Source organism: Centroberyx affinis, unplaced genomic scaffold (genome assembly GCF_046629955.1).
Source record: "Centroberyx affinis isolate AG114_WGS23_722 - 3 ecotype Tasmania unplaced genomic scaffold, CSIRO-AGI_Caff_v1 ptg000518l_1, whole genome shotgun sequence".
Lineage (NCBI taxonomy): Eukaryota > Metazoa > Chordata > Actinopteri > Beryciformes > Berycidae > Centroberyx > Centroberyx affinis.
This window is the reverse complement of record NW_027279167.1, coordinates 4,089-148,267: the sequence shown is the minus strand read 5'-3', so window position 1 is coordinate 148,267 and position 144,179 is coordinate 4,089. Positions and strand designations below refer to the sequence as shown.

The 144,179-nt window shown below is 40.8% G+C and overlaps 1 protein-coding gene across 1 annotated transcript; it reads right to left on the bottom strand.

Moving 5' to 3' along the window:
- Nucleotides 1-77,521: 77,521 nt before the first annotated feature.
- On the bottom strand, nucleotides 77,522-139,334 carry LOC139642750 (neurexin-3a-like; the record flags this gene model as incomplete). The annotated part of the gene is made up of 12 exons (XM_071517742.1): nucleotides 77,522-77,589; nucleotides 78,684-78,803; nucleotides 88,608-88,781; nucleotides 91,186-91,376; nucleotides 92,177-92,437; nucleotides 92,694-92,814; nucleotides 93,105-93,224; nucleotides 97,089-97,115; nucleotides 99,344-99,547; nucleotides 134,317-134,700; nucleotides 137,918-138,065; nucleotides 139,041-139,334. Coding segments are annotated over 12 exons (2,112 nt in total), but the record flags the coding sequence as incomplete, so codon positions are not given.
- Between the last annotated feature and the right edge of the window lie 4,845 nt (nucleotides 139,335-144,179).

Below are 144,179 nucleotides of genomic sequence, written 5' to 3'. Positions count from 1 at the left end.
TGGTTTGATTGTAATGCCTGAGCACTTGTGTCACAACCCCTTATTCACAGTGTTTTTTGAAGTGATTATCATCAAAATAGATTTTTAAGCATGAACAATAACACTGTAACACTAAAAAAAAAAAATAAAAGTGAGATGAAAACAACTGCAGTACCCATCAAATCAATCAAAAACCGCCCATGACCTGGAGGATCAAACTTACACTGGGAAGAGGGGTTTTTCCAACAGTAACGCAAAGTAGTTGATATATCACTAGAGTTACATACATACATGATGCTGATGGGAGAAGAAAGAATAACGCTGAAAGTGCTTCTTTGTGTCTTTCCCAGTTTTTAGCACACTGGATGGCATCCAGTAAAATGACCTGGGCATAAAGGAAGATGGATGTAGGTGATAGCGGGCTATCAGTCCGCCCTGCCCATCACCTCGCCTGGGCACATTCATCACCCGCTCGGCCTGTTTGTTCTGCGGCCCGCGCATTAAGGGCCCTCACATTTGAATCCTCTTGATCTAAATAGAAATTGATTTATTGTCAGCGGTGGCAGGCGCCGGAGCTCAGCCCTGACGCTGGAAAATGTTTTCTGGCACTGAGCCCTTGTTTCTCCTCTCTCCAGCTCACATCCTCCTCATCCTGCATTGGGCCGCATTACTGTCGCTGTTGCCTTGTATGAGCTGCGTGTTTCTGCACACCGCTCTGGATCTGACACGACAGATTCAGGTTTTATGTATGAAGTAGCCAAAGAGTTCAGGCTGAAGACGGTAAGGTCACACTGTAGTAATGTGCAGTGATTTTAGGCACAGTGAAGTGGCATTCTAGAAAGGATGTTAGATAAAACAGACATAGTGCAGTTCACCTGATCCAGAGTTCGAGCGGGCAAACAAAGCTCACAAAAAAATAAAAGGACAATATCGGCCATATACATGGGCAAACTGATATATCAGTCTAACCCTTGTACATAATACAGGAAATTATATTACTAAGCTTGTAACGCGCTTGGTCGTGTCTTAGCTTACATTAGCTTTAGGGAAGTAGGTTGCTCCAAGATAGCATGACAGAGCCAGACGGCGTCAGTACTGGGATTTCACACATGTACCACTTTATTCACCTGTACTTGTCAACCGTACAATGCCTGGTCTCTACGGCACTATAATCTCTCAACATACATGTAGATTGATATAGTTTAACACGTACCAAATCGTTACTGAAGAGGCAAGCTACTCGTCGGGAGACAGACTGGGAATAGAACTCAACCTGTTGCTGTAACTCAGTCTCAGTAAAACAAGGAGCGCCACCCAGTGACTTAATCTGTTACTGCAACAAAACAATGTTCCAAAAGCATAGTAGGCATATTTGCAACTGTTACAAGCTGCTCTCTCTATATTAGAGAGTTCGGGCCACATGTAAAAATTCTGAGAATAAAGTCAGAAATCTGAGAATAAACTCTGACTTCTCAGAATTCTGACTTTAAACTCAGAACTCAAATACATTTTTCATATGTGGCCCTAATCTTCTTCCGTACTATATCATATTTACACTACCAATGGCTAAAAAGAGGTTATGTCACACACAGTCAAAAACGCCCTCTAGAGGCCATCTGATGAAGCGCTTCATCTCACTAAGCGTTGCCTGACTGACTGACTGACTGACTTCCTGACTGACTGACTGCCTGACTGACTGACTGCCTGACTGACTGCCTGACTGACTGACTGACTGCCTGACGTGAATTTGCCTTGTGATGCCCTCGGCTGCACCGTGGGAAATATTTAAATTTAATTCCAATCAAATGACAGCTGTCATTATGGCAATACTGTGCTGTCACCTCTAATGTGTGGCTATGAGTGGATGGACCGGGGTGGGGAGGTGATGGAGCGATCACTATAGAAACAAGCTGCTGTGACTACTACCTGCTGCTCCACGGAGTCTTTTTTTAACACGCAAGGAGCACTGATTGGTGCTAATCAGTGGTCAAGTGAATAGAGTGAAGGGAGGTGCTAAGTGTGTGTGTGTGTGTGTGTGTGCGTGTGTGTGTGTGTGTGTGGGCCAAGATTATCAAAAACTAAACTAAAATAAAGTAAAAATATAGGTGAAATATGGAAGTCTGATTCTCTTGGTGGATCCAAATAACTAAGTTTCCTCTCATGTTCTTTTTCTCATGTGTGTATCTCAATATATTGAATTTTTTTTTTCACCACAATCCTTTTTCTAACTTCAACCATTTTTTTTTTCTCCTGTGGCTTTATGAATTCCACTCCTGCTGGCTGCTGCTCTGTCTATTCCAATCCTTCCGCTTCTTCTTTAAACTGTTCCAATCCATACACCCTCTGGTGACGATGAAATGGAATTTGAGCCTCAACACATTTGGTGAAAGTTTATACGTTTATAAAATTCAATATTGAATTCAATCTTTCACAACGGTATAGAAGTAGTATTGAAATTTCAGTTATCATGACAACACCACAGCAGGGGTGGATTGACAAAGAGAGAGAGGAGAAAGATGGGATGGACTTTGGCTTTAACATGCCTTAGAAAGCAAGATCCTGGATTCTAGTCTATCTGTGGTGTTATATGCTGTTGGATGAGTTGAGAGAGTGGGGGAACAAAAGCTTTTAAAGAACCCATATCGTGGAAAACTGGATTTCCTTTGCCTCTTTGATTATAAAGGAGTTGGATGGTCTATCTAAAGATGGTGAAAGTATCAAAACGCACGGTCGGCAACTAAATCCACACAATCCATATTAGAAAAGCGAGCCAAAGAACAAAGGTTCGCTCATTATCATTTTTGTAAGAAATAATAGACTAACAAAGTGTTTTTTTCAAAGTGGTTGAGCGGTTGTCATTGTTTATTACCGGAGAGTTTTCCCTACCTGTAGCTTCCGGGCCGCGGCGTCTCACGTTTCACTCTCGAAATGGTTAGCCAATCGGAACAGAGGGGTCGTTAATATTAATGAGCCTTAAAGACACAGCGACAGAAACAGCCTGTTCTTGGTAAGGCTCAGAGAGATGCTGGAAAATGAAAGTGTCAAAATGGAAAGTTGGAGAATATGGGACTTTTAAGGCATCATGGTCTTCAAGAATTCAATAGACCAATCAGCTCTATAAACTGATTTTCTCATTTTCTAATGACATCAACATCATTCAATCGTGAGCTTTACTTTCATGCCAGCAATCATTTTGTTGGAGAAGTTGATTTCATATCGCCTCATTTTGGAACGAAACTTAATTTCAAAATAAATTGACTACAAGATTGATTTCAGTACTCCTGTAGTCTTTCAACTGTTTGAATTTGTTTCTGGGTTTGGCTCATTCAGCCTGGCACAATGAAACCAATTAAATTGTTCCAAAAGTTTAATCCTTGCCCATCTGTCGCTGTAATAACTGCAACCAGAATCCAACTATCTAAGTGAACATACGTTGGCACCAATTGTGTTTGCCCTTCCAGACGTTCATTGAATCAGTTTCTTTCACCTTAAAACGCGATCGGTACTGTACGCACTCCTGTGCTGTTGCATTATAAACGGTTGCTTCCATGTCAGATGGCCCTCTAAGTGCAATTGCGTGTTCAGACCTCAGCGCTCAAACATCTACAGAGGAGTTCAAATTTCATGAGCCGTGTGTCAGCTTGGCTTTTAACCATCTGTCCGGCGCCTCCCTCCCACACTTACTCATGTTAACCGTTGAGAACAGTAGGGAATGGGCCAGCAGGAGTGGAGTTCTCTTTCTTTTACAGGCCTTCTGTTGTAAAACAGGGCTGGACGGGGAGACGAGGCGAGGCGACTACATCTTGCTAAATAAAGGATGAGGTAATAATGCAAGGAAGTGGTAGAGAGAGCCCATTTAGGAGCGTCCTTCAAATATTTATCATTGTCAGGCTCCTCAACCATGTAACCAAAAAATATGCACACATTGTTGTATAGATTGTGTCCCTCCATGGCACCCATATCAAAACACCCTGCTTCTGCAGGGTATAGCTTGGTTCTCATCATTGCCAGCAATGTTAAAAATCCAACTCTCTGTCGCCCATAACTCTGTCTGTGATCGCTTATATAGTGTTTCAACATAATGTACAGTGGTGGAAGAAGTACTGAGATCTTTTACTTCAGTAAAAGTAGCAATACAACAATGTAAAGCTACTCCATTACAAGTAAAAGTCTTGCATTCAAAATCTTACTTAAGTAAAAGTATTGGCAGGGAAATGTACTTAGAGTATCAAAGTAAACGTAGTCATTATGAGAACTGTCCCCATTTAGAGAGTTATATTTTCCATAAACTATTGGAATATTAATACTGATTTATTGACATACATGTACATGTAAGCAGCATTTTAAAGTTGTCAACGTGAAGCTAATCTTAACAATGTAGCTATACTTTTGGGTAGTCTAATCTGTAACAATGCTATTTTATAGTTATTTTATAAAGATGATCAAATGTTTTAAATATAAAATATTGATCTGAAAAGTAACTAGTAACTATAGCTGTGAAATAAATGTAATGGAGTAAAAAGTACAATATTTCCCTCTAAAATGTAGTGGAGTATAAGTACAAAGTAGCATAAAATGGAAATACTCAAGTAAAGTACAAGTACCTCAAAATTGTACTTAAGTACAGTACTTGAGTAAATTTACTTTGTTACTTTCTACCACTGACAATGTATAACACAATACAGGTGTTGGCACTGGCATATCTTTCTGTTTCTGTAATTGTGATCGAGAGTCACAAAATGCTAACTGGCTAACCAAGGCTAACGCTAATTTCTGTGCTGTTAGCATGTTGGGCAGTCGTCTGACAACAGAAACAGATATGGCTGTGACAACACCTGTATTGTGTTATACATTATGTTGAAACACAAACAGACAGACAGAAAGTTGGCTTTTTAACCCTCTAGACCCCATAGTGCCCGAGAGAGCCCGTTCTATATTTCACTATAGCGCCCAAGAGCGCCCGTCATTTTAGTTTAAAATGTACCAAAAACTGAAAATCAAGTTATGAGCTTTGTTTTACATATACTTCAAGTTGTTATCTATGAACCGGAACCGGAAAATATACTATATGGTGACACTGACACATTTGATTTTCCCCGGGTTTAATAATTGTCCTCCAGCGGTAGATCTGAAAATGGCTCCGCCGGCTTTTAAAACCTTCTGGAAGCTGTCAGATTGTGCTGTGAGACAGAACCTGACCCGCCGTGTGTAGTGGAAAGTTACGAAGACATTGTGAGTTGAAGTCTTTTGATCGAAATCGCTTGTTCTTGCTTGATAAAACAAGACACAAGATCACCTTCACTAAACAACGGGACCTACCTGGCTCTCACCGCCGCAGACGGACGCTGTTTTCCGGGAGGCAGTGCGCCGAAGAGTCGGTAGGAGGACTGGCCGGGTTCTGGCGACTTTTATCCATATAAGTTTGGCGACTTTTTCCATATTTGTTTGGCGACTATTATTGTCTGATCTTATTACTGCATGGGTTGAAGCGCTGGTGGTTTTGTATGTACTTTGAAAGCTTATTGTTAGCCAAGATAGGATCTGTTTTGTTGTCATACTGTGAATGTTGACTGAAGTAATGGACACCCTTGTTACGGTTATTTGTGTACTGTATAACCCTGTTTTTAGTGGAGAGTGAGAGCTCACTCTTTTGTTTGAGGATCTGTGTGCTCACTGACAGGTGCCGGTTGTTCCAGGTGGATTGGTTTTCCTCCAGTGACGTGGCCGCTGCGGACTGGCCGATCCAGATGCCGGCCTATTTAGCTTCCGTGTTTTCGAGGAGACACCGAGGGTCGATGCTGGCAGCAGAGCCTCGTCCCTCCTCGTCCTCCAAACTTTGTTAACCTTTTTGAACTCTGTGAAACTTTGGGTGTTAGGACCGGTGATCTTAGATAACCTGTTAGCTTAGATAACCTGTTGTTAGTCTGCTGTTAGCTTCAGTGTTAACGCCAACGTTTTTAACCTTTGGCTTGTTGGTTTGCTGTTAGCCTAGCAATGCTAAAGTTTTTCTATACACTGTGAAAATTGCCCAGACCTTGTATATAACTTAGCCTGAAGCAGTAGGGGTGAATCGCCGTTTTCTTTTAAACCCTGTTTCTTCCTCTGTTTTTGTTTAGTTTAGGGAGTTAGGTTTAGTGAATGTCTTTTGTTTGTTTCTTTTGTTCACTCAGGGATTAGGCAGAACTCTGGTCTTTGGTTCACCCTGAAGTCCAGCTTCATAGACTGTAGGAAATAATGTCCAGTCTAGCTTCCTTGTCTGTAAATAACGCTCACTTTGTGTAGCAATAAATTGCTCACTTTTCGCATTCCTATTCGCTCTCTGTTTCTTGTCCTTGCGCTCTCTTTCCCCTAGACCACGGCGTAACACCCTGCATCGCCTTGCCATGTATTTGGTACCAAATTAAAGGGGAAGTTGTGTTTTTTTACATGGAAAAACCTCTGATTGTCAGTTTCTTTTTGTTTTTGAGATATAGCTGTTTGTTTGGAATGAGCAAGAAAATGCTGATTTAAGTGAGAATTCCCAGTGAACCGCAGCAACATTCGAGAATTCTACTGGGGTCTAGAGGGTTGACATTACCCCGCGGACGTACGACAGCCATGTTTGTGAAAAAGGGGGTCTGTATCACACGGTATAGTATGTGTGTGTTCAGTGTTTAGGCTGACAGAGTTATTGAGCCGAGGCCTGTTCCTCCTCTGCCTCGGGGCGTTGTGGTGGCGGTCGAACACGTCGATGGAATAAGCAGAAGCGATGTGACTGGTGTAGCGTTTATCGGTGAACCTTCGAGATAGAACTGTAGACCGCCTACCAGTCAATACAGCTTAGGGTTGGGAAGGGGAGGCGGCGGAGGCGGGGTGTAATAAACGCCTCAACGGCTACCGCGGGAAGACACAGAGGCGAGGAAGGGGACAATTTTTCTGGGAAAGAGATTACGGCGGCGGGGTAATCCTATTAGCGTTCTTCATATTGTTGTTCAGTGCTGCGTTTGCTGCCTCGCCATAGGAAAAGGTCATTCTCTTCGAGGACAGAGCCGGTCCCCGCTCGTTGTTTTCTCCCACGCTTTTCTTTTTTTTTTTATGACTATTATTTTTATTTCTTTTTTTCTGGATAACGAAGCCTGACTCAGCACTAAGGCGCATTAGAGGGGAACAACGATAGCGAGGAAGACAAGCCTCTAATCTGATAGCTAACGCGGGGAAATGACAGCATCTGCACGCGTGCGCGGCAGCAATGGATACACAAGTGCGCGGACTCAAGCACACACACACACACACACACACACAAGCGGCAACTCTTTCTTTCTCATCCACACACACCGGGAGGCGCACCAACAATTACACAGCGCCTAATCTCCATATATCCTCCATAATGAATTAGTAGGGGAGTCGGGGAAGATTTGTTTACATTTAGATCCTGGCAAGAAAAAAAAAAAAAAAAAAAATGCAGCATGTCTACATTCACAGCCCATTTGGCAGCGATATGAAACTTCACAAGCAAATCACCTTGTGTTTTCACAGAGGCAGGCAAGCTCCGCTGCACACAAGCGCCTCTCCAAAAAAATGAGCTGTTCGAGGGAGAATTCTCTGTGCTTCATTTGCCTTCCTTTATGCTATCGCTTAGGTTTCAATTAAGCAAAAGATTCACAACGCCTCCCCCCTCCACTCACTCACTCACACACACACACACACACACACTTTTTTCCCTCCATTTTCCTCTCCACTTTCCCTCCCAGATGACAAAACCCCTTTCTTGAACACTAGCAACTGAACCGTGAGCTGGCGTTTAATACCTTTCCTCGGGTTTATGGCGGGTGAATCATTACCCGGTGAATTTTTTTGATTTATTTTTTTCATCATAATTTCAGCCGTAATATGTGCCATTTGAATTGTCACACTGGGTGAAATATTAACACGCTGAGACTCAATTCCAGAACCATTTTTTTTTGCTCACCATGTGGTTGACAGTGATTCATTTAGGACGGTTGATTCTGTGAGCGAGGCGAAGATGGAGAAGCATGTACCAAAGCTAAGAGCGCCTGTTGTTTTTGTTGCCTCTCTGATACTATCAATGATTGTTGGCTGAGATCTATTGAAGGCTCCTTATTTATTCACTGTGTACAAAAGGAGCATGTACCATCGTGGTATTTCACCTTTAGAGGGCCTTCAAAAAGTTACCAGAATACTTTTGAGCCAGATTGCTTTATAGAATCCTATAGAAAATCTGTGGACTGTCCTAAAGAGAAGTGCGCACAGGAGGTCCTCTTGCAATTTCAGTGAGCTGTAAGTGTGAAAAAACATCCTAAATCCAGATGTGTTAAGTTTCAGAGGTGTGACCAAGTCAACTTTGCTCGAGTCCCAAGTCAGTCTCAAGTCTTGAGGAACAAGTCTCACGTCAAGTCCCAAGTCTAAATGTAGAACACCAAGTCAAGTCCATGTCATTAATGTCAAGTCTCAAGTCTAAATGTAGATTACCAAATCAAGTCCAAGTCAAGTCCATGTTATTATGTCAAGTCTCAAGTCTAAATGTAGATTACCAAGTCAAGTCCAAGTCAAGTCCATGTTATTATGTCAAGTCTCAAGTCTAAATGTAGAGCAGCAAGTCAGAACAAATCAAGTCCAGTATCAATTTAATATCTTAAAGAAAACTAAATATCTAGGACTTTTCAATGCAATATGGTTTTAATAGGATAAAAACTTGGTAAGAGCATCATGAGTTTGATTTCTATAATCAAACAAGTCATCAGAGTACAAGTCAGAGTCAAGTCCCAAGTCACCAGAACCCAAGTCAAGTCAAGTCTCAAGTCTTCTCTTTATGCATCAAGTCAAGTTTCAAGCAATTAAAACTGTGACTCGAGTCTGATTTGAGTCCAAGTCATGTGACTGGAGTCCCCACCTCTGGTTAAGTTGGTAGAGACTTTGCCAAATATAGTTACCACTGTTATCTAAGTATTGATATACTTAGTGTTGGTATACTAAGTATTGATTGATGGTGTGCACACTTATGCGACAAATGTGTTTTATTTTTCTATTTTTAATACATTGTCAGAAATTATTTTGTTGGCTGCTATAGCCAAATGAAAGTCAAATTAATTGGTTTTCATTTCAGGCCTCAAGCCAGCAAATTCTAGCAAATTTGAAAGGGTGTGTACATTTCTGATATCCACTGTATGTATAATATTGGGCAGCTTTGCACTTTGGCGGCCCCACATGGCAGTGAGACGTAACTGTTTGAATTGGGGACTTCATTACCCAGAAATCCTGTAAGGTGATGTCAGCTAAATGTCTTTTTAAAAATCTTGCCTAGTGCAGCTTTAAAATACACAATGACACATTTTGGTTGATTCTAAAGTCTCATTATTTTTGCACCAGTAATACCAGTAACATTTTACTCCACCATCATCTCATGTTACCCTCTTTAAGTAAGGCAGTCTTGGTCACAGTTTGTTTCTCAAGTCAATTCAGGGAACCAAATGAGATCGTAACATTGCCCTGCTTCCTCCCTATAATGAAATAATACCAGAAACATAATGACTTTACACTTGATTGAGCCTCACATACAGGAAGAAAGCAATTAATTGTTGTCAGACTTGCTGGAGAAGGAGCCATCATGGTCTCCGCGGGCAGTGTGTGCGGTTGTGTGTGTGTGTGTGTAAGAGGGAGAAAGAGTTGATTAACCCTTTTCAATTGGAGATATTACCTGGTATGTGGTGCCTAGTAATGTTTTTACCGTTTAGCAGCATCTCCAATAAAAGACATCGCGCTGTCATGATTTTAACACTAAGAGTCCTTTTATGGGTCATTTAATTCTCCCTCAACACAATTTGACAGACTGTTGATTCGCAAATGCACTTAACAGGCAGCACTGTGCAAATTATTCAAATGGAGTTGATGCAGCCTTTTAAAATATTGCAACAGTGAAGTTAAGGATAAAACAATGTAGGGAATAAAATCGTCCACAGAAACACTTTACTTGTAGTCAATTGTGATGCATTGCAAGTAGATTATTTGGCCATTATAAACATACTGTATATATGTTTTTTTATTATTTTTTTATTATTATTATTATTATTATTATTTTTGATTTTTACATTTTTTGCGCTTTGTGTTTACATCATATTCTGATAATAATAATTATCATGCACTCATAATGTGCTTAAATTGTGCGTATGATGCCTTATGAGCACCACTTCAATTACCCTTCCTATTCTTTTCCTCCATTAGGAAAACCAAAAATTACAAAATCTTACATCTGCACCAACGTGAAATCAACCGCTCACCACTAATCTGACCTGAAACTGTGGGGCAGGACCGCCTCACCAAGGTCTGAGATAGAAACAAACAACAGCTTGTACATTCGGATGTTTTGGTTTTACACATCGATGTCCATGTCTGAATTATAGATATGCTTACAGTAAACCATAAATGTTGAATATCTCCGATCTCTCTCCAGTGCCTTGTTGAAAACATACTGCCTCCCAATTCATTTAAAGAGCTGAACGGCCTCACATAGGAACACACTACCTGCGCGGCTTCTGTAAATGTTGCATGTGCCATCTGATGCTGCCGGGTCCCTGAGGAGCACTTGAGCGAGGGTATAAACGCGGACAGCTGCATATTTAACAACTTTATTTCACACTGTATTGCACACCGAGGACTTGCCGCTGTTTCACGGCGGTTTGTGCTTCGGTGCGTCGCCGCTCTCGCTTTGCGCTGATGTTTTATGATTCAGCCCTGAACCGCAGGGTTACAAGGAAAGATTCATGTGTTCCTGTCACATTTGTGAGAAGCCTTATGGATGTATGTGGTCATAGGCGCCTGAGCAATGGAGCAAGTGGAGCAAATGCATCCCCATTATTCAATTAGGGGGAGCAAAGTTATGGTTTTGCTACCCCAATTTTTGTCTTTTTAAAAACAAACTTATCATCATACAGTCCCCGCAATCAGGTGATTATATTTAAGCAGCCTATATCAATGATCATTTTACTATTTTCAGCAACTGACAAAAACAAGTAATGAAAAAATCACACAGTTTTGGGCCACCCTTTGAGCTGGTTCAGTCGAACCCGTCGCTGATCGTTTGCCACAGCATGCTTTGGCTGTCAATCACAGTCTGTCAATGAATCCACACAGGAGTCTGTTACAAAGGTAAGAAACATGCCATTTAGCTTAACTGTGATCATTGACTAAAAAAAGAACATAGGAAAACTTTGCCAGCCAACCAAACATGTTTAATATTATCGGAAGGTAGGTGCGCTCTCTCCAGCACCAAACAGGAAGCAGAAAACCGGGTAGTTACTTTGGTAACGGCCCAAAAAACTCCTCAAATACCATCACAAACACATGATAGACGGTGAATTAACAGTGTTATGAGTCTGTGTTTAATTCGGCGTGTATCTGATCCCCCAACCTGCACTTATGTCAGTGAGAAATCTAATTTTTCAAACGGTTCACCTCTCATTCCCACGGTCTTCTCCCACTAAAATAGTGCAGCTAACCAGTGGAGGCTGGTAGCGAGTTGAGGCGACAAAATCCAAAATGTAAAGTTTGTACGGAAATACAGTTTATCTTTATGGATTATATTGATGCCGAATTGACAAGAAAACTGTCTACATATGACGCCTTTTATCTTGTGTTTCTAGAGTTATGTGTTTTTAGGGACACGTAAGTTTCAGTTTAATTCAAACTGCTAATATGTATATCTTTTAACATTTTGTCACCACTACAGAAACACTAGGTAACTGCTAAAGTATGATAAGGTTGTCTGACGTTGACTGCTGTCAGTTATTGGTTTGATTAACGGTTTAATAATGTGTGTTTGTATTGATTACTGACGGTGGCTGATCAGGCTAATTATCAGCTAATTGTACTCAGTTTCTAACGGCAGTATGCTACGGTAGTATACTAATCTAGACTAGTGCAGGTGGCTGTTTCTTGACTTAATCCAAGAGGTTAGGTGGTGTACAAATGCAGGACATTTGTTTTAAATTACAATTGTTTTTCTGGGGGAGGACTTCCAGATCCCCCCGCCAATTATGTATCTTTCCAAGTTTGTGCCCCCATGTTAAAACATAACCAGGCGTCCATGTACGTGGTTGAACAATGACTGCACATAAAAGGCAAAGCAGACATTGCCATGACTATTAACCTACTGTAGCACCTTAAAAATCTGAAAGCTACATGATTGAATATTCATCTTTTCACTTTTTGATGCAATTAGCGTGACGTTCTCCCAATTTAAAAAAGCCCCTAGCCAAACTGAATAGCAAATTGACAGCTCTACCACAACATTCCATAGTTGAGCAGCCATTTGAACACATCTGTGATGCAAACTGTAATTACATTTAACATTTAGAAGCTCACCAATATATATTTCAGTTCTTGCCACATCAACTAAAAATGCCAGCGCTGTTCCATGGAGCAATTATGGCGTCAATTTTGTGAACCCTCCATAGGACTTTAAGCAGTTCTGCCTCTCAAATGCTTAAAATCGAAGTGCACTAAGGCTACATATTGATTGACAATTGATTACTGAGCCACAAATGAGCATAATTAACATTTTAGTGTCAGCAGGCCAAACTCAAATCACTGTCTTTCCGTTCAATCCAAACCTGAGCAGTGCGCTTCAGTACGCTTAGACGCCAAAGAGTTATGTGCCAGATAAAGAATTAGCTGGAGCCGGAGGAGTGTTCGAACCTTGTAAATTTGTCAGCGATGACGGGAAATTGAGTCTCGATGGAGAGGAAGTGTCCCATTAAAGCCGAGTGGACTATGCATCTCCTGGGCCAGCTGTGTCACTCCTAATTGACCAATCACCAGCGGCGAAGTCTCTCTCTCTGCTGAGGGGAAATCCGAGCGAAGCCGCCATGCTCGGTGTAGATCTCAGTACCCATTTTCTAGCAGGAGGAATCAAATTTCTCCGGCGACAACTTCATCAAAGGCAGCGTTTCCTCGTGTCGAGTCTCTTTTAAAAGGATTCAATCTCGCCGACACCACCGTGCTCCTTTTCAACCCCACCGGCTGTTGTAACTTTACGGTCACGGTGCCCTCTTATTACCCACAAGGCCTCTCCCCTGCACAGAGAACCCCCCCCCTGATTGGTCGCCGCGGTCTCTCCGGCAAACAAAAAGGCCTCGAAAGTACTACGGGGCTATCCAAACAAGCGCCGGAGAAATCGATTGGGTTGCTGAACCGCGGAGCCCCCGTTCTACCTCGCTGTCTGCCGGGGGCAATTGGCAGGAGAGATTCGAGATGGAGCTGGAGAGAACGGGACAAAGGTGTATCCCCGCAAAGCCACTTAAAAGGTTGAAAGGGATCGTAAAAAAGTGTGGAGAAATTTTTAAAAAGAAACAAAAAAAAGTTTATTTCATTTTGTCATGGAATTAGATTAGATTAGACAGCTTTATTAATCCCCAGTGGGGAAACTCATTTGCCACCAAATCAACTCATACAGACAACAAACAGTATAGACATAGCATTCACAGTACACAACAAATAGATAACACCATAAAAAGCCATTTGAGACATGATTAACAGCTGAAAGGTGCTATGGAACTAGACCACATCTAGAAGTGACCATTAAAGAATCTGACCGCTGCTGAAACAAAAGACCTTCTGAGTCGTTCAGTAGAACACTGAGGCATCACTAGTCGCTCACTGAAAGAGCTTCTGAGTCCATTAAAAACACTGTGTAATGGATGGCCTTCAAAATACAGAACCGCTTTTAGTTTGGCCCTTGTTCTCTTTTCTACAGTGACCTCAAGTGAGTCTGGGGTAAGGCCAATCACTGAGCCAGCCTTTCTGACCATCTTATTGATCCTGTTTTTATCATCTGCAGTGATGCTGCCCCCCCCCCCAGCAGAGCACAGCATAAAAGAGGACACTAGCTAAGATTCCCTGATAAAAAACATGAAGAAACGTCTTGCTAATATCAAAGGATCTAAGCTTCCTCAGGAAGAATAGTCTTGAATACAACCTCAGTATTTTTCCAGTTTAATTTACTGTCCAGGTATACGCCAAGACATTTGTAAGACTGGACAATTTCTATCTGCTGACCCTTAATCATCACTGGGAAGACCTCCTCCTTCTTCCTTCTGAAATTACCTCTTTGGTCTTCCCAACATTCAGTTTTAAAAAATTTGCATCACACCAGCTGACAAATGATTCAACCTCTCTTTTGTAGGCCAGGTCATTGCCTTGGTTAAGTAAACCCACGAGGGCAGAGTCAGTTCATCAGTGAAGTCTAAAACAGCAAATGTCTGCACTTGGGGGCTTTTCTATTGGCAGCTGTTCCCAATGACGGGGAGCGGGGAGTGTTTGATGGAGCGTTTGATGTGGGGTGTTGTCGTTTTTTCTCAAGAACAACAAGTTTTGGCGTCTTGGTGTCGTCGTGGGCTTGGACTCAGGTGTCACGTTTTCTGAAAACTCCAGTGCCCCTTCTCTTTTATTCTGTCTTTTTATATACTCCCTTTCCAGCCAAGATTGCATATACAATGCTAGTAGTTCGTTAATGCTTAATAAGCATTAACTAACCCTTAATTAACAGTTAACTAATGTGTCTGGTAATAATTTACTAATGGTGTTCATGTTAACTAAGGTATTAATTTATACATTATTTAATAGTTTAGCAGCTTTCCTCTGTTGATTTGCACGTTTTTCAACTCTGTAGGATTTGCAAATGGCACTATAGGTCGACAACTGTTCAAAATGCAAGCAAGTCCGCTTATACATGAAATTACAACAGCTGCACGTGTCACGCCAACCTTGTGCTTTGCATTACATTTACACAATCACACTGTATCTGAAAGAGGAAATCACTCTAACCCCTAGAGTAGGAGAAGAAAAAGCGATGAAGTGATGAAGGGACTTTATATGACGATCCATAAACACGGCTTTGCCCCTGACACTATTAAGTTACTGGCATCTTGGAAAACTCCACTTTCAACATCGCTTCACCGACGCTGGTCAATACCTGCAGAGAAGCTGCGGTAACGATAAAAAGATGACAATACCGAAAGATTGAAATAGCCACCAATTCAGCAGCTCTGCACACTTTCAGATGATGATTCTTCTCCATTCACCCACTGCCGTCACCCCACACACACAATAAAATCATCCGACAAAAACATAAAAAAAATAAAATGGTACTCATAGCAACAGCTGGCAGGTTGGATGTTCTCTTTTTGGAAACACCTTGTAACACCGCATTATGTAATAACTCGACAAAATGTAATACATTTTCACTTCGTTATGTAATAACACCCGCATTTTGTAATAATCTGCCACATTTTACACAGCCTGAACGCAATATGTAATAAATGTGATGGTCTTTTTGGGGAGCTCTGTCAAAAGACCATTGCAGTAGTCTGCTAGAAATAAAAGCGTAAATTAGTTTTTCCAGGTCGGCTTTTGACATGAAGTCCCTGAGTTTGGTATTTGTAAGATGATAAAAAGCTGATCTTGTTACTGATTTTATGTTGCTATTTAGACTAAGATCAGAGTCAACTATAACGCCGGTCTAATTTAATATTTGGGAAGTTTAATTTAGCTTAATTGTTAAAAATATAATGTGTACAGATGAAGACATCCATTTTGGTTGGTTATTACATAATACACTGTATTATTACATTTTCATCAAAAAAAGTGCAACTCCTGCATTTTGAAATAACCTCCGCAATATGTAATCATTTATTACAAAATGCGGGGAAATTTATTACATATTGCGTTCAAGCTGTGTGTATTACAAAATGCGGCCGATTTATACAAAATGCGGGTGTTATTACATAATGAAGTGAAAATTTATTACATTTTGTCGAGTTATTACGTAATGCATTGTTACACACCTTTTCCTCAGTCAACTGTGCACTGCTCCTGCCTATTTCTACCTGCCCATAGCACAGCATACCAAACTGCCGTGCTAAAACAGTGTCATTATATGCCTAACACTACCTGTGCTCCGGCGATAAAGACCTGGACAAATTGAAGTTCAGAGCCATTTGCAGTTTTTAACATAAATGCTCCCCGCCTCCCCGCCCCCCCCCCTTGTCTGCCACAACTGCAGACACAGTAATGAAGCGAGTGAGAGAGAGAGAGAGAGAGAGAGAGAGAGAGAGAGAGAGAGAGAGAGAGAGAGACAGAGAAAGGGACACCAGACCAGAAAAGAGAAAGAAATGGCCACCGCTTGCATTTTGCATTTAGTCACTGTTGAATGCGTCTTTCCTGAAGGTGCATTTGCATATGAATTAGAAGACGGCGGCGGTAAAGGGACAAACCTGGGGTGGCCCCCGTAATGAGTTTTCCATTTATTTAAATTAAACAGGCAATATTGGTTCAGTAGCTAATGAAACGGTCTCAGCGCCACTGACCTTTATCATCATGGCCGCAGCGGAAAGCCGGCGGGGTCGCAACTGGGGGGTGGTAGTGGTGGTGGGGGGGGGGGGGGGGGTTGGAGGTGGGGGAGAGGGAGGGTGGGGGGGACTACAGGAGGCTGATTGTTGCAGCGGCTCCAGATGAGGCGAAATGTGCCAAAGCCCCGAATGAAAAATAAACCTCTCCACACCTTTTTTCGACGCCAATTTTGGCGACAATCGCGAGCTGGCTGATGGGAGCGCCACATGTGCCAGAGAAAGCAGATTGTCCGCTGCAGCATGTTTCACACACACACACACACACACACACAAAAACAAGAACAAAACAAAAAGAAGAGACGCTCCGCCGCCTTTATTTATCTCTGGCAAACCCAAATATTTTGTGTGAAAATGCGACGGCGCTCTCGCTATCGAATATCTTGAAGTATCATTTTATTAACGCTGATGTCTTCCTGAGATGAGCTCTTGCCGATGAGCTGTTTATCTTTTCATGCCTTCGAGCCGGCACAAACATTTTAAATATAACAGGTATTGCAGCTCCATTTAAGAACAGCTTCGTGTCAGAATTAGATGGGAAGTAATGATGAAAATGTGTTGCAGTGAAATGGCCGCGGTTGTCTTATGAAAATGTTAATATCTGATTAATAACAAGTTCAAATGCCATTTGGCACTCTAAATTTTAAGATAAACAACATAATTTAATGATCATTTAGGTATATCATGTATTATCATCACTGTTGCATTATTAACGCTGTATGATGAATTATTCATATATGGTAATATGAAAACCACTTTGAGCTCGGACAGAGAGAAATGGGGGACAGTGGGTAGCCAGAAGTATGATATGGATGAAAAATGAAACGCCGTGCTTTTGAGTCTCTTGTGTGCCCTGGTGAAATGCTCTTGTTAGATACTAAATCATGTCTCAATAGTTCAAAAGAGGAAAAAAAAAATAATGTTGAAAATGATTCCACACTGACTAGAGGTCAGTCCTATTTGTGGCATATTGGAGTTGTATTCCCTGCGTGCCAAATGTCAAAGAAAGCGTGCATGCACTGCAAAAAAATATTGAGGAACTTCAGCTTAAAAACAAGTTTCCTTGCTGCCCTGAAATTGCAAGTTGACCAAAGTAGTACTGAATAGTTAAGTCAAGGTTCATGAGATGTTTTAATGTAGTAAAACTGAGCCTAAACCTTAAGTAAGTGACATCAGACCTTATAACCAATCCTGAAACTAACATGTGCTATGTGGAGATTTCATTGAGACGTAATGATATAAACCAATATCAACTCAGCAGCAGCTGTGTTGCTGTTTTCACCTCTTTTCTAAAGCTTGTTGTTAAATTCCGCACCAACTCAAAGCTCCTCCCGCTCCTTTCAGCAGCTTTTCATTTTTTAAAACTAGCTTGTCCAGCTTGTCTAGCTTGGTTCTCAGCAGGAAACTGGTGGATTGCCCACTTCGAGTTGGGAATGAGTCCTTACCCCAAGTGAGGGAGTTCAAGTATCTCAGGGTCTTGTTCTCGAGTGAGGGGACCATGGAGCGGGAGATGGGCCGGAGAATCGGAGCAGCGGGAGCGGTACTGCGTTCGCTTTACCGCACCGTTGTGACGAAAAGAGAGCCGAGCCAGAAGGCAAAGCTCTCGATCTACCGGGCAATCTTCATCCCAACCCTCACCTATGGTCATGAACCATGGGTCATGACCGAAAGGACAAGATCGCTGATACAAGTGGCCGAAATGGGTTTCCTCAGGAGATTCCTCTGGCATCTCCCTTAGGGATAGGGTGAGAAGCTCGGTCACCCGTGAGGGACTCAGAGTAGAGCCGCTGCTCCTTCGCATAGAAAGGAGCCAGTTGAGGTGGTTCGGGCATCTAGTAAGGATGCCTCCTGGTCACCTCCCTAGGGAGGTTTTCCAGGCACGTCCAGCTGGGAGGAGGCCACGGGGCAGACCGAGGACCAGGTGGAGGGATTACATCTCCACGCTGGCCTGGGAACGCCTTGGGATCCCCCAGTCAGAGCTGGTTAATGTGGCCAGGGAAAGGGAAGTCTGGGGCCCCCTGCTGGAACTGCTACCTCCGTGACCCGACCTCGGATAAGCGGTTGAAGATGGATGGGATAGCTTGTCCAGAGACGGTTTAGAAACGAGACGGCGCAACTGCGAGTCATTTCCTGTATCTGTGTCACGTGGGTTTGGCCACTGCCCCGCCCCTTTAGGAGACTAGCGGCAGGTCCTGAGTCTATTCACTCCAATGGGAGAAGTGAATGTGAGCACAGATTATGACCGATTCTTTCGCCCCATAGTCACCGAAGTAAATATCGGGCCCATTTTTCACAAGCCACATATCTTCCGAACATTCTGACACTGACAATGGCATTTTTCAGAAAGACAAATCAGGAGAAAATTAACTTTGTTGGAGACCTGTCTCTGTCTCAGCAACACACTCTCGCGAGATCTGGCAACATCATAATATATCCCGTCGGTCTGGTTTCACTGCAGTGCTTCCGACGCTTTCCAGCTGGATAAACAGACATTTAAAGCGACTTACATGTGAAACCATGAATTAAAAGTTAAAACTGAAATAAAACTTGTGTTTCTTTACTTAACAATACTATTATTGTTATTATTATTCCAGTGTTACCTAGTCTTTCACTAGTAAGGAGGCTTTTACAGTCAGTTTTTCAAGTGTCAGAAAATGATTAGAGTGTAAGCAGCTGACTCTGCATTATGTGAGTGCAAGAGATGGATTCTACTGCCATTTCTAAAATTTGTTGAGTATCACAGGAAGAATTGAAAACAGACTAATTTTCATCAAATCTTTTATCAAAAACACACCTAACATACATAAGTCTCTATACCATCATCATCATGAACTCATGGCTATAAGTTATAAAGCTGATGACTAGCACAACTGAAATTGACCAACACACCTAGGGTATAAATTGAGTTACTGATTAAAGATGAATGAAGATGATGCTTTCACTGAATTGAGCGGTACATTTTTACAGTGTACCTATGCGTGTGATGCTGACGCCATCTTTATACGGCTGATCCACTGCTGAAGCATTAACACTGTCACATTTGTCTAATCATGATCACTGATCCTTTATCCATTCCCCTAGCTGCCTTTTAAAATCACAATCGCACCCTCAGTTTTAGCCATTGAAATTAAGTAGCAAACAAGCAAATAGTAAACATGTTGTCCCCCACCAGTGATGTAGTTCCACCCTTGGGTCAGTCAGTGATTGCTGAGTGTACTTGAAATATGAGTGAAATTGTATAAGCATTTTCGTACGGGACAATCAAAGGACAGATTGACCATATATTTCTGTTGCCTACTCTCCTCAGAATTAGGCTTAAGTTATATCTTGAAATGTAGTAGCTGTAATTGTCCTGTTTTTACTCAATGCAGTACAAAATATAAGAACTACAATACGCAATAAATACAATCCGTACATTACACAATGTACACTACAATACAATTTATAATACAATATACAATATAACATACAACACCATGAGCATGAGTGTTATGAATAATATAAATGCTAAATGATAAGTGATATATGGTATTGCACAGTAGGTAAGTGGTAATATGATATAAGTAGTCAACACTGAGGCACAGTGGTAGTGCAGTGATGATGCAATAACAGTACAACAGTCCAACAACTGGACAATAACTACAGTGTCTTGTGGTTAGAGGTTTGCCCAAAAATTCTCCATTGACTCTCACTTCAACACATCAACCCAGTCTGATGTCTCCAAGTGTGTAGCGTGTGTAGACTATTATGTTACCTATGATAACTTTAACTATATTGCTTTACCACTGAGTCCCCATTCATTGTCCCCCACATTATATGATAACTTTAACTGTATGACCTGCTTTACCACTGAGTCCCCATTCATTGTCCCCCATATTGTATGATAACTTTAACTGTATGACCTGCTTTACCACTGAGTCCCCATTCACTGTCAATGCCGCCCCCTAGCAGCACAAAGTCAACGTTACAGTGTGACTAACTAACGAACGAACGAACGAACGAACGGACGGAGACAGATCCATAGTCCACCCTTTGGTGGGGGACAACTAGCAAAGACTTTTTAAAGAATGTACTTCAATCAACATGCAAAACAATTACTCTACAAAACAATTTGCACCATTGATTTGATTTGTGACTCGTCTTGCATCAATCAAATGGCTCTGCGATGACTGTTGTCACCTCTACAAATGTGGAGGATTCTATGATTTCCATTACATAATTAGAATTCGTTTTCCCTTGGAAGACGCTGCAATAGCCGTCCCATGCTCCATATTCTTTTGTCAAATGTTCAGTTGGTTTTGATTTTTTGGATAGTTTAAGTAGTTGGCTGAACATCTGGGTTTCTGGGGAAGTGGGGGCTGCCGGGGAAACAGGTGCACACTGTGACACAGCAAAATGACAAAGCTGATTGGTAGAATGGCTCATTTACAGAATGTGCAGCTGTTGTTCTTATTCTACTTTTATTTTAATTTCCCAAAGAAAAAAAGCAGCCGCCCAGCTCCACTGCTGTTTTCCCCCCACTGCTTCGGAACACAACCCCAGTACACGGTGCTGATTACCAATTCAGGCAAGTTGCTGTGTTTTCCCCGCCTCAGTGGTTTCTGAAAAGATGAGTGTCACGATGGCGCGTCTTTGTCTCTCAAAGCGATTTTTTTTTTTTACTCCGAGTTTACACAGAGAGCGGGGCCAAGCGGAGAGCGTCTCGAAGACTACGTTAACAACTTCAAATTGTAGAGGAGCTTTGAGAGTGATGAGAGAGAAATACCGGACAGAGAAAGAAATCTTTGAAAGAAAAACACCCAAAGAAAAGTAGCTCATCTTTAACCTTCCAGCAAAAGGCGGTGCACGAACCCAGCTCGCCTTCTCCAGAACTCCCCACATCTTGAAATTATATTCCTCTGGTTTTTTTTTTGTTTTTTTCGAGAGAGAGTTGTTTTGTTTGACACGTCCTTGGTGATGTCCACAGACATGCGATAAATAATCAGAGGACGTCCTCTGCAATAAAAGCCGGTTAATTCCGGGCGGGTCTAAATCTCTGTGCCGGCTGCTGATACTAACACAACAGTTCCATTAAAGCAAAATTAAGCGCCACAAAGGCGGCGCCTCAGCAGAAATATACAGCGCGGCCTGTCACATTAACATAAAGCATGGCCCTCAGAAATTATTAGCCTCTCTAATCTCAGGAACACTCAGACGCAGCATTGCACTGTTCAAATGACCTGTCCCTGGTGATGCATGGCTGTTTTTTTTCCTCCACCTACCAAAGCAAGCCACCCTCTGTCTCTCTCTCTCTCTCTCTCTCGCTCTTTCACCCTCTTGCGCTAGATTTATGCGAGGCGGAGCGGCAAGGCGCAAACTCATCGAAGGAGCCAAAGCTTACACAAACAGCAGGCCGAGGCGGGCGGGCGGGGTGAAGGTCAATGAACGCATTACCCCCCCCCCCGCTTATCGACACTGTATTAACACAGCTCAATCCCCCTCTCGCGTTCACACACAAGCCCTTTGCGCTCGCGTCCGGCCCGTTCCCTTCCTTTCTCCTCCCGCCTCACCTATCTACGCCGCCCAGGGAGGGGGGAGTAAAAAAAAAAAAAAGCCGAAAGCGATATAATGACATTAAGGTTTTATCTCGCGCCCCGGGCCGAACCTCCCCGCCGCCTGCCGCCGCCGCCGCATCCCGGGGACCCGTCCGCCGTCGCGAAACGGGGCCGGGGCCGTGATTAAAGTCGGGGGGCCGCTGTGCATAACGACGGAGCTTTATGGCGTGCGGTTGGCGGCGATGGGTCGGGGGAGGCTGGGGGGATCGATGGGAGTGATCTAGCACACGGCAGGACAGATATAAAGACCAGTCAAGGGGAAAATAGACTCTCTGTCACCCCGCCGATTGCTCCAATTGCCTGCCAGCCTGCTCGCCTGAGACTGGCCGTACCTACAACCCCCCCCCCCCCCATCAAAGGCCCTGCGATTACTGTAAGGCCTCCCCAATAGACCTGGCGCGACAATATGTGGTCTGTCTCTCACACACACTGGCCAGCTCGTCCCCAAACGTCCATCTCAGGACCGGATTCCAGCATCGGTGATATTTGATGATAAGCACTTGGATTTCCCAGGAATGTGTTGTCAGGATGGGAAAAGACCCAAATCCCCAACCCGGTAGCCGCTTTATTTTCCGGGTCGGCAATTTCCTAATAATTCCCTAGAAAGGAGCTGTTAATTTCTTAGGAAGTTTCCTGGAAAGAACCATGAAATGATGTAGTAGTTCTAGGGAAAATAGAGAAGGCGTTCCCGTGGGAGTTGGTAAGTACGGTTCTCAGTGGTTCTCAGGGGTTCTCAGTGTGGGGTCCGGGGACCACAAGGGGTCCTTGAGGGGGTTCCAGGGAGTCCCCAGCGAACTGATGTAAGTATGTGGTAATTTCTTTCTAAGACAAAACCATGAAATGATGTAGTAGTTACATAAAAGTTTGAAATTAGAGGAAGGAATTCAACAAATAACTATATTATATAATGATATGAATAATGACTTGGGTTACCAAATTGACCTCTGCCTAGTATTTTTCCAATAAATACTTAGTTTTGCAGTTCTTTCCAGGAAACTCTTTTAGAAATGGACAGTATCTTATCGACTCCACCAGACTGCTTACATTTTCTATATAACTACTGCATCATTTCATGGTTCTTTCCAGGAAACCTCCCAAGAAATTAACAGTTCCTTTCTAGGAAATTATTAGGAAATTATAGACCCAGAAAATGCAGCGTCGCCCCCAGACAGCCCAGTCGTAGGACAATCATTATCAGATGAGATGTATTGCAAAAAAGCAGCAAACATCAGTCAAACATGATACCTATAATACCTTAGTAGTGTTTTAGCGATCATGCTTGCATTGTTTTGGGCCTAACTGGGAGACTTGGGGGGACAGGTAAGTGATGCGGTGTTTCCAGGTCAGTAGGTGCTGGCCTGGATGTCTCAACATGTTTTTGCTTTTAGTGAGGCATTCTGGGACAATTAGCATATGTGGGAGTCTGTTATGATGGTTCATTGGACTGGACTGATTGCATGTTTCATGAGAGAAGCCATTGCGAGAACCGTTTCTTCATGCTCGGTGCGCTGCTTTTAGCCCTCGTGTGGCATTTGAATAAAATATGCTTTGGTGAGAGAGTGTGAATAAGAGAGACAGCATTGTCACTGTGGATTTTCAGTCCGTTCAAGGATCCAAAAAGTGTTAAGTCATGCCAGGAGAATACAGACTGCTCAGAACATGAATGAACATCCCATTCCGTTACTTCGTCTTTATTTGACCTTTTCCTTGATTTACCGAATCAAACACCTGCCTCTAAAGCAAAGTTTGTTTTCTTTTTACACTGACATTGTACCGTCAACACATGCTAACTTTAGCAACGGCTTGAATAGGCTGTGAAGATCAATGTGTCCAAAAAAACATGAAATATTCAAGTGGCTGTTTTATGAGCACGCTCAGTTGGGGTGTGGACGCGTTGCACTTTCGTTGATGCGCAGCGAGCTAGCAGCATCTCTCAAGACTGTCGTCATTCAATATGAGTAGGCTCTAAAACCAGCCGTGTATTTATTAACTCTGGTTTCCTGGGGACAATAACACACTCATGCATTATGTATCCACTCCCCATTCCCCATTACATTATAATATGGTTTACACTGGAGCAGAGCTTCTCAACACACAATGAAGGACGCGGCGCACTAAAAACAACATTTACCCTTCATGGAGAATAGTAAAAAATAGTGAGTGCCCCCAAGTTCCCTGCTGCGCTGTGTGCGTAACCATGCAGAGCTTCAGAGGGTATCTTTAACTAAGTGTGTATTGCTCTCTGACTGAAGTTTATGTGAAACAAATGGTTTGATTCAGGGTTCAAGTTAATGTTGATAGAGGAACCAAAGGCCCGCATACCGTATTTCCTCTAATAGTGACTGGTAGTCAATTAAAAGCCGGGTCTCCGATAATGGCCGGGGCCGTGGTCGACACAAACAAATAAAGGCCGGCCCCAAATACAGGCTGGGGAAAAAAACAAAGGAAAAAACAACAGTGGATACCGGTAAACTCCTGGTGCCTGTTATATAATGTAACTGTAGTTTGTAGTAACGTACAAGTGCCACAAGATGGCAGTATGCCACAAGACGGCTCGGTTGGCGGAAGTCTCTGGAGCGTGCCTTCGTCGATTACCGTAATTATCGGTAATGCATCACAGTAACAAAAAAAAACGCTACCTAACGAACCCCAACAGAAGCAGATCAGAAAACAAGGAGGCTTCATACTAAAATATGAGCAAATATACTCATCAAACAGAGGGAATTAGAAATAAAGGCCTGTCTCTAATATAAGCCTGCTTCCAATAAAGGCCTGGTACCCTCTGCAGTTGAGGTAAATAAAGGCCCGGGCCAATATTAGAGGAAATACGGTACATCAGTCTCAAGTCCTTACAGATACAACTATGTGCAGACACCGGTACATAAAAAGTAGACTAGAAACTGTGGTTCAGCCATTTAGTGGTTGTAGACTAGATCATTATTCACTATTTTGATCATAGTTTATCTGTTATTTCTCTACCTACAATACAGATAGTCATGGAATTCTGGACAAAATCATATCTAACAATAACAATATTCTCAGATTTGGGTCTGAGACAAAATCTCATCAAATGGGGGTCTGTGGCCCTAATGTGGACTAAATTAGTAGTCCTTAGATTACCATCAAAACTCTTGTTTACTATTTGTGACAAGTTACTGTATATGTGACCTAACTTGGAAAAAAAGTCACATTGTAGGAGATATTATTATTATTATTATTATTTTAGATTATTAATCTTTGCATTGAGAGTTTTACATAAATGCCAGATTATGTTGCTTGAATGATTAATTATCTAATCAATAAGACTCATTTTGCACTTTTTGCATTTCTTTTACACTTTTTCTGATGTAGACTAGTTCTTGTGTAAAGTTGAGTTAGCCTAGCTTTATGGTGTTTTGGTCAGATATTGTGTTTACATGGAGATGGGTTAAACTGAAGATGTTATTTTTCACCTACAGCCCTGTATTTTTAGCAATAATGAGCACGTTCAAAAAAGGTTTGCATCTCTTCAAGAACATATGTGAAAATAACCAAATTTAAATGATCAAATCTCCGATACATCACCCTTCCTAGAATAAAATAAAAGATGAGAAGTAATTGAAAACATTCTCGCCACTTTGTTACAGTGATGTGCATTATGAACAAATGTAACACCCCTTCTGATGAATGTGAACAAATGGTGCCAAAATTGAGTTTAATACGGAAAAAGCAGACAAAAAAGAACATGTGCGCCTTGCACGCACGTGGAAGTTTTACCAACTGTAGCAGTAGAGAGGGGGACAAAAAAAAACTAAATTAAAAAATGAAAAAAAGAGGAGCGAGAACAAGAGAAAAACAATCCCCCTCAATGGAATTATTAATCATGCAAAACATGTCGAACAGGGAGAATAATTATGCGGCTTAAGTTGATAAGGCCGCTCTACAAGTAGCGGGTGCTGGGGCCTGTAATCTGGTGTTTTCCATTATCGCTGGATCAGATAAGAGCCTAGAGGGCCTGGACGGGGGCAAGAGATGTGCCCAAAAATACTCTTTTTTTTCTTTTCCTCCTGTTCTCTTGCCATTTCTCAATCCTTCTGTCTTTACTTTGTCTTTTTTTTACCAAGCTGCCCTGTTCATAGTTGTTCTGTCCACTCACTCAGCTTTTTGGGACTGATATTTATACGAAAATTCATTTGTATGGCTTTGAATGGAGAGTTTTAGTGTCCCATGGTGGCCTAAATGCTGTTTCAGTGGCTTTTCTAGGAAGCCTGAGGCTTTCCTATGGCTTTTCTAGGTGTAGGAAGTTTTTGGGCATGGACAGTCAAATTTATAGATATTGAAAAATATCAGCTTTAAGTTGCTTCTAATATCAGTATCAATGTCTGATATATGGTCTTCAAATCTATGGTCTTCAAAACCTTGTTGACACCAACCAAACAGGCAGAATACAGTTTATTAATAAAAAACCCTTCCGCAATCTATACCATTTTCCTTCCACACAAGAGCAGAGTTTTCATGTTAACAGACTACAATATTAGCCAATACAAAGGCTCTAAAGGATAGTTTATTATGGTGGAGACCTTGAAAGCATTGTGGAGTTGTAGTGGGCCATTTTTAGTGAGAGACAGAATGTGTCTGGGCTGTGAGTCAAGGTGTAAAAAGTAAAACAACAAGCTAGAAGCACCTCACAGAAATAGCCTTTCATCCTAAATAAGCCGGGATAAAAAGGCGACATTGAAATTTCACCGACAGGTCATTCTATCACAAAACTGTCAGCGTGCGCCTGTTTGGTTTACGGACAAGATCAAACTAAGTTCTAAAAACAAGATGTGAAATTGTAAAAATTGATGGGGCTCTGCTCTAAACTCCCAGATGTGAAGCGCTACTCAAACACCTCTCTGAAATACAAACACACAACAGTAGCCGCAAGCTTGTTTGCGCCTCAACTTGATCTGCATACATTTCTGAGAGCATAAAATGAAAACTCTGTGCTCTTAGCTCGAGAAAATAAGGCACTAAAAAAAAGAAAAAAATCACATTACTCTCGCAACACAATCTTAGTGAATCTGGATTTCAGTGTTTCTGGTCTCCGTAAGTAAACACTATGCTGAAAACATGATTATATTTATATAACTATATTTCTGAACTATCAGTCCTAAAGCGTGAGCTATCTTTGCAGGTGCATGCAATTTCAGTTGTGCTTAGATAAGAAGTGGCACAGATTACTATGTTACATCTGTACAGTTGAACACTTTGCTTGAAGTGCAATGTGTTGCATTACCCGCTGATTATAAACCCGGTTGAAGTAGAGATGAACATTTTTTACGATATAATCATCAGAAAAACACCTGAAAATTACACCCTGTTTCACATCATGTCATTAACTTTGCAGTTGTCACATAAAGTAACGCCCTGAGTTTTTCACACATTGCATTTATTATATCATGTTCTCTGATTATAATAATCATCATGCACTCGTAATGTACTTACAAGGTGCTTATGATGCGTTTTGAGCACCACTTCAAGTAAAGTGTTCCTGTTAATTTTCATGAGATTTACCAGATTACATGTCCAGTACACCGTGTGTTATTAGTTATTATCCATTACTTTCTACTTTCTTTTATATATGAACCTCTGACAAACAATGGTTGGGTTTTGTATTCAAACTCTGTTGTCATTCCTCCCAGTCATGAAGCTCCAGATCCAAGGATGAGGCAGAAAACGAAATAAATTTTTCAGGGAATGTGTGATTACAAACCAGCAGTCCACTGAAGCTGCTCAATTCAGTGATCTTCTCAGCAGTGGACGCACACCTTCTCACAAGTAATGGAAAAACATGCTAAATAAATCAAAAGCAGTCTCTCACTGGCTACAACTGACAGTTATTTAACCCCTTCTTCAAGAATGATCAAAGGAAAAATAAATACCTAAAAGTGAAAAATGGCTCCAAAAAATGTAATTCTGTTTCACACAACAATCTTGGATGGCTCAATCAATATATTTTTAATATGAATTAGTAGCTTCCAAAGGAACCAGGAGTCTGACCTATCTAATGTGAAACTAAATCAAGTCAGAAGTCTTCAGTTCATTTTCAGTAAAGCAGCACAAGGTATTATCTCTTTGTTACATCCCAAACTGGAGTGGTGTTTCTTTGCTTTCTAGCTTTGTGGAATACATTATTATGTTTACATATCATCATCAACAACAACAACAAACTTTATTTGTATACCACTTTTCACAACCAATATTACAAAGTGCTTTACAGCATAAGATAAAGTGCAAAGTATATGTAAATAAACAAAATCAAGGTAGATTCAAGTTTAAATGATCAAAATTGGCAGTTATAAAACGGTCTGTTCATGGGTGCCAGAAAGTAAAGCAGAATATGACATAAATCAATAAAATGAAAAAGGCTGTTATAAAACCTGACAGTTATAAAAAGGCCATGCTATACTCTAAAGTAGATTGCATAAGTGGGTTGGTCTTTCTGGCATGGTTTTAAGTTGGCTCAGGTACTACTTCACAGATCGTGACTTCTCTGCTTGTTTGGAGAGTTGGTATTAGATGTGGTGTACCCCAAGGCTCGATTTTAGGCCCAATTCTCTTTAGCCTTTATATGCTCCCGCTTTGGGCCATTATTCGCAAACACCGCATCAGTTTCCACTGCTATGCGGATGATACGCAGCTATACATCTCAGTCATGACAGATGACGCCAGATTTTGAAAGCTCGAAGCATGGATGGCACAAAATCTTCTTCAATTAAGCAAAGATAAGACTGAAATTCTGGTAATTGGGCCCAAGGCGCCACAGGAGAACATGATAATACAAATGAAGTCACTGAATTACAACATGAAATCCCATGCTAAGTAGAGCTGCAACGATTAATCGATTAGTTATTAAATTAATCTTCAACTATTTTAATAATCGATTAATCTGTTTGAGTAATTTTTTTAAGAAAAATAAGTCAGAATTCTCTAATTCCAGCTCCCAGCAATGTGAATATTTTCTGGTTTCTTTACTCCTCTATGACAGTAAACTGAATATCTTACATTTTATAGACCAAACAACTAATCGATTAATCGAGAAAATAATCGACAGATTAATCGACAATGAAAATAATCGTTCGTTGCAGCCCTAATGCTAAGACCCTGGGGGTTAACTTTGATAGCGAACTATGCTTTTGCCATTTATCACCTGAAAAATATTACTAAGGTCAGATCTTTTCTCACCCGTAATGATACAGAGGAATTAATGCACGCTTTTATCACCATCAAGCTCGACTACTGTAATGCACTTCTCTCTGGACTTCTGAAGAAAACCATACGGCAGCTACAAATTGTGCAAAATGCTGCTGCCAGAGTTTTAACTCGAACGAGGAAGAGTGCACACATTACTCCTGTTTTAAAGTCCCTACACTAATTACCAGTTAATTTTAGAATTGATTTTAAGAATCTTTTATTGGACTTTAAATCCTTTCACAGACTTGCCCCTGATTACATTAAGCATCTGCTCACTAAATATGTCCCTGGCAGAACCCTCAGATCGACTAGTTCCTCTCTTTTAGTTTTACCTTTATGCAGGAGAAAGACGGAGGGAAGCTGCTTTCAGCTCCTATGGCCCCAGGCTCTGAGTAGACATTTTTAAATGCAAGCTTAAGACATACCTGTTTAGCCTTGCTTTTTTCTTTGAACTGTTATTTGACTTCTCATTTTAATTTGATCAGATTTCTCAGTCTTAACTGTATTTTATTTTATTTTAGTTTTCATTTTTATAAATTTTGATGTGAAGCACGTTGCATTGCATTTGTTTGCACAAAGTGTGGCATATAAATAAAGCTTGATTGATTGACTCTAAAACCCTGGGGTGCTGACAGCAAAAGCCCGGTCACCTTTGGTCTTTAGCTTGGGCTTTGGAACGGCCGGGAGTGTCCTCCCTGAGGATCTGAGGCTGCACACTGGCTCATAAGGAATTAAGGTCTGATATGTAGCCGGGAGCCACTTCATGCAGTGCCTTAAAAGTTACCAGAAGTCTCATAAAATCAATTCTAAAACAAACTGGAGTGGAGTGGAGTGGATTGGAGGGAGGCTAAAATGGGCATAATATGTTCTTGACTCGTTTTTTATCTTTAGATGGTACAAAGTAGAGAAGCAGGAAAGACTGGGAGAGAGACAGAGCAGGGGAAGACATGGGACAAAGGTCCTGGGCCGGCTTCGAACCCAGGATGCGGTTACATGGTACGTTATCTTAGACCACCGGCATGCCTGTATGTTCTCGACTCTTAAATTTGGGTTAAAGTCTAGCGGCTGCATTTGCACTAATTGTCAAATTTCCACACAGAAAGTGACAAACCAAAAACTTAAGACTCAAATCCAAAAGTGTCTCCTGAACAGCAGTCGGCAAGCACTCCGTCCAGAGAAAGCTGGACTCAGCCACATTCAATCTTTTCCTCTCTCATCCCTTTGGTATCCTTTGGTATAAAGCATCAGAGAGCAGCCTAGACCTTACAGGATTTCTGGGTATTGAAGTTCAAATTTTTCAAACAGTTACCTCTTGCTGCCATTTGGAGCTGCCAGCCTGCAAAGTTGCCTTGTGACGCTTTAACCATTAAATCTTAGACAATATGCAATGTCAGAGCATAATTTGCCCTTTGCTACCCGTTGTGCCCAGTCAGAATAGGCCCAGTTGATGAGAGACAAGTGGGATGTACAGTCGACGAATAGGAGTAATTTAATTTAATTTAATTAGGCTATGGATCCATGTAGGAAACGTATGGTTTGGCAATGGAGCACAGTTGGCAGCGAGATGAGAGGAGGCAACTACACAGGCAACACTTCAAAGCACAGACTTCATATCCTCTATGTAGTCTACCAGGCATGAAAGAACACACACTCCGCACAAACACAGCAACACACACACACACACAAACACACACGTTTGTATTACTATACTTGTGAAGCCCGTCACTGACTACATTCATTTCCTAACCCCTAACCTAATAAAAATAACCTTAACCCTAATCTAAAACCCTAAACCTAGTCTTTTTTTTCTAAACTAGCCCCTTGAAAGAAGTGAGGACCAATGTGTCCTCATAAGTACACACACACACACACACACAGGTGCACACTTCAGAGCATTATTGCATTCAATACCTACACATAAACACCTCTACACACACACACACAGACACGCGCACACACACACACAAATTAAATGTGCAAATATTACACTCTCTGCAACTGACTAGGATGACTGCCAAATTTGTAATGAGAGGATTTAATTGAGCGATGCTTCACTTGTAGTGATGCAAAATGATGTATGACTAGTGCATTACTGTTAGTGGACTGCTTTTAGTTATTTGCGATGAGTTAATTTTTACATTAGTAATGGGTGGAGGGGGGCATAAAGGAGGGGTTGGGGGGGGGGGGGGGGTCCGGAATGCGCTCATTAATAAGAAACGGCTATCGGAACTTCTTCAAAAATGTAAAAAGTTTATTAGCTTGATATTGATGTTCTGATGCAACTTTGCAAAACGCGATCGGCTTCTCGTTCACAGTGATGGATTAGATAGAAAATGGAAGAAAAATGAGCGAAAACCACAGTGACCATAATTTGATTTTTTACAAGATCTATCATCTATCATGATCTATCTCTAAAAATTGATCACATGAACCAAATAATAACTTGTCAGTCATCGGTTATTGCTTCACTTTGTCCCCAGAAAACGTATAGAAGTGGGTTTCAAAGTTTTTTTTAGAAGCCATTTGTGAATTGACAATATGAATAATATGAATATGAATCTAATGAATGATTTAAAAGTGCATCAAAATCCAAATAGTAATTGTGTTACAAAGATGTCATGTAGCCACCCCAGGCACACAATCACATATATCCCTCATATCCTCTATGTCCCCTATTTAAAAAAAAAAAAAAAAAAAATCACCCCACCACCACTCGGATTTAATAGAAAAAGGCATGCAACGTGGATACTGCACATAAACGCAGTATTGACTGGCATTTGCAGGTTGTTTAAGATTTAATTATAGAGAAACAGGGGCCCTGAGGTGAGGAGAATGAGATGGACTCAGTAACCCAAACCTTAAATCAAATCACATCTGAAAGGTTGAGGGAATCAAGCGTTCGCGCTAACCGATTGAGCTCCCATCGATCAGCTGGTGGAGGGGAGGAGAGTGACGGGAGTTGCAGTTCCAGCGGTTGGCGGCTGGGAAAAAAAGCAATTAAGCGATACATTTTGTGACATTAGAGGAAGTTGGAGCTGAAGTTTGGGCACTTGGAATAAAAAAAGCCAACAATAACTGCTATGGTTTGCCTCGCCAGTCCCCCAAAAAGTTATCGCATCGTTCATCATCAGGCTTGGGGAAGGTTAGTCTCCGAACTCAAAAGGAATTCCTCACAGTTTACAGATTCAAAGCTTAAAAGTGATTGGATTTTCAACTCAGTAATGCGTTCTGATTGACTTTTAATGTTAGCTTGTTTTATGATTAGCTTTTTTTATTTTTATGCCCCCATAATATCATCACACGCCTGTCCTGGGGGGGCAGTGGTACGCCAAAGGTTAGATAGAAAGATAGATAGAAAATGTGTGTGGGGAAAAGGGAATGAGTTAGACTCTCCCCTCCCTCAACAACTAGTGCGAGTCGACTTTAAATAATTTAAAATGAAAATTCAACTGGACTTAAAAATAAATTCTGAGTATTCAAGGTTTTTATCTATTTTCAAAAGTACTCGTTACGTGATTATAGTGTTTTGTTTCAACAGAACATATTACAATTACAAATTTTTGTTATCGGATTACTTTAAAGGAATAGTTGGAGTAGGAGCCAGTTGAAACACAGGTGAAGTTTGTCCATATAACACACAGGGAGGTTGCCAGCACAACTCCATAGCAGCCTTCTCCAAAACAACTGAAGTCAATGGGGACCAGTTCTTCAGAGTTCCAAAAAGACCTACAGTATATTTACACCATAATCTTAACTACAGCTGATTGATTTGCAACATATAATGGTGTATAGGTCTTTCTATTCACAGTGTGATTGTTTGGCTGTTTTTGTTTTGGAACTCTAAAGAACAGGTCCCCATTGACTTCAGTTGTTTTGGAGAAGGCTGCTACCAAGTTGTGCTGCAGCCTCCCTGTGTGTTATATGGACTAACAAATTTCACCTTTGTTTCAACTGACATGAGGGTGAGTAAATGATGACAGAATTTTCATTTCTGGGTGAACTATTCCTTTAATCCAGTTACAAATAATCCATTACTGCCCATACCTGCTCATTGCAACACAATCCAAGAGTATTTTCCCACTTTACAGATTGAGCTCTATCTCAGCGTGCGCATGACTGGGAGAAAAGAGGCAACTGTTATTTACTCAGTTCAGTTCGTCTGCCAACAACACCTTTGGCCACTGTGATGGGCTGCCTGGCACCATGTATTGATCTGTGCTCACAGTGAAACAGTGGAGCAGGAGCTGGCGTGTCGCCATCTAATCAAAAGCCCCCTGTCACATAAGTCAGGGATGCGGAGGGTGAAAAAAAAGAAACAAGGCAGTGCCAAGTCTGAAATGCCTTCGGGTAAGTGAAAGTGAAACAAATGCCATCAATTGACCCAGCGGTAGTCTCTCAATTTGCAAGTAAATCCAAACAAGATTGGTGTGTTGGAGAGTAAGTACAAAATCTAAGCACAGCAAAACGTGTAAATGTTGATTGTTGATAGCACCTAACAGCTTAAAAAGTGTAAGTGGGGCAACTGTATAGGTAATGGCATGCTATTAAACTGAGTGTAATTTTCTGATGTTTTTCTGAGGATTATATTATAAGGAAGGTTTATCTATGCGTCTAATGGGCTTGTTACCAGGTTTTAATGCATTGAAATGCACTTCAAGTAAAGCATCACCCTATTCAAATCTGACTTATTGCACCTTTTGGCTTTTAACATCTAAATGCCTGCTTTATAGATAATAGCCCCTCTAACAGGCCTATTATCTTTATCTTTATAAACAGTGATACCTTGGAATATGTTGAACAGATGTCATTTAAAAGCACACCGAGACTTTAAATGTACATCAAGTCATAATGCAATCCCCTGGGGGCACCCCTTGGGCACCCTCTTGACGGCACGAGACAGCACCCGCGCAGAAAAAAACCCTCTCAAGATCAGATAAGGCAAGCAGGCGCGTCGGGGAGAATTTGAAGTAAATAAATGTCAGGTGGTTCATAGCTGTAGGCAAAGTCACCCGAGGACCTGATTTTTTGTTGTTTTTTTTGCACCCCGAGGCACCTGGCCCTGCCGAAACCCCCCCCCCCCCCCCCGATACAGCCTGAAAGCCGGCTAAGCACGGGGAGAACTCGAGGGAGAAGCGACACAAAGGTACACAGACATCTAAAAAAAACAAAAAAAAAAACATGCAATACTGACTGAGCTAATTCAGAGCTAATTCAATGAGTGAGGACGGATACGCGGGTGGAGTAGGACGAACATGTTTCTCCTTCTCCCGCACATCAAAAGTATTCATACTTAAGAACACAGCGGGGGAGCCCAATCCTCTCCCTCACCCAAATCCTCTATATTCCTGAGATTAGTCTGCAAAAAAAAACACAAGCGCAGAGACACAGAAAAAAAGAAAAGGGGGGTTGATTTATGTTCGCAGTTGTTTATTCATGCCGTGCAGAGAAACCCTGAGCTGTTTATTCTAAGACCTTTTTTTTTTTTTTTTTCTCCCAGACATGAATATCGCCTTCCCGAGCAGACCTGCTGGACCCTCGAAAACCTTGAAAAAAAAAAAACAACATAAAGATTATTAGGAGCACCCGCTCTCCAAAAATGAGATTATCTCGACCGGCAAGACTGCTAATTCACTTTCCATGTTAACGTTAACTCGATTTCTCTTTTTATGTGAAGAACGGTCCCGGACATGCTTGGCTATTTAAAGATGTAATGGGGGGAAGAACTTGGCACAGCGTAGCCACCGCCACCGCCACCCCCCCACCCCCACCCCCCCGTCCTGGCTGGAATGATAATGTCCAATCAACGGGGGGAAACATGTTTATTCATGAAATCAAATGAAAACGCCTCCGACTCGAGTCTCAGGGGGAATCTGTTATCTTTTAGTAGCTTTTTTTTTTTGTGATTTTTTTTTTTTTTTTTTTTCAGCATGTGTTCGAACGTCGCATTACACACTCACACCTGTGCCTCGTCTTAAGTGGAAAAGATAAAAAATACACCCCGTCTGCCCGCCCACACACACACACACACACACACACACATACCATGATGCAGCAGAAGTGAATGGGGGGGGGGGGGGGATCGGCCTGACAAGCGACTCAGCAGCCCCTGTGATGTCCCCGCAGAGCTTGTGCCTTTGGTGTGTCATCGCTTCGCCCACCGAGTACACTCATTCCTCCCCACCGGAGCTCGAGTGGAAATATTAATCTCGACTTGACGGCGAATATTGCAAGGGGTTTGACGCTCGCCGGTTTTTTTAAACGGGGAAACATGCCGCACAATTCTTTCACTGACTACTCACGCGCTAACGTAACACTGACGCTAGAAAAGGGGGCAAAGATTTTGGGATTTCGGGGGATCTAAGAGAAGGCCGAGACACCATCGATATATATAATGATATAATAATAAATAAATCGTGATCTTGGTATTATAAGGTTCTATCTGACCTTTTTGTCAAAACTGAGTTACTCAGATGAACCTATTCTATGAGTGCCTGTTGACATGTGTGGTGTTATTTTTTTGAAAATAATGATTTTTGAGTCTGTAATTTCTAAAACAAAAAGGACTCATCTCCATTTAACTCAATGGATGCTGGAAACTTTGAAGCTCAATATCTCAGAACTATCCTGAAGGCAGATAGAACCTTATAATTCTAAGCTCACGAAATATAATAAATATAATAATCATGTAAAATGATTGTAATGTGATGTAAATATTGTAAAGTTTTGTATGATCATGTCACACGTATGAGAATGTCACTACTTATTATGTGCTCAATTAACTAATGTACTTTTGGTAATGATGATATGTTATGACCATTTTTAAGTAGAAAGGCCTAACCAGGGACAGGGGTCGCAAAATAGCCTTGGCTAGAAATCCCATATGCAACACATCTGTATCATGTTATTATAACCTGTTACAATGAAAAAAAAAAAAAAAAAATTTGAACTACGAAGTGGTTCTAGAAAAGGTAATAGTGGGACATTTCAAAAGTGGACATAATTCAGTTCTAAAATTCAAAACAGCTGTCAATTGATGGTGTCTTGGCCTCTCCATTGCTAATATCTGTCTTTTAATGTTTATCATGTTATACTTAATAAGCTTTCTTGTGATGCTGTGTGGTAAAGCTGTTTTTTAGCCGTTTTTTAATTGGGATCCATGTAAAGAATAAAGAACAACACACAGGCCTCTGATGGACTGGCAACCTGTCCTTCTCCCTGCTTCCGCTCAGTGCATGCTGGGATAGACTCCAACCCCCCTGTGATCCTGAATAGGAATAAGCAGGTTGAGGAAATGAATGGAAGAATGAATGACTAACAGAAATAGCATGCTACACTCTTAAGACTCTTACTGCTGTTTCAGGGTAATGACAAAAAGTAGAAGAAAGAGAGAGAGAAAGACATGAGTGAGTATATTGGGGAATATACTTTCAAAGGAGGTGAGGTAACTGTAATTATTTCTTAGGCGATTTGTTCATTTTAATCCCCCTTCACCCCAATTACCCTCTGTTTTTCAGGGTGCTTGTAGGTGGTCTGATAATGTTAGTCCCTCTGTGTTTCAACTTAGTTGCAGATCATTTGGGTGCCAGTTGTGCTGCTTCTTGATTGCCAAATAGTGCAGAATTTAATTTTCATTCACCTAGGCTGCCATAGGCCCTTTTCACAAATATGGCTGCCGTACTTCTGCAAGGTAAAGCTCGGATCTCACCATTGCCAGCAATGTTAAAAAGGTAGGGCTGCAGCTAACGATTGTTTTCATTGTCGATTAATCTGTCTGATTAATCGATTAGTTGTTTGGACTATAAAATGTCAGAAAATGGTGAAAAATGTGGATCAGTGTTTCCCAAAGCCCAAGATGACGTCCTCAAATATCTTGTTTTGTCCACAACCCAAAGATATTCAGTTTACTGTCATAGAGGAGTAAAGAAACCAGAAAATATTCACATTTAAGAAGCTGGAATTTCTTAAAAAATTACTCAAGCCGATTATCAAAATAGTTGGCGATTAATTTAATAGTTGACAACTAACCGATTAATCGTTGCAGCTCTATTAAAAAGCCAACTTTCTGTCGCCCATAGCTCTGTTTGTTATGTCTGTTTGTGTTCCAACATAATGTATAACTCAATACAGGTGTTGTCACTGACATATCTTTCTGTTTCTGTTGTCAGACGACTGCGCAAGTAACTGTGATCGAGGGTCACAAAATGCTAACTGGCTGACCAAGGCTAACGCTAATTTCTGTACAGTTAGCATGTTGTGACCCTCGATCAAGTCACTTTTTTATAGTTAGTAGTCGTCTGACAACAGAAACAGAAAGATATGTCAATGACAACAATATAACTAAAAAAACTACAACTAGGAATTACTGTTAGCCTTGGTTAGCCAGTTAGCATCTTGTGACCCTCAATCACAGTTGCTTGCGCAGTCGTCTCTGATCACAGACAGACTTATGGGTGACAGAAAGTTGGCTTCTTAACATTGCTTTGACTTTTAGCCAAGGTAAAGGCCTATCTCTCTTCCAAGGATTTCGAGAGAGTTATTCATGCTTTTATTACCTCTCGGTTAGACTATTGCAATTCTTTGTATGTGGGTGTAGATCAGTGGTCTCTTCGTCGTCTGCCGCTCGTCTTCTAACTGGAAAAAGAAAGCGTGATCACATAACACCAGTATTGGCCTCCCTCCACTGGCTTCCTTTCCGTTTCAGGATTGATTTTAAGATTATATTACTTGTTTTTAAGGTTTTAAATGGGCTGGCGCCACCTTATCTAGCAGAACTCTTGCATCATCATACTCCAGTTAGAGTACTGAGGTCGAGATGCTCTTGGATGTTCCGAGATCTAGGCACAAAAACAGAGGCGACCGAGCCTTTGCGGTGGCTGCCCCTAATCTCTGGAACAGCTTACCTCTTCATATAAGAACTGCTCAGACCCTTGAAACCTTTAAGTCGCAGCTTGAGACCCACCTCTTCTCGCTGGCTTTTAATTCGAGTTGAGCTCGACACCTTGACCTCATCTTCTATTGTGCTGCAATTCTTTTATTACTATGTGTTATTTACTTTTATATTCTTTTATTTTGGTATTGTAAGCCTGTTCAGCACTTTGGTCAACTGTGGTTGTTTCAAATGTGCTATACAAATAAACTTTGACTTGACTTGACTTGCTGCCAATGGGAACTGAGAACTGATCTATACCAGTGGTTCTCAACGTGGGGTCCCTAACCCTAACCACCAGGGGTCCTTGAGGGGGTTCCAGGGGGTCCCCAGCAAACTGATAAATTGTTAAACTCCAGCATTATTTAATTTAATTTACTGTATCTCTCTACCTACAATACAGATAGTCATGGGATTCTGGACAAAATCATATATAAAATAAAAATATTCTCAGATTTGAGTTTGAGAGAGAAAATCTCATCAAATGGGGGGTCCGTGGCCCTAATGTGGACTGAATTAGGGTCCTCGATATGAAAAAAGTTGAGAATCACTGATCTATACCATGCGGAAGTACGGCAGCCATTTTTGTGAAAAGGGCCTAATGACTCTTTCTTGAGAGCCACCAGGAGAGCTATTGTTGTGAAAGCTATAGGTAAGTATTCATGAATTTGGACAACCACAGTGGAAGTGTTGAACGTTCAAGTACTGCTTTTATTGGGAGCAACTAGGAATCCAGGAAGGTCTAACCAAAGTACATGCCTCCATCTATAATTTGGCTAAAAAAAAAAAACGTCCGGAGCAATGAGCAAAATAACACAGGAGGATGGCTAATATTTTTATCACCCCCTTTTACTATGTAATTCTGATCCCAGCCAAACGCGGCTTTGGGATGACTGCAGTAAAATGGGATGGATTCTTTATGTCGATGAGTAGGGTCTCGGTGGTAAAACGGGATGACTTCTCCTTCAAGTGGGCTCATGCAATTTGGAGTTAGAATGGCTGGGCAATATGAGGGGTGTTGTGGATCGCTCAGATGCATATGAGGTTATTGCAAATAGATGAGGTTTGTGTTTCCCCCTGGGTACGGAGGGAGCCTTTGAAATGACCAGCCATCTGGATGCAAATGTGTCTCCTCCAGAGTGCAGTAGGTGGCTTATAAATATGCTGCTGAATATGATGTGGCTGCCTTGAATAACCCAGCAAGCAGAGGATAGGAGACATTGTCTGCCATTAGAAATAGCACTACACTGTCAGAGAGGGTTTTGCAGATTGAAGCCTAAAAGTACAAGACCATAAATAAATGTCAGTGGACCATGGCCCGTAGTTCACAGCTTGTCTTCTAAGCCTGGTGAACGGTTTGTTTACCAGTGATTCTCAACCTTTTTCATATCAAGGACCTCTAATTTAGTCCACATTAGAGCCACAGACCCCCATTTGATGAAATTCTGTCTCTCAGACCCAAATCTGAGAATATTTGTATTGTCAGATATGATTTTGTCCAGAATTCCCATCTGTATTGAGGGATAACAGTGAAACTAATCATTCTTCTACATTCTCTAATTGAGTTAACTTCTTGTAAATGAAATTATGCTGACGTTTAACAATTCATCAATATGCTGGGGACCCCCTGGAACCCCCTCAAGGACCCCTGGTGGTCCCCGGACCCCACGTTGAGAACCACTGGTTTAAACAATTTAACAAGGGCGATTGAAAGCAGGTTAAAAGATGAGATAAAATATATATTCTCATAATCACAATCTCATATCACCCACTCCCCAAGCCCTCATAACTCAATATTAGGGATTTTCATAGCATAATTAGGGTAAAACTCCAAACACACACACACTCTAATACAGTGATTCTCAACCTTTTTCATATCAAGGAGCCCTAATTTTGCACACATTAGGGCCACAGACCCCCATTTGATGAGATTTTGTCTCTCGGACCCAAATCTGAGAATATTTTTATTGTCAGATATGATTTTGTCCAGAATTCCATGTCTATCTGTATTGTAGGTAGAGAGATAACAGAGAAACTATGATCAAAACAGTCAGTTCTTCTACATTCTCTAATTGTGTTAACTTCTTTCAAGGACCCCTGGTAGTCCCCAGACCCCACGTTGAGAACCACTGCTCTAATACACACACATGCTTTCTCTGTCTTTCCGTCATCAGCTAGTTAGTCAGTTAGTTTTGATATGTAACAAAAAAAAAACAAAAAAAAAAACAAGCGGTCGCTCTATCGCACCATCGCAATTGATTATGCTTGCTGCGTCAGTGGCCCGCCTGTTAGCACGACTCCATCGGCATGCACACTACAAGTGGGAAAGTGTGTGTGTGAGTGTGTGAGTGTGTGTGTGTGTGTGTGTGTGAGTGTGTGTGTGATCCGGGCTGTCCTGTGTGTGGGAGTCACTTGGCCCGAGCGTTGAGTCAGTGCTGAGTTGACAACGTTTTTGTTTGTGTGCGTGTGTGTGTGTGTGTAAGTGTGTGTGTGTGTGTGTTTGTGTGTGTGTAAATGTGTGCATATGCGTAAAACCTAAGTGATGAGTGAGAGGATGAGACCCCCCCCACACACACACACACACACACACTAACACACACACACACACCTCACCACACAAAGTTACAATGATGACGCAGTGGCAAAGGCGACAAAGCTTTACACCTCTCTCTCTCTCTCTCTCTCTCTCTCTCTCTCTCTCTCTCTCTCTCTCTCTCTCTTTCCGGTTCCCTCTCTCCTTTCAAACCTCTACTTCTCCTTCTTCCTCTCACATCGCCGCTTTCCTCCTCTCCGTCTATCCGTTCATCCTCTCCCTCTTGTCATCCCCTCACTGTGTAAAAACCTGACACGTTCCAACATTAAAAATAACACCGTTTCAGTCCTTATCCCTCTTCATCTTTTTCTTTTTTCTTTTTTTTAATCCTCTTCATCCTGCCGCTCATGACCGATCCTTCTCTAACCTCTAGGAGTTCTCATAGACCATCATCCCTTTTCACTAGGCCCATTTTTCTTTTTTTTCGGCCCTGCTCCCATCCCCCTATCTCTCTCCGTCACTCTCTGGCTCTTCCTCTTATCTCTCAGCTATCACTCCCGGAGAGCCCCCCCCCCCCCCCCCCCATCCATTCTCTCCTCTTCTGACGCGCCGCTCTAAATATGCGTTCCCACACACTCATTAATTACCTGTAATTTATACGTGGCTGGACTGACGACAGAGTCATTTGTCTACTCAATTACATCGGCCCTCGCTTTATCTTCCGTCCGTACAGGAGGAGGAGGAGGAGGAGGAGGAGGAGGAGGGGGGGGGGGGGCTTTCACCTTGCTCGGCGCAACAGAGAATAGACACAGGCTTCAAGTTTTATTTTAGCATGCTGGTACATTGTCACGTGTTTCTTTTTTTGCTGTTATTTTTACTTATTTATTTTTACGTTTCAGTGTCATTTCATGCTGTCCGTACCAGGGTTTCCGTTCAATCCAGTCAAATATTATCTGTGTTTATTGAGCTTAAAGGCAGGCTATATAAAGAATGACATCATCAAGGCATGTAGATTTATAATATTTTTTTATTGAAAAGTACGCTACTTTTGCTTATATCTTATATTCCAAATAAAATAAGTCCCGTCAATAGACTCAGGTGCATAACGCTCTCTCTCTCAAACACACACACAATGTTACCATGCAAAATAGAAAAATAGGATCATCTACTATGAAAACTTGCACTTTACTTTGTTTCTGACATGTATTTTGTTGCTAAATTGCCATATGCTTTCACCGTTATTTTCCATCTTATGAGTTTTATTTTCCATCTTATGTTATGCTCATTCTATGTCTATTTTCATGCATGTAATTTCTTTGTTGTAAAGCATTTTGAGCTGCATTTCTTGTATGAAAGGTGCTATACAAATAAAGTTTATTATTATTTGTATTATTATTATTTTTTAAAGCGATGTTATTTTTAATGCATAATTAATGTTTACGTAATGAAAAATTAAGGACATTTCAGCGATAAAATTAAGGGGTTTAGTTTCATAGTGCAGTTCGTATTTTTCTTTGTTCTATCCTAATTTCTCTTTGTTGTATCGTATTACTATTATTACTATTATTATTATTATGGGGACTGCCCATTGTTCCAATAGCCCATTATTCCGAAACACCAATAGTCCGAAAAATGTCCACCCATTGGACCGAAAGCCCCTTTGTCCGACAGCCCGTTATCCCAGAGGTAGTTGGGTTGAGGCATGGGGTCACTGAGGTTAGGGTTAGGGTCACTGAGGTTAAGGTTAGGGTCACTGAGGTTAGGGTTAGAGCAAGCTTACGGTCAAGGCTGTCAGAAGCCACGGTTGTGGATGGAGCCAGGCATGGAGTTTTCAGACTTTTGGGGTTTCGGAATAACGGGCCGTCGGATCACGTTCCATCCTATCTTCTTTTCGACTTTATTGCGCTCGGGTTTTTTCATGAAGACAGGACAGTAAATTTCTCCTTCATGTTTTAATAAGAATGGTCCATCTGATGCTCCCTTTCCATTCAGGAAATAAGTACTCGTATCTAGCCGGTCCCTGCAGTGCACTTGACTTCCAGCTGTTCAGTGCGATGTCAGCCTCGCATATCACATATCATTTCTTCATAAAATAGCAGAATCATTGAATGGCTCTGAGCAACAAACCGGAATACAAGACCAAAAAGATATGAACCGTTTCATCAGCATGTAGAGGGAGGGGTGGGGGGGGGGGGGGCAGACAATAGCACCTAATCCCAGTATACACCCAGTATATGATGCCAAAGCTACTTTGTCCATCACCGCGCATTCACACGCATAATCCTGCCGAGTTTGAAGTAAGGCGAGAAAGAAATGATTACCGCTAAGTCCCTGTAAAAGCGCCGGTCTGACATGTTTGACGGCCGGGCTTCAAGATAAACAGCAAACATGAGAGACAATGCGTCCCGAGTGTTCGCTCCGCAGTCGATCGAGCACGACAATACAAGTGGACAGGGAGGATGAGAGGAGATGGAAGGATGGAAGGAGGATGGGGGGGGGGGGCGATTATTTGATTGGATGCTGCGATGAAGCCTGGAAGCCTGGAAGCGTTTTTAACGGCAGACAGGCACACTGAAAGGATCCAAAAAGACACAAAAGACTTTTTCTCGATTTTTTTTCACTTACACTCCAGCATGCTAGCAATGCTACACAAAACGACATTTAGCTTTTATCTTAAAAAAAAAAAAAAAATCTTCATTAACTGTAATTTTACAGCACGTTATTGTATTTTTCTTTACAGAATTTTATTGGTAACTTGAGTAAATCATGTAATTTATTTAATTAGAAGAGTTTATTGTAATGCATAATAACACTGTTTTACTGTATTTGTCCTTTGACAATTGCTGTAAAAAATAAGTAAATTGTTGTTGTTTTTTTGTTTTTTTTAGAGCATATTATTGTAATTTAGCAGTAACTTATTGGCAACTTTTTTGCCAATAATTGATTATATTTTTTACAGTAAACTTTTTTACAGTGCAGGTGAGAGACAAGCTGGCGGGAGAGGTTACAACAATCTGGATGAGAGGTGAGGTGAGACGATGTCACGTGCGCACACACACACACACACACACACACACACACACACACAAACACAAAAAGATACACTTTCACAAAATGCACATCTTTTTCCCACTGCTTTTTCGGTGGAGGCCACAGCAATGTAACTCCTAGAGATGGTCGAAAGGAAACAAATGATTCCATTTCCATTCATTTCATTTCATTTTTGTAAAATTTCAGTATGGTTAACCCTTAACCCTCCTATTATGTGTGGGGTCAGTTTGATCCAATTCAAGATTTAACGTTGATCATTTTTACCTGAAACACAGTAGCATTATAAAAACAGAGAAAATATAAGTTTTACACGTATTTTCTTTCTCTATTTTGGTGACTAATTTACTTTTTATTGGTGTTTTTTTCATTATTGACTAGCTGCTATGTGTTACTTGCTGATGTTCTGAAGTGTAAACTTGGGTAACACTTTCAATTACAATCATTTTTAATTTAGTTAAAATTTCTTGGATGGTCTATCTAAACATGGTGAAAGTATCAAAACGCACGGTTGCCAACTAAATCCACACAATCCATATTAGTGCAGCGAGCCTCTAAACGAGCCGTTTGGACTTCCGTAACTTTGTGGCGTCACAAAGGTTCGCTCATTATCATTTTTGTAAGAAATAATAGACTAACAAAGTGTTTTTTTCAAAGCGGTTGAGCGGTTGTCATTGTTTATACCGGAGAGTTTTCCCTACCTGTAGCTGCCTGGCCGCGGTGTCTGACGTTTCACTCTTGAAACGGTTAGCCAATCGGAACAGAGGGGTCGTTAATATTAATGAGCCTTAAAGACACAGCGACAGAAACAGCCTGTTCTTGGTAAGGCTCAGAGAGATGCTGGAAAATGAACGTGTAGAAATGGATTGAGAGTGTTTTTGGTTCATGACACCACACACACAGCTTTGAATGGACCTCAAGACAGAAAATAAAACACTGGAAAGTAGGGCTGTAGTCGAGACCGCCTTGGTCGAGTCCAAGTCCAGATCGAGTCGATCATTGGTGAATTGAGTCCGATTCAAGACCATGACTGAGGGGGGTCGAGACTGAGTCGAGACCAAGACCGCAAAACTATGAGTCCAATTCGAGACCAATACCATAACAATTTGTTATCCAAGGCTACCATTGTATTTACTGACTAAAACAGCATATTTTTGTTTATTGCCTAAAATAGAAGGGAGAAGACATTTCAACAAAATTAGCATGTTTTGAGGACAAAATTAATTGTAGGCAGCTTGTTTATGTTCATAACATACAGTAGTTGCACCTTTACTTAACTAGAAGTGGATTAATCTATTTCATCTTAAGAAGGCGAAGACGAAGGAAAAAAGACAGAGAAAGACAGAGTGAGAGCAGGAGTAACGTTACATATGGACATGGTGAGTTTTTTTTTTGTTTTTTTTTTTAAATCAAAACAAAGTCATTGGTTGGGTAGTTGGCATATTACTTATCAGCAGTCACTAAACCTTACGGTGGGCGCATCACTTTATCAACTGTGAAAAGTGTATCATTCGCTGCTGGTCACTTTCTTAGAAGAGATTATAATTATAAAAACAATGATATTATGTAACGTTAATTCATCCGAGACCGATTCAAGACCGAGTCATATTCACTACGAGTCCGAGCCGAGACCAAGACCGTCCAAAATCGGTACTACAGCCCTGGGAAAGTGGAGAATATGGGACCTTTAACATAATAGGAGGGTTAACGCTCTAACCTCATATATTCCCGAACCTCTGCCTGGCCTCAAAGTAAATACATGCCCCCTTTAGTTTGACGGTGAACCCTGTTGGGTTGAGCCGTGCCAACTCATGCCCACAGCCCGGCTCGTCTAGGCGTCCTGTTTGGTTCCGCGTTGACGCTCGCATACTCTCCCTGTCCACTCCGCTTCCCGTAAGCCCCATTTCTAAGGGGGCAAACCGTAATGTGACTGACACCAAAATAGATTAAGATGTTTTTTTTTTTTGCCCCCGATGCCATCATGCTTCACAGTGTGGCAGCCCCGTTGATCGCGGTGATGATTTGTCACCGTTGCCGTAGGGGCGAGCCACATCGGATGAATATTACAAAAGTGTTACAGTTGATGAGTAAGATTTCACAGGCAATCATGTTCAACATCAGATCACTTCTGGGCAGAGTGTCGGAGCATGACCGGGAGGTGCGGCATTTTGCATAGAAGTATTCCGATTTCTGTTTTTTTTCCTTGTGTATCTTTGGATTTCTTATCCATGGCTTGGCAAGGAGAGTTACTTCGAAATGTGGCAGAACTTCCCCCGAAATCTAAATGTTTGTCACACTTATTTCTATGGGAAATTTGTACACTATGGTTTGCTCTAGTGTGACAGGACATATGCATATATTCTCTCTCTCTCCCTCCCTCACAAACACACACACACACACACACACCAAGAAAGGATAAAGAGGAATTTGTGAGATCCCCTGGGCTGCAGAGGAAGTGCTCTTCCACTGTTTTTCATGCTACATGTTAAATCAGTGACTCTCAACCTTTTTCATATCAAGGACCCCTAATTTAGTCCACATTAGGGCCACGGACCCCAATTTTGATGAGATTTTGTCTCTCTGACCCAAATCTGAGAATATTTTTTATTGTTAGATTTGATTTTGTCCAGAATTCCATGACTGTCTGTATTGTAGGTAGAGAGATAACAGAGAAACTATGATCAAAACAGTCATTCTTCTACGTTCTCTAATTGTGTTAACTTCTTGTAAATGAAATAATGCTGAAGTTTAATAATTCAGCAATTTGCTGGGGACCTCCTAGAACCTCCTGAAGGACCCCTGGTGGTCCCCAGACCCCACGTTGAGAACCACCGTGTTAGATCGCTGCTCTTAATCCTGCACCTCTTTACTCTCTACCTCGTTAGATTGAACTGCGTCCAACTGTAGGAGTGTCAGCACTTTTGCTTCATATTGAAAGAGATGTTGAAGCCGTTTATAATTCTTAAAAACTTTACATTTTATATATTTAAAAAAAAAAATAGCAGTGTTGGTATACATATCAATTATTCATCATTGCGAGACTTGAAGATGTTCTGAAATGTGATGCTACTTTCCCCATGACTTACCATGCCAGTTTTCCATACATTGGACATATACAGGTGCTTTGTATTTTGGAATTGGACTGAGATATCAAAATCGATTACGATTAATGAAACTATCCAATTACAGACACTAGTGAACCTTCTAATTTTGACTGCACCTGACAAGGCCTTTTTGCTGCATGGATCAAATTCCCAGATCTGCTGTTTCCCTGTGAAATGCGACGTTGACTATCTGTTTATCACTTCTATCACTGTAACAAGAAATCTAAATGCATCGCATGGTGAAGCCACACTGTATGGTTTCAGGAGCCAAACAGATTGAACCACTGATTTGCTTTGAGGCTTAAGGATTTTCATCTCGTGTGGTGTGATAGGAGACCATGAGGAAGCTGTGTGTGTGTGTGTGAGTGTGTGTGTGTACATGTGTTTCATCCTCAACCACCAAAACTACACGCTTCCATAAAACACCCACAGGCAAACGCTCCCCTTTGTCAATATTTTATTGTGGAAATGTGAACCACACACAGCTGAACTAGTTGTGTGAACATGCTCACTATGTAGTAGGGTGAGAATGATATATCGGTTTGCCAATATTGTCCTTTTTTTAAACAATAGGATCTGGTCCAGTCTGATATGATGGATATGATGCAGTTCGACTGATTTCATATTTATTGTGGAATTGATCAATACTACACTGGTTGTCTATGGGAAGACTTATGAGACATTTTGATCAGATTCCACATATGTATGCATGAATGTGTTATTATCGTTATTAATAACCTTGGTTTCAATGGTGAAATTTAGTGTCCCATAGGCTAAATGCTGTTTCAGATCATACTTGAACACTTGAATATTTGCAATTTTTTTGGCATGGAAATGGTCAAATTTTAAGATATTGAATATCACCATAAAAGATAAGCTATGGTTTAATTCAAAAATATTGGTGTCAGCATTGGGCTTCAAAGCCCATATCAGCTACTACAGCATGTATGTGTCTATGAAATATGCAGACATGTGTACAGGAGAGCAATGCAATGTTATTACCTTTCTATCCAACACTGAACCAGGGCAATGTTCAAAACTGCGGCTATTGTAATCCTATCAATAACACAATAAGGTGTGTGCTCTCTCTCTCTCTCTCTCTCTCTCTCTCTCTCACACACACACACACACACACACACACACACACAGACACTTTCCTCCAATCTTATCTGTACAGCGCTGCCTCTTTGACCTTGTGTGTGATTGTCTTGTAGCAACCTTCAGTGTGTTCATCAACTTTTCAGCAGTGAGTCATTCTCAGCGGAGCCCTACAGGCAAGCTGTTAGAGTTTTGGAGTCACAGGCTTTTAGATTGCAAGTTAAATCCACCTTTATGTCCCAATTGCTCCATTGCACCCAGCTTTGTCACATGCCCGCGTGTGCACACTCACACACACACACACACACACACACAGGCATGCATGAGCAAACGTGCACAGCTGTGATTCTACTCGAGTTTGAAATTAAATGACTTTGTCGTTGCCGTCTAAATAACCAGTTTCCATCAACATGATCCACTGCATCCACTGTTTTTCATAGATGTGCAACGGGTGGCTGATAAGAAAACAAGTAATGTGAGAGACATGTTTGTAAAAATTTGTTTTGGTCCAACTGAAATGGGCTTTTGAAGGCTGATGCAGATAGCCAATATTTTATGCTGATATTAAATATCTTTTAAAAAACATAGAAAAAAACAAGTTATCAAGTTTTTCAGTTTTATGATTATTAGTATTATTATTATTATTATTAAAAGATGTATTCAGCTTTGTCAGAATTTAGCTGAAAGAATTTTTGGGAGGTCAAGGCTCTGGTGTCAACCAACTGCTATGTCTAATTTGGTTGAATTGAGAGATACAGCTGAGTCGTGAAAAGAGATGCTATGAATATACCGATTTATATGAAAACACATAAAAACAGTAGTGGCCTACTAAGCAGAAGTGAGCCTGAGGCACACCATATGTAGGTAATGAGGCAGAAGAAACATAATTGCCAACAGACAGTGAACATTTTCTGTTTGACAGGTAAGATGAGAAGCGGTCCAGGGCGGCCACCCAGACACCAAGCAAGAATACATCAATCCATCAATTAGGACAGTGTGATCCGTCATGTCAAATGCTGCGGTTAGGTCAAGGCCCGGACACATGGCACTCTGCTTCCATGAGGACACTGTTAGTTCAGTCAACCTGAGAAACGCAATTCCAGTTTAAAGGTACAGTATGATGATTATTACATTTCACATCTATTCTTTTATCCCTTTTTTTTTTTAGATGCGAAGCGCCTCATGGATCCAGAAGGTAACTCACTCGCATATTCATTCATTCATTCACTCACTCACTCACTCACTCACTCACTCACTCACTCACTCACTGACTGACTGACTGACTGACTGACTGACTGACTGACAGACTCACTCACTCATTCACTCACTCACTCACTCATTCACTCACTCACTCTCCCAGTCATTCACTCACTCACTCACTCACTCACTCACTCACTCACTCACACACTCACTCACTCTCTCATTCATTCACTCACTCTCTCACTCATTCACTCACTCGCTCATCCATTCAGTCACTCACTCACTCACTCATTCACTCACTCACTGACTCACTCATTCACTCACTCACTCACTGACTCACTCATTCACTCACTCACTCACTGACTCACTCATTCACTCACTCACTCACTCACTCATTCACTCACTGACTCACTGACTCACTGACTCACTCACTCACTCACTCACTCACTCACTCATTCTTTTATCCTTTTTTTAAGATGTGATGCGCCTCATGGATCCAGAAGGTAACTCACTTGCATATTAATTCACTCACTCACTCACTCACTCACTGACTGACTGACAGACTCACTCACTCATTCACTCACTCATTCACTCACTCACTCACTCACTCACTCACTCACTCACTCACTCACTCACTCACTCACTCACTCACTCATTCACTCACTCACTCATTCACTCACTCAATCTCCCAGTCTCTCACTCTCTCACTCACTCACTAACTCACACACTCACTCTCTCACCCACAGTCAGTCACTCACTCACTCGCTCATTCACTCACTCACTCACTCACTGACTCACTCATTCACTCAAACACTCACTGACTCACTCATTCACTCATTCACTCACTCACTCACTGACTCACTCACTCACTCACTCACTCACTCATTCACTCACTCATTCACTCACTCACTCACTCTCTCACCCACAGTCAGTCACTCACTCACTCGCTCATTCACTCACTCACTCACTCACTGACTCACTCATTCACTCAAACACTCACTGACTCACTCATTCACTCACTCACTCACTCACTCACTCACTCACTCACTGACTCACTCACTCACTCACTCACTCACTCATTCACTCACTCATTCACTCACTCACTCACTCACTCATTCACTAACTCACTCACTCACTCATTCACTCACTCACTCACTGACTCACTCACTCACTCACTCACTCACTCATTCTTTTATCCTTTTTTTAAGATGCGATGCGCCTCATGGATCCAGAAGGTAACTCACTTGCATATTCACTCACTCACTCACTCACTCACTCACTGTTAACCTCTCTGCCCCTAGTGGCCGTTAGGAGGCATCGCACACCAGATGCTGAGAATCACTGTTTGGTCTGCAATAGTGTGTAGGGTGCCTCATTATCACCACCACCGTTTATCCAATGCTAATACTAAAAAACAAGACTAAATTAGAATCTGGATGCAAATTTGCATACTGAAAAAAACATATATAACAATTTCTTCAAATGGAGAAGCTCTGCAGAAAAGCATTGAATGTAATGTGAGACTGCAGAGAGGAGGGTGGGAAGGGAACAGTTGGACAGTGTGGAATCAAAAGCTCTTCAGTAGAAGCAGGAGAGGACAAGCCGGTCGATCGCAGGGGGAGTAAAAAGCAAACAACAATGAGAGAATTACTGAGGCTGTCTCACCGAATCAGCCGGTGTGGTTTTAGTGTGTGTGTGTGTGTGTGTGAGTGTGAGTGTGTCTGGGTTTTGGAGACAATAGGCTTCATTGCCTCACCTGTCCACAGGGAGCAAGGTTTATCTAATGGCCATAGGGCTACACTGAGGATTAGAGCAGAAAAGGCTTATGATGCCTTTCAGCGTGTGTGTGTGTGTGTGCGTGTGTGTGAGAGAGAGAGAGGCAAAGAATAGAGAGTATGTGTATCTGTGCGTTCACCTCTTCACTTCTTATCGATCAGTGCGGCGGCTACACAGTAATGAACACTGACTGACACCTCCAACAAAACAAAGAGCTGAGTGAATCACAGCGGTCTGCCAAGAAAAAAAAAAGAAAATTAAAAAAACCACAAAAACCCCAATACTGTCCATTCTGAAAACAGAGTTGCATTGCTGAACATGGCCAACCTTGAGCAAACACAGTGGGACTTACGATCATAGCTGGGGAAAGACAAGAAATTCAACCTCGCTTACTCTCTTTCTGGGAGCCACGCCAGGGCGCACTTGACCTTCACTGTCCCAAGTATTAAAATCACAACAGGTACCTTGCATATCACACCCAGATTTCTTTATCGCCCATCTCCTCTTTTCCTTTTCCCTCCCCTCTCACTCTCGCTCTCAATTTCCTCCTCAGTCCCTCTCCATCTGAGAGCTGTCTAGGCTCTTGCTATCCCAAACTCTGGCCAGTGTCCAGACAAGGAGCTATTGCGGACTTAGGGTAAACTTAGAAATGGATTTGTCGGGACCTGATGGAGTGCCCTTGTGCTACTGTGAACGAGTTTGCCATTGATAAGATGAGTTGGGACACCGCACATTCTTTTCCGACTTTAGCAAAGTCTTTGAGTCCCTAGTCGGAACTTTACGTCTTCCCTTTCGCGAGGCCAAAATTGCTTCAGCATCCATATATCGGCATATATCATCGGCACATATCCGACCCTGTCTCATAAAATTTCTGTTTCAGCACGAACTGTGAAACACAGATTATGTGTTGTGGACACAAATCCTGTGAACATTACGTTCCTCTACCACAAATGATGTGACGATAGCACAAAATAGACAGGCCATTTTTACATGTTGGTCACGTCAAAAGGTTGGCTAATGGTTAAGTTTAGGCAAATAAACAACTTTGGTTTAGGTTAGCGTTAAGGTTATGTTAAGTTGAAGCAAGTAAAACAACTTTGATTAAGGTTAGGGTTAAGGTTATGTTAAAGACCCTATAGACAACTTTTTTGCTTTAACTTATAATTATGAAGTAAATGTTGATTGCACAGTGTAATGTCTATAGAATAATGACACCATCGGCGTTTAGATTGGTTCCCTATAAGCCTCGCTTTCACTATGCAATTCTGTCTGCCACCGGGTACGATCTCCCGGGAGAAGGAAGGCTCCATTTACGGCAAAAAGGAAGTGAGTCATCCATTGTGCAACCAAAAGAGGAATAGGACAGGTTTTCCCCGGTAGCTATCGGTAGCTATCCCTAGTAGCGGAAATGGAAACGGTGGAACAACCGAAGTGACAGTGGAAACTCTACCCTCTATCATAGCACTGAGATCGGGGTTTCTAGTTCAAATTGGGATTCTTACGGTTGTTTCTTGCTTTGGACAGTAGCCAGGCTGCTGGCGGTAGCGTAACCATGTTGCTAACACTACCGCTAGCAGCCAGAAAGCGAACCGGGAGCTACAAGGAAGCCAGGACCAGCCAGAAACAAACATAGATGTTTGTTTCTATTGCACGGAGCTAGACTGTAACAGAAAGCGATCCGGTTGTCTTTGCAACAGCGGCGGAAACAACAATACCACTTGGAAACGCTAGGGGGGGACAACGGGGGAAAGTTGAAAAGTTGTCTGTATCCACTTTAAAGCTACACTAAGCAATTTCCCGACCACTAGAGGGTGACAGAAACCGCAACACATTTGTAAATAAAGCACAGCAAAACCGCTGGGCTACAGAAGCCCCTAAGGACAAACCGTGCATGAAGGCTAATGGCTAAAATAAACGTACCTTCTCGTTTCAACAACATTTTTTCAATATCACCCTGTCTTCTTGGGAGATTACGTTTTTCAATCCCAATATATTTTAAAGATGATACTGGGTGGTTATTTTCTATGAAGTGAGCTGCCACTGGATAATTTGTGTTTTTGCAGCGAATTGTACTGCGGTGCTCTGCAATCCTTTATTTTAGTTCTCTACTTTTTTTCCAATGTAAACAAGGGAGCATGGACGCATTAATAAATATATCACTCCCTTGGTTTTATATGAGATTACTCCTTTGACTTTTATTTTCTTTCCTGTTTGAGGATGACCAGACTCCTATATCACATTCACTGCACTTGAATACATATTTGATGAAGACATGAATCACTCCCCCGCCCAGACCATGATTATTGAGCAAACGTCAATATCTTTACACCACAGCGAATGAGGAAAGAGTCATGCTGACGTGGCAGCTATCTCTATCACTCCCTGGTTTTTCTGGTGGACCCTGAACTGTTTGCCAGAGTGTCTGCCTCACCTTTCATATCACATTTCATTTAGCAGCGGCCCAAGCATAAAAGACACCATCTGTCAGGCCTCTGCTTTTCACCTCTCTCTCTCTCTCACAGCCAAGGGAAGACCTCTATTATGAGAGTGTAAGGAGAAGAGAGGAAAGAAGTGGAAGGGCCGGAGAGGAAGAGAGTGGTTCGGGGCTTCAAACGAAACCCACCTCAGACTGAAAATTGAACTTGGTGTGAAGCTTTCAACTTTCGGCCCTTTCATGTTCGGCACAAAATGCAGGGAGGCCCTATCTCGATAAGAACAGGTTTTCTGGCAGGTTAAAATGTCTTTGACATGATATCAGAGAGCAGGCAATCAGACAATGACTATGTGTCAGTCGTGTCTTTGTTAAATGGTACAAGGGTGACAAGTTAGGACAGCCCTTTGAAAGGACCAGCACTCACATGAAATGAACCTGAGAAGTGTGACACATAGGCCCCATACATCGAGAACAGAGACATTATATGTCATTTCAGAATTTTGACGTCATTAACTAAAGGAAAACCGACATCTCAAAAAAAGACATCTCGTTTGACTGCAGTTCGGTTAGAGGTGCACATGGGAGAAATACATGGCGGATTACAGTATCTGTCATGCAAAATGAGTTCCACATTACCTCGCTACTTCAGCGCTCACCCAAAATGTCCCCTACATGAAAGAGCTGAAACTGAAAAGTCCCCATTTTAGGCTTTTCATGGCTTCTCCGGCTAAGATGATAGCAAAACACGACAGCTGTCTGAAAACAATAAATAACTTACAAGGCCCCACAAAATCGAACTCCCATTTTTTCTTTTTGAATTATTCATTGGACATAATCCTAGACGGGGGGTTCTACTGCTTTCATCTTAAAGCATCCCCCTGCCAACCTAAAAGGGGTGCATTGGCAGATGTAACTTAGAAGCAACCCAAAACTGAGGTGACAGGGAGGATGTTCAGCCTCTTCACGGTGCTGGGGTATATTTAGCACTTTTAGATTATCAAAGTAAAAATATTGCCTTATGAATGTGGTTGCTGTTCAAATGTGGCCTACCATTGCTTGACTGGATACTTACTTTATTTGATACTTAAACTTTCTGGTATTTGTTAAGTGCAGTGATGCGATTTGCCTACATGTTGGGTATACACTTAGCAATATTTCAGTGTTATTGATTTTAAATAATGAGTATAGGTATTACCTTCGGTTCTGCATACCCTGAGGTCCGTTATAATCAAGTTGAATCAAGTATGAAGCATGATTGATCCACAAATAGAGACAATAGAGTGGAGAATCATTTGTCTTCCCTTGTTCTGAAAGTGTTTTGACAATTCATTCTTCAGCACACAGGTTTTACCATGGCCTTGGTTTAAAATAGATCAATTCATTTGATAGGTCCAGAGAGTATATGGTCAATTTACACATAATCACATTTTAAAAATGAAGATAAAAGTCAAACATACAAGACTCAGTTCATTCAAAAATCCGAATACAGTTACATGTCGTTTGACAGTTTGTATTGTTTCTGAAACAAGCCTGTGGTGAAAACTCGATGCTATAAAGCAGTGGTTCTCAACCTGGGGGTCGGGACCCCCCAGGGGGTCATGAGATAATTTCCAGGGGTCGCGAGATGATTTATGGGATAGGGGGAAAAAAAATCTATTTCTACTATACATACTACATACATACTATATTATTTTCTTGTCTATTTTTTCAGTTTTTTTTCTCAACTTTTTGGCTTTTTTAGCCAAACTAAGCAGAAATACTAAACAGCTTTCATTGAAACAAGCTGCAAAAAGATAAAACATCCTTTATATCGTTCTTTCTCTATGTGCTCCTGTAACGGGGGTCGCCAGGAGGCATCAAGTGGTTTTAAGGGGTCACGAGCCAAAAAGGTTGAGAACCACTGCTATAAAGGACTAGTGAAAATACTTCCAGGCAAACCGCAGGCCTTCTCCACTCTTAGGGGCAAGTGGGTAAGAGTAATAGGATTATTTGTAAGTAGAAGTTGAGCTCAGAAGTCAAGACACTCGGAGGATTTGGACACCTTCTTAATTAGTCTGAGCAGTTGGCCTTTTAGTGAGCATGCCCACTAGAGCTCAACTAATGATGGCACACTCATTATAGGGCCCGACACTGGACGGGATGACTGTTTTACTGCCAGACATAAATCTGTCCTCAGGAAAACCTTGTAGAGGGCTACTGCATACCTGGAACAAGTAATGAAACAGGTATCTGATGAACGGTGCCTCTCTGTCCTCCACTTGCACCAACAGAAAACTGCTCACTTTTAAGTCACACCAAGGTCTACACCAAAGCATGTACACATTCTAAACAGTGTCATGGCACAGTTGTATCTATAACATATAGACTTAATCAATACATTTGGATGTGATTTCAGCTCTGTGGCTCCTTAATTGATCAGCTGCCTTCATCTCTTCTATGGAGAAAAAAGTAATGCTAGGAAACTTGGCTAATGCTAATGCTAGGATACTTCATTTGCTATCTAAAGTTAGCAAACATAGTTATAGCTTACTACATACATGCATGGAAGCACTGCTTATCCTTGTGAATTGTGAATCCTTGTGAATTGTTGACTTTTTTTTCAATTCCAGTTTAGTTTTAATTCATTTTTAAAGCGGGTTTGCCAGTTTAGTTTAGTTTTTATTTTTTGAAAATGCTTAGTTTTAGTTTAGTTTTTATTAGTTTCGGTGTTTTAGTCTTTTTTTGTAATATGGGGTATTTGTCTGGGGCGAGATTCAAAAATTCAAAATACTAGGCTTATGTATGAAATAAATTGACAAAGACGAAAACTAAAGACATTTTCTGTATAATTTTAGTTTATTTTAGTTAGTTTTGTAAACACACAATACAGTTTCAGTTAGTTATCGTTTTTTGTAAAGCCTCGTTTTTATTTTTATTTCAGTTAACGAAAATGTTTCTTCACACCTAGTTTTCGTTATTTTGTTAGTTTTCGAGAGGGTTATAGGGTATTAAAATTGCAGGTTTGGCATGAAGATTTCTAGTTAACGTTAACCTTTAAAAACAAGTGTTTTAACGTTTTGTAGGTGCTCAGGTGGAGAGGCGGGGTGGAGCGTATGCATGATTGGAGTGAGCGACTTGAAAAACTCCTGTTAACACCAAAGTGCTGTGGTAGCACAGTGTTGTTGGAATTAAGAGAATCACTGAACAACATATTTAATTCATGCGTTGACCGACCCATCAGAGTTAGAAAATCACTGAGCTATTTTCTGGTATGTGAATGCACAACCAATCTAGAGCTGACTCATTCTTGTTTGACTTCACTAAGCACTGCACATTGCAAAAAGCATTATACACAACACACAGAGCGTGGCTAATAATACAACTTGTACTTTGTTTTATTAATTATATACTGCTCAGTAAAGAACAGAGTTGATTTGTACATGACTTTTACTTTTTCTACACAAGTAATTTTTACCCATTTGTAATTATCAATAAAGTCGAGTCAGAAAAAGAGGTACTTGAAATCGAAACATTGCTGAAAGCGACCCAAAAACATACAAAACCCAATATGATTCCGCATAGAGATACATAAACTTAAACTAATTTGCATGGCGGGGCCGTTTTTCGGAGTAAGACCCATTGGAAAAAGTAACAAATGAGTCTAATTCTCAACAAACTGCTCTTTGGCCCAGCCTCATGGATTGCAGGCTGTGACAGTGAACTGATAATTGGGTTGTGTGTGAGAGACCTGAAGCAAACTAATCTGGCCAGGAATAGTGCATACCAATCAGGAGCAGCGAGGAGATGCTACATTAAGCATTACATTGAACAGTATGGGAACACAATTAATGATGTCAGTATTTCAACCCACCAACAGATGTCTGTGACTGCCTTATTTATTCTTTGGTTGGGTAGAGGAAAAAGAGGCTTTTATGGTAATGTCTTTTTCTTCTTTTATGTTTTTTATTCAGCAGCGCCGTGGCAATGCAACAGTATCATAAGGTCCCGAAGACGTCTGTTCTAACCGAATCGATAGCATGTCAGGCCTTGATGGTTGTAGATCACTACACAACACCCATAAATCAGTTTGAAATTTTCTTTCTTTTTTTCTATTTCCCATGAAAGACGATAAAATCCTCCTTACAACACCCACCGCCAAAGTTTTGGAATCACAGAATTGCACCTTGAGTCACCAGAGTGCAACAATCGCTTCAAAACACAGTAGCTTGAGATGATTAAAAGATGAAAAAAAAAACACATTAGAGGCATAACCTGTGCTTGTTAAGTGAGAAGAACATTAAAGCCCCCTGTTCTCAGGCAGACAGCTGTCATTTGTCAGCTATATGTTTGTATCAAGCGACACAGAGAGGCGTGATGGTTGGGCCAGTGATAAATGAGCGTGGTCAGCAGGCCTTTTTTAATATAGACCGCAGCATTAAAGGAATAGTTCACCCAAAAATGAAAATTCTGTCATCATCTACTCACCCTCCAAATGAAACACAGGTGAAATTTGTTAGTCCATATAACACACAGGGAGGTTGCCAGCACAACTTGGTAGCAGCCTTCTCCAAAACAACTGAAGTCAATGGGGACCTGTTCTTTAGAGTTCCAAAACAAATACAGAAAGACCTATACACCATTATTTGTTGCAAATCAATCAGCTGTAGTTAAGATTTGCACTAAATGATGGTGTAAATATACTGTAGGTCTTTTTGGAACTCTGAAGAACTGGTCCCCACTGACTTCAGTTGTTTTGGAGAAGGCTGCTATGGAGTTGTGCTGGCAACCTCCCTGTGTGTTATATGGACAAACTTCACCTGTGTTTCAACTGGCATGAGGGGGAGTAGATGATGACAATTTTTTTTAAATTTTTGGGTGAACTATTCCTTTAATGGTCTAGGTGACCGAAATGTGTGTGTATGTGTGTGTGTGTGTGTGCAAACTGTGCATGTACTGAGACAACATGAATGCTTGTCGGTGACCTGTTGTTGTATTCAAGTGGGCTGTACAAGCTGCAAGCCGATATTGCATTGCTAATTCAATCTGCAGGATTCAGAAAGCCACATTTAAGACTTTTAAAGATCTTTTTAATGCTACTTAGAATTTAATTGAAGACCAATTCCAACAACCAAAATAAAGAAACAAAAATCTGGCAAAACCTACTTCTGATTGAGTTGAAAATGGGCAGTATAAGAACAGGAGATGTGATGATTGACACCCTATTCTGTATTAATCTAAGAGTGGACATGCATGTGGGTCAAACGTACAATGACCAGCTGCAAGTGCAAGCAATGCACCACAACATAATAAAATAAAACCAATTTAATTTGCCTTACTTTCCAACTCTACCTCGACAAAATATCACCTTATGCAAAGAATCACTCAATACCACTATCTAATATTATATTTGCATCAAAATTAAACTTAATTAAAAAGTAGACTCGTCATCACATGGTGTAAAAAATAAGACCTCTAATCACTGCATGCAAGATAAGCTAATACTTTTTAAGGCTTTAGATTGAGATAATGTAATTTGTCCTTTATTATCTTTTTTGACAAAGTGTTTTTGCCGGTTTCTAATTAACAGTAAAGAGTCAGAAAAGGGAGGACAGCTCCTATTGAAGGTTGACTGTCCATGCAGTCATGCTGAGCTAAGCACGCTGGAGAACAAACCTAAGTGAAATATCACCTTAATTGACTTGACAGTGACTTAAAGAGGGTGTAAAACTCAACATGGGTCTGCATAGAGATACATCATGAAGCCCCCTGCCTCCCTGGAGACTCGGTCATCAATACAATACGTCAGGGTATGTCGAGGTTGGTGTCAGCATCTAGTATATTTTGTTCCACTGCAGAGCGATGGTACACTCGAGAAGGGAGGGTGGATGTGGCAACACGCCTACACACACAGCATACCGCACATACACTCACACACAGGCACTGCTGGCATCTGCACATCCCATTCCTGTAGTCTTTCTAATAAATATTCTAGAGAACTGGGACGCTTTGAATGGCTGGAATCAACTTGTCTTCCATTCTGCACTCGTCCAGAGTGTCCAGAACTATTGTTCATGAAGCAAAATCGCAGCAGCAGGGAAACAAGGAAGCACGGAACCCTGATTGGCTGTTGATGGCCAATGACCATGGAGAATTCAGCCGTGGCCAACTTATTATATCAGCCGACAAGCTTGACGAGCATCCACACATAGGCAGAGATTCCCTGGTCGCTCAGCTCTATAGGAAATTAATGGACAAAAACCCTTTCCACCTGGCATTAAAATGAGTCCTGGGTAAACGTGTGTGAATGCACCCAAGACATATAAGATCTGATCATCTAAGCTAGTGATTCTCAAACTTTTTCATATCAAGGACCCTTAGTTTAGTCTACATTAGAGCCACGGACCCCTTTTTGATGAGATTTTGTCTCTCGGACCCAAATCTGGGGATATTTTTACTGTTAGATATGACTTTGTCCAGAATTCCATGACTATCTGTATTGTAGGTAGAGCGATAACAGTGAAACTATGATCGAAATAGTCATTCTTCTACATTCTCTAACTTCTTGTAAATGAAATGCTGAAGTTTAACAATTCATCAATTTGCTGGGGACCCCCTGGAACTCCCTCAAGGACCCCTGGTGGTCCCCGGACCCCACGTTGAGAACCACTGATCTAAACCACCTCTCGAGGTAGACACATTCGGCCACATCCGCATTAACAACAAAGAGGAAATGCAATGTGTTTCCAATTCACAAATAGGAGCTACATAAACTAAAATGTATGGACACAACCAGGACATGCAAATTAGAGGTCTTCACGGGTCTACCCGGACTCTAGGATCCGAGACCCGACCCGGGACCCGTACGGGTTCGGGTCCACGTTTTATTATGGTAAATCGGGTCCCATTCTATTACCGAGGTCTCGGGTCTCTCTCCTCTCGGACATGCACCGGGTCGGGTCTGTAATATCTCGGGCAAAAACGGGTCGGTATATATATATATTTAAAAAAATTATTGGGTCCAATTGGATCTCGGAACAAATTTCCCGGGTCCATTAGGGTTCAGGTCCGTCATTTTGGACCCGTGAAGACCTCTAACGCAAATGAAACAGGTAGCAGGCAGCTTTGATAGTAACATACTTCGTCAAAAATGGTTTGTGAGGATACTGGTGGATAGGCAACAAGCAAGATGAGGCATTTACTGTCAATTTTACCAGTTGGTATCAGGTGGAAAGGGGACCGAACAGACTCCATTCCGATACAGCAGACTCTTAGCGTTAGTGGGAGGTGGGCCCTTCATTCAGTCTTACACTGGCGGGAGGTGGGGACTTTGGTTAACAACTTTAGTTCATGTGATTTATCAGAGCCTCTATCTTATCCAGCATTCCCATCAAATAGAATTATTTTCAAAGGAGCAGACGTGGGGACGAACGTACGAAAGTCGGCTCTCTCCGTCACATTCTCATACCTCAGGTTGGCTAACCACATAAAACAGAATAAGGAGCCCCCAAACCCAATCGATCTTAATTACATCTGTGTCCTAGTGCGGTGGCACCATGCAGTCATTCTCTGTGTGCATGGGAAATAAGTACATACTCTAGAACGAGCGGAGCAAAGGCATGGGAGGAATGGAAGGGGAAAGAGAAAAGGGAGACGGCAGCAAAAGAGGGGGGCGTCTTTTCCTCATTTGATCGTACCTTTCAACTCTAATTAAATGGCTTTGCTCTGAAGTCCTTTCCCTCATTCCAAGAACAATTTTCCCTCTGTACTACATAACAGTAATGGTCAGGAGTTGTGTACAAAGGGTTTGACACACACACACTCTCACATATGTTTGAAGCTAGGTCGGTTGCGAGTGTGTGGAGATGAAAGGGATCGTAAACCGGACTGTCATGCAATGTTTGTTGTTCGCATTTCGATAAAGGCAGAGGCAAAAGATCAGTTGAAGAAATAAGTGAAAGCACATTGGATTTCCTTCTAAGACTTTGAACAACTAAAGCTCTGGAGCGGCTGAAGGAGCGTCCGATTCTAAATGTGTGGACTGAGGTTCGACTGATATGGACTTTTGAAGGCCGACACTAATACCAATATTTATAGAATTAAGCTGGCGATGGTTGATAATTTGTGCCCATATTCAGTATCCTTAAATTTTACAATTTTGTCCAATTTAGACCATCATGGGACACTAAAACTCTCCAAACTGGGACTAATTAAATTATTTTTCGGGTTTACAGCATTTTAAGGCAGGGTGACCCTCCACATCTATTCAATATTAGGGAAACTCTGGGATACATTGCTGCCTTTAAATTAAGAATCAATTTAAATAAACTTGAACAATTAAATTAACGAATAAAATGTGCAAATTTACATTTAAATTTGATTGAATTGCAGGTTTTACAGACTGTTTTTATGAAGGTGTGGTCAGGGAGGAACCTCCATCATATCGGCAGTGGATGACACTCTTGGTCAATATCCCATATTCAATAATAGGCAAATATCTGCCGTATATTGGTGTTAACACTATTATGGACACCCCAATTCCCAGGTAGGGACCTTCCATGCCCACACAACAATTCATACATTGCTGGTTAAAAAAGGGTCAATAAAAATAATAGGGAATTAATTAGTACCCAGAATACAATAAATGCCATGGTGTAAAACAGTAGTTGGGGGTAATGTCATATTGCAATGGCTTATTTGCTACAGTACATCTGCAATTTAATTTTCACCGCCTGGAAAAATAATGGGGAGGGTCTGCAATTGGAATGAATGCCTAATTCCGTGAAAAGTCATTCCCAATTCATCAGTCCTACTATCGATACGGCTGATCGTTCTCAGGAGTGGCTCGGATTCATTTCATGCTTCCACGAGCGACCCCCCCCCAAAAAACAAGAGGTCCTTATTGGCTGTTCCAGTCAAATCTAGATTACATACAGATTATAGATTCTTCTAGATTTAGGATCAACTTGCCTGAGGAGCTCACGCTGCTAAATCTGTGTTCTTTTTTAAATCACTTCTTACTAGTCACTTTAACAGACTTACTGTGATGACATGACTTTTTGTTAATTGTCACTGACTTCCCTTTTTATGTTCTGCTTTTGTGTTTCTTGCTTCACTGGCATTACTTTCGTCTTCTACTGTTTTACTGTTGATTTTATCTTTTTATTTTATTTAGTCCTTTGTAAAGCACTTTGTTTTGACAAGCGCTATACAAATAAAGATTTTCATTATTCTTATTATTACTACTATAATTCACACACAACAGTAGAGTGACTGTATTATCGTTTGAGTACAAATGACCTAAAACCAAAGCCACTACCGGCATCACGGAGTTATCGATATGCCACATTTATGGGTCCGACCAGCCCATAATTTCTCTTCCTCTCCGTGGCAACACCTCTTGATGGATGGCAGTGCTTGCACTCCTATGAAGAACCCTCCCAAGCCTCCCAAGGTGACCTCAGTCCCCACAAACAAATGGCTTTTTTAGCACTCTCTACATTTTCTTGATGGGAAACGTCCATTTTGAACAGCAACCATGTTGAAGAAGAAGAGCCATTTTAACGAGCCTGACAGCCTGAGACTTTATCAAGCAGAGATGTGGGAGGGAATGTGGATGTGGGATGCCGTTAACACCCAGTTTTGAGTCAGAGTGGGACGATTTCCCTTCATGAGTTTATGAATACAATGGAAAGCGTCACTATGGAGTCTATGGGTGATTTTGACATTTACTCCTACAGAGGCTTTGCATTTACATCACAAATCTCCCAGCAACCACAGCTGGCACCATCCTGGAGGTCCATTGGAGAATTGGCTCTGGGCAAAAAATGTGTAAATATATAACAACCAGGCTAGAAAATAAGAATCCCTGAAAAAGATTGTTGGTGTGTATGTAGGTTAATTCATTTTCAATATAAGCAGAAGTGAATAGTCTGATAAGAGAAGAATCAGCTCAGTTAAACTGAAAAAAAAAATGTTTTTTGGCCAAAGCAAAGCAGCTAACAGTGACATAATAGCTATACTATAATCTTTATAGTGGGAATACTGTGGTTTAAATGCCCTTCAGATTGGTTATATGCCCCTTTTAGCTTATAGATTCAATCAAATTTTAAACTTTCTCATTGCTGCCTGTTTCATTCCTTTAATTTTATTTATATGGCATTTAAAACAAGAGAAAATGGTGAAAATGCTCAAAAAAGCCTGAAAAGAGTTATTTTGTAACCTAAATTTGACTACTGGTGAGCATTAGCCTGTAATGTTCACACCAATACTTTTTTCTACTTTCACTATTAGGTCACAACCATGGTCCAAAATGATTAGACTGTAATTGCAATCAGTGCTAATTCTATAGGAATACTTCAGTATAAGTAAGTCCATAACATATATTTTTATAGTGCTTAGTATTTAAAAATGACCAAAGGGATGAAAAAAGACTTTTGATACGCTTTAAGTAGGTAACCTATCCTAACATATAACATAAAACTGCAATCTATGTCAAACTGTGATAAATTAATAAAAATATCATAACTTAATTTTGTATTTTACCATAAGTTTTATGTAGCATTATGTAGTCGCAATGAGGTAACTTTGGAGAAAACACCACATTCCAGTCGGGTTGGAGGCTCGTGACACCGGTTCCGCTGGAGTTGAGGCTAAGCCTGAAAACTAGCTTGACCGGGACCAGGCTATTCAAGAAGGATTAGTTTCCATGGTAACTTAGCATGAGCTTGATAAAACCTGCTTTATGGAACTGCATTTTCTGCTAACATTATCTAAACATAAAATCGAACAGTTGTATCAATGGCGACAATATCAGTTCCTAGTCAAGAACACTACAGAGTTTAGCCATTTCTATTAAATTCTGTTGAGCCAGCCAAGTTATAGAAAAACAATAATCTGTCCACAGCCACTGTTGCCCAAGGGCTGAAGGCCTCCAATATGGCTGCCAGAGGGTATGTTACATCACCTGAAAGCTCTCCATAGTTCTTCAGCAAAACTTAAAGGCATACTGAGTAGGATTTTGCTGTTGACCCCTCCTCCCTGCCGTTGCCAGAACAGTAAAAACCAGTAAAAGAATACAGCGAGGCAACACGCCAACAGACAAGGCTCGTTCCGAAATGAGAGTAAATCTGTTGGCTTTTACGCTTTGGAGAATACTGAAGGAGAGGAAGGGGATGAAGAGCGACGCGGAGTTGGCCTGTTGGAAAGGTAGGTGCCGGTTAGCTTAGCTATCAGCTTTTCTACTACAACAAAGCTACGCTAATGGTAGCTAGCTGGGGAGCGTATCTATGTTCCCAGGGTCCTATGTTCCCAGGGTCCTAAGTTCCAAAGGTCCTATGTTCCCAGGGTCCTATGTTCCCAGGGTCCTAAGTTCCCAAGGTCCTATGTTCCCAAGGTCCTAAGTTCCCAAGGTCCTATGTTCCCAGGGTCCTATGTTCCAAAGGTCCTATGTTCCCAGGGTCCTATGTCCCCAGGGTCCTATGTTCCCAAGGTCCTATGTTTCCAGGGTCCTATGTTCCCAGGGTCTTACGTCCCTAGGGTCCTATGTTCCCAGGGTCCTATGTTCCCCAGTTCAATATTCTGTTAACACACATTAACCCTCCTATTGTGTTCGGGTCAAATTTGACCCGTTTCAAGTTAAAATATTTCATAAATATTATCCAGTTTTTTTTTTACTGGACCAAGGCTTCAAAACAGCTATATAAACACAACAAAACCAATGGTTATCATTTTATTTGATTTTGAAGGTCTCTAACCCTAACCCTAGAACTGGGGAACATAAGACCTGTTCCCCATATAAATCTGGGGAACAGAGGACCCTGGGAACATAGGAATGACTAGCTCCCAGCTCACAATACGCACTAGCTCTGACCAGTTGCTCTGTTTTAGAGTTTGGGACCGCTACCGCTGCCGGCGAGGCTTTCAGATATTAAATGATTCAGCAGTGGTTTTGGTTGCAGCCGGACACACCTGCTGCTAAAAAGTCGACGCCCTGAAACATCCTGAACATGAAATCAAGAAAATCCAGGCCGAAGGCAGGCTCTCTGCAGACACACACACTGTCACACACTACCAATGTAAGTTAATGATTGAGTAGAATCATTTTTGGATGAGTTTATGCTAAAGGGTAAAATTCTGCTCAGTATGGCTCATTTAAGGCAACTATTTAAGATATAAGGGCAGTAGTAGTATTGACCTTGTGACTCGAAGGCTGCTGATTCAAACCCCCAGAATGTCAGGAAAATCTGAGTTGGGAAAGTAAATGTACTTTTCAAACACACACGCCTGTATATGCACTCAAATACATTACACACTCCTGCACTGACAAAGAGGACCACATGGCCGATTCAAAGAAATGGAAGACATTAAACCCCTTCAATCGATTGGGTCATATATCTTAAGTGGGCAATTCCTCTTTCCCTCAGCACAGCTATGATGGATCCTCCTCTTCTCTCTCTCTATTCTGAAAGCTCAAAACAAAATAATAAAAGATTCCAGTCCGGTCCGTACGTGGGTGGGACCCAGAACACTCATCACAGGCGAGGCGCCCCGTCGTATTTCCTGTGTCGTATTCAAATCCATTTCCCGGTCGCTGCCGCTCTGTCACGGGAGGTCGTTTACTCTCTTATCGCGCCACTTCATCTTTTGTCAGTCTCCCCATCATAAGCCCGGTGACAGGCTCGTGATGGATGTGAAGTCCAACTCCAGAGATCCATCTCCCAACCACCCCCCAACCCTTCAGACCTTCCACCATGTTACCTAGATCTACTGAGCACAAGGCTGAAGAAGAGAGACTTAAAGGACAAAATGAAATAAAACAAGCAAATGTTTGTGCACAGTAAAAAAAATCCATCTTAACAAGTCATTTACTCTATTATTGTGTCCTAAAATCACAATTTTCTTCAAATAAGAACAAAATCGGGTGAGATAATTTCACTTGTTTCCAATGCAAATCAACTTCAAGATTACAAGAATTCTTGAAGTTTCTGATGGATGCAAAATTCTTCAAGAATTTTGTAGAATCAAGTGTCATTTTCTTGATAGCAGTGCAGCGATCTGCCTTATTCTGACTGGTTTCAACATTGACACTCATTTCTAGAAAATTCCTGAAACAAGTGAAGCTGCATTGGAAACAAGAGGAGTTATCTCTCCTCACTAGCAGAATTTTTCTCTTGGTTTAAGAAAAATAAGATTTGAAGGCTGAATAGGAGACTAAATCACTTGCTAAGATAGAGTATTTTTTGCGGTGAGTGAAAATGGTGAAACCTTTTTAAGACATATGACTCATTTTATTTTGTACTCAAAAAACTGCAGTTGCTACGCAACTTCTGAAAACCCAACTGAAGCCAAATTGTCAAAAACTTTAAGCAACTTCAAAAAGAAGTAAATTAAAGTCTAGTATCTCAGGTGTCTCAGAGAGGGGTCATTCCTATGTTCCCAGGGTCCTATGTTCCCCAGATTTATATGGCACATAATGGGAACATGACAAAGGGTCCTATGTCCCCCATGTGCTCTCCCAGGGTTCTATGTTCCCAGGGTCCTATGTTACCAGGGTCCTATGTTCCCCAGCTCTATATAGCACATAATGGGAACCTGAAAAAGATCTTCCCCAGCTCTGTATTCACGTAATATGGTTAGTTAGGGTTAGGGATAAACATAGAACCCTGGGAACATAGGACCCTGGGAGAGCACATATGTAGAACTGGGGAACATAGGACCCTGGGAACATAGGACCCTGGGACAATACAACCTTTTGTCATGTTCCCATTATGTGCTATATAAATCTGGGGAACATAGGACCCTGGGAACATAGGACCTTGGGAACATAGGACCCTGGTAACATAGGACCTTGCGAACATAGGACCCTGGTAACATAGGACCTTGGGAACATAGGACCCTGGGAACAAAGGACTCTGGGAGAGCACATATGTAGAACTGGGGAACATAGGACCCTGGTAACATAGGACCCTTTGTCATGTTCCCATTATGTGCCATATAAATCTGGCGAAAATAGGACCCTGGGAACATAGATACGCTCCCCTCAGAGACAGAGAAAGAAATGAGAGCAAGGAAAATCTACTGTTGTCTCTTTTTTTAAAAAGTCATCTAGCAATTCATTTGCCTCCCCTTGTTCATTCTAAATGCAAAGCACATGCCGGGGAAAACAGGCAAAGCAAAAAAAAACACCCTCAGGGCATCATCTGAAACAGAGTGGAGTGATATTTGGCGTTAACCTCGCCGATTGATTTTTCCCTCGCTCAAACAAAAAACGCACAACTCCCCCTCACCTCGCAAGCAAAAGAGGTGAGCACAGGCGGGAAAAAGCAGAACACAGGAGGGAAAACCCCCTTTGTGCACTTCGTCTTTTTTTAAATTTGTATTTGGTACCCACTTCAAAGCGCCGAGGTCTTAAGTAGTGCGTCTAGACGAGACCTGATCGCAGCTGTCCGCTGGGGAACAGAGGAAGATCAGAGAGAAAGACAGTTAACAGGAGAGAGGGAGTTAGCAGGGAGGAGTTCCCAGCCAGCTCTATATGCTTTTTCTGGCCAGCACAGAAAATTACAGCCATTTTGTCTGTCTGGGACCGAGCTGAACTCATCACTTTGTCTCGTGAAATTGCGGCTAGGGGGAAAAAATCCTTCTGAATTTCAGTCGGGAAAGGTGGGGGGGAAAACTCAGAATTAGAACAGAGAGGTTAAAGGAAAGTGTCTGAAAGCTCATACTACTGCTATACAATTTCAGTACTACAGTAGTTACTTTAACATTACTACTAATAGATAACTAGAGTGTGCAGAATTCTCCAGCCAGGTAATCTTAGCTGTTCTACACTGATTGGCTGTTACTTTAAGCATTGCTTAAGATTTTGCCAAATATTTAAACACTAGAAATACCAATCTGCAGGACATTGATTGCGGGTTTATGATCTCAGCTTTCAAAATGTACCTCCATGACTTTCCCTAGACACTTTCTGTACAGAGAATTCGATTAGTTCATCTCACACAAGGAAATAATAATCATATAGCCTATAATAAAGTAAAGGTTAATAGTAATGATGATATTTACTCCCTTCAGTCGACATTGTTGGCCTTTTCTTAGACCCCCAAATCTATTTGTCTTTCTAATGTTAAAGGCTATCACTGGCCTTTAGCTATATTTCAGAGAGAACTATTAGGCTACTGCTATTACTACTACTACTGCAATTTTACTTCCTAATATCATAATAGTAATGTTGTTGTGACTGATGTTATCAATAGAAATGTAAGGGAAGGGACTGGAAAGAAGGGGAAGACAGACACATAGACACCCATTAACACCAATGTTCAAATTCACCTTTACTATCTCTTCCTACTGAAGCTGTCATAACCTAACTTGTCTTTGTCTTGTCCTCTATCACATATTTTGTTGATATTTTTTCAGAAACAGATTAAAATCTACTTGTCTTAAACTGCTAAAATGCTAACTGTAGCTAGCAAAAGCTGGTAGCGTGCAAGGTTATTATCGTTAACGAAAACTAATGAAATAACGAAAACTAGGTGTGAAAAAAAACATTTTCGTTAACCGAAATAACTGTATTGTGTGTTTACAAAACTAACCAAAATAAACTAAAATTATAGAGAAAATGTCTTTAGTTTTCGTCTTTGTCAATTTATTTCATATATAAGCCTAGTATTTTGAATTTTTGAATCTCGCCCCTGACAAATACCCCATATTACAAAAAAAGACTAAAACTAACACTGAAACTAATAAAACTAAACTAAAACTAAGCATTTTCAAAAAATAAAAACTAAACTAAACTAGCAAACCCGCTTTAAAAACTAATTAAAACGAAACTGAAATTGAAAACAAAAAGTCGAAACGAAATAAAAATAAAAACTAATGAAAAACGCAAAACTATAATAACCTTGGTAGCGTGCTGCGACCTACAATACTAAAACGCTAAAATGCTAACTGCAGCTAGCAAAAGCTGGTAGCGTGCTGTGACCTATGCAGATCATTTTCCCCAGTTGTTTTTGAGATTTTCGTGTATTTGTGGTGTAAAAAAGATCCCAGTTACTGGGTGACACAGTCGCCACACTCTCTTTTAAAATACAGAATTGTCCCCTAATTAAGAGAAAAATGCTGCTTGAATCAATACATAAAGTGGTGGCACTTATTTTTATGCCAGAGAGATCAAGATGAGAAATGCACAGTTTTGAATTAATTAAGGACGGAGGTTTCACCAACAGAGACATCAGAAAAGAAAACAACTCAATAAAATGAAAGAAAGGCTGGTGTGTGTGTGTGTGTGTGTGTGGTGTCCATGTTTTAAAAGTGTGTGTCCAGCATTATGCATGCAGCATTGTGACCTTCCAAAGACTCCTACATTTAAAAATGAACTAATTGATAAGATGAAGAAACGGAGAAAGATGGAAACAAATAGCAAAATTGAGTGAGTTTTCTTTTGCCTATTCAAACCAAGGACTATGCTATATTAGTCTAATGAAAGCATGATTAAATCCAAGGACAGAATATACTGATGCCACATTAGCCAGTAACGAATAGCCTTGAAGTCTGACTTAAAGAGGAACTCACTATATTTAAAAATTCATACTATTCTTATTGTCTAGGACAGTCTAACTCTCTCCCAGTGTAAGAAAACAAAATGTGAATGAATTGGGCGACTGCAAAGAGAATAACATGGCATCTTTCCCAGTTCAGTCTCTGTGGAGCTTCTCAGCATGCTCCACCTTGATAACAATACAGGATCAAGCCTTAGTTCTCTGGTGAAGGTGACTGTCAGAGCACCCAGGGGTGCTGTGTGGGGATAAGGAGACATGTTCTGGTTCAGAACTGATAGCACTACTGTAGAATAAAGATCGTGTAGGTCTGCAAAAATAATACCGTTCATTGATTATGGAGCGGTTTTGGTGGTAAATGATATTAGATGCAGGGACTCAGCTTAGTCATAGCTTAGAGCAGCGGTTCTCAACGTGGGGTCCGGGGACCACCAGGGGTCCTTGAGGGGCTTCCAGGGGGTCCCCAGCAAATTGATGAATTGTTAAACTTCACCATTATTTCATTTACAAGAAGTTAACATAATTAGAGAATGTAGAAGAATGACTGTTTTGATCATATTTTCACTGTTATCTCTCTACCTACAATACAGATAGTCATGGAATTCTGGACTAAATCATATCTAACCATAAAAGTATACTCAGATTTGGGTCCAAGAGACAAAATCAAAACAAATGGGGGTCCGTGGCTCTAATGTGTGCTAAATTGGGGTCCTAGATATGAAAAAGGTTGAGAATCACTGGCTTAGAGTTTAGTGAGCTGACGGCCTTGCAGTGCATACTGTTTAGTACATGGTCTGCTACCTGGGCTCTCAAATGGATCAAGTGACTCTGGGGGTTGAAGTTAAACTTCACATGTGATTTTGTCCAAAGTTGCTCACACTGCTTTCTTCCCAAGCCTCTCTAAATACGCCACATTTATTTGTAGTGAGATCATTAACCAGGCAATGGGCCTGCTAATGAGTCATTTATTAGTATAGTTCAGTCAAATAATCCTAGATGGTGGAGTTAGACTACTGGAGGACCAAAGCAGTTTCCAAAAGTAAAGTACTGTAGGCGTCTTCAAAGTATTCACATGTCCACTGTACTGGGGAGGGGGGGGATAGGAAAGTAAACCAAACAAACCTGAAGCACTTCAAAAAAAAAAACATACTTTCAAATCAATTTCTCGCCAAGTCTGCTGGCCAACATTCTGTAGCGCGGTGGAAAGATTTGGTGGGAGCGGATGGGCATGCATGCCTTGTGGAAGACCCATCTTCCGCCCCTCTGCTCGGGCGACAGCAATGATGCAAGCCAATGTCAATAGACAGACAGCCGTCTATTTCAAAGGAAAAGGTGTGCATATATGTGTGTGTGTGTGTGTGTGTGTTGGGAGCTGTGTGTGTCTGCATATCAGCGATGTGTGTATGTGTGTATGCGGGCGCTTGCAGACACCATTTAAATTGCAAGCAGTTCAATTTAAGGGAGAGTTATGGTGGGACTTGATTTCTCTCTGGGTGGCAGCGATATGTAACACTAAGAGCAAACATGATTTTACAAGTCTCCTTGGCTTTCACCTCCCGTGAAGTAATATTCGAGAGAGGTAGAGAGAGAGGGGGGAAAGAGACATAGAGAGAGAGTTAAGGGCCAAAAGAACAAGGCTCTTGATCGCCATGCTAGGAACAATACTGTAGCCTGTCCAACACATATTCCTCATATTATGTTTGATAGTTCAAAGTAGAGATAGATAGGAAAGATTGGGAGAGAGAAGGAGATGATATACTGTATATATTCTAGGGCTGAACGATTTTGAAAAAATATCTAATTGCGATTATTTTGACTGATATTGCAATTGCGATATGATTTGCGATATTAGAGGGAATGATAATTTTTACATCATTATTCTCATTTTCATTGAAAAACGTAGTAAAATGATTATGGTGTGATTTTTGCAACTATTTTGATAATCGATTAATCGGTTTGAGTAATTTTTTAAGAAAAATAAGTCAAAATTCTCTGATTCCAGCTTCTTAAATGTGAATATTTTCTGGTTTCTTTCCTCCTCTATGACAGTAAACTGAATATCTTTGGGTTGTGGACAAAACAAGACATTTGAGGACGTCATCTTGGGCTTTGGGAAACACTGATTGACATTTTTCACCATTTTCTGACATTTTATAGACCAAACAACTAATCGATTAATCAGACAGATTAATCGACAATGAAAACAATCGTTAGTTGCAGCCCTACTGCTAAGTGTACGTTGGGAGTATTGCTAGTTGTTAAGTTGTAGCAGTGAGCTATTATTGGCGATTTTATATCATTTTTCATTGTTATATTTTCCGCTTGCCAAGACACTCAAAGCTGGCAAGCATGTAACTAGCACCAAGTTAGTTCTCACTTGTCTTCCATTTCAGAGGGATGTACTGTAGTGTCAGGGACATGGAGTCTCCAATAAGTGGCGGGTGGTTGATCAAACAAAGCAAACACACACACACACACACACACACCACATGCACACAGTGACCAGAGTCCTTTTTAGGATTCTGCAGTCTCTTGTTCGAGCCTTGTGCAGCTACATTAACTAACAGCAATGAACCAAGTCGTGATGAAAGGCTGAAGCTCTGAGACACTCATGCAAACTGATTTATGATCTGGGTGATTATGAGTGTATTTCTAAGTGTGTTTGGATGCATTTGCATATGTGTGTGTGTGTGTAAAAAAGAATGAAGCAAATAACAGGCAAAATTAAGACTGAAAGATAGACAAAAAAGCATCCTTTCTGTCTACTGCGTGCCTCTGCTGGGATAGGCTAGACCAGGGAGGGCTGTTGTTGATTTTTGCATGAGCGTTTTTCTGTCTTGTCCATGAACAAAGCCTGGGTGACCTTTGGAGGGGTAAATGATGGCAAAGAGCTAATTCAATTACAACCGCTGAGTAATGAGACTTGTCAACGGGCCACGGGCTTTTACTATGGTCCTCAGAATAACACCCAAGCGCAGAAGACCTTGAAATGAACACGCTGCACTGAGATTCATACGAACAGAAAAAATCGGTGTGTAGCCTTCCGTATTTCTGTTTACGTCCTCGTTTCTGTATGCAAGAGTGCGTTTGAAGTTGCTTGCGCTTGGCCGTGTCCTGTGGCATCAGACGTACCGCAACATTCTAGATGTCGGGGGAAGCCTCTTTGAAATTTCCTCGCCTATACGGGTGTGCGTGCACTTTTACCTGGACACATTAAAGCCTTGACACCACCAACTCTCCTCGGGGGTTCAATAAGCTAGCCGGGGCTTCCAAAGCTCCCCATCTCCTAGATTATCACCCTCACAATACGTGGATTAACTGCAATGGAGAAACCTGGCGGGCTAATCTTTTCAGTGAAACGTTCATTCCCGGGGCCTTCATTTTTGAAGAGCCAGGGTTATGTGTGTGTGTGTGTGTGTGTGTGTGTGTACGCCAGCTACCGACGCTCTGGATTTGAGTCGGTGGCCAATCCCTCGCAGAGGAGAGCAGGCTTTTATCGTCCTGTTTCCGATTAAGCACACCGAGGCAGTTACCTCATGCTGTAGGTTCATCGGTACAAGAGGTGGTGGTGAACTCAGCGGGGCCAGGGGGATTATTGGAGAAGATCCGGGGTTCAGAGCTGAACATGAACCCTCCTTTCTGAATGGAAGCCAAGGAATAGCCGAGTTTCTTATCAGACGAAGGAATGGGAAAAAGCTCTGTTCCATGATATGAGTTATTAACCATGCAAAAGTCCAGTTTAGTGTGTGTGAGAGAGAAAGTACATACAGTATATATCAAACTGGCTTTTGAATGATTTGCACATGTTCTTAATTTTGTAACTGTTATATGTTATTATAGATATGAATGGTTATGTAATATGGTACAGTACATATTTTCAAGCGAAGTAATTTATCATCTCAATATGGTTTGAATGTATAAATTGAAAATTAACATTTTCTATACAGCTATGGCATTATTGTTTCTGATAAATAGTCATGCCATTGAATTGAAAGAAGAAGGGAGAAAAAAGAGAGACTCATAAGCGTATTTGTCTTTTTTTCTGTCTGCTGGCATGCTTGTCTGTGAGTGTGTGTGTGTGTGTGTGTATATATATACAGTACGTGTCCTCAACAGATCCCTCTGGGCCTGGGCTGATGATGTTCTTCTGCCCCCTAGTGGTGAATAGCGCCCATGCACCCAAACAAAGGCACTTAGTGAAATCATTATGGCCATTTTGAGTAATTATATAAGAAAGAAGAGTTAATTGCCTCGCTAGGCTCTCATTAGTCACTGTCGAAAGCATTTCAAATCAATGAATCAACACAACTTAACACAACTCACCAATGTGTGCACACAAACGCACGCACACACACCCACACACACACATCCTGCAGCTAAACCATATAACTTTGTATTGTAAGAAGAAAACATGTTCCCAATGAGGATCCAAATAAACACATAATTGAGTACTCACTGAGGCTATAGTGAACTCTACCTATACTTATATAAGTACAAAAATAAGTACTGTATAATAATATTATATACTGTAATACATGCCAAAACACCACAGCAGCTATTATGGCCAAAGCTGAGAGGACTCAACTCGACATGATGGGAAATTATTAGCAATTTCGGGCTTTCACATAATTGTTCGGGCTTACAAAAACCTATTTTCCCTTGGACTCAAATGTTCAGGCTTGATTGAAGCTCCAAGGAGCGTCTCCACTTTTCCCCTCCGCTTTTATCTACCAGAGTAGTAAGAGGAAAAACAAACATCACTCACACACCCAAGACAGATCTCTCCGCTGAGCTGCGGACCCGACCGCTCGCATTACTCTCCTGCCCCTTATTCAATTAAGTCGCTTTGTATCTGCACTAACAGGCTTTTGATCCGGCGCTCCGACTCGCCGGGAATATGACAGGCCGAGCCTCTCTATCTGTCAGAGGTCGAGAGAGCGAGGGAGGAGAGGAACGGGAGTGAAAGCAGATACAGTCAACAAAGCAGAACTACAGCATCTCGGCCCTCAGCCTTCAATCTTACATGAACTTGACTGTTCATGTTGAACCGAGCAAACAGATAGACAGGTAGACAGAGGCAGAAAAGTGTGTTTCAGTTGAGGGAATGGAAAAGTTCTTCTCATACACTTCTCCAAACCAGAATTTCTAAAGACTCGACTCGGTAACCTTCCAATCAAATGCCCTCTTCTCCAACGATTAGCCTAGTAATTAGGGTTCGACCAATATGGGAAGATTCCAGTACCTTTGGATTGGAGCTGCCGATAACCAACATTATGGGTCGGTTTTGAAGTTTGAACCTGTTCAAGCCAAAAAAGTGCCAGTGTTCAGTGTTTCCCCCCAGAATTGTATTCTTGTCAGGGTGGAGAAGCATCTGAAGCAGCAGTTTAGACCAGTGGTTCTCAACGTGGGGTCCGGGGACCACCAGGGGCCCTTGAGGGGGTTCCTTCCAGGGGGTCCCCAGCAAATTGATGAATTGTTAAACTTCACCATTATTTCATTTACAAGAAGTGAACACAATTAGAGAATGTAGAAGTATGACTGTTTTGATCATAGTTTCTCTGTTATCTCTCTACCTACAATACAGATAGGCATGGGATTCTGGACAAAATCATATCTAACAATAAAAATAATCTCAGATTTGGGTCTGAGAGACAAAATCTCAATGGGGGGTCCGTGGCCCTAATGTGGACGACTAAATTAGGGGTCCTTGATATGAAAAAGGTTGAGAATCACTGGTTTAGACCGTCATAAAACACTAAAGCTCTCCATTGAAACCCAGGATGATTACAACAATAATGCATTAGAATCAATTCAGGTGATGCCTGGTATGTAATCAATCAAACTGCATCATATCCATCATATCATATAGAGGTGGGTGACACTGACTGGCTGATACCCCATTTTATAAGACCAATATAGCGGTATAACATGAGTACATGGACAACTGATGGCAACTCGTCACATCTCATGAATCTGACCTTTACCCTTAACGCAACTTCCATTTCCATATTTCATGCAGTGCCCTTATTCAGCCCAACAGACCATTAATTGAACACACCTATTGAGCTTTTCCTGGCCCATTAAGTGTAGCTCTCAATAAGTGCCATGTACATCTCTCAGACATGACCTATAATTACAGCACTTCGGCCTATACGTTGCCCCTGGTGCTGCTTTTCATACCTGCGGACCATTTGAATTCAATTTTCAGAGTTTTTGTTCCACTTATTTCAATGCACTGACTGGCGGAATCATCCAAAGGTCATGAATGTGCGTCTGAATGAAGGAGGGCATGCAGCATGGCTTCATATCCTGACCAAAGTGTCACCAGAGTGTTGTACTATTTCCTCAGGAAGACAATGGGAGCGCATTTATCTGAAGTAACTTAGTATATTCTATGGGGATTTGAGTATAATTCTGCCTTGCTACATCAGGCTTTATGCTGTGTTTTAGTACTTAGCACTGACAGAGGAGCTTTTGCCTTTCTGCCAGTAACTGCAAGTGGGAAGTGAAGCTGGCAAGGTAACTGACAAAATAAAGCAGCAACTTAACGTGTCTTAGCAGGGCTTTGGGCCAGCGCAAACCACCAGAACAGCTTTAAGACATCTTGGCCTGGTTTCTACAAGAGTCTGGAACTTTAATAATGAGATGTGATGCCATTCTTCCGAAGGAGATTCTCTCCGGGCGCACCGGTGTCGATAGTGGAAAATGTTGTCTTAGGCAACGCTCCAGAATCTGCCCTAAGAGCTCAAACAGGTTGAGAACCGGTGGCTGGAACAGTCATTCGAGAATATACCTCTCTCATCACATTAGAGACGTTTTACCACAACAACAAGGTCATCGCTCAGCATGGCTTTGCATTCCTTTCTCTCCAAGACCACAAAACGTGCTTTTCAATCAAGGTAACCATCTATAGAACCATGATCCCACCATTTCATCCGCAGAGCTTACATGTACAACACGGCGGGCACTTACCTTTTCGAGAAACTCGTCATCACAGTCATCACACCTGAAGTCAACATCAGAAATATTTTGCGGGGTGGCATCGTATAGCTTGTGTGTGAATATCCGGTGTGAAAAGGAGGCATGCTTTTTTTTTTTTTTTATTGGACTTGAAAAGGCAGCATCTGGGGAGCGGGTGGTTAAGCTTCCCGTAAGCCGAAGGGGGTTCTGTGTCACCAACTAAATTAAGGATGCAAACTGAGTACATTGATGAGACTGACGGAGGAGTGTACTTGTGGGATAGAAAACGCCGAGCTGTGTGCATCCGAGGGTTTCGAGGCATCAAGTTGCAGGTGTTGTGGGGGGGGGAAATATGGCATTCATATGGGTGATCTGTGTCTGTGTTTGTGTTTTTCTGATTGCAAAGTTGGGTTGGTATACGGATGAGGAGGAAAGTGTGTATGGCTACTGATCTCAGAGTTACTGAACTGTCATTAGATTGCATGCATGCCTCTGTAAAAGTGTGTATGTGCGCACAGGGAGTGGACAAAACAACGGATGATATGAATATGAAGTATCTAATAAGGAGTAGGGACATGCTTTGCCCTCAGAACAGCTTCAGTCCTTGTACTTGTACTGTCATATTGCATCCTGAACTGTGTGTAGTGGATAGTGGAGCTTTCTTCAAGAAGGAAAGCCTCCAGTTCTTTGAGGGATGAAAGAGATGGAAATCCCATAAAGGTTCAAATGATGAAGAAGTCAAAGGAGTTTGACTTCTTCCATGGCTTCTTCTGTATGGAGGCATTATCATCTTGGAATATGGGAACATCATGCGGAAACAGTGTTTTTCGAGACTATTTCCGTTGCCGCATTCAATAATTTGTGTTGTTTTTGTAACTGATGCTCTTGCAATTCAAGCACTGACTATTCGTCCTCATGTGGACCTCATAGTTGCCCCATGTTCCTGAAAACTCACAACAAGTGTTGGCTGTCGGACCTGTTTAAGAGCTGGCCTTGTACTTTGTATCAGTGATTCTCAACCTTTTTCATATCAAGGACCCCAAATGTAGTACACATCAAGGCCACAGACCCTCCATTTGATGAGATCTTGTCTCTCGGACCCAAATCTGAGAATATTTTTATTGTTAGTTATGATTTTGTCCAGAATTCCATGACTATCTGTACTGTAGGTAGAGGAACTATGATCAAAATAGTCATCCTACTACATTTTCTAATTGTTTTAACTTCTTGTAACTGATTAATTGTTAAACTTCAGCATTATTTCATTTACAAGAAGTTAACACAATTAGAAAATGTTGAAGAATGACTGTTCTGATCATAGTTTCTCTGTTATCTCTCTACCTACAATACAGATAGTCATGGAATTCTGGACAAAATCATATCTAACAATAAAAATATGCTCAGATCTGGGTCAGAGATGATAGATCCCATGGCTATAATGTGGACTAAATTAGGGGTCCTTGATGTGAAAAAGGTTGAGAATTACTGGTTTAGACACGCTATCCATTGAAACCCAGGATGATTACATGATGATTAAATAGAAGAAGAACTGGGAAGTTAGCATGAGCAGTGATAGCCACCATGGCTGAGCAGACAAAGAAAAGAGCTGTAGCCACCTACAGAAACTCAAACTGCATCAACAGAAAATCCAAGGGAAAAAGACCTCACAGTCCCGCCCACACTGTTTGATTGACAGGCGATCTCTGGGAAGTGCAGTGCAGAAACACCACAGCAATGAGCGCTGAGCACCAAAGATGAAAATGACCTTGTGAATTACCTCTTTAAAGTGCTTTTTCATGCCGTGTTGCAGTGATTTTGTACACCCCCTGTACATGTGTCAGGTGAAATATTTTAAAAAAAAAAAGAGCCAACATGGCTACTCACGGTCATTGCACTGGGTGCCGGTGTAAGAGGTCATGGAGCAGTCGCAGGTGTAGTTCTCCCACTGCTGGATACAGATGCCCATGTTGGCACAGGAGTCCTCCTGACAGGTGGTGCTGGGACCTACGGTAGCATGTCCACACACACACACACACACAAACACACACACACACGCACACCTCTTTATTTCTACCTTCATCAGGTTTTTGTCCATGCAGGTGAAGGTGTTGGTGAGTACCATGCAGTCAGGTTAGTAGTAGTCCCAGAGTTTCCATCACTCCTAGAGGTTTTAGTTTCTGTTTCTGTTATGACATATGAGTTTATGAAGGCTGATACTAATACCAATACCAATAGTTTTGAATTGATAGTTTCTGCTATCAATAAGGTAGCACTTTATTTTCTGGGCCCACAATTTCCTAATAATTTCCTAAAAAGGAAGTGTTAATTTCTCGGGATGTTTCCTGGAAAGAACCATGAAATTATGTAGTATGTAAATACAATGTAAATTACAGTCGAGAAGAGACTGTACATTTCTAAAAGTTTCCTGGAACGAACTGCAAAACTATAAACTATTTACTGGAAAAATGATAGGAGAATACATGAAGAGCTTGGGTTTCAATTTAGAACAACACATTGGCATTAACAATCATGTATAACAACATTACTTCATGCAGTTAGTTGTTCATGTGCATTTAACATGAATTAAACTTTGTTAATGTTGTTATTCATGTTAAATTCATGTTAGTAAATGCATTATTTAACGTTTGTTAATGAATGCAATGTAAAGTGTTACAGAATACTTAAGTATCATCATGTATAGATGATGTTACAGGCAGTGGTGTGTCCAGGCCATTTTGACTGGGGTGGCCGAGGTGGGGCACAGACTCAAGCAAGGAGTGCGGCATTTAGGAAGGATGTAGGCAGGTCCCAGGTCAGAATTCTGAATTCCGAGTCAGAATTCTGACTTTACACTCAGAATTCTGACTTTAAACTCAGAATTCTGACTTTATTCTCAGAAATCTGAGATTAATCTCAGAATTTGAATACATTTTTCACATGTGGCCCTAATCCTCTTCCATACAAGGCCCAGGTTGAAAACAACCAGAATTATCAGGCATCACTGTCAACTGTATGCATGTAAAAAAATGTATGCTACTAAAATTACTTCTTGGTCTTTATCTTCAGGTGCATGCTGCATTCTGTTTGGTCAGACAGTGTTTTTTTCACATTGATCCCTAATCTGGTCTTCTGTTTGCTCCCCTTGGCTTGTTTCTTGGAACTCAAGGAGCGTAGTTTTGGAAAAAGAAATTAACTGGCTTGATGGTCCCGCCTCTAACATGGCCATCAGCCAGTCATAACTCAGGATTTTGGGGTGGCACCTAGGGTGGCCAATCAGATTTCAGAGGTGGCCAGTGCCACCCCTGGCCACCCCCTAGACACACCCCTGGTTACAGGAACTGGAATCCCGCAGGTTGCCAAAACTCCAGTCCAATAAACGAGCTACTTGTGGGTCCATGGTTTTGGTCCAACCAACCAAATACAAAAATAACTTAAAAAAACAGAAATCTAAATAAATGTAACTTCTGCTACTGTTCAGACCAAAGCAAATGAACTGCAGGTGTGATCGCACCCTCAGAGTATATTCCATAAAGTAGTAATTCTTTGCATACCAACCAAATTTATTAGTGTGCATGACTTCTCTACAACCCATAAGCATCACTAGACTCCTGATATCTTATTGACAGTTTCTCTTTTGAGACGTCTTGCATTTCATTCCCTCACTATGTGAATTCGGCGTGGCTCCAAATTACTTGAGGGACAGAGTACAGGGTTGAAATAAATGAGGAAGTGAACAAAGTTCTGAGTTATCAAGCTCCAAATCGTGTACCTGAGACAGAGGTTAAAGATTAACATGAATAAATTTGATGGTTCTTTCCCCTTACTAATTTCCCCGGAGGGTTAACTAGAAAATTCATGAAGAGAAACAACCATCAAATTGTTTTTAAGCCGTGTAGCAGGAGCATGATGACTGCAGGGGTGTGAAAAAAAGGCTGTAATTCTTCAGATGTTCATTTAATAGGGTTGAAAATGTCCTCACATTAAAACGAACTTGCACACTTGTATCACATACATGAAAATAATATGATTACGCGGTCAAAAATGAAAAGAAGCACTTTATGTGGACTACACATCATCTAGTTTGTGTACAAACCTACATGTAGGCTACAAAAAAAAGATCCTGTAAGTCATAATGAGAAACTTTCTCAAAATAATGACTTAGTATCTCAAAATAATGAGAAACCTTCTCAAAATAATGACTTAGTATCTTAAAATAATGAGAAACTTTCTCAAAATAATGAGTTAGTATCTCAAAATAATGAGTTAGTATCTCAAAATAATGACTTAGTATCTCAAAGATACTAAGTCATTATTTTGAGAAAGTTTCTCATTATTTTGAGATACTAACTCATTATTTTGAGAAAGTTTCTCATTATTTTGAGAAAGTTTCTAATTATTTTGAGATACTAACTCGTTATTTTGAGAAAGTTTCTCATTATAATGACTTACAGGACCATTTTTTTCATCACACTGGCGGAAATGGGCTTCCATAGGTAAGACCTTAATCTAGATAGAAAAATATATATCGTAACTCAGTAGTAAGCACTAATGAGAAATACACCAATGAGTAAAAAGTGTGACAACATGCCCCAGTCTCCCCTACAGACTTGTATCATTGGACACCTTTCTTCTTTGTCGCTTTTGAGGCATAGTGAGCTTGTTGTCTGGGACAAAAATAAGCTTCCACATTATTGAAATCTTAACTGAAATGTTTTAGTGAATCGTTAAAGGAAAACTCCTTACTCTTACGCTGTTAGATATCATCAACTTACTCCCAGCAAGGTTATTATCATTAACGAAAACTAACGAAATAACGAAAACTAGGTGTGAAAAAACATTTTTGTTAACTGAAATAAAAATAAAAACGAGGGTTTACAAAAAAACGATAACTAACTGAAACTGTATTGTGTGTTTACAAAACTAACTAAAATAAACTAAAATTATAGAGAAAATGTCTTTAGTTTTCGTCTTTGTCAGTTTATTTCATACATAAGCCTAATATTTTGAATTTTTGAATCTGGCCCCTGACAAATACCCCATATTACAAAAAAAGACTAAAACTAACACTGAAACTAATAAATACTAAACTAAAACTAAGCATTTTCAAAAAATAAAAACTAAACTAAACTAGCAAACCCGCTTTAAAAACTAATTAAAACTAAACTGAAATTGAAAACAAAAAGTCAAAACGAAATAAAAATAAAAACTAATGAAAAATGCAAAACTATAATAACCTTGACTCCCAGTAAAGCAGGACTCCAATTTAAAGCCGGAATGCTTATTAAGCATTAAAAAACCCTTAACTTAGTGACCCTTATTGTAAAGTGTTACCCAAAAAAGTAAATTGCAACATTTCATCATAAAATAACTCCTGGAATGCTCTGAACATCACTGATTGATGATATATAATGAGGGTGGAATTTTCCTTTAACTTTCCCCATCCCTCTCCACATTTGCTGGAGATTTTTTCCTGACTATTGCAACCAAAACATTTGATATTGACGTTGCTGTTTTGAAAATTCCAAAACATATATGGTCTTTATTGAAGGACCATGCGAGGATTGTTGAACATAATCGATGAGTGAAGCAAAGTTGCAGTGATCTGCTTGTCGACTGGTGCCTTTTCTAGAAATGAATGTAAAAATAAAACGACAGATGCAAGATGATGACATATTGCAAGCAGCAGCCTGTTGCGTTGCATGATAGCACTCAGCTGACATTAGCATATCTCAGTGCAGGTCATATCCCAAGATGTGAAGTATTACGTCATTTCAATCAGGAAGACTACTTATCTCCGCCCCTCTCTCCCCCTAGTTTCATTCAAACTTCTCCCTATCCAATCACTGTTATACAACGCATTCCCTCGCTTTCAATATCCAATCCATGCAAACCATCTCTTTCCCTCTCTTTCTCGCAGAACCAATCATCTGAGTGGTCGAGAGTATATACACGTCCTTTACTATGTCATTACGCTACTCACGAATGTGCATGCTGTCTTTCAGTCGCTGTCATTCCAGCCGTTTCGCCCCTCCTCCTCCCCTGCCACCACCAACGTCATGGCTCCAGAGGGATTCCCCGGGGGGGAATCCTAATTCTATCCCATTCCCGACGCCCTCCTAACTTCACCATGGGAGGCGTGTCATCATGGAGCCTACGCCAAACTCTAATTGTTTTATTCAATAAAAATATTCATCGAACATTCTACCTAGTCTTTCCTGATTGAAGTAACACTGATGACACTAGAGTTAGCTATTAGAATATGAATCTCTGAAATGATACTAAACCTATGACCTCGTCTAAAAAATGGTCTTTTAACCACACAACAGCAGACAAACCTTGTGGGGGGGGAAAAAGATAATTAAACAGCATTTTTTTGCTCCCCAACAAGAACCTTTATGAAAATATCAACAATCCTTGGGGGCTGAAAGTGCATTTGTTGCGAAATGCAAAGTGCGACGGCAGGAACTTCTCTGCATGATAAAATGATTCACTTCTCTCTTCTCCGGGGATTATATTAGTCTATAATAGAGTCTAGTCATTATCAAGTGTCTGTTTAGCATAATAATCCGGCACAATCCTATAGAATCTAATTCTGCATGCCAGCCATTAGCAGAGCAACAACCGGGAAAGTCCAAGCGTAACGTTCACATTTAGAAGTGAAGACATTTTCACTTTTATATGAGTACATTTGTTAAGCAAAAGCCTCCTGAAAACACTGCGATAGGGCTGTCAAGTGGACAAACCTAAGTAACTATTGACTGCATATATAAAGCTCTGCCTTAGCATCTTAATTGATCAAACAAGCTGGTGGGATCGCTAATAGAATTTACGCAGCCGCTCCTTAAATTAGGCAGCTAATCATTCTGACCAATCTCCAGGCATTTACACATGCTGCCTTAAAGTAAATGTGCGTGTGTGTGTGTGTGTGTGTGTGTGCCATGTGTGTCTTAATGGATTCCTCAGCACCCGACGTCTGGACAGATGAGAATGCCGTCAAGCAACATTAGCATAAAACAAAATACACGGGCCCGATACAGCAATAACAAGGCCTGCATAATTATACCGCCACAGCTAATGTATTATTTATGCAAACACTCTCCATCGCCATCATTAGTCTGTCTGCCCGCCTGAATGCCTTTGGCGAGGGCAACGCAACGGCTCGGGGGGGGTGTTTCGCTCAGCCTCTCTCTCTTCAAGAAGTGGACCATTTTGGGCCAGGTGCACAGGAAGGGAAAAGTTTTTATTGGAACAGCTTGGCATGTTTTCAGTAAATTGTGCTTATGTGCCCGAGCATGTGTATAGAAAGAGGTCACAGATAGGATTACACACAGCATCTTTGAGCCGAGCTTAGGAATCGGAATTTGAAACTTCTACCTGCACTGCAAAAAATGTCCATCTTATGCCTACCATACGCTAGAAGACTTTGAAAAGACTCTGAAAAGACTTTTAAAAGACTTAAGTGTGACACCCTCTCACATCCAGTTGATAGCTAGTATCAAACATTACAGTAGCTAATGTTAGCTTGCAAGTAGCCCCGTTCGTGAAAGTGGTTAGCTAGCTAGCTATAGCATATAGCATACTCGCCGGGGATTTCGAGGGCTACATCAATTTCTGTCCACTTTTTTTCCTTCGGAGAGAGCGCAACTGTTGGTTGTTGACAACGTTCACGTCATTGAACTTCACTATTTGCATGAGCCAAAGACTTCCGATAATATTAAACATGTTTGATTTTATCGGAACAAGAAAAAGACTGACTTAAGACAGCTCGGACTGAGTTTTCTGACCACCTTACACCAAACGATCCAGATGACGGGAGTGCGCCACAACTCCAGCAAAACTCTCATGATTTTATTTAGACATTGGAAATTTGTCTGCGACAGTGAAATTGCTTGAAAAATCGTTTGGTGTAAGGTCGCCATTAGTCTCATATTCAGCCTTCAAATCTTATTTTTCTTAAACCAACAGAAAAATTCTGCCAGTGAGGTGAGATAACTCCACCTGTTTCTAATGCAGCTGAACTCATTTCAACAATTTTCTAGAAATGAGTGTCAGTATGTTGAAACCAGTCAGAATAAGGCAGATCACTGCACTGCTATCAATAAAAATGACACTCGATTCTACAAAATTAGAATAGACTAGAAAATTAGGATTTTAGGACTAGACTACCGTAAAAATTCAATTAAACGCTGAGTGCCTTTTACTGGCCGGGTGTGGCTACACGTTTTGACAAATAAAGGCCGGTCACAATTAGAAGCCGGTTGCCATTGACGCTGTGAAGCAGTTTTTTTTTTTTACTTGCACTCAAAACGTCAGTCACATTTGCTGATCGCCATGGTGGCACAGAGAAAAAAGTACGACCTGAAATTCAAGCTGTCAGTTGTCAAATTTGCTGAACAAAACTCAGGAGAAGCAGCAGCAAGACATTTCTCTGTTGATCTTTTTTCAGCTTTCATCCTTTCTAAGGTAGGCTACCAGTATTTTGATACAGGGCTACAGAGCGAGATCAAATGAATGATTCGTAATTGATGTTATTCGATAGCCTAATTTTTATACAATATTCATACTGGTTTAAATAAGCAATTTGATAGTATTTCCCATCTTTGCTGAGCAAGAGTTTTGTGCGAAAGGAATTAAAGGCCTGTCCCATATAGACGCCTGTCCCAAATATAGGCCGGTTGAGTTCAGTGTTTGAAGCAAATAAAAGCCCGGGCTATTAATTGAAGTTTTACGGTAAATGACTTGTTAACATGGAGACTTTTTGCAGTGTTGGAGATCCAGGGCACTGGCCGCTAACTTTTGGAGAAGATCAAATTTGAATGCCTCGGTTAAATACAGTCTTTGATCGTTGCCTGTCCTCAAACTTTGTCCCTGCTGGCCACCATACACGCTCTCTGACTGTGAAGCCAATCAAATCAAAGCAAAACAATGGCTCTGCCAAACAGGCTCCTTGTTGGCTGCCTGTTACGCTGCTCTGCACAAAGTGGTAGCATCTAAACTTCCTGGATATCAACTAGCCTAACGCCAGTTGAAACTTAACATTATTCCCATGTAACTCTAAATTTTCGAAAATCGAAAATGGGTAGGGTGACATATTTCAATGAAAAATGTATAATAATTATTTTGGCCAGTAAAAGTTATTCTTGGCAGGTAATGGTTTTTTTTCAGTTTAAAGCCCTTGGCAGGTGAGCCAAAAAGTTCATTTTGGACACTGAGTGAAACCAGCTGTTAGGCGAATGAATAAAAAAATGGAAAATACAGTAAAATAAGGCAGTGATTTTAGTATTGGCACAAATGGAAACCAGCTTAATTCACTGTGGTAAAGTAGGTCAGTCTAAATTAAAATGAGAAGGCTGCCAGTGAAGTGAAGTGTGAATTGTACTACTGATATATATATATATTTTTTTGCATTATTCTTCCTTTCCCCATTTGGCGTCCCCATGTTACACATCAAATGATCTTTTTAAAAATCCCAAACTTGGCATGGAATGATGCGTACTCATCCTCTTTAGCCCCCCATAGTCCGCCCTCTTTATGCACCTGGTCCATTGTATGTCATTGAAACTCACCTGAAAAGTATTGGGATAGAGCACACTGATATTTACACAGGCTGCAAACCAGCAAACACATTTTTTTGCATTTGAAGGGAAGAGCATGTTTGCTATCATGTCAACATAGCAACATAGTGACCTGAAAAAAAAGGGAATGTCATTCAGTGTTTCTTGGAGAACAACTGACAAAACCTTTCAGAACTTGGCTCAGGAAAAGCATGATGCTTTGCAAATAAATGTAGCTCAGTTAAAAGTTCAAATTAGTTCAACTGAATGAACTTGAAGACCCTGATTGGCTGACAACACTTCAGTCATTCTTTCGTGAGGGGAGCCAATCAGGACCAAGGATTTAGTCTGAAACTGCCTGGAAAAGATGGATGGATTTTTGGAAATTGTAATAACTTTAAACGTACCCACTCAAGCAAAACAAAATTTTAAAACTGTCTTCATGAAACATCTTTGATCATACTGTATGTAAATAGAGGAACATTTAGATTCCTATAATACTTCCCCTTTAAAGCTTTTTCAGATGTTCTCCAAGTCAAGAATAGCTGCTTTTTTTTTTCATTCTTTTGGTTCCGGTTAGATTCCTTGCCTTTAATATAGTGACATGAGCTAGAGTACCTACTCTACTGTATACCTTTTGAAGTGTATACCAACAGTGTACTATTACCATCTAGTGACTGTTTAAGTGTATTGCACCAACCTGTAGGCTGCTAACTCAATAATCGCTTATGGGCATTGATCAGGACTCACCAGCTGATCGTTCTCATGCTGAACAAGTACAAATTAATTAGATGGGAGCTTGTAATGAAATGCAGGTAGTACATGGCAACACAATTCCCATGACTGATTTGTTGATGCAGAGCAACTAATCAATTGATCATGATACATAGGCAAACAGTGAAAAAAAGCATACAGGCAAACATAAAAATGAGATATTAGAATGCCATGGACATGATACTAGACGAGACCAACGAACTGTGATTGATGAGATTTTATTTTGAAAAATAAATCAATCCACCATTCTTTTCTTGCAGCACATACAGTATACACCATACCATACACACAATATTGCTTTCTGCAGTGATAAATGCTACTGAACTGAACTCAAGTAACACATTGGTCGGTCTATCACGGGGCTCTCTAACTTAACAAAAGAAAAAAAAAAATAGAAAGAAAAAGAAAACATATACACTCAATGATATGGTGAGCAAAAACATTTACAAGAGAAAAAAAAATGTAGCTGTACAGAAAATGATTTACATGCAAACAAGAACAGGTTGTGGCAGTTGGCCCATAACCTTTTCAATACGGGAAAAAATAACAGCAAAAGAATGCATGATTTGCACAGTAGGATGGAAACATTTTGTCCACAATAAAATCTGCTGTTAGTGCAAAATGTTTCAACAGCCCATATCTATGTAGCTACATTATATGCATGGACAATTGGAAATCAACACAAAACAAATTAAAACCTTTGGCAATTTTTGCTTTGTGTACATACTGCGTGGAACCTTGCTGACAGGGCTCCAAATATGGCCTGATACAGTTTTCTATTGCTACTGTCTGTAATGTCATTGCCACTTGTACAACTGCAGATTTAGTTTTACATTATCATATCTAAAGATTTTTCTTGGTACTTTCAGAGTGCTTTTTTTTTTTTTTTACACTCCCTGTAGTTCAATGTTTTGTAGGTTTAAACATAAAGTTTGCTGCTAGCGCTTCAGTATGTAAATATACCTGTACAATCAGATCTATATATAAAGTGTCTTTGTAAGCAACAAGCCTGAACCAGCTACCAATGAGGAGCTTTGTTGTGCTTTCTTACATGATTGTGTAAGACTCTTAACATTCATGAATTCATGACAAAAAAAAATATCGCAAGACATGAACATGAAGGACAACAGATAAAAAGGGAGCACCTGGCAGTATATGTGTTACTGCGCTGGCATAAACTGGTCTGATGATGATGATGATGGCGACTGGCATCATCAATGGGTGACCAATGTGGCCGATAACATGTGAAGGTGTAGGTGATGGAGTTGTTTTCATGTTTGGCTCCAGCTCTAGCAGTGGGTGAGTGAGGCCACCAGCACAGTTAATAAGAAGGAGGGGCCTCCGTACGGACGCGGGGCCACGGAGCTACTGTTTGCATTGAGCAGGAAGAACGGGCTCCCTGAGCTGGAGTTGGACCTGGAGTTGAAGTTCGTGTCGTAGCTGTAGTCTGAGTCGGGCATGTTTTTGAGGGAGGGTGTACCTTCGCATCCGCGCTCGATCTGACCGCTGCGGAAGAGCGCGTCGCTGAGGAGGTCCGGCAGGCGGCCGTTGAGGTCCACCGACGCCAGGCAGCCCTGGAAGCCTTCCCTGGAGGCCACCAGTTTGGGGAGGTTGCCGTACATGCCCGGGCCCAGGCCCGCGATGAACAGGTCACCTGGTGGGTGGAGAACATACGGAGAACATTGGAGTGCATTTGCTTCTAGAACGCACCGACCCATGTACGGGTACTTCGTTTGAGTTATAGGCCTTTTTCTACTGTCTGCGTTCAGAGAGAGCTCAGTTAACAGTTCAGAGATTTTTTGTATAGACGAAGACAATTTACAGTATAATGCTGCTATTCCCCTCCAAATACACTGCTAATTTTTCTTTTTTTTTCTTGGTACACTATGTGTATTAGGTTGTATTGTATTGAGTGTTTACTGTGTGTATTGTGAATGTTTCTATAAGAGCTTTTTTAACTCTCAATTTTAATTTATTTACGTACACTGTAGGTCTAGGAGGAACAGTATTTCATTCTTGATTGTACATAAGTGCAAGAAAAAATGACAATAAAGAATCTTGAATATATCTTGAATACTTCTGAACTGAGCTCTTCTTCAGCCTTCAAGAACTCTTGACCCGTACAGCCTGTATCAACTTATGCATTATATTTCCAGCAGTATAAAAGACCAAACCACTGAACTGTGACTGAAATTCTCAGCTTTTTTTTTTACATGAAACTAAAAATAAATACAATATATTACACATTTTCAGTCTGTGTCTCTGACCCTGTGTGTTCAAGCCTTTATCCCCCATTTGCATGAAATAGTTTTTTCAGTGATGTTAGGGATGTTTTGGGGGCGTATACCATTTGCCGTGGGCGTGGCCAGCGGTTCATAAAAACTGACTTTGAATACTGGTATCGTTTAGAGTTACAGCTATTTCTCTTCTGTCTACATCTAGTTTACATTTCCCCCAATCATTTTGCAATGAACGCTGTATGTAATTCAATTTAAAAAAAAAAAAAAAATGTCACTGGCTCAAACCTAGCTTGAAATGAATTGCTGTCCCGGCTAACAAAGGTGCTGTGAATAACAAGACATGGACGTGACAATAAAGTTTGTTAGGCGACTTCCATTTTTGTCAGGTGATTGGCAGGGAGCAGAGCGGAGTGTAACGCAGTGCTGATATGAAAACACTCAACACAGCACCGTGAAATAAGGATAAAACTGAAAGTTTGACCAAACCAAATGAAGGCTTCATGTTTACTGTGATGGATTCCCTCGCTCTGTGGAAGTTGTTTTTCATACTGGACAGCAATGAATGGCAGCAAATGGCTTCTTCTGAAGGGAGGACAACCAGCCTGATCTCTTGAACTATGCTGGCTGTGTGCAGACCAAGGTTGTTATCGTTAATGAAAATTAACGAAATAACGAAAACTACGTGTGAAAAAACATTTTCGTTAACTGAAATAAAAATAAAAACGAGGCTTTACAAAAAAACGATAACTAACTGAAACTGTATTGTGTGTTTACAAAACTAACTAAAATAAACTAAAATTATAGAGAAAATGTCTTTAGTTTCCGTCTTTGTCAATTTATTTCATACATAAGCCTAGTATTTTGAATTTTTTAATCTCGCTCCTGACAAATACCCCATATTAAAAAAAAGAATAAAACTAACACTGAAACTAATAAAAACTAAACTAAAACTAAGCATTTTCAAAAAATGAAAACGAAATAAAAATAAAAACGAATGAAAAAATGCAAAACTATAATAACCTTGGTGCAGACACCAGCAGGAAGAATGGAAAGGACAGGGGAACCTAGACCTTTGGCACACACTTAAAAAAAACTATTACTATTATCCTTTAACATTAGGTAACTGAGTTTGGTCTATAATACAATCTGGGTGTGCAAGACTGTTTCTCTGCGTCATTTTAAAACTAGATGTAACATAATTATCTACCCGAACTCCTCATAAAAAGCACATACAAGTTAAGCCAATGCTATTGTACACAATAACAAACAGCATATTGCCATACCTTTAAGAAATATTTTTCACTCATACAACATAAAAACTAACAGAAAAATGCTCTCTCTGTTGACATTATTCTGGGTGTGTTTTCAATAAATTTTGACGAATTTCTAAATCTGTTTTGTCGTTTTTTTGTCTTTAGACGCTGCTTTCATGAGTAAATAAATGCTTTCACCCTAAAACATTCAGATCTGGTCAGAAACTAGGACACATTGTGTTGCTTTTTTTGATGGTACTGGTCTAATTGGGTTCTCTAACTCTAACTTTAACAAATGAGAAAGAAAGGGAAAACAAATATATTCAATGTTCAACTTAATGTTAAAAACATTCACAAGAAAAAAAAAATAGCTGTACAGAAAATCATTTTCCTGCAAACAAGAAAAGGTTGTGTAAGCTGGCCCATAACCTTGTCAAGATGCAACAATAACAGCAAAAAAAAAAAGCATGACTTGCTATTTAGCTGTATTAGAATTGGACATCAACACAAAACAAAATTAAAATCTGGCATATCATAACAGATGGCATATCCTGTGTGTGCATACCTTTCAGGTCAAGGTTCTTGGCACCATTGATACTCTGACTAGTGGCTGTAGCATCTACTTTCAGTGTGTGGGTGTTGCTGTTGTCACGGGTGATGACCACATTGTGCCACTGGTTGTCATTCAGAGCCCTCTCACTTTTGCCCTTGATGAGGTTGGGCCCATTGCCGAGGTCAAACACATAGTGGACGTACCTGCAAGGGATAAATGTTATTGAGAGACGCAGAACGTTTATGGGATCATAACTTTCTGCCTATAAAGCCATACGATGCAGTTTTTGCACACTGGCGGCCCCATATGGCAGCAAGAGGCAACTATTTGAATTTGAAGAAATCATGTAACGTAACATCAGTAAACTGTACAAGGCATGCTTATTTTTACCATCCTGGTCAGTCTGTGATTGCTTTATACTAATTTCAATTTGTCACTTCATGTGGGTGGAGAGATTTCCCACCAGTGACCCCATGCCCAACACTAGAATTCAATTTTAGCAAATTGGGCAAATCTATGGTGTCTGGATTGGGGGTAATGAGACGCTCTACCTCTGTTGCAGTTCCACTTTGTGATTTAGGCAGATAAAACAGTTGGATTTTATAATTCAACTATAAATTCCCATTCAATTTGAAAATATCTGTCAATTTCTAATGCACTGGTAAGGTTCCTTATTTGCAGCATACAAAAGTTCAGTAGCTTCAGTAGTTGAAGTAAATGTTGAGGGTTCCAAGTTCGCAAGGTTACAAATAACCCTTTATAAAAATAAGCACTTAGGTATAGGCTTGGGCTGATATTCGATATAATCAAATATTGCGATATTTTGTGAATGTCGCCACCCCCCAAAAAGACAAAACAAAACAACAACCCCCCCAAAACAACAACCCCCCCCCACCCCACAATATCGTATATCGCGATATTTCGGCAGGACAATATCGCGATATTACATTTTGGATATCGCCCAAGCCTACTTGGGTACAACTATAGTACCAAGTCCCATTACCCTTTAACCAGCTCTACAGCGATGAAATCGTTGCCGTCTCCCGAGTTGAAGAGTATGAAGCCGTCCGGAGAGGTGGTCTTGAACTGGAAGAAGAGGTGCATGGAGGTGTAGGCCTGCAGAGTGGCCAGGCTCAGGTAGCTGCTCTTGGACTTGAAGGTGACGGGGTCGGCGATGATGGAGCGCATCCCGAAGCGGGCGTTGAGCTCGCAGTAGTCTATGTCACCGTTCTTGCACAGGTCAATGTAGAGCATGCCATTGAATCTGAGGACAAGGGAAGGAATAGGCGCTCATGAAAGTTATGTTCTTTATCTAGAAGGACCTATCCGTTTTTAGTTGTTGTTTCAAGTCTGGAAGAAAGAGACCTCTGTCAAGCATATTTTGGCTTGAATCCAAGGCTTGGATACTGGAGACACTGAGCTAAATAAATGTCCAGAAAATGCATTGGTCACTTAGCAAGAAATAAAAAAATTAAAAGGTACAGTGATGTATGAAAGTACATTTGAAGTGTACTAAATACCTAAGGCTTTGCAGATGGCCAATAAAGCTGGATGGGATGCTGGAAAGGAAGCGACGCTCCGTCATGATGCCTGTCTCGATGTTGTGGAACTCCAGACGAGTGTGGTCACCCGCCATTTGGCCTGAAGAGGGGGCAGGGTGGAGGGGACGGGTTGAAAAGAAAGACAAAAAACAAAAAGAAAAGAGAACGCTGTCTGACACTAACACAAAAGGGCTGAATTTAAGGAGAAAATTGCATGAAAGATATTGGATGGTTGCAAACTGGCACTAGTACATGCTCATTTGTAACATTTAACATTTTTTTTTGTCAAATTCTATGCTAAAACACCACACCATGGTGCGAAACCATTCACAAAGGCAACATAAATTCAATTTTCTCTCAAACATAAACCGAGGGGATGCAGTTAAATACCTTCTGCTACATCATCGTCAACTGTTAGCTTGTAGGTTTTGCCCCGGCGGACCACGCGTACCGTATGCCACTCATTATCATTGAGTTTTTGCCCAGCATACAGGGTCTCTGGTCCCTTGCCTGAGAACGATGGTCAATCACAAAGTTAAAGTCATCCTGTGCCTAAAACCAAACCTTTGTTTTCCCACCAGTGAGCCTCTGAACATTAGCAGAAATTCTAGAAATAGCTTGGTAGCTTGAAAATGGCTTTTAGCTTAGTTTTAAATCTATTTCTTATACCTCTGGAAAACAAAGGCTTGGTTTCATCAATGAAATACATGGTATGCAAAATAGCTCTGTGACAACATCTGTAATTCTCATAAAACACACCACTACATAGATTTGAGTCATGGCTTTCAAACGGTTTGAGCAGAGATAAAGCAACTGCGTCAGTAGAAAAAAAAAAATGAATTGCTTTTACTCATCATAGGATAGGAAAAATCCTTTCCTTTCACTTCTTTCCTTCCTTCCTTCCTTCCTTCTTTCCTTCCTTCTTCCATTCCTTCCTCCCTCCCTCCCTCCCACAGTAGGTTACATCCACTCAAAAACATACAGTAACTGATAAGCCTAAGTGCAATATGAAACTTCATTGGCTTGCTGTTCTTAAAGTTGGCACCCAAATCTGTGGTGAAGCCTGACACCTAATGGTGAAAAGTAGGGTACTGAACTGGCCATCTGCTATTGGCTGATCTTTGGTGTCAGGTGATGTCATCTTCTAGTCACCACTTGGCACCAAAGACCAGCCAATGACACATGGCCAGTTCAGTACCCTACTTTTCCATTAGGTGTCAGGCTTCACCACAGATTTGGGTTTGGGGTTTAATTACTCTTTAACAACAACCCCACATCAGCCTCAGGCAATCTCTTTCACACAGACACTTGACACTACCTGACTGGCCTCCGCACTGATGAAAGGTGCAAGACTCCTCTACGCTTTCTCACCCTGTCATCGGTGGAGAGCTGACACAAACAGATCTAGGCAGGGGTGCATACAGCGGAAAAACATGCAGATCTGCAGATCGCACATCTACACAGATAAAAAGCCACAGGTGGGCTTGCACACATCTGCACCACTGAATAGCGAAACCCTGCGGGGGGGATGCTAAATTGATTTGAAGAATCTGTCGTCCATATGTTCTGTTAGTTGGTGTTAGCAAGCTGTAAAAGCGCTCAAGCTGTGGATTGGAGTGACAGAACCTGCATCTTCAATAGACTTGAATAGACCTATTGAGATGGCGCTGCATGTGCCACTGTAACATACAGGATAAAGATGTTTGTCCTTCCGTCCCCTGAAGTCTCTCCCTTCAGCTTCACTTCAAAGCACCCTAACATGTGTACTGTATCTTACATAAGACTTCTCAAGGACCCTTCAATGTCAAAAGCACAAAGCTCCAGGAGTGTTACACAGCCGTGTAAGTGCCTTCATCCTCTCCGTGTCTGAGAGCAGATATTACAGACAGAGATTTCTGAACTGAGCTCTTCATCAGCCTTTAAGAACTCTTGACCCGTACAGCCTGCATCAACTTATGCATTATATTTCCAGCGGCATAAAAGACCTAACCACTGAACTGTGACTGAAATTCTCAGCTTCTTAAAGCTGCAATATGCATTTCTTTTTTAAACTATCAATAAATACAATACATTACACATTTTCAGTCTGTGTCTGTGACCCTGTGTGCGCATTTGCATGAAATTGGTTTTTCAATAATGTTAGGGGTGTTTTGGGGTGTATACCATTTGCTGCGGGTGTGGCCAGCGGTGAGCTGGTTGTGGCTATCAAGCTGAGACTAGCAGCCCAACCCGGTCTCACGGCAGTTCGTGAAATAGTCACGAAATTTAATCTATTGATTCGTGTACATGGATATGATTTTTCAGTTTTTTTCGTGACACTCAGCACGACTTTCAAACTAATGTATTTCAATTGGAAGTATCTTTCGTGTGACATTGAAATAAAACGGTGGCCAGTCAGGGTGTTGTGGTCGGGGTGGTGGATGGGCGTTTGCCTTTGATGCCGATGACTGGGGTTCGATTCCCAGCATGTTCAAAGTACATTTCAACTGTAAGCCACATTTTTAAGAAACGTTTTTCTTATTTAACCATGACCAAACCATTTCTCTAACCTTAACCAAGTTGTTTTAGTTGCCTAACCATAACCGTAACACAAGTAGTTTTATTTGCCAAAATTTAGTTTTTTAGGTCGTGTTCATTTCACAAAAAAATTGGCAAAATCGTGTCCATGTACACGAATCAATAGATTACATTTTCTTGACTATTTCACGAACTGCCGTGAGACCGTGTTGAGCAGCCACAGAGCAGAAAGCAGTAAGAAAAGAAAGAAACAGCAAAGCGAAACGTTCAAAAACAAGAGTGAACGTCAGCATTGCTATTTTTACTGCAGATCGGCTGCAGTCACCATCTGCTTCTTGAACGCCTGTGGAGGCTTTACAGATGCAGGTTACCTCACACTCAGGCTAGATGACAGCTCGTCAAGATGAGTGACAAGTGTTGGGGCGGGAACTTGGCCAACTGAAGGCGAGGAGGGCAGGACTAACTGATACGCTTACTGTCTCAAGGAGAAAAGTTGCATATTGTAGCTTTAAGGGGGCTAACAGAAAAGCTCATCATTAAAATACTCGTTATTGTAATTACCCCCGCCAAGGAGGTTATGTTTTCGGTGACATTTGTTTGTCTATCAGCAGGATTACGAAAAAAAACTACTGGGCCGATTTTCATGAAACTTCGTGGAAGGGTGTAGCATGGGCCAAGGAAGAACCCATTCAATTTTGGAGCGGATCCGGATGCAACTCACAAAATTTGCATATCATAGCAGACTGGACTGTTGGCCTTGCCGGAGGTCTGCGCTCTCCGAGTGCCCTTCGAGTTTGTAATGTTTTACCTTTTCTCCCTCATTTGTTGCAGGTATAAAGATTATTAAAGCAAAGATCTCCATGGCCTATTCATGAGTAAAAGCGATCCATGGTGATGTGTGCACAACCCATAATGCAATAACACACTATAAACCAGGGTGGGCTGAAAACAGCATATTTGCAGATGCAAACAGAGCTCATCAAATCACCATTCCTATACTAATTTATAAATTGAAGAACACATGACATAATGCAAGATGCTGGATATTGTGCTTTCTGAAACTTTGCTTGCATTTACATTTATTGTTTTTTAAACATTACTGGAACCAAAGGTGTTACAATATATAAGGTAATGATTGTATAACTATTTCTCTCCTTGCCCTTGTTGTAGCCACTATAGTTGGAGAATATACTAAAGCAGTGCTCCATTTCTTATCAAGCTACAATGAAACTCTGTTTGCATGGGACTGTCTACAACACTGTCTCACTTAATATCATCAATTATTATTAAAAAAAAAAGTGATGAGTGGTGATTTACTAATCTTGCCAGGGCCAACATGCAACCTGTGAGAATCATTTGAAATTTATACAACTACTGCAGAAAACTGAATAGTGCAGAAAAGTGTGAAAATGGTTTAATTCTAGACATTTTTGTCGAATACAAGAGCATGGGATGACTTTGGAACGTCAGGGTATATATACAGTGACGACATATTGTCTTTTACTTTTAAGTTGTTCTTCTAAATTCCCATATTCAAAATATAAATACCGTCAGCAGTCCTAAGTCTTTCCCTAAGTGTTTGACTTGTGAAAGGCATGTCTAATAAAAAATTCAAAGATTATCAAATCACCACTCATTCCATTTGACTGTGGCTATTTCTGTTGGTTCCTGTTGACCTACTGGCGGTCAGACCAGCTGAACGGACAATCTCATCCTCCACACCATAAGGATAAGAGAAAGGGGGGGGGGGGGCGGGGTTTGCAGGAGACACATTTCAAAAACACATTTCCTTTTCAAAAAGCAGCATCAACATATCATTAACATAGAAAGCAAAATGAAACTTGAGTGTTAACTTACTGGAGTTACAGTTTATCCTGATACAGTCTAGATGGGGAAGAATAAATGACAGATGAAATTGCATCCTTCAAGGTTACAGCTGCAGACATCCAAAAACAAGAATTCCACCCTTCCGGGGACGTCCACATGCAGGGAGGCGGCCATTTTATTTATTTATTTACTTATTATTTGTATTTAGCTTTTATTCAGTGACAATTTGTGATGAAATAAAAAAAATAGTTTAAAGACTTCTAAAAGGAGAGTTAATCATAGAGAACATACTGTATGCTACTGTCATTCATATCAATGCACTGAAAGCAACTTTACTAGGAAGAAAATTAGATTTTTTCTTTTCTTTTCTTTTTTGCTACGTTTGACTGATACCATAAACTGTTCAAATTCATCACTTGTTTAGGCAGAATATTTACAGTAAAATGACCGCTTGTAGTACCAGCCACATCGGTTTTCAAACCCAGCATTGACTTTTTGACTTTTGATTTTGGATCCCAGATTCGAGTCAAAGCCACTGGCTCCAAAGCCTCCGCACCAACTTGTTGGCTAAACAGGCTATTAAAATCATATGTCTGATATTTAGCAAGAAGGTGGTGGTAGCCATCCATCTTGGAGCCGTGGATCTTTGAAATATAACATGGTTCTGATGTGCTATTCAAACCAGAAGAAACAGACACGATAACCGAATTTGTAGGGCAAAGTAGCATAATAGGAAATGGATAACTCAATAGTCCCATTGACGCCAGCAAAGTTGCTATGTGCGCCATAAGAGGGACAGTGTGGGCTGGTCACCATGTGGCTGGTGGTTTCATGTGTCGTCAACCGCAACAGAAAAGTGGGAGCGAACAGCCGCGATCCAATCAGCACCAGTACCATGCAGAGGCACAGGAACCCCAACCATCAAATCTGATATATTATCCTAATCTTACATGTTTCTTAGAGAAAAAAGGCTGTAGCACTTTTAAACTCTAAATATGTTAAAAAAAATATGCTATTATGTATTCAGAAAGGTTCTGTGAAAATACATACAGATAAATATAAGGAAAACAAAATATGTCAGCGCTGACCAATTACAGCTTCAAACACTTTTTTTCCTAAATCCATGTTGAATGAAAACTAAGGCATGACTTGACGTTAACGTAATTAATCTATAATTAAGTGTGACTCGGCAAACAAAAAAATCTGCTAAAACTTCCATCACTGTTCGATTTTCAGATTTTTTTTTACCACACATATGCTAGATATAAGTTGAGGTGTGTGAATTAATTTCCATCACGGTGTGCTTCTTTCCTTTTTGTAACACTTTGGGAGTGTTTGTAAAAAAAGAGAGAAGTGTATAGTTTTGGGGTCGCAGCCAGCTGCAGGTTTTGCTGGGCTCTGTTCTCGGGCTGTTCGCCTGACGGGCCGCAGGCTTAAGGCCTTTGAAGGGGTGAATACCATCTTTTGACAAAGCATGATGAGGAATGGAGTTGACAGCTAAAAAAAAACACACACACACACACACACACACACACCGAAAAGCATAGACTCCCATAAAAGACACCATCGTCAGCAAAGAAAAGCACCCAGAAAAAACAGGAAGATGAAAAAAACAAAAAAACAGAAACGACTCGATTTCAGACAGGAAAAAGTGATGTTAGTAAGAGAAAAAAGAAAAGTGTTGAAGATTTTTTTTTTTTTATTATTTCCTGTTGAAGAATGATGGATTGAAGATCAGTTGGCATACTTGGTGGAAGTCACCTCTTAGAAAGTCTCAGCACACTTTTGCTTTTTAAAAAGGCTCTAAATATAGATTACACTTTGAAGCTCAGTATCTCTAGATGTCATACTGTACAATATGTTCTGCTTATTGTGCTGTGACTGTCTCAAAAGCTCTTTAAACAGGAATATGGATATGGCTATGGTGTGTCTGTTCAAAAGATGGGCCAAACATGTTTACCAATGACAAAAAATGTTTTAGTTACAATGGAGTAGCCTAACAAGTTAACCACTAAGAAGAGTGTTATTCAATAAGCAGTCCATGGTTATCTTTGTACACAAACTGCATTAACATCCATGCAAATAAGAGAAACCAGTTGTCACTTATGTACAGCTCTCATAAATCTCTTAGGGATTAGAGCGATGAGAATGAGCACAAAGAGATATAAAAGAGAGTGACAAGAAAGGAGAAGTCGCCACTCAACGGGGGAAACCGTCTCACGGTGGCGGTGGGGTGGGTCGGGGTAGATGGGTGGGGGTCGGGGGGTGGGGGGGGCATACGATACCTAGGTTGACCGTGAGCTTGACGCGGCCCCCGTCCAGCTCGAGCCGGAGCGTGTCGGCCGAGTCGCGCGAGGTGGTGGCCATGAGGAGGCCGTAGGCCCGCTGGGAGCGGAACCGCAGCGACACGTCCTCCGCCTCCGTGTGCATGACCGTGGGCATCACCACCTTCATGTACATGCTGCCGTCGTAGGAGAGGATGGAGGCCTCTGGCGTGAGAGGGAGAGAGAGAGAGAGAGAGAGAGAAAGAGCGACGTGAAGGTTAGACTCACTTTTGAAAGGGATATCGATATCTTTTGGATCGGCTGGTACTTTGCACTGATAGTCAGGATCTTTCCATTTTGTGAGCTTAGAATTATAAGGTTCTATCTGGCTTCAGGATAGTTCTGGGATATTGAGCTTTAAAGTGTTCAGCATCCATTGAGTTAAATGGAGATGGGCCCTTACAGACTAAAATTTAGATTAAAACTTAAATTACAGACTCAAAAATCATTCTTTTCAAAAACTAACACCACACATATGTCAACAGGCACTCATAGAATAGGTTCATGCGACTAACTCAGTTTTGTAATAAAGGTCAGATAGAACCTTATAATACCAAGGTCACGATTTGACAACTTTCATGCCTTAAAATGACAAGTATTGTGTTTGTGGTAGAAAAGCCCCCGAAACAGCATTTAGACCATCATAGGACACTAAAACCCATGAGGCAGGTTTCATTGCAGGTTTCACAGATTGAGTAAAATCCTCCCACACCACACTGGAATGATTTCTTTGGTCAGACATCTGATATTAAAGCAAAAACAATAAGAACATATTGACTAGCTGTGGTCAGAGGTGGATGACACTGACTGGTCAATACTAGATTTTTAATAAAACTAGAAATAACCGCCTCACGGTTGTATGCCTCCGCCAATAAACTTTGTTTTATAATTGCAAGGACAGTGTTTATTTATTGAACATATATAATTAATGTGATTATTAGGTCAACTTAAAGGATTTTGGTGTCTGCAAAAGTAAGTGACAGCATTTCCACCGTTTTTGTAGAATGACCCAAGATCGTTTTCTCAGCTACAGTGGTAAGCAAAACATTATGATGTCACAGTGAAGTTGACCTTTGCACTTTTGGATATAAAATGTCATCACTTCATCATTTTATCCTATTAGACATTTGTGTGAAATTTTGTCATAATTAGCGTATGAATTCTCGAGTTATGGCCAAAAAACGTCTTTTGTGAGGTCACAGTGACCTTGACCTTTGACCACCAAAATTTAATGAGTTCATCGTTGAGTCCAAGTGGACGTTTGTGCCAAATTTGAAGAAATTCCCTCAAGGCGCAGAGGCATAAAAAGCCAATATCAGCAAACAGATATACCACTCTAACCATATTTCCAAGTACCATGTCGTTGGAATGCAATATAAAAACCAAAGATCCACTGTGATGGAGAGAGCAGAGCAGGGCTGAGAGCTCTACAAAAAAAGAGAGATAAAGTTGAGATGAACGGGCGCAAGCCAAGTTCATGTGAAAAAGGGGCCAGAAAACAAAAGATTTTTTTTTTAGGGAAGTGTGAAAAGAACGTTGAGCACAGGAAATGAAAAAGCGACACGAGAGACCGGGGGGAGTGTGTCGGGTGAATGCTAAAGGAGGGGGGAAAGAGACGGAGAGGTGATGAAGAGGGGGGTGGGGGGGGGGGGGTCGGACGAGGCTGAAGAGCGTGCGTCAGAACCCCGCCGCCTGCTGCGACATATCTAGTTCAGGTGGGGAGGCGGTGGCCATTTGCATCGCATACATATGTACACACACCCACACACACACACACACACACACACACACCTCTTGCTGGTTCGCCATCATTGCTCTTGGCTCACTCTTTTTAAAAAAATAAAAATAAAAAAAATAAAAATATGGAAAACAGATGTCGAGCACATCTGTGTGGAGCAGCGCCGAGTTGGAATCCCCTGTGGCGGATCTAACGCTAGTCATTTACACTCAGATGACAGCCAGGGAGGAGGGCTGGGAACCACACACACACACACACACACACACTCACACAGGATGTTATGCATGATATAGGCTGAGATATGCCGAAATAAATCAATAGACACACATATCAAAATTATGAAAATCTACAAAAAAAAATGCATTGAAAAAAGGCAATCTGGCGTCTCTGTCGGGATGGAGAATGAAGTCATTGAAATGGCACAAAACCTTGTATCTCCAAAATGTCTGCTTTTTAGGAACGGTGCAAAAACACCGTGCATTTTGAATCTATGTAAATGGTTTTTGAAAGAGTTACCAAAACCTCAAGGGTTGTCGAATTCTCTCAACCCATAGAGGAGCATGCGGTCCTTCAATTTAACTTGGTTCACCCAAAAATGAAAGTTTTGTCTATTCACCCTGGTCATTTTTTTTCTTTTTGCCCTTTTTGGAACTCTAAAGAAACGGTCTCCATCCGCTCCAGTTGTTTTGTGTGTTCTATTGACATAGGAACTGCACCAGTGTTTCAGCTGACATGAGGGTGAGTAGATAATAAAAAAAAAAAAATTTGGGTGAACTATTGCTTTAAAACACATGGGGATAGCAACCTGAAACACTGTTTTGGGCCTGGGGCAGTGTATTATATATTTTACTATTGAGGAGCATATACATACAGAGCAGGTGATAGTTCTTTTTGTTATGTGCGTGTGTGTGACACTTATTAAGAAAAGTTCAATGAGCTTTAAAAAACAATAAAATAAAATAAAAATTAATAAAGAAATAAATGATAGCCTGTCTTTTTATCCCTTTTTCTCCTCTTCTCTCTCTTTTCACTCCTTTCGAGGCAAGCAGCCAGCATGCACGGGAACACTAATTTCCTCTGCAGCCACATGAGAGCTCACACTCTCCTGCTACACTCACATGAACACACACACACACACACACACACACACACACACACACACACACACTCTGACTAGCCACCCCCCCGACCCTACACACACACCCGTAGAGCGTCGATAGAGAAAAGGGCCGATGTACTCTACAATTACACACCAATCAATATGTTATTATGTACGATTAGATGCTTTTCACACACACACACACACACACACACACAAGCACTTCCACTCTCTCTGTCCCCCTTTGGCTAAAGTCCAAGGGCTTGTTCCAGAGTTTGAATGGCAAGTAGTACAGGGGACGAGAGAGGAGAACAGGAGTGTGTGTGTGTGTGTGTGTAAGTGCCTTGGAGAAAGAAAAGGCAGAGATGGGAGAAGGAGAAGAGAGTACACATCATGGCATTAAATTTACAGAAACAGGATTTACAGAGAAAGCGATGGACAAAAGGGTTAAAAGAATAAACAACAACGGGGCGAGAGAAACAAAAGGATGGCCAACCGATTAGATTGGAGCCAGAAAGAAAGAGCTGCCGTTCCCCAGTGTGGGAATATTTTGAATTTACCCTAACAAGGTTGTCATATTACACAAATGCCTTTGCCTAAATAACAGTTTCACTTGATTTCGGTTTGAAACAGACATATAAATGCCCAACCAAATCAATGTGTTTGTGCAGCACGTTCCAGATAATAGCAAAATACAGGCTATTTCAAAACGTATCACTAAATTACCTCTGCCCAAGTGCCCAATGATAAGCACTTTCTCCCTATTCTTCCACTTTATCAGGAAGTTGTTGTCTTTATTTATCCCTTTTGTTCTTCTGTCCTTGCGTTTATTATCAAAAAATATCCACTCTCACGCTCGATATTTTATTATGAAGTTTGAACCACTGAAAAACACAAACTCATGCACACGTATTTTCACATATGTGGAATTGAACCCAGGTCTACTGTGTGAGCGGGCAAAAGATTACCTAGTTACCTATAGAATGGCTCATAGACTATTACTAGTCGTCTAGGGCCAGTTCCACAAAACACCTTAAGTTTTCTCCTTAAGTATGACACTTAAGGTTTAATTTCTCCTTAGCTGAGGGACTTACTTAAGGGTGTTGCACAGAATCCCTTAAAAGGTTTCCTTAAGGAAAAATGTTAAGGCATTGAAAGAGATTTTACAGCGGTACAATTCTACAGTTTCCATGGAGACCGTTTGTTTGCTTGCACTTGCACTTGTGATACCTGTTATCACCTCACCTGTTATCGTCTCACAGAGTTGGCCTATAGATAGTAAAAAAAAATGGCAGAAGAAAAGAAGACAAGAAAACCAAATTGGTCAGAGGAGGAAAAGATTATACTTCTGGAGGAATACAATAAAAGAAAGCACATACTAAAAAGTAAATTTGATCCGCAAATAACAGCAAACAGAAAACAATGAATGTGGGAGGAAATTGCAGTGAAAATTAATTCAAGAAGTCTGGTGAAGAGGTTCATCCAAGAGGTCCAAAAAAAATACGACAACATCTTCATTTATCGCCATAAACTCGGCCATGTTGCGGTTAAGATAGAGTCAGAGGTACCTTAAGTTTTTTTCCTTACTTTGGTTGCTACGGTCTTTTGTGCAACGGTTTAACTAACTTTAAGGGACTCCTTAAGTATAAGACCAAGATAAGGAGGAAACCTTAAATACTGAAGTGAACATTTGAAGGAAACCTTAAGGAGAAGACTTCAGGGTGTTTTGTGCAACCGATTTTATTTTAAGGAAAGCTTAACTCGGAAAATCTTATCTCATATGAAGCTTCGAGTGCTGAACCCATTTTCGACCCAGTGTGTCGGAAAACCGTAATGCTTCAGAAAGCTTCGTTTCGCCAGCACTAGTCGCAGATCTTTTTTGTTGTCCTGCCCCCCCCCCTCCCCCTCTCAGTATTCCCCGCTCGTCTCCCTGCTCCGTCTGGCCTCCTCATAAACACCGAGCTTATCCAATCCCTCGCCTGAATGCCAGTGTTTGTTAAAGCCCGTAATGAGGTGAAAAGCCACCAAAGCTCCTGGGAAACCAGCCAATTGAATCAACAAAGACCTTTAATTGACATTCAGTCCATCCTATCATTGCACTGTGTAATGCCTAATCAGGAAGTGGCTGCTGCTATGACTGGGTGATGAGTTGAGCTAATTTATTGGTTGCGTTTTCTTTTTTAACCTTTATGTACTCTGGGAAAGTTGCTCTTTTCCAGCAACACCCTGCTTCATATTCCATCATAGAATTCTTATCTTTCTATTCCTTTGCCTTCCTCTTTTTATTACTGTTATTATCACCCATTATTTCCCTATCAAATGGCAACATGGGTTATCTTGCCAGGCCATCATTGTAAATAAGAACTTACTTGACTGAACATATTCATACAGTTCCACAAATTTACACTGGGAGCTGCCCAATATAACCACAGTCTTCCCCTGGTGGCCACTGAGCAGCTCCACTACAGTAGTTGGGGGTTCAGTGCAATCTGCTATTGGCTGGTCTTTGGTGCCAGGTGATGTCACCCTCCATAAAGTACAACAGGTGGTGACATCACCTGGCATCAAAGATCAGCTAATAGCAGATGGCCAGTTCAGTACCCTACTTTTCACCAGTAGATGTCAGGCTTCACCACAAATTCGAGTGGGGTATGGTTACTCTTTAATAATTATAAATATAGACTTAGGATCCATCTGATGTCACTAGATGCTTAATCATCCACACACTCCCATGTGCTCATGCTCACACACACACGCACACTTTCACACCCACCCACATCTGCACATTCATTCACATTTTGTTGTTTCCTTGTTTTTTTCTTTTTCTCTTATTTTCTATGTCTCCTTGAGGGCACTCGTTTTTAATCATTGTATGATTGTCTGTTTTTTTTGTGGGGTTTTTTTTGGTAATTAGGTGAGATACTATAAGCCCCTCTGGGTTTTTTTCCTCACCTGCACAATGTTTAGTTGTATGTTGCATTGATTTGTTACTATTTTCTATGTGCAAAGTAAATAAACTAAAAACTAATAAACTAAAACTACATTTTAAATGAGCTACTTTTTACCCCTATGTACAGTATATGTATGTGCAGGTGTGTGTGTGTGTTGTACTTCTACCCTTGTGAGAACCAGTTTGAGTTTTAGACCTTCGGAGTGAGGACATTTTGCTGCTCCTCATTTCTACAAGGGGCGCTGTTTAGGACTAGGGGGTGAGTTTAGGTTTAAGATTAGAATTAGGATTAGGATTTTTAATTTGTTTTTATTTAACCTTTATTTAACCAGGAAAGTCCCATTGAGATTAAGAATCTCTTTTTCAAGGGAGGCCTGGCCAAGAGAGGCAGCAGCATAAATAAAAACACATAATTACAGATAGAAAACACAAAAGGAGACAGAATTAAAGGAAACTAAGAACTAACCAAGTAAATTAAAAACATTGACATCTTAAGGAATCTGCCTCTAATTCTTTCATTTTGGATTTAAAAGCAAGTCATTCTGCAGTGTATTCCATGCCGACGGTGCCGAATACACAAAAGCCCTTAGGTTAGGGTAAGAGTTAAGATTAGGATTAGGGAATGCATTTAGTCAATGAAGGTAGGGTAGAAGTACAATGTGTGTGTGTGTGCAGGCACGTGTGTCACCACCGATGCACGCAAATATGCATTAAAATGTGTGACTTTTGTCAATGAGCCGCCATTACACAAAGCTGCTACCACTGCCATCAATAGCAAACCCTGGCCAACATGTGGTGGAGGAGCACAAAATACACCTCTATTATGCGGCACCAGGAGTCGGGAATTGGCCTTCCCAGATTACTTTGTGTACTTTGTGTCCTTACGTGACCGCAAAAAAAAAAAAAAAAAAAAACTGTAAACACATTTTCTCTGCGCTTCAGCCGGGGCCCTATTACACCACGCTGTGATTCTGTGCTGGATTCTGTCCTCGGTGTGAAATTGAGTGCTTTTTCAAAGATATGTTGAAATCACAGAGTGCCCCGCACGAGTGTGGCGACAAAATCAACTCCTTCCGTTCCCGACGAGGACGGCGGCCAGAGGGGGGGGGGGGGGGCGGCTGATTCCGTCGTCGGTTTCCACTTTGCATAATAACCTGACAAATTACAGTGGAAAGTGTGTAGGTGTCATTTGAGGGAGAAACAACTCTCGCTAGGAGAAGACAGAGGGGCTGGTGTGAAAAAAAAAAAAAAAAAAAAAAACCTCATGGCCATCAACAAGTGGACTGCAAGCCTGGAGCAAGAGATACGCTCTTACATCATCCGGTCCAAAAACCTGACATGATGATGTGGAATACTGAACAGACAGACGCTAAGGATTTGGAAAGCGCATTAGCAGTCTAGGTGCACTAGAGCAGTGATTCTCAATCTTTTTTCATATCAAGGACCCCTAATTTAGTCCACATTAGACCCCCATTTGATGAGATTTTGTCTCTCAAACCCAGAATATTTTTATTGTTAGATATGATTTTGTCCAGAATTCCACGACTATCTGTATTGTAGGTAGAGAGATAACAGTGAAACTATGACCAAAACAATCATTCTTCTACATTCTCTAATTGTATTAATTTCTTGTAAATTAAATAATGATTTGCTGGGGACCCCTGGAACCCCCTCAAGGACCCCTGGTGGTCCCCGGACCCCACGTTGAGAACCACTGCACTAGACATCTAGGTTACACTATTTAGCATCCTGCTTTTCACTTTTTCACCAACCACCATTTTGCCTACTGATATTGCTGTTTAGTGATATGCATTCTCTGTTCCGCTTTAGTCCTTTGGAGAAAATGAAGCATAGGTGAATGTCTAGTTATGGTCATACAGTGTTTTGCCACTATGCTTAGAGAATGCCTTACAGCCAAATTAATTTTAAAAAAAAAAGAATTCTTATTACATTCCATATCATTATAGTAAAATCTCATAATTTGATTATAATATCCTGTTATTTGATTCCATACGCCAATATGGCCGTGTAGTGATGTATGGGAATACTGTGAAAAGGTAATACATACATGCAGTACACAATGAATGCAAAAATAACACTGTGTATTAAACTTTGAGCCATAATTCACGTGAACTCATTTGTACTTTCTATTGTGTAATTTATTATCCAAGAAGGATTTCTGACATTTGGCTTAAGTTCATTAGATATTTTGTTTGCTCTGACTGTGATTTTTTTTTTAATTAGTGTTCTTAGAAAGTCTCACTCTCTACAGTAATTATATAAAACATCTTTTATAATACAACAGCTCCCGACAGCTTCCCTGAGCTACATTACCATAATGGAATAATTGCCAGACATTGACAATACATTACTTTAGCTGAACAATGTAGACTTGGATCATAAGGTTGCGGTATCTGGGTAAAAATTGAGATATATTCCATGATGGAGACACAGAGATAGAGTATAATATTTTTTTTTCCAGATCTGTACAGAAGAGGATCAGGGCCACATGTGAAAAATGTATTTGAGTTCTGAGTTTAAAGTCAGAATTGTGAGAAAAAAGTCAGAACTCAGAATTCTGACTTTAAACTCAGAATTCTGACTTTAATTTCAGAATCTCAGAATTCTGACTTTAAACTCTGAATTCTGACAATCTCAGAATTCTGATTAAACTCAGAACTCAAATGCATTTTTCACATGTGGCCCTAATCCCCTAGTGATAAAAGCAAAAAATCAGGTCACATAATTTTCATTTCGGGCCTGGGGGATGTGGCTCATGGTATGGGAATTTTAGCATTGTGGAAACACTGATACCCTCTTTTAGTGTGGAGTCCAACACTTCTTCTATCTTTAGTGCCCAGCCATCTTGAGTGTATGGATTCCAGAATGATCAGGCAGTCAATATATCACAGTGTGTCGAGCTTTAGAAAAGAACAATGCGGCTATATGTCCTTCCTCCATCGCCTTTATTCCCTATCTCTCGGTTCTTTGTCATCCCGAGCTTCTCTTTCTCCCTGGCGTCCACTGCCGCCATCTAGCTGGAGTGTTTACAGACGCTGTGGTGGCGTTTCAAAGCACGACAACCAAAAACGCTTCAGTTGTATCCGCCTCGGCTATTTCAAGAGCCTGATTCCTCGCCAGAGGACGAGAAGAACATAAGCGAACGCCTTATTAACCATGACCTTTCTTGAATGAAGCCTCACAGCCAGTATACCCTAAAATCTGCCCTAAATGATAGAGGATGGTGTTCTCATCACTGTTATTTTCAAGTCCCTGTCCATCCTCTGTTACATTTCATCTAATCAGACAACCGGGGATTGACATAAACATCCTCCCCTCTGTAGTTGATTTGAATACCGGCCATTGCCTTGCCCTCCATTGACATCAATCAGAGGTGATTATTTGTTGCGCCATGGCCCACAGAGGACCAAATATGATAAATGAACCAATAATATGCTGAGACGTTACGTGCCCTCTAAATGTCCTTTGTTGATTCCCATTGGTGTTGCTCAAAGAGTGGGAGGCTGTGATTCTGCCAAATGGCCACAAAGTGGAGACAGAGCCCACTGTCTGCGACTAGGGTCTGCAGGAAGGAGGGGACAGAGGAGGGAAGGGATGGTGAAAGAGAGAAAGAGAAAAGGAGGAAAAAAGGGGAAAAGAGAGAGAGGGACAGCCAGAGACAAGGAGAGAGAAGGTGGGATGGGAAGTGGGAAAGAGAGGGTATGAAGGAAAGGCGGTCCAGTTCAGTTCAACCTTACACTTTTAGAAATCAGGATTCCAAAAGAGGAGCAAGGATTGACCTAGAACTATAAAAGGTGCTCCTACGAGGACAAGTCCAAGAACCCTATACAGTTCTAGTTAGAACTTATTTCTAAGAGCGTGCTCACAAAGCCAGTGGGGAGCAATCAGGTGTCCGAAAACTCTGAAATCATGTGGAAATCAATCAAGTCCTTCACATAATGTGCTCAGCATGACCATCGCCAACTTCCAAACACATTTGCGAACAGAATGCCATGTTTCATTATGTCCAACAAAGTAGGTAGGTGCTACCAAAGTACTACAGAACTGCTACAGCACTACTACTACATTAGTACTACACTACTAATGCAGTACTACTACAGTGCAAATGGAATAACATGGTTCCTAGATTCTGACAAGCATATCCAGACTGACAGCCTACATAGGGGTCAGTAATTCACTGCTAGTTTTGGATGTTCACAGAAAAAAGTTTTTCCCTCAGGAAGCCCCAGAAAACAAAATAAAGAGGATTCAAGTCAAGGGGGTCATGGAAACCAAGGTCCACCAGCCCCTTCCTTCCTATCAATTGGTTAGGAACCAGACTATTTGGACAGTGTGATGTCGACGTGGGTATGATAATGGTACATGTCAGCGTCTACTCCAGCCTGGTGGAGAGAAGAGCTTCCCAGCCTCTGATGACTGATGCCTCTGGCAGCCTGTCCCTGTGACAAACCTTTTTGACTAAGCCTTTTTGCATTCTGACTAATCGATGCATAGAATTTTTAAAAACCGATACGTACACAGGTTTCTACTGCTGAAATCCCCGGAATTGTCCGTAGTGCTTACAATAGAGTTACCCACTTTCTCTTGCCCATAAACAGGAGGCTTACCTTCATAATAAGCGATCTTGAAAATGCCATAATGTCATATTTTTGCATTATGATACCGTACAGATGTGACTGGATGTACTGGCATCGCACTCGAAAGCGGAGGTAGTCACACCCATCTCGGTTAGCCACATGCTGCAGAATTTACATAAGCCTTTGTGCTTCTTTTTCAAGCTCACAGACTCTTCATGGTTGGTGTAACCAAATCGAATCACACTGGAAATTCCCGACATCTTGCATATCTAAAGGAAATTATGACTTGCTGGTATATGGCTAGCCAGCGATAGAGAAATTATTGCTTCCCTGTGAAGAATTTCAGCATCTCAGCAGTCCATCGGTCTAATATAAGACTCTGTCATGGGCTTATTGGCAAGCGGGCGATAATTTTACTCCAGACCAGGTGGAGAAAAACATATCTTTGAAAGTTATGTGCGGAAATATGAAAAATTTGATGATATATCCTTAAGTGGCTGAAGTCCAAGACGTTAGAAAAGTGGTCTAGAGGCCAGATCACAGACTCAGAACTCAACGTTTCTGAATGCACATCAACCACGCCCCATATTGGGAATAAGATATGATTTCATTCTCAGCAGACGACCCCCCCGCATCCCCAAGGGTTAGGGGTTTAACACGGCTCTACTCCGTTCTGATAGTCTGTGGTTTGACTCGGATTCCAGCTTGTTTTCGCTGCTGTAGTTTCATTTTCAGCCTCAGTAAGTGCTGATCCAAAGTGCCTCAGCGGCGGAGGCAGGAATTAAGTCGGTCTCTTACCAAGACTCTACGGGTGTTTGGCCTGAGCAAATCTAAATCTTCCAGGCGCTGATACTTCATCATTACAACACAGCACTTACGGGGGGGGGGGGGGTTAGTGAGAGATGAGGGATGAAAGGAGAGAAAAAAAGATGGGGAACACAGTATCTAAATGACAGGTTAAGGGGCAGGGAAGAGGCAGAGATGTGGACTCGAGTCACTGTTTTGATGACTTGCAACTTGACTGAAATAAATGACTTGAGACTCGACTTGGACTTGGAAGTTAAAGACTCATGACTTAACTTGAGACATGATGACTCAAATTACTTGTTTGTGTTCATTTTATGTTTTCAGTTTAAATATAAAATATTAAAATGTTCAACGTTGTCAATGTTCACATTACAAGTGTCTGTAGTGTGGAACGTTACCCGGTATGCGAGCGCACACTGGGAATGGCATCGTCCTGATTGGATGACGACCCTGTCAGTCAAGCTCCTCACTACCTGACGTTTTTTTCAACGAGAAGCTTAGAAGTTAGTCGTTACACCCTCCCGCTCTATAGACTATTTCATATTTCTGGTGGTTACACACACACAGTATGATCAGATCTTTATTCGGTCTATGGATCAGATCAGATCATCATCATCATGGCGGCCGCGAATGTGCCAAGAGTCATCACTTTCAGATTCAAAAAATTCACATGTGAAGGAAAAAGGCGAACTGCTGAATGCAAGACCTGCTCATCAAAGATTTCTGACAGTCAGACTACAACATCAAACTTTGTTCATCATTTGAAGACTCATTCGGATCGGTAAGTGTCTGTGAGGGCTGATGTTAGCTAACGTTAGCCAGATACTCACAACTCCGTAGCTAGCTAACGTTAGCCTGATATGATACAATCTTTTCTCTCACAACTCCGTAGTTTGCTAATGTTAAAAAAAAAGTGACTTGACTTGGGACTTGACTTGCCTTAACTAAGGAGTCGACTCAACTCGACTTGACATAACCTGTGACTTGACTTGACTTGACTTGCCCAAGAAAAAAAGACTTGGGACTTGCTTGAGACTTGGACCAAATGACTTGAGTCACATGTCTGGGAAGAGGTAAAGAGGGAGGTACTGTTTGAGACTGGTAAATGAGAGAGAATGGGAAAAAGAGAGAAAGAAAGAACAGAGGGAACTGAAGAAAGAGGCAAAATAAAAATAAAAAGTTAAAAAGGAATGAAAGGATGGCCAAATCTATCTACTGGCATGGTCAGACTACACACCGCAGAGAATGAAAATTTGCTTCACCTCTCATTCACTTCCATTGAAAGCCAAATTTCCACCAGCCAGCCAATAGAAATGCTGCTTTGGGCATGCTGACCCCTGAAAGAAAATCCAACATGGAGGAACTGCCATGATTAGAGACTCCTCCATGTTGGATTTTCTTCAAATGATTTGATGGCTGTTCTAAGCAAATTTTTAAATGTCCCCCCATCATCCATGACATCATATCCTTTTTCGCCATGATAAGAGAAGATGGGCAAAATCAGATGTAACCAAGCCGTTCATGATGTGCTAGTTGAACGTCAATGACAAAATGTGATATTATGTAATATGATATTATAAAGTCGAAAAAAAAGTGTGCACATCCAAAAAAACTTACTACAGGTGCTGGATCAGAAAAGAATGAACGAAAGAAAGAGGTAAAATTCACACAGTGTATTGATAGCTCCCAATAACGCCTTGCCATTAAAATTATTGGGAGTTATTAATACAGTGTGCAGATTTTACCTTATATATATTATGACAGTAAAAAATCATATTAAAACAGCTTTTAAGAACTGATATCAGTTTTTCTTTTAATCATTATTGTCATTACTATTATTATTTTACCAATTATGTAATGGGAGTTAATTTATTTATTTATTTTTAATCATTCTAATATTGTTTGTTCATAAATATGTATGTATCTATGTATATATCATGTATATGTTTATTTTTATAATATTTGATATTTGTAATGTATGCATACATAATGTTTTTTTTTGTTTTTTTTTACTTTTATAAAATGTCGAAAACTCAATAAACATATTGTTGAAAAAAAAAAACTGATATCAGAAAGATATTTAGGTCCTGATTTCACAAAAGGATTCTTCCAACAATGGTGCAGACTGTCATATCAACATCTATTCAGTGTCAAAATGGCTGCCAGGATATGCACATTTAACTTAATCATAACTTAATCATACTTAATCGGGCACTATAGTCACAAATTTCTATTTTTTCAAGAAAATTCTGGCCATGAAAGCAGCATCAAGACAAACATGAAAGTTGCAGCCAATATGCAACAAATGGAAGTCAACATTGACTAAACTCTCAACAGTATTGGGTTGAATCTGGCCTATGCCCTTTGTTGCATGTCATCATAAACAGAAAACACCTCAGAACCCGGTCATTGTCAAGCATCTAGGTGTCTTTCAGATCCTGATCAAAAAACGAGAGATATCTCAAAAAGGAATGAAAGGATATGTTGCGGGAGGGATGAATGGAGGGGTTGGAAGGAGTGATTGGGGGAGGTCACATCCTTCCCTTTTACACACTGTCCTCTTGTTGGCATCAAACAGGAGATTTGAGGCATTTATGTCATTTGCTGGCGAGCTCAGAGACCCGTCAGTCTACAAAGGCTGGATTAGATGGACTGAAATAACACACAACAATGGAATAACACACAACAACACACAACATAACAACAACAACCCCACTGCAGCCCCCGGATATATGGGCCCCCCAATTACCTGGAACCAACACACACACACACACACACACACAAAGATGTAAGAAAAATGCATATAAACATACACAAACACAAAGAGGAATGCACACACACACACACACACACACACACACACGACATAAACTCAACCGAACACTTGACCCTGCAACCACTTTCCTTTTTTTCTATCTGTTCCAGCAGCTCTCCTCCATTATCTCTCCCTTGTTTCTTGACATCAGACCCAAACCTCTCTCTCTCTCTCTCTCTCTCCTTGTTTCCCTTCCTTTCATGGCTCATTTCAACTTTTCTGGAGGGAGAGCAAGGAAGCAGGCCTGGCTTTTTGCTGGTTAGAGATTGCTATGGCAACGGTGGGATGCAGGCATCACTTATTCTGGCCCTCCATCTTGTCATCACTCACTGTCTGTGTGTGTGTGTGTGTGTGTGTGTGTGTGTGTGTGTTGCAGATCGGTTTAAATTTCAATATCATCATTCAAATTCAAGGATGAGGTGACAAAATGAGCTGTAACTGTATGCGTGTGGTATGTGCGTTGCATATTATTAGTTTAAAGGGGCAATAAGTATGTTTTTTTACTGCCGCATAGCACAAAATGGCCCTAATACAGTATATCTGCAGGGGGTTTGATAGAGCTGTTGATCAATTTCCATTCTTAACCCGGTTACTCAACTAACCTGGTTTTGGGTCAACGCATGTTAACATCATAACTGAGTTAGAATCATCAGATTAAACTCAGACTATGAAAAACCTGGTTAAGATGCCTGGCATAATCCATATTAAACAGGTTATTGAATCTGGTTTTCAGACTTGCACTGCATTATGGGTATATTTTGTCAACACAAAACATGGCAGTGAGCAATACTACTAATATTGGGATCATCATTTCTTTACCCTGGATCAGACGTAACCTATTTCTCAGTCAAACAGGCACTCCCAGCCATCTTCATACTTTCATTCGTTCAGGTTATGGGCAGCACACCACAGGTGGACAGGAATATTTGAACTGGTTTATTCATAGCAACAGGGAGTCAATCACAGGGTATCAAAGGTTCATGTAAATAGCTTAACCTGAATGAGTATCCAGGGTATGGACAATAGCCAGGTTACCCTGTGCATGTAAAAGTAGTCAGTGACTCGACAATTATTTCACCAAGTGCCGAGAGTCCTGGCTTTCATTGTGGCTGGACGGTCCAAGAATACTGTGTCCCTAACTGACCGGCTCCTCATTGTTGAAATGTGCATGCACGACTCTATGTCCCTAACTGACTCTTTGTGTAGGGCATCGATATAACTAATCTACATTTACCCTTGAGCTATTGTTGTTTGTTTAATTGGAAATAGCTAACTGCAGACGAGAGGTAAGCTATCGTCATTTCATTTAGTTTACCATTTGGTGCGTCCTTGCTTGTATGCACGGATTTATAGGTAACACTTTACACTTGTTTTTGCCTTTGTTAGATAGATCACAGTAGAGAGACACAGGAAAGATTAGGAAAGAGAGCGAGAGGGTTGACATGTGACCAGTGTTGGGAATAACATGTTACAAAGTAACACGTTACTGTAATTCCACTACTTTTGGCAGTAACTAGTAATGTAACTTATTTATTAACTTAATTACTTTTTCAAATTAAATAGCGCAATTCAATTACTGAAATTTAAATGGTCTCTTTACTTGTTACTGGATTATCCGGTTTATGATCATCCGACTTTACGGTGGTGCAAGTGAATCAAAAGACGACCAACCTCCCTGAGACTTTATTTCTCAAAAGCGACTAGTGACAAATCTGGAGACGTTTTCTGACCATGGGAAGCAAAGTTAATGTGTTGAATCCCAAAGCTTTTGGCAATAAATTGGTTTGGTTGATGCCGGTTTTCTCTACTTGCTTGTCTAATCCAGAGAGTCTGATGATCACAGTGTAGCTCCTCCCTCTGCTGAGAGCAGGGACTGTAGGATAGGGTCCACTTGTAATTGTTACTGGTCTACGCCGAAACTGGCCCGGGTGGGCGGAGTCAGCACTTATTAAAACGGGGTACGTCGCGGAGTGCACAACAAGTGCAGCAGCATATATTGATATGCAAATTATCGTATGACATCATCTGGCGACTTCTAGCGACTTTCTGAGCAGCCAATAGCTGCTTTCCTTGGAAAAGAGTTGGCAACACTGCTACCAGTGCAGTAACTCAGCCCACACAGTGTACTAATGCCTGATCTGAAGCCTGTCAAGGCTACAATAAATACACCTATCAAAACATATCTATTGTGTTTTGTTGTTCCACTACTTACTTGTCATCATAGTGATAATGGGCACAATGATAGACAAAATTTGACAGTTGTCTTGTCCCACACTGTGCCAAAGCAACACTAAAATAATATAGCTATGTGTAATAAGAGAATTGAAGCAGACATTTAAAAGGAACGCAAAGTTACTTTCCCTAGTAACAAGTTACTTTTATTATGCAGTAATTGGTAAAGTAATTCAATTACTTTTTGAGAGAAGTAACTAGTAACGGTAACTAATTACTAATTTCCAGTAACTTGCCCAACACTGCATGTGACAAAGTTCCCAGGCCGGATTCAAACCATGGATGTCGCGGTTACATGTTATGCTCTTTAACCAACGGAGCCACCAGGAGGCCTCAAATTCTGGCTTTCAAAACTCATGACCCATCCACTGTTTTTGAACAACCCCCCCGCCTCCCTAAAAAGCTAAAAAGCATGGTGATATTTGCCTTTTCACTAGATGTCTCTGTGGGATCTCTGCTCTAATTAGCTAGCTTACTCCTTTACACTGAGAAAATGTGACTTCATAGTTTCTGTCAATTACAGGCCACCATAGCTCAAGGAGAAAAGAGGGGTGGGGCTGCACCAGGGAGGAGGCAAGTTCTATCAATGTTGTTGCAATTCCTATTGGTCACCTGTAGTAGACAATAAAGCTCATAGATTAGTTAATGCACCTTTAAATTTTAATATTATCTCAACTTCAAGGGTGAGGTGATAAAATGAACATCAACTATATGTGTGTTTGTGTGCATGTACATGTGTCTGGGTTTATGTACATGTGCATGTGAAGTAAATGGCCATGGCTGGTCTTTGGGATGCCTGGGGTTGATGTCTAATTGACAAGGTGTCAGATTGCAGCATGGCATAAAAAACACCATTTAAATTCTCATTACAGCTCTGAGCTAGGACTGTCAGATTAGCTCTGACATGTCATACTCTCTGGGGATGGGCTGTGTGTGTGTGTGTGTGTACGTGTGTGTGTGTGTACACGTGTGATGACCTGCATGTGAGCGGGTTGCAATAGAGTGTGTCCAAAGGATTCATTCACCTAAAACTGATTGACCTTGCCATATTTTTAATTAGCCTACTCGCAAGGAGACTTTAAAGGGATGCGCTAAAGGAATGTGCTAAATACTAGTGTAAATATATTTATTTTGAGCTCTGTGCAATCAGTTGGCTTCAGAAAACTGCTGCTGCTGCACAAGATATTTGGAGTAATGGCCATTTTTGCCCTTTTTGGAACTCTAAAGGTGATGATATACAGGGAAATTCTTAGGGCTACATTTGGGTATTTTCTCACTGAAAACAATGTAGCAGTTTGAAATCGAGCCAAGTTTGATCAGAGAGCAAGGTTTGTTGGCAAGGTTTCAACATCAACCAATCAGAGACAAGAAAATTGGTCAGGTGACCTGTCATCAGCCTAAAGTATTTTCAAAATGGTCCAACTGCTACTAAACACAGCTAGGAAATAATAGCTGTGATTCTTTTTATAGGACATTTAATCTAGCAAGCTGGCTAGCTGTTAGCTAATTTGCTATCTTGCTAGCCTATAATCCATTACATACATTCATGGCACATACATAATACAATTATGAAATTCCAGTGGATAACCTTGATAAAATGATTAAATTATTACATTTTAAGTAGAAAAGCGGGGGCCAAGATAACAGTGATGGCAGCAGCATCTGTTATTTCATCCATTTTCACTCCTCCAAATGACAAATTTGTCACTTACACCTGCCCATTGCCCTCTTTGCCTAATGCACAGTCATTCATACCCATTGCCCATTGCGACTATTCCTTTAAAGAACCAGTTCCCAGCCACTTCAGTTGTTCTGGAGAAGCCTGACACAGAGCTACGCTAGCTAACTCACTGTGTGTTATGTGGACATACAAGCTTCACTGGTGTTTCAGCTGACATGAGGGTAGATAGTGAGAGTAGATAAGGACAAAATTTTCATTTTTGGGTATACTATTCCTTTAAAGGTCTCCTTACGAATGATTAAAGGAATAGTTCACCCAAAAATGAAAATTCTGTCATCATCTACTCCCCCTCATGCCAGGTGAAACACAGGTGAAGTTTGTCCATATAACACACAGGGAGGTTGCCAGCACAACTCCATAGCAGCCTTCTCCAAAACAACTGAAGTCAGTGGGGACCAGTTCTTCAGAGTTCCAAAAAGACCTACAGTATATTTACACCATCATTTAGTGCAAATCTTAACTACAGCTGATGACGACTCTCTGTACTTCCGTTCTTACTGCCGGCTTTTCAGGCTTTTTTGCAGCTGGATAATTTGTAGCGTCTTAACATATGAATGAGGATAGTAATAGTGAGTTACTTGCTACAGTTAGCCTACTGTTTGACAAAGACCATCGCCTCTAAAAATGTTGAGAAGAAACGTGACATACCGGTCGGGATCGGAACAGCTCATGGGATTAGCGGTAAGGCTGTTTACTGACCTGGAAGCTAGTTAACTCGCTAACTTTTGCTAGCATGATGCTAACAAAATAGCATAATCTCTTGGCCAACCTGACCGTAAATGCGCTATTATCCTATGTTTTTAATATGACCGGGAGGTAACAACATGTGTTCCTCCAGTATCCTGTTGAAACCCGTTTAGCCATGGTGACGTTCAGGTGTTTCTCTCAACATGGGCTACAGGAGACTTTACTCTTTGATCCACAGTAGATGTGGTGTGCAGAGTCACCTACTGGTAAAGAAATGAATAGCTTCACTCATTAGTACCATTAGCTCTCATATAAACAAAGCACAATAATGTTATGAAAGTGCCTTAAAAGAGCATTATTATCCTGCCATCTCCTCTCTCTTTTGTGGCAATGCATGAACCCGAATCCTTCGACTCTGTCAGTAAAGTCATCATGCTCCATTTTTCCTCTGAATATTCCGCGCCGATATTGTTGTAGTGTGAACGCTTGAGCAACAGCATATCGTTATAGTTTCTAAGTTATGTTTATAGTTCTCTAAGCTGCTTTAAGTGTGAATGGACCTTTACAGCTGACTTCGCTACGAGCGGATTGGCTGTTGAAACAGGTGACGTACCTTAACGTTCTAAAACCAGCCACTTTGGTCTAAAAGAACTGGTCCCCATTGACTTCAGTTGTTTTGGAGAAGGCTGCTACCAAGTTGTGCTGGCAACCTCCCTGTGTGTTATATGGACTAACACATTTCACCAGTGTTTCATTTGGCATGAGGGTGAGTAGATGATGACAGAAGTTTCATTTTTGGGTGAACTATTCCTTTAACAAAAACGTTGCAAGGTCAAACAGCTAAAGGCGAATCAATCCTTGAACCAAACATTCTCTTTAAATGTCTCCGGACCTTTGTCGCTCGAGCCGGAAGACATGGCTACGCTAGATTAGGTACACCGGGACCCTTCCATCCTATATAACTCAACGGTAATTAGACCGATGGGTGCCGGCGGATTACGCCAAGAGTAAGAGGGTCTGAAATATTCTCCTAACCTGTCATAGATCCTCAACATCATTACTGCCGCCTGCCTGCGCTAGTGCCATCGCGGCGCTACCGGCACTTTATTCTCGCCCGGACAAATTGGCTCGAGCTCAGGGCCGAAGACGAATGGCAGGTAACACCATGCAGAACAGCAAACATCCATTGGGTAAACAGCACCGGTGCCAAGATATCCCTCACCCGGGGAGTAATGGCCGCTTTGTCACGCTCACACACACACACACACACAGGCACACACACACACAAAACACACAGAAAGCGACTGCCTGTGTCATTATTTTGGCCAGACCTTGAAGTGTCACAACTGCTGTCCCATCAGAGCATCAGATCAGTATTTGGTGGACAGCAGAAAAGCCCTGTAGGCATGTGTGTGTATATATACGTGTTTGTGTGCGAGTGACTGTGTGTGTGTGTGAGTGTTTGTGATAAAGAGAGGAACTAGAAAAGCAGATAACAACCTGGGGAAACAGATAACCGGGAGAAACAAAAACAAATTCCACTTCTGTACATTCAGTACATTCAGATCAAGCAAGTCTCGGAGAGCAGTACTGGAAAATACGGCGTCTTCTTCTCTTGTGTTATTAATCAAAACGCCTCAGACCGATGGGAAATGTACGCGGGGCGGCGATATTCACACGGTCACCTCAAAATGGAGAGCCAAATAATAGTGTTAATGAAGATGATGTTATGAAATCCCGCCTATCTCTGGCTCCTGATCGTTATATTTCAATAGACCAATATCCCTCGCGGAATAATTCAAGGTGAAATGTTACACCAGCCTATCAGATTGACCCGCTGCGGCGCTAGAACTTTTCTTTCTAAAACTCCAAATGAGATTCAGAGAAGGGGGGGGGGGGGGGGGGAATTCATCCGGCAGCCCGCTGGATGAGGAGAGAGAAAAGGAAACTGCTGCAGAGGGAGAGATACGATCTCAAAGCTGTTATTTGATATGCTAAAAAGCGGTAGGAGCAATTTGTAGGAGGGGGGGAAGGGAGGGGGGGAGGGGGGCGTTAATTAGTTTTCAACTCCTACTTTTGATCAATCTTTATTAAATTGTCTGGAAACTGTCACCGTAAAGCTGGTCAGAAGGGCAGTAGAATATGTTTCTGCCAGAGGCTCTGTGTGTGTGTGTGTGTGTGTGTGTGTGTGTTGGGTTTGTGTCAAATTTAAATATCAAGAAAATTAGCGGACTGGCATGCTCGCCCAGTGGTTGGAAAGATCATCCCCTAACACACTGAGCACCACTACCAGCGTTGCACCAATCTGACGTTCTCCCCGCTCCACAGGGGCACGTGATGTTGTTTTGACTTTTGATGGTGGGAAGGACATGTGGAGACACCAGAAACGAACCGATATCAATTCAATTTCTCTTTATTTCAATGAGGGAGAACGCATGCATCAGGCGTGAAGAATTGAACCTTGGTGATTTTTTTTAGCCACCAGTGTGCAAAGTGTGCAAAGGACGTTGTGAGTGAGTAGATAATCAGCTTTTTTCGTTAACCCGGTGTGTAAGAGCAACAGATAGTCCGGTCAGAACTTATTCATGACCAATCACGTAAAGATTTATTCCAGAGAAATTCCAACCAAATAATACAGATGGCAACCATTTTTGATTATCCAAAGATGAGTTCAAGATGTATGTGTGGTTCTAACAGAGAGACAAAAAAGCACAATGAGTACATCCATGTAGTTTTGGCCATAAGGCTAATGGCTAGGCTAATGGCTAACTGGCCAAATTTAACTAAATGAACTACATGGCAGCAATGTCAAGGTCAAAAGAGACTAATTGCTAAGGCTAATCGCTAACACTAACGCTAACATGCTATGCTAATTAGCCTCTATAGTATATTCTTCAAGAGCATATATTCAATGCCAAAGGGATAAACAGAACATAACACATTCTTAGAAACATACTCAACAGTTTTAACTTACATTTAGTTGCACGCACCCAACATCAAACTCCATCAAATCACAAGCCAGTGGACATACAGTATATCCACTCCTGAAGATGGAGAGCAAACTGAACAGAAAATGAGTAACAAATTCGCTAAAGTCCAAAGTCCCGAACATCGAGTGCACTGATAGGCCAGAGAAGTGGGGTGATGAATGACTGACACTTCCCCAGCAAATGAGGATTCAACCAATTAAGAGTTAATAAAGTAAATAGTCTGACAAGAATGGCCAGTAGGGGGAGCTAGACTGCTGGAAAACAGCTGGCCTATTTCTTTGAGTTGTGTACTTACATTATCCCAAATGTTTCCAACAATGTTCAAACCCAGAGAAATCCGTAATTTTATTCAAGGTAACGGTGCGTTTCATTTGGTCGCCTGTCATGGCGTCATATCCCCTTTACCCCTTCCGGGGAAACACGGGAAACACCAGATGATACATCAGAGAGTGAGGAAGGAAGTCGGCCAACTAGCTAGCTAGCCGCGCTAGCCGCTCTGTTGTTTTTTTCATTCTATTGTTTTTATCGCTCACTGTGACGGATCACGATTATTCATTCCCGTAAAAAAACTCCCATGATCCCATGCTACTTCACGACGTCATCAAACTACGTCTTTTGTTATTGTTTTGATTGGGAGAGCCCTAGTGGCAGAAATTACATACTGCGCGTTTAAGGAATCATTCCTTCCATGGCTGACGGCAGATGTACGGTGACCAGACGTCCCGGTTTGTCAGGGATTGTCCCAGTGTCAAGATGGGTGTCCCGAGTCCTGACAAATATCTGTAAAACACTAAAATATCCCGGTTTTCAACATTCACTACCAAATTGTCCCGGTTTTCACCACAATTAAAATAATAATAATAGTATTATACTTGTTTTCAGCACTTACATAGACGTTTATCATGTTCTGTCCCGCTCATTATTACCTAACCCAATCAAAAAACATAAACAATGCACCACATAAACTATGTTTTGGTGGATTTTTGGAGACAAAACATAATTTTTGGTTTGCTGAGGCGCTGTCCATGGCAGATCAGAGGTCAGTTCAGTTCCTGAAAAAAGCCTGTGAGTATCTATCAACAGCCATGTGTCCCATTCAATTGCCCTTAAGCAAGACACTAAACCCCTACCTGCACACTCGCTGTAAGTCCGTCTGGTTACGCATGCCAACCAAATCTAAAATGCAAATGATATCGGCCTTTTATTAAGAATCGGATATTAGCCACAATTCTGGTGTGGTGTGGGGGATTTTAAAACCTGCAATGAAACCTGCCTCAGCCTGCCTCAGTAATTGTGTTGAAAAGACGGGTTTTCATTTTTGGTTTAGGGTTACAGTTGGAGATTGCTTTGGCCCTTGAGTGTGTATTTGAGAGTGGCACTCCGGGCGAACTGAGCTATAGTACACGAGGCTCTACAGTGAAGTAAGTGAATACAATCAATCGTCACGATGGCAAAAACTCGGAAAATAAGGCCCACGTTGAAAACATTGGTTGAATTAAGCTTTAAAGAGCTGCTAAACCAGAGTGAATCAGTGAATTCAATCCCATGCAGATCACATCCTGTCAGTTGTAGTATTAATACTATGCGATTCACAAATTACAAATACTTGGCAGGCATATTCTGGAATCTGACAAATGATACGCCCCTCAGTCATTTATAGGAGAAATAAAGTAACATATATGCCGTCCAGAGTGCATTAAAATTATACTGTACTGTCCTGCAATATTAATCCCATCCAGACAGTCAGGATAAAATTGCTGATAAAGACCACTGGTAAAAAACCTGGGGACTGTCCATGGAAAACAGGACCCATCTGGTCCCTAGTACAGCACCTTTTTTTCACTAAAGTTAAATACTTCTTAACCTCATATAGGCAAGTCAAAGTCAAGTTTATTTGTTGTACAAATAAAACGCTGGCCCCAAATCCCCAAGAGCAAGCATGAGCAGTGTCGTGGAAAAACTCGCTAGCAGGAAGAAACGTTAAGAGGAGCCGGCTTACGGGGAAACCATCCACATTTGGTTCACAAATTGGACAGTGCTACATCGGTGGCTCCAAACAAACATCGGGGTGTTAGGCCAAAGTTTGGACCTCCTACCCCAATGTGTGTGATGTGCGTGCATTTGCTTTGGCGCCACCGTGTGGCAGTAACGGTCAACAGCAATCGTAAATCTTTTTGCTCTTTCCGCACAAGTATCGTGGGATTTCAAAAGAAAAGATCACTGGTCTGGGAGTCTATGTGTGACAAAGAAATTTTACAAAGTCAATATGGTGCATGGCAGTAGCTCATATAGCCAGGGGAGAGGGTGTCTCCAGCATTGAAAATGAATTGGAAAAAACATTTTTTGGGCAGAACTGCAGTACACATTTGGAAGTCACTTGCCAATCCCTACCCCCTGCTTGAAACAGAGGTTAATCACTGTGTGTGTGTGTGTGTGTGTGTGTGTGTGAGTGTTCGTGTCAGACAGAGACAGAGTAACAGAGAAAAAGACAAGAGAATAAGAGGCAGAGACAGAGAGAGCATGGATGTTGATTAACAAGTGTTTGGATCACATTTAATTTAGCAGATTCTCTCTGTTTGAAAATGTGTGGATGGGTGAATGTGTTTTAAAGTAGGTTTGTAATGAGTGTGAGCATGCACTATGTGTGTGTGTGTGTGTGTGTGTGTGTGTGTACTATTTTTATGCTTCCTTACGCACTGCACTGTGGTTTTGCTCATTGAGCCGAGGGGTCCTGGCCGAGGCCCATGTCTGTGGGATGGGTGACCTGGCCAGTGCCTGAGTCAACACCGATTAGAGCTACCAGCCACACAGCCCGCTAGGTGTGACATATAAACACAGCCACTGCGGCCAGCATCTCTACACTTATTACACCAACCACACTAAACACACACCAGACACACACGTGCACTCAACACTGAGCTGTAACATACATTACCACAGTACCACAGTAATTGCAGGCATACACACACATTACCACTTTGTTTTTTTGTTTTGTTTTTTCAGGTTTTACTAGTGAATGCACACGCCTCCATTATGGAGGTCCATTGGATATTTGGCTGTGTGCCAATAATGTCTAAATAACAACCAGGCTAGACAAAGAGAGATACCTGAAAAAGCTTGTTGTGGTGTGACTGTAGATCCATTGCAGTAATGTTATAAGTAAAAGTGAATAGTCTTAAGGCAGATGTGTTTCCAAATGTAGGTTAGTGTGACACAGTAAACTGTCTTGTCTTTAGTCTGTACTCCAAAAACCTCTGAGTTGTAGCTTAGTTGGTACCTTGGGTTGAGTATAGGGCCGTGCAAAAAAAATCGCTACATTATTTTTTTACACGATACTGTATCGATTTTCCAGCCCCTCGTATTGATACATTAAAAAAAATTATTCATGTTTTAAACGGATTTAAAAATTTCCCTCAAATCCCTTTAAATTAAATAGTTTTGACTCAATTTGTCGCTGAGTTATCAATATAATGTGATGTACATATTAGACTACCCAGGTGGTACACAGCAAGTTGTATTTTCAGCTCTATTTTTACATTTTCAGTAAATTGTTGAGTATTGCAATGTATCGCAATATGTATCGTATCGCGATGTATCGTGATACAATCGTATCGTGACCCATGTATCGTGATACGTATCGTATCGTGAGGTCCTTGCCAATACCCAGCCTTAGTTGAGTAGCTTCCTCCATGATAAAACCCCAAAATCGGCCTCTGTTATCTGTTGCTCCGGTAGAGGAGACTGGAGAATTGCTTTGCTTTCTCCATTCACTGCCATTGTATGGCGAAACAGGTCTCAAAATCACACTTCTACCACATAAACAGATAATAAGCAGATTCTGACAATATATATAAAAAAAAAAATAGTCCTGTTGCTCAATTGTGGTTAAGTGAATCACTTTCTTTATGTTTATTAAACCTTTCAATTTGAACAAGCGTAACACCGAAATTCAAGACTTAAATAAACTCAAACATGCATGATCACCAAGATAAAAGCACCTGTTTTTCTTAGTTCCTGAAAAGTTTACATTTTGGACATACAAGGTTTTCACCCATATATGGGCAAAATTGCAAAACTCTAGGGTTAAACCCTAACCCTTAACTAGTGTGCTAACTAGTGTGCTAACCTAGAAAAGGTTTCAAAAACTCTACGAAACAGTAATCCCTTAAAATAAACTTGCATTTTCATGAATTTACATTCATTTACCCCTTAATTCACGCAAAATCCCCATGAATAAATCCCGTATAAACCCATGATACTAACCTATATGGTAACATTTTACAATAAGGGTCACTAAGTTAAGGGTTAGTTAATGCTTATTAAGCATTAACCCTAACCCTAACCCCTTGACTAACAGTTAACTAATGTGTCTGGTAATCATTTACTAATGGTGTTCATGTTAACTAAGGTATTAATTTATACATTATTTAATAGTCATCATTATAACCTATTAAATCATGTATAAAGTTGTTAATGTGTAAAGTATAAATGTATTAGTTAACATGAACACCATTAGTAAATTACACATTAATGTTCATTAATGTTTATGTAATGGAAAAATAAAGGACATTTCAGGGATAGAATGAAGCGGTTTGGTTTCGTAGTCAAACTCAAAGGTTGTAGAATTTTCTCGAACCATAGAGAAGCACAGAGTCCTTTGGTTGGAAGTTAAAACATGAAAATCACCAAAATTGGAGTTCTTGGAGGTCTTCACCCAAGAGTGACGACATGCTGGCTCTTCCCTGTTCTTTTCCACCGCACACACCACCGTAGCCTAACCCCATGACAAATGGTGATGCCTCGAAACTGCCTGCGTTGCACTTGTATACGTTTACAGCGCCCTCGGACTGCAAGGCACACCGTTTCTGTCCCAGAAGCACCGGACGACTCCGCTCACTTTATCAAAGTCCATCAACGCGGGGGGAGCTCATATTTAAACCTTTTCCACTTAGCTCCTGGGCATTAGTGCGCCGACGCCCTTGTGGAATGACAGCGAAATCTCTTTCCCGTCTAGATAAGGCGAGCCGATATCGTAACGGATATCGTAATAGAAGCCGTGCGATAATTCCAGCGCTTTTGCCATTACTGGCAAGATGTTTTGCCCTGACAGCAATTGTTCTAACACCAGGTCTCTTAAAATATGGTTTGAGAGACTGATAGCGCCCCCCCCCCCCCACTTCAAGAGATGTAATAATGTTTCAATAAGCCTGGAGGCCCAAGGTGAGAGATGGTATGTCTCTTAGGGTCTAGCATTGCTTGACGTCAGAGATGGAAAGACAACGAAGCAATACCAAAAAAAACGACTGCAGCCCATTATCCTTTCCTTAGCATCGTCTCATCTCGTCTTGTCGTTTCTTTATTAGTATCACCAGTCTGAGCACTGGACAAATGCCTAAAAATGAAAAATGATCAGGTCTAGGTTTTGTTTTTTTTTGCTTCGAAGCATTGCGTCTCAAGCAATGGATTCCTGTGCAGGATTTGGGAGGGGAAGGGGAAAGCAGGGTCCCACTGATCATGGCATTTCAAGAGTATGAGGGGAATTTTGAGAGGTGTATTCCAGAAGGGAAAGTCAGTGAGTATGATAGATCAGTATCAGGGAATATTACACATTTCCAGGAATTCAGTATATCAGAAAATAAACATAACATTAACAAAACAGGAAGGAATTACATTTTTACATGTTTAGGCCATGGAAGTCCTCCAACTGAGTTTCTTGGTTATTTTCACAGATTCTGGTTCTGTTGACACTGCCTATATGCAGATTTTGCTCATGCCTAATATCTGTGCGTATACATTTGACAATGTTATGTTATGGTGCCTACAATAAGCATAACACTGCTTTACAGGTATGCCCTAGTCCAGGCCATTACACTGACAAAATCTACCAGGGAATGTTGCCAAGGAGAACTCAGTGTGTGAGTTTGTACATATGTATGTGTGTGTGCGTGTGTGCGTGTGTGTGTGTGTGTGTGTGTGTGTGTGTGTCCGTGTCCTGTGGGCTGCCTTGCTGCCAGTAGAAGATAATGGATTTGGACAACTCACAAGAGAGGGCAAGACCAGTTCTGGCTGCAGAAAACAAGCTCTCCCTCATTCTTTCCTTCCTTTTCCCTCTCTCTCTCTCTCTCTCTCTCTCTCTCTTTATCTTGTTCACTTGTGCTCACTCACTGTCCCTTTCATTCCTTCTTTCTCTCGCTCGTTCTCTCTGCAAGTTGGTGGAAATCAGCCATCACTGGCCAAGGTGATAATGGAACTAACTCCAAAGTAAACCTGAACACCTGAAACTTTCTCTCTCTCTCTCTCTCTCTCTCTCTGATTGACAGCTGGACAGGTCTGAGAACTGCCTAGCGGTGGCAACTGTCTGTTGATATGAATGCCAATGGTGGGACTTGACATGTTACTGGATAGAAAAGGTTTCTCTCTCTGTCTATCTATCTATCTGTGACTAGTGACAGAGGTAAATGGCAATGAAGACTCCACTGTATGACACACATTACAATACCCATACAATATTTTTGGGGAACTAATGGTACAAGTCAAGTAATTTCATAGGTTTAGTTGGTTTTACACAAAAAAACACAAAGAAGAGCATGAATTACTGCCACCCTTTCTTGCAAAAAGTAATTAGTCGTGCCTAATTTGTCGCAGAATACATTTAACTTTGAAAGACTCTTTGTCTTGTACTGCATTTCAATGTACCTGTTTATCTCTTGTATTATTTTTTAAATTTTTTTTCGGCACACACTTTTATGTGAAGTTCGATCTGTTTTTAATTATATCTCTGTTTGTTTGTGTGCTTTTAGTTGTACCTGTTTACCTCATATATTACCTTTTATGCCTATTTTCTATTTTTGCTGCTTTTGAGTTTTATTGTCTGTAAAGCACTTTGTAAACATTGTTTTTTTTTTAAAAAGTGCTATACAAATAAAGTTATTATTATTATTATTATTATTATTATTATTATTATTATTATTATCTCACTGGATTCTCTTTCATCTCTCTAGGGCAGTGGTTCTCAACCTTTTTCATATCAAGGACCCCTAATTTAGTCCACATTAGGGCCACGGACCCCCATTTGATGAGATTTTGTCTCTCGGACCCAAATCTGAGAATATTTTTATTGTTAGAAATGATTTTGTCCAGAAATGTATAACTATCTGCATTGTAGATAGAGAGATTACAGTGAAACTATGATCAGTACAATAATTCTTCTACATTCTCTAATTGTATTAACTTCTTGTAAATTAAACAATGCTGAAGTTTAACAATTCATCAGTTTGCTGGGGACCCCCTGGAACCCCCTCAAGGACCACTGGTGGTCCCCGGACCCCACATTGAGAACCACTGCTCTAGGGTATAGTACTGAGACCTGGAGGGAAAGTACTGTATATCAACACAAAAACTTTTTATTACTTGATTTATGTTTTCTTTTGCTTCTTTTTCTGATGATCTATGGGGGGGGATTAACACATGCAATTGCAAGAACATCACTAAAAGTACTCCAATGTATATTTTTATGCAAAGTGAAAGTCTACTCTACAGCAGAGAAAAACTATAATCTATTGATGTAAGCATGGGAGATTAATGGACATACATTCAAAATCAAGACACAACACTAAAAAGTTATCTCAACTGTGAATCTCATCTATAAGGCACATACTTGAATGTGAATGCAAATGTGAATATGAATTGAAATTTGACAAATTAGCACCTTATTTAACTTTGCAAAACAGGGTGCAAATATTGATTTTTTTTTTGCACACTGGAAATGAGCAGTTTTTTGAAGACCTGCCTCTGAATTATTAATATATTTCTCTAAAGTTTTCTGAAATTTTGGAGCTTAGATCATTACGTTGTTTTTTTGTTTGGGTTTTTTTACAACAATTTGACTAATCTTGACCAAGAGGTGCCAGCAGTTCTGCAGAGTGAAAAAATGGTGTTCAATTCTATAAATCAGAACATAAACAAAGCTAGCGATGGGATGACAGGGGCTCAACGGAGGGGTGTTACACTCCATTTCCAAACTGGGCCTTAGGGGTCTCTTCGATCTTGGCATGGCAAGCCCTAAAATAATCACCGACCGAGTCTAAAAACCCCAAAATGGTTTTCTTTCTCATACTGCAGAAGAACTAGCGATACAATCTACAAAACCCCCTATATAAGTTTAACACAGCTTTTGCCCAAGGCAGCATGAAGTTTGAAGGGAAAATGGATTGAAAAAGTTCATCAATCTTTCAGCAAAGTCAACAATACCGCATTTACCACAACAATCTCTAGAGCTTTACCTAGCGCTTCATAAAAGCTCTAGGCAGGAGGTGGGGCATGGCTCTGAGGCCTGTCAACATGGTGGCCACTGAACCCAGACCTGGGAAACACACTTTTATTCGTTTTGTTGTTTGAAGCACACAGCATAGGGATTTGGGGAAGAGGTGCCTCGCAGACAGTGGTGTAGTGCAGGGTATACGCAGGTATATGGCGTATACCTACTTATTTTTCAGTCTGCATTGCGTACACCCACTTCTAAATCCCCTCTGATGTGCATCATTCAGTAGTGTTCTGCAAAGAGCGAGAGAGAGAGAGAGAGAGAGAGAGAGACCGCACAAAGAGACTACTTCTGTGTGGATCTCTTCCCAACTCGTCTCTCCCTAACATTTTCAGTCTTCGTTTTTATTCGCTGACAAAATTGTCAGTACGTTTCGTGATAGTTTTTGTCATCATAAATTATTTTTTTATTTAGTTATTATCTCGTTTTCGTCAATGAAAAAATGTTGTTGACGAAAATTATTCGTCAACGAAATTAACACTGTTAATATTTGCAAACTGCCCCTTGACAAATAATGTTAAATTTATAATGGTGGCACACTCTGCAAGGTGAGAGAATAGAGAATAATTTCCATGTGTGGATGGACTAAGGAATAAGGAATAGTTCACTCAAAATGCATAATTATGTAGTTGTCTCACCCTATAGTCTGTGGGCCAGTATTGATTACAAAATCTGCACCTCTTCTGTGGCTCATGTTAATTTCATAATGGCCTTTCATAACTAGCCTACTGGCCCATTTTTGGGTGAACTAAATATGCAAGAGTAGTCTTACATGTCACTGTTTATGACACAGGTTTATCCTTTGCTGGACGGGCCACTTAAAAAAAAAAAAATTGGGGCATAAATTAAGAGTATACCCACTTCTCCAGGCACAACTACACCACTGCTTGCAGATGTAAGATGCTTGCAATGCTGTTTGCAACGCTAAGAGACTTGAAAAGAAAGCACATCGGCACTAAAGGGATTCAAAATGGAGCATGTGTTGTGCTCTTTTGTGTCTCTCACGGGCCTTAGTCAGGACGAGGTCACTCACTGTCATCAGCTATTCATGCTATTCTCAAAACTGTACACACCAGCTGTAGTGACATGGTGAAGAGCGAGTGGGACATTGCACCGGTCACACCATAGGGAACACTAACCTTTTACTACCCTCTCATGTCAATAGGGACGGACACGTGGCTAGAGATGAGTCAACCACCTGCTCGCATGCATATCTATTAGGAATGGGAGACGATATATATTGAAATTCAATATATCGCGATACAAAAATGTCACAATACGTATCGTGGGGCAGGAAAAATGAATTGCGATCACAAATGAGACGGTTTGACCATCACAATTTCACAAGCTCTCCATCCAAATGATATTATTTGCACTTTGTAATGACATTTTTAAATTGTTTACATTCTAGCAAGCTAATGCCATCGCTAGGAAGATTTGTGGCGCAGAAATAAACAGAATTCTGCACAGTCAGACTTTTGAACTTTTATTTATTACATTGCATTGTGGTTGTATTGAATCCTGAATCCCATATCGAATCGTATCATGAGATAAGCATATTGTCTAATATCTATATCATGGTTTTATGAGTACCAGGGTGTAGGGCTGAAGAATTAATTGAAATTTGATCAAAATCGCAATATGGCCTGGCCTACACACCGTATGCTACAGACTTAAGAAAACATCTTTGTTTGGTACAGATCCCTGCAAAAACCACACCATACGTTTTTCAATGAAAATGAGAATAATGATGTAAAAATTATCATTCCCTCTAATATCGCAAATCACATCGCAATTGCAATATTAGTCAAAATAATCGCAATTAGATATTTTTTCAAAATCGTTCAGCCCTACCAGGGTGTACAGATTTAGAATGGTTTACCTCCATCTTTTAGGATTCCTATCTAGTCAACATTGGCAGGAATCACTATATACTCCCGGTAGAACTACTGCAGATTGTCTTTCACTTTCTGTCCAACTCTCTGCTTCATGTTTGACTGAAGTCTGCTGTTCCTAGTCCTGGGTTGATTGCTTTCATGACCCGAGCATCTGCAGGGTTTCACTCCAGCCAAACGCTGCAGCAGCTGATTTCACTGATTAACACATCTTCAACCAGAGATAGGAAACCAACCGGTGAAAATGCTGAGCGGACAATAGTAATGTGATAGTGCTTATTTGCGTTTTTTTGCTTTCCCAATATCTCTTCCATCTAGGTGACCCCACTGCACCGAAGCCCTTAATATCCCCAACTAGCTTAACAAGGCAAAGGGGTCTAATGTGGTCCTGATTGCTAGGAGATATCACAAATTGACAATGTAATGTGTATTAAACTCTTCAGCCAGTAGTATGCAATTAAATCCAACAATTTTTGAGATTTTTGATACAATATACTTTTTCATTCTGTTGTGCTTTTACACCTTTTTTAAATACAGCTGCTGCTCCAACGCCAATTTATGGATGGATAATTAATACTGTTCCAATATTAATTTATGCACACACACGCTTGCCCGAGCCACTAGGTCCAACCATCAATCAGAACTATGTTGGGCAGTCGGTAAGAATGAATGAGATTCTCTAAGCAGTGATCCATCATTAATTGTGTCTACATTTGTAGTTTGGCTTATATTGTTGTCATCTTTCACAATATCATCAGAGTTTATATATCCCCAAAATGTGAACAACTTTAGCCAAGTAGATATATCACTTACTAAGCAGTGCTATACATGATTATAGCGGAAATTAGGCCATAATTGGAAAAAAACATAAGCACAAATTGAGTTTTTGAAAAGTCCTACAAGTTATTTGGCACTTCTGCAATCTCTACTTTTTCAGCCATGCTCATTTTTCTAAGCCGTGTCCCCAGGAGTTTTTTGCCCCTGTCACACTTAAGGTTATTATAGTTTTGCATTTTTCATTAGTTTTTATTTTTATTTCGTTTTGACTTTTTGTTTTCAATTTCAGTTTAGTTTTAATTAGTTTTTAAAGCGGGTTTGCTAGTTTATTTAGTTTTTATTTTTTGAAAATGCTTAGTTTTAGTTTAGTGTTTATTAGTTTCAGTGTTAGTTTTAGTCTTTTTTTGTAATATGGGATATTTGTCAGGGGCGAGATTCAAAAAGGTAAAAAAAAGTTGAAAAAAAAAAAAGAAATTGGAAGATAGATTTCATATCCACCCAAAATACTAGGCTTATGTATGAAATAAATTGACAAAGACGAAAACTAAAGACATTTTCTCTATAATTTTAGTTTAATTTAGTTAGTTTTGTAAACACACAATACAGTTTCAGTTAGTTATCGTTTTTTTGTAAAGCCTCATTTTCATTTTTATTTCAGTTAAAGAAAATGTTTTTTCACACCTAGTTTTTGTTATTTTGTTAGTTTTCATTAACAATAATAACCTTGGTCTCACTACAGTGTCTTTGTGGAGAATGTTGCGCTAGTAGAACAGCAACTTGCAGGGACTGATGACTGCTTCTTCTTCCTCACTATTCCCGAACAACTCCACAACCTCCTCGGCGATAAACTTTCCCCTCATAACAAAACCTGACGGCGCACATAAGACAATACTGGGCTTGCAACTTTGCGGTGATTCTGCAAAAAAAAACAAAAAAACAAAAAAACACATTTCTGCCTCAAACTATTGAGACACAGTAACGACAATATGACATTTCGGTATCGCCCGTGATCCCGTGGGTCGTAACACGGCTTTATTGATACGCTCAAATAAAAAGTGTAACGGAGAAACAGTCACAAATCAAAAGGGCACTTCTAGATGGTTTGACAAAAGGGCAGATGCCTGGTTTTGTCTTTGATTTCCCCCTCCATGCGAGGGGGCCGTACCAGCTTCTGAGCCAATCACAATTCAACATACTATCTGCCTTCTATTTCTACTAAACTCCTTCTGTTTCCACTATACTTACTCTCACATACATACAGTACATTCTCCTCTCACATGAATACATTCTACTCTCACATTTATATATATTAAGGTGAAAATCTATGGGGAAAAAGAAAAATGGGCCATGGACATTGACAAGTGATAAGCTGTATGTTTGAAGACAAATTTATGTTTACTGCAATGTTAAAGTAGATTAACAGTACGAACTTGCAGACTGTTCTGTTTGTAGCAGTTTGATTTACTTTTTAGTCTATCAAAATGTATGACTTCTATTTGTATGTATTGATTATTATTTGTTCCTGTTGAGACTTGAGACTTGACTTGGGTTCTGGTGACTTGGGACTTGACTCTGACTTGTACTCTGATGACTTGAAAAGGTTTCTAAAGTCTTGACTTGAGATCTTGTGTTTGTGTAAATGACTTAGATTGAAAGTGATGAGATTTGTTCCAGCAGACGACTGAATTTAAATTCTGTTTTCTTAATTTGTATGGAATGATTGAATTTATTGAAGTTGAAAATGATAATATAAATCAAACTCATGATGCTCTTACCAAGTTGTTATCCTTTTAAACCATATTGCATTGAAAAGTCCTAGATATTTAGTTTTCTTTAAGATATTAAATTGATACTGGACTCTTGATTTGTTCTGACTTGACTTGCTATTCTACATTTAGACTTGAGACTTGACATTAATGACATGGACTTGACTTGGACTTGACTCGATAATCTACATTTAGACTTGAGACTTGACATTAATGACATGGAATTGACTTGGACTTGACTTGATAATCTACATTTAGACTTGAGACTTGACTTGAGACTTGTTCCTCAAGACTTGAGACTGACTTGGGAGGACTCGAGCAAAGTTGACTTGGTCACACCTCTACAATCAATCAATCGATCATATGTGAATGTGAGAGTGAAAACATGTAGAGTATACGAGTGCAAATACATGTATATGACTGTAGAGTATATGTGAAAGTACAAATATATGCATGTGAAAGGCCCAGAATGAATTACGGCCCACTTGGCACCTCGTACACACAAACCCACACACTTACCTCTCTCGCAGGTGCGTGACCAGTATCCGGTGCCGGTACAGTCGCAGATGAAGCGGTTCCAGCCTTCCTTGCAGACTCCTCGGTTCTTGCACGGGTAGCTCTCGCACTGCTTGCCCGTCTGCCTGTTGCACGAGGGCTTGATGCCGGCGCCGTTCTGCGCCTCGGCGATCTGGCGGATGTCCTTGCTCCGGCCGTCGATGAAGAGGTCGCGGACGCAGCCCACGTAGCCGTAGTTGAGCATGGCCGTCCACAGCTCGGTGGGCAGGATGAGGTTGGTGCGGTCGGCGGGGAGCCCCCCCAGGTACATGTCGCCCTCCAGGTCCAGGATCTCGCTCTCGCCACTGGCTGTGAACGGAGTCCGCCTGCTGTTCACCGAGATGGTGCCTGTGGCGAGGATGGAGGGATTACAGAACAGACCGCATTGATACCAATACTGGTACGAGATATGATGACGGTGATGGTGATGTCAGACTGAAATGGAATATGCAAGTGGTGGAAGTAACGAATTTACTCTTGTTGATGTCATTAGTACTTTTTTGATGTCAGTAATTTTACGTTTGCTTTAAAGTACTTTAATACTTTAATTATTATACTTTTTTTAAACTTCTATTTATCCAGGGGAAAGTCAGCAGACCTCCATGTTCTTTTCCAGCAACACCCTGCTTCACGTTCAAAAAGTTCCGCACATTCATACTGCGAGCTGTCCGGTACAACTGAGAATAGAGAGATTCCAGACTAGGGCTGCAACTGATGATTATTTTCATTGTCGATTACTCTATCGATTATTTTCTTGATTAATCGATTAGTTGTTTGGTCTATAAAATGTCAGAAAATGGTGAAAAATGTGGATCAGTGTTTCCCAAAGCCCAAGATGACGTCCTCAAATGTCTTGTTTTGTCCACAACCCAAAGATATTCAGTTTACTGTCATAGAGGAGGAAAGAAACCAGAAAATATTCACATTTAAGAAGCTGGAATCAGAGAATTTTGACTTATTTTTCTTAAAAAATTACTCAAACCGATAAATCGATTATCAAAATAGTTGGTGATTAATTTAATAGTTGACAACTAATCGATTAATCGTTGCAGTTCTATTCCAGACCATCATTTTCACAGCTGCCCAGTACAACCACAGTACCTCGTTTGTCCTCTCCTTTTTGCATTGCACGGGAAAGACCCTATGTAACAATTTTTTTTCAGTAACTTTTACTCAGAGTACATTTTAAATTAGCTACCTTTTTTAGTCTTTAATGAGATTTTTACACCAGTTATTTGACTTCTACTTGAGTAAAATTTCAGCAAAGTAAGAGTATTTGTCTTTCCACTCTCGGGAATATGTTATCTGAAAACTTCCCTTCGACTGATACCGAGACCAAGGGCCACGTGTAACAAATCAGAAATCAAAGCAAAGCCGCTAGATCTCTTTATTGGATAAAAAAAAATGGTTATTTGGACTTTTTGTCCAGTGAATCGTCTAAGCCTATAATGTTCAGTAAAAGTACCGAGTCAGAACAGATTGCCTGGTATTTAAAGTTTGGCCCTCAGAATGTCTATCAGCGGTGACAAAGTGGTATCGGTGCATCTCTAATTAGGATTAGTGGATGTCGTCTCAGGACAGAAGCTGAAGAAACATACCATTGGCAGACTGACACTCCGGTCTGAGAAAGTTTTGTCCCTCTGACCATCGGATTTAGTTTTTGATTTGAATACGCACAGAGTGGTGTATTACTGAAATGGGGTTATATCAGTGGGTAAAGATATGAACAGAATACCCATTCCTTCAATAGACAGTGTCATCGTACTGACCAGAAAGAAAACATAATTAAATTAAACTACTATACATTCCTTCTATAATCTCAAAATTAGATTATAGCAGTTGCAAAGTTTTACTTATATCTGTACTTGTATATCTCTCAGATTCTGAGAGATTATTACCCGTATTTTTATCACAGCAGTGGAAAATGATGCTTCACATCCTATTTCAGAATCTCTGATATACTGTACACTCAACAGAAACAATATCTGGTTATTGAGAAGGCCTTGGGATACAGCTTACATTATTGTAGCTGTTAGTTGGTGTTGCTGATAAAGAACTACTAATTCAACAGGCTCTGGATGAACAAAAGATTATAGTTTTTTCTAAAATATAGATTATATTATATTCTACTGTACCAACCAATGGTCAAACAACCACAATGGAGACTTACACACATTAGAAACAAAAAGTATGATATTTCTGGAGCTTGTGGTGGACAAATATTTTACAAACAACATTTCAGAAAGTCTATAGCCAATTTTGAACAGTTGTGCAATCAGACTTGCGCATTCCTCAGACTGATCATCACTTCATTATTTATTGGACAAATGTGGTTCCACTGCTTTTTATCACAACATTTCTTTATCAACAAAGTTAAATGTTTGCAATATTGAGGAAAATGGATTGAATTTTGCAGTTTCCATTCAGCTTTTCTAATTCAATCATAATTCGCAAAAAAAAAAAAAAAAAAACTTGGATGGAAACCCAGCTTGTGATATTCTTAGTAAGAAAGGTACAAAGAGGGTATATGCCACCCAAAGGCTCTCTCACTATATACTGCACAGCCAGATTAGTGGGGATAAGATGTGTGAGATTGCGAGGATACTGCTGGGTAAAAAGAGGGAGAGAGAGAGAGAGAGAGAGAGAGAGAGAGAGAGCAAGGAAAAGCATTTACAGTGCCATCACTGCCATATGAGTGGTTTATCGTTATTTATGTCCTCAGTGTGTATGTGAGTGGATGTTGTGCTTTGCTTTTTTTTTTTTTCCCCACAGTGTGTTATCTCTTCAACACTGCTTCAGCTACATCCAGTGGCTGATGGAGAGCTTGAACAAAGTGGTCGGAGACGTGTGTGTGTGTGTGTGTGTGTTTGTGTGTGTTGTTGGCAGGTAATCAATAGCTGTAAGCTGGGCTAAGGTGACAGTCTCCTGCATAGATACTGGGCTGTCTGCATTCTTAATGGTGTCCAAGACCTCACCCCCAGCAACAACACACACACACACACACACACACACACACACACAGAAGAGGCAGAATGGAGGAATAAAGAACTAGGTAGGTCAGTAGATAAGAAGGTAGTTAGTATATTGGTTGATAATTAGGAGGTAAATAGGGAGGTAACAAGGTATGTAGGTAGGTAAGAAGGTTTATATCCACGGGTGGGGCGGGTTAGGGTTGACTGAAGATAATATTAAGAACAGGTCGGGTGGGTGCGGGTTAGGATCACTAGTAGGTAGACAGTTCGGTAAGAAGGTAGATAGAGAGGTATGTAGGCAAGGAGGTAGGGTTAGGGTTAGGGTACATAGGTAAGATATCTAGATAGGTAAATCCTAGGTCAGGCAAGACTGTTCAAGTCTTGCAAGACCAGGGCAAGACTAAATGGCTGGTCAGCTTGCCGTCCAGTCGGGAGGCTGTTCACACTAAAGGATAATTTGCACTCACTGTTGGGCCTGATTCCCAGATTCCAGACTGCCCAGATTCCAATCAGGCTTAGAATTGGCATTAAAATTGCCTAACTGTGACCTAGGCTTAAGAAGACAAGGTAAGCACGGATGTAGTGACACTGACCTGTGCGTCCATCTCTCTGGATGTCCACGTGGTACCAGGAGCCATCGTTGACTTTGGTCTGGGTGGCCTTCACCTTAATGGTCCCTGAGCCCATGTCCAGCAGCAGGTACAGGCTGCCGTCCAGCAGCTCCACCGCAAAGAAATCCACCTGGCCGAGGGCAAGAGGACACGTCCATGGAGATTACCGTCATATTCTGGTCCTTTTCTGGAAAAAAACTGGCAACGCTACCTGCTGTGTTGCAGTGTTTTCTGTGTTTATTTGCAGTAAAATTGCAAGGACTGATGAGAACGGCGTATTGAACTTGTAGGACTTCTAAAAATTGCAGGCATTGTCTTTTATTTATGAACTAGTGCAGTGCCCGTTCAAAACATGCCTGTTCGGAATGGGCCGATTGCTTGGCCGGTATTGCTGCTTGCAGTTTTCTCGAGAACCGCTCATCCAAACAACTTCACACTCGACACTGCGCTTCCAGTCGCTTGCTTTGAGCCCCGCTGCTGCCCAGAGCGCTGTTCGCTTGTGTATTCAAAGTTTATTAATATTGAACGTGTCGCATGTCCAATCTGACACTGCATGTCCTTGGGTCCCCAGCAATACACCCGCCAAGTGTGAAGTAGATCGGACGAACGGTTCTCGAGATATGCGAAGGACACGTATACAGACAGAGATTCCTTGCTTTATAGTATGATGAGAAAGATATTATGCATTGTGTTGTGACCGGTCAAAATGTCGAAATATTCTTCTCTTTTCAAGAAGGACCTTAGAATAGAAACATTGATACAGATGATAAAGACACAATACAATTCAGTCACACATTCAAGCAGTCAAACAGTCAGCACCATACAAGGACATAAACTGACATACATTATAAAAAGTGATTGCAAATGTGATAGAATATGTGAGATATCCTCGCTTTAAAATCTTGTTTGTGCTTTATAGTCTGTTCCATTTCTAAGGTGTATAGTACAGAAACCGTACTTGCCAAGTTCAGTATTTAAAACTAAACTAACCCTGTCAAAAGTACCCTTGTAAGTCTTCTAGAGAAGTTCTTCATGCAAGCTTTAGGATGCGATTTCAAAAGTGGAAGTTGAAATTGGCAAGTGTGGCTGAGGATTATCAACTGACCTTGGTGTTCTTCTGGCTCCGGGCGGCCTCCTTACGCTCCTGGGGCTTGCCGTGGGTGAAGAGGATGAGGCCGTTGGGCTCGGTGGTGCGGAAGTCGAAGGAGATGGATCCCATCCGCTTGGTGTTCCATTTGGGGAGGCTGATGTAGGCCTCGGGGGTCTCGAAGGAGATGGGGTCCAGGGTGGCCACATTCTCGCACTTGTAGGACACCTCACCCTGGATCTTCATCTTGGGGTCCACGATGCGAGCCAGGCGGGACAACTCTAGACGGATGTCATTATTCTTGTACACAACCTGTGAGTGGGGAAAGATAGCGTGAGAATGACATTTTTGATTTGATGGTAAAGGCATTGCCGAGGACGCATACATTTATTCTTGTTACTGTAGGTTTTTTGAATATTATTTGAAGTCAGTAATTTTAGTTTTGCTTGAGTATGTTTTGACTACATATTAAATCACATAGAACACATTTTGTCTCCATAAGCATTACATCAGAAACTGATCTATTGTAAATTGTTTCAGATCAAAAACTTAAAAAAAAAAAAAAAAAGAAATGTTTCAAACTGTAACATATTTATCCATGATAGTAGCTTTATCAGTATCATTAGCCATAAAACCAACCATCCAGCTACAGGTTTGTGTTTGCCTGATTGCGAGTTTGCTGGCCTTGCTAACTAGTTGGATGGCTACTAGCCAAATAACATCACTATAGTACTGTTATTGAATAATGAGGATAGGCATTTTCAGGTTTTTCATCGCAAATGATGACGTGATTTTCAGAATCTTATTTTTAGAAATCGCAACATAGTCTGAAAAGTGCAACATTAGAACATATTGAATTCTGACCTCTCGTCTTTTTGCATTGCAAAGATCATATGTAACAATTACTTTTTTTTAAGCAACTCAGTAACCCTGAGTCCAGTTTAAATGAGCTACTTTTTACTTTTACTTAGTAAAGTAACGGTACTTGTACTTAAGTGGAATATTTTGGTCCTTTTTCCAATTTGAAAGAGAGATTAATTTACAAACAATATTTGCAGGTAAATCCGCTCTGGAAAAAAAATCACCTATTATCTCTATGAGGTTGGATGGTTCAGTCAAGGATAAGATTCATTCATTGACAGTGAATGGGTGGCTGACTTTGTGGATACAGTGGCAGTACCTAGGGTGATTTTACTGGTATATGGGTGTGTTTCCAGGTAAATAAATGCATTACAGTGAAATAAGCTCAATGGGAGGTAGACACTCAAACAAGACATAAGACCACACAGTCATTCTCCCATTCAGTTTGTCTTTTAATAAGACCACCAATTTATATGGAAGTGTCATGTATTCATTTAAAAAAAATGTTCTTGTGATAATAACATCTTTTCTCGTAAATATAAGACCTTTTCTCATTATTGTGATATCTTTTCTAAAATGTTTTACAGGATTACAAATGGATTTAGGTTTCCTTTAAATTTAAAATAAAATGCAAATAGGGACTTCTGAATTGGAAACCAACATAAGCCTTGTGATCCTTTTTCTCATAAAAAACAGAGAAAACATCTCCTAATAATGAGAAATCTGCCTTTTTTTTTTGTTCCAGGATGAATGCAATACGCTTCTGTGTGTGAACTTTGGCTCGAGCTCGCAAATATTTACAAACCTGTCTATGATGACTGAAATATCTGATTCCTTTAATGGGGATTTTTCACGTTAAAATAGCCTTTTTAGCATTTCGCTTATCAGTAAAAAAAAAAAAAAAAAATTCCTCAGGGAAACCAAGCCACTGAAACAAAACACTTCACCGCCCTCTCAGAGATATCCCACAACTCATTAGGGGCCCGGGATATTTTTTAGCACCCTGTCTGGTAAAGCTCACTGTCTGGTAAAGTTCATGTGAATCAGTGCCTAGTCTGTATTGATATGCTTGTATTGAATACCAATAGGCCAGGCTGGAGCTACACAATAGTAGACTGAGGCAGAGGTAATTGACTCTCAGTGAGCTGACATATGCATCTAGGTCTGCTCTGCCTGATAGCCAGGCTAATGGCTTGACAAAAGGAGTACACACACACACACACACACACACACACACAGACAGCTCTTTCGTCTGGCTACCTTTTGCTAATTTTGGAGGCCTTGGCAGTAGATCTGTCTGCCATTGTCTGTAGACACACACACACACACACACACACACACACACACACATTTCTCTGTCTTAACTGCTCCCTCCACCCTTCTCCCACCCATAAACCATTTCATAAAGATTCACAAAGACGTGCTTCGACTTCGACGTCATTACAGAGAGCGATGCGGGCCAAATGGTGGGGGCGCGCAATGCATTGTGGGATAGGGAAAATGGAAGAAAACGCAGAAAAAAAGCCTCCCATCTTTATTTTCAGCCCCAAAGACAAACCCCCTTAAATCTTTTCCCGTACCGCTTCCAGGCCCCGGATCCAGTTTACATTCCGTCGTCCATAAAACCGGTTGAGTGTGGACAAGCGCAGTTTCCCGTATGAGCGAGTGTCCCCCCCCCCCGACGGTGCAAAACAAAAGAGTAAAAAAAAAAAAAAACACTAAGTGGCCAATCTTTTATCACAGCAGCCCTAAATGCTGTCAATAACAATGGGAGGATGGAGTCGCGGAGGGGGATGTGTGTGTAAATTGAAATCTGCTCGAGTGGAAAATTGAAGGCTTTTTTTTTTTTTTTTTTTTTTTCTCCGATTCTCCGGGCAGAGAAACACCCTCTCTCTGGTTATATTTGGGGCAACACAAATACATATGAACACACACACACACACAAACAAACACACACTCTCACTCTTCTATTTTGCTCTCTTTTATAATAATGTATCCCCCTCTTTTTCCTCGCCTAGGGTTTTGTCTGAGTGTGGGTAGATTGAGGGGCCTGGCTGAGATTATCGATAATCCGCCAGCAGATTTGACAGTAAATCAACTCATCCCTTAAGGTGCCCGGGGACTGGATGGGAGATTGTCTTTTTCCTCTTCTCCCCCTCTCTCACATTTCGTTCTCTCTTTTCCTCTCCCTCTCGTTCTTGCCACAGCCATCCTTTTCCCTCCCTCCATCCATCCCGTCCTCCCACACCACGCGGCAACAGCTCGCAGGGCAGAAGCTCCCGTTCCCCCCCCCCCCCCCCCCCGCTCTGACTGATCGTAAACACCTCGGGGCCCCTGGAGCTGGCTTCGCCTCGCTCTCCTCCAGAATAAACGCCCCGACAAGAGGTGGCAGTCTCTTCAGACGCACCGACGACAAGAGGGGAAAGCAAGTTCAGGTTTCAGTTTCATGTGGTCCCAGTGGGGGACTGGGACCACGAGTATTAAAGCAGTATTCCACTTAGTTTTAACATGGGGGTTATTCTGCACTTGACCACCATGAAAACCAGAATATAAACTAATCACCAAGATCAGATGCAGCTGGACGAGTTTGTAGCATTCGGATTTTTACTTCTCATTCATTTGAATGAAGCCATTTGAATGAAGCCACAAAAATAGTATATAATAGTATAGTATTTAGCATTGTAACAACGCATTATGTAATAACACCGCATTATGTAATAACTCAACAAAATGTAATACATTTTCATTTCATTATGTAATAACACCCGCATTTTGTAATAATCTGCCGCATTTTGTAATACACAGCCTGAACGCAATATGTAATAAATTTCCCCACATTTTGTAATAAATTATTACATATTGCGGTGGTTATTACAAAATGCGGGAGTTGCACTTTTTTTTTATGAAAATGTAATAATAAAATGGATGTCTTCGTTCATAAAAATCGTTATAGCATTATAACAACGTTTATTTTATGCATTCTGGCATGAATCATACTGACTCAAAATTCATTTTAAAAAGATACTATTAGTTCAGTAGATTAGTATCTTTCATTGGTCAAAACTACATTAAGTGTAACTGTATTCCTTAGCTTAATAGAAACTGTACTTGAGGGTTCATAGAATTGAAGTAATTAAGTGAAAAACAATCACAGCATAAAGCCTAACAACACACTGATCTGCAGTGGATTTCTAATATACAAACAGTTCAGTTTTAGAAGCCACGATAGAAAGAACCATAGATGGTTATTACATAATGCACTGTATTATTACATTTTCATCCTAAAAAAGTGCAACTCCCACATTTTGTAATAACCACCGCAATATGTAATAATTTATTACAAAATGCGGGGAAATTTATTATATATTGCGTTCAGGCTGTGTATTACAAAATGCGACAGATTATTACAAAATGCGGGTGTTATTACATAATGAAGTGAAAATGTATTACATTTTGTCAAGTTATTACATAATGCGGTGTTATTACATAATGTGCTGTTACAAGCATGAGCAGCGATAGCCACCATGGATGAACAGACTCTTACAGAAACTCAAACTCCATCGACAGAAATTCCAAAAGCATTACAGCAATGAACGCACCAAAAATGGAGACAAAGTCAAAAGCACCACAGTAGGAGGATCTCATGGATTTCCACTTCAAAAACAACATTATATAACAACAAGACTGACAGACAAGACAAATAACTGTCACCAAAGCAAGCTATTTTTACTGCAAGGGTTGTCATGTAATTTGTACTGATAACATGCAGTATTTCAATAGCAGATGGTAGCATACTAAACTACCTGTTTCTCTTTATCCAATCATTGGATGAAATTTCAATCAATATATTCAATCGATTAAGTTTTTTCTGTAGTGAACTAGTCTAAACCTAAACCTTATTATCCCTTCAAGAAGCATGCAACTTGATACTAAAAACAGGGCCCAGGGATTCACTAGCAAAACATCTATTTCCACAGCAGAAATAGGAAATCTCAAAGGGGTTTCATATTTTCCATGGTAATAACTGCACTCAGAGTCATCCCTCTCCAAACACATTCTGTCTAGCTATTGCTAAAATACAGTATAAGCGGAATCATTTTAATAACATAAGATTTATGTAGCCTACAGTGAGCCAGTCATTATTGCAAAATGAAGCAAGACTCTGATGCAAAGCGGAGGCTCGCTGTACATTACCCTGTTTATTACATGGCTACTTACCAAACACATTAATCATTTGACACAAAATATTGATTTACAATGATCCTATTACAAGCTAAAGTGTTGCAGTGCTGCAAC